Below are 115281 nucleotides of genomic sequence, written 5' to 3' on the forward strand. Positions count from 1 at the left end.
GAGTATATTTTTCCTTTGTGGGCCCACGACATCTCTTCCTGATGGGTATTTTAGGAGGTGGATGCCCAGCAGGGTGCCCATGATGGTCGCCAACACAGCTAGTTTAAAGGAGGGCACATCTGGAGCTTAGGGAGCAGGCATGTGGTGAGAGGAGATGCGAAATCCTACAGGGTTTCACTAAACTTTGGTATCGTTCTGCTTGTGGTCCAGCCCTCCATATACCTCCCTCTCTCCACATCGTATGCTAGGGAAAAGGGGCACAACTTAGACTGTGCAACCCATGTGAGACAGGGTTGGGGACCCCCCTGCCCCATCATCTTGTATCTACCCCAGTGCTTACTTACAGTGCTTGGGCCATATTTACGCACTTAACAAATACCACTGTTGTAATTAACTCTGCCTCTGGGGATGGTGAAATGATCCTCCAGCCAAAGCACTGTGAATTGTGAGGGTTTTCACTCTCTCGGAGTCTGTATCCAGTTATCATGTTACTGCTTGGCAGCTGGGGTTCACTGCAACCCTCGAGGGTTTTTAGCATCACTCTGTAAGGGTTTACATTCACCACAGTATTACCACAGATAAGTCGGGTCATCCTCTAATCAACTTTGTTTCAGCGCTCATCTAATTGGTTGTTTGGTTGGTAGCAGGGAAGCGATGGTTTTGCTCTTGGCTTTGTCGAAATGTATTAATAATAATAATAATGTTGGTATTTGTTAAGCGCTACTATGTGCAGAGCACTGTTCTAAGCACTGGGGTATACAGGGTAATCAGGTTGTCCCATATGAGGCTCACAATCTTCATCCCCATTTTACAGATGAGGTAACTGAGGCACAGAGAAGTGAAGTGACTTGCCCACAGTCACACAGCTGACAAGTGGCAGAGCTGGGACTAGAAAGTGACTTAAAGTAGGCCCAAACAGCTAAAATTACCTAATAATCTAGGCTAAAATCTCAGCCTGAATCATTTGTATGAAATCAAGATATTCTTTTTCTTAGAATTTTTCAGGAAAATTTTTCCAGTCTTCCAATTGTTTCCTCTCAATCAATGATATTTATTGAGGACTTACTCTGTGTAGAGCACTGTACTAAATGCTTTGGAGAGTATAATACAGCAGAGTTAGATATGTTCCTTGCCCACGGCGAGCTTACTGTCTAGTGGAACTGATGTGCCGGCCTTAAAGTTCTTTGATTCTGTCAGCACCTTCTTATAACAACCCTAGAGGGCTCGATTGGTCTTAGAAGCGCCTTTTATCAGAAGGGAAAACTGATACCCAGAAGAAAAGTAAAGATTTAGCCTTTGATTGCTTTTACTGAATTGAAGATTGTGAAGAGCAATGTGGCTTAGTGGAAAGAGCAATGTGGTTTAGTTGAAAGAGCAAAGGCTGGGAGTCAGAAGACCTGAGTTCTAATCCTGTCTTTGCCTCTTGCCTGCTGTGTGACCTTGGGCAATTCACAACTTCCCTGTGCCTTGGTTTCATAATCTCTAGAATGTTCTCCCTCCTGTTTTACTGTGGGACAGGGACTGTGTCCAACCTGATTAACTTGTATCTACCCCAGCGCTTAGAACAATGCATGACACATAATAAGCACTCAGTCATATTTATTGAGCTCTTACTATGTGAACAGCACTGTACTAAATGCTTGGGAGAGTACACTACCACAGAATTAGCAGACACGTTCCCTGCCCATTACGACCGTACAGTCTAGGGGGGAGACAGGCATTAATTAAGCACTTTAAGAATATAATAATAACAGCTGCCATTCCACAAGAAGCCTGCACCTCCCTGCAAGAGACTCATCTCCCACCATATGGACTAGTTTAAGGATTTTTTTCTTTTTTAATTTAGAGCCTCAGTGAGCCTCCACACTTCTTTCCTTTCAGGCCTTCTCTGACTTTCATATTACAGAGTTGCGACATTCTAGGAACATTACCAGATTTTATTCTGCCCGAATTGCACTCCACCAAGATTACCCACCACCGGACTCTGCTACTGGCTTCTTTACTCCTCCCACAACCTCCTCTGGGACAGCTTTTCCAAGTGGCTTCTCCTGTTTCCTTTCCTCTAGTACACCAGATCACCCCAGAGCTTAGAACAGTGCCTGGCACATAGTAAGCGCTTAGCAAATACCATCATTATTATTGTGGGATCTGATCTTGTCTCTGCCACGTCAGGTAACCTTAGGCAAATCACTTCACTGCCCTGTGCCTCAGTTACCTCACCTGCGAAATGGGGATTGAGACTGTGAACCCCACGTGGGACAGGGACTGCGTCGATTTGCTTGTATCCACCCCAGCACTTAGTAAAGTGCTTGATGTTTAAAAAATACCACCATTACTATTAACACCAGTGTCTAGCCCTGCAACATGCCCAACATCCCTCCTGCCCCTCAACATTCGCTAAGGTTCTTAGCTAGTCCTTGGGCAAACTGCTCCTGTTTACATTGCCTTTTGAACTTCTGTTCACCTGCAGATTTGGTTTCAATTTTGAAGCAAATAATAACCACACAAAGCAGTCCTCCAGTCTTCTCCACCCTTCTCCTCTTTGCCTCCCAGAGGTCCCAGCCACTGCTAGCAGTGGTGAAAGAGGCAGACAGGTTAGGCTGGTTATTTTTTACTCTCCATGATGATTTATTAGTGTATCTCCTAAGTGATGGATTAATGCAGTGAGTTGACTTACTGGCAGCAAGTTCTGTTAGAGCATATTACTGGACAATACTTGTATGCCATGTCACTATTTAGTTTAGTAATTGTGGTTTTGGAAACTTAGTACTTACAGGAATCAGCAAGTGTGGGGACAGATCTTTGAGTGACAAGCAAAATTTTTAAAATTCAGCCTTTGTGGGAATCACTAAATCACTCTTTTGTGCAGCTTATCTGTCAACAGTATTTGCCAATTCACTGGTACACTGTCTGCAGCATGAAGTGTTTTCACACTCAAGTGCCTTAGCCGTACCCGTGAATCATCCAGCTATTCCACTTGAAAATGAAAGAAAACAGTGGAGGTAGTCAACAACAGTCTTGCAGATGTAATCTGAGATTACCTCTCCCTATTAGCCAACAAATCATATTTTTGAGCACCTCTTTCTACATTGCACTGCACTGGTTGCACTGGGAGTTGAGAGGAGATTGACAGCACCATCCCTGTCTCTAAGTAGTTTCCAATGTTTACCCTAACACTCGGGTCTCTTCAGTTTATTGATCATCTTTAATGCTGATGGTCTTATTATTAGGGACCCACCAGACTTTGTATATGATTAGTGTTCATCACCCGAGATGAAAAATCTGGAAGACAAAAAAAGATTTATTGTAATAGTAAGATTTTTCCAAACATTCCAAAATACTGACTAGCTTTTTCCATGCATCTGACAAACCAAATTTTGAAACACTTTCAATCCTGGACAGTAAACTGAACATGATTTAGATGTTTAATAATAATATTTTAATAATGCTTTAATACTATTTCATACATTTTAATAATTTGCTTGTTTGGTACTGTTTATTTTAATAATTCTGATGATTTTAATAATATTATTAAGGCATAAATGACAAAACTAATTTGGAAGTCACCAGCCATAATATATTACCAACACAGCCAATGGCATGAATTATTTAATTTCTCAGAAACAGGAATTTCTGGAGAAAGAGCTCCGACTGCTAAGCATTATCCTATTGTGCATTCATCTGGAAAAACACAAGCTATTGTATAAGAATTTCATTAATCTTTTTGAAATATGTGCTTAAGTTAGCTAAAAATAACTTCACAATATACTGAGGAAAATGTTTAAGATGGATAGATACTTCTGTCCTTTCTAGGAGAGGAACCCAAGGAATGAAGCCTTTCTCCGTGTCGTGAAGCAAGAACCCAGGCCAGTTGGACTAAAAGAGGAGGAAAAAGCTGTTCTCTGCTACAGTCCCCTAGCGGATAAATCCAGTACGTAGTAGCAGAAAGTGTTCACGGTCTGTGAGGTATGTGAGGACAAGCTATTTAGAACTTAATTTACTCCCTTGTTTGTAAAGCAAAGCAAACAGAAATGGAGCTTAGTTAAATGGTTATTGAGTGACTTTTTGTGTGCCTTTGGGAAGCAGAGCACTGAATTAGGTGGTTGGAGATTGTATGTTCCGATGAACTGCACATGTAAGCAAACTGGCTACTACTTTGAGCATCCTCTTAGCCAGTCGCATTTATGGAGTATTTACTGTGTGCCGAGCACTGTACTAAACACTTGGGAGAATATTGTACAACAATAAACAAACACATTCCCTACCCACAACTTAGTACAGTGCTTTGCACACAGTAAGCACTCAAATACAAATGAATGAAGGATTGAATGAGTCTACAGTCTTAATCTTCCCTCTGCTTCTCATCTGGGTCTCCAACTAGATGGAAGGGGTTGACATAGTCCAGTATGAATAGCAATGGTGGCCAAACATCCATTTCTAAGGAAAATTTATCTCGCCCTCCAACTGATTGAAGTAGAGTAGATACATCAGTATATACAGAGCAACTTCTGAATGCAGTGCAGTTGGGAAGCACAGTAGAAGCACAAGATATTCCCTGCCCCCAAGGAGCTTGCATTCTAGTGGGGGAGAAAAATATGTACACAAGTGCCAAGAATGGGAATAAATACGTAAGGGCAAGAGGTGGCTGAAGGGATGACAAGAACTGGGATAGGTATAGGGAGACATAGAATTTTGGGGAGGGCCGAGTTCTAGTGGATCTGGAAGGGAAAGGTAGTTCCAGACTCCAGGAGCAGTGTAAACGTGAGGTCAGAGGCAGGCAAGATGAGAACAAGGTGCAATTCAGAGATGAACACTGGAAAAATTAAGAGGGCCTGTGGGAACTGATCAGGTGGACAAAGCAGGAGGAAAACCAGTGGTGGAGAATCTTCTTTAATGCAGAGGGAACTGGACAACGATTGGAGAGTTTTGAGAAGAGGGAATGTGGGTGCTGAGCGATGCTTCAGCACAGTATGGACTGAAGTGGGATGAGGCTGGAGGCAGGGAGACTGGTGGGAAGGCTGATAAAATACTCTAATCTTGATATGATGAGCACTTGAAACAGGGTAGACAGAGCAGGGTTGAAGAGGAAGGGGCGGATGTAAATATTTTTAAGGAAAGATCAGAATGTAGTAGTGGATTGAATGCGAGAGCAAAATAACCGTGAAGAGTCAAGGAAGCAGTCATTACTACATTTATGGTGTACAATCAAACAATCGGTTTTATTTATTGAGTTTTCAGTGTGTGGAGAGCACCGTACTAAGCATTTGGGATTGTACAATAGAGTTAATGGATATCATCCCTGCCTTCAAAGAGCTTACAAACTAGCGGGGGAGACAGACACTAAAGTAAATTACAGGTAGGGGGAACTACATATGTGCTATGTGGTACAATGGATAGCGTGTTGAACAATGGATAGCGCGTTGAACTTCTAGTGTGGAGAAGGCAATTCAAAGATTGTGGGTTTAAGTCCCACTGGAGTCACAGTGTGGTGTAGTGGATAGAGCACAGGCTTGGGACTCAGAATGTCAACGATTCTAATAGAGAAGCAGCATGGCTCAGTGGAAAGAGCACGGGCTTTGGAGTCAGAGGTCATGGGTTCGAATCCCAGCTCGGCCACTTGGCAGCTGTGTGACTTTGGGCAAGTCACTTAACTTCTCGGTGCCTCAGTTCCCTCATCTGTAAAATAGGGATGAAGACTGTGAGCCCCACGTGGGACAACCTGATAACTCCTGTGTCTACCCCAGCGCTTAGAACAGTGCTTGGCCCATAGTAAGCACTTAACAAATACCAACATTATTATTATTATTATCCCGGCTCCACCACTTGTCTACTGTGTGACCTTGAGCAAGTCACTTCACTTCTCTGGTCCTCAGTTACCTTGTCTGTAAAATGAGAATTGAGACTGGGAGCCCCACGTGGGGCAGGGACCGTGTGCAACTTCATTGGCTTGTCTCCACCCCAACACTTAGTACAGTGCTTGTCACATAGTAAGTGCTTAACAAATACCATCAATTTTATTATAGGTGTTGGGAGTTGGCCGGGGGAAGGTTTGGGTTTAGGTGTCATGGAAGTGCTCAAGTGGCTCAAGTAGTCAGAGGAGTAGGGTGGGGAGAGGGGCTGATCCTCTGTGGGACAAACCGAAGTGTTCTTTTCAGGCCCTCCTAAGAGTGGACACAAGCCCCTAAGCTGTCCTCCAATCCAAAGGGTCTCCCCAAAGCCCAAAAACTAGTTGGAACCTAGGGATGCACTAGACCTGTCAAGGCCACTGCAGACCGTGGGTGGAGATAGGAGGAAGCAGAGTGACTGATCCCGTGTTCGTTGTTCCTGTCGACTGCTTTGGCTGATGTTTCTTCCACGTTTCACTGGTCAGACCTAAAATAACCTCTGTTCAGTGTGATCATCTGCCTGGCTGTGCTTCTAGTTAAGCAGCCTGTCGCTGCTGGGCTATGGTTGGTTGGTGTTCCCAAGCTCGGGGATCTCCGGCTGAGTCTCTAAATACAACCTATCATGGGGAAGGGGGAATCCTGCTCTGCGTTTGTTTTCTGTCAATTGTTCATGTTCATGACCAGGAAACAGTGACTGCAAGGAATGTTTTATTTAAGTGCTTCACCCCAGGTCCTGGTACAACGGCCATTTCTCCTCAAAATGAAACTTCAAGAACATATTTTATGCCATAAATGTGGATATTATTCTTCCCTCCTTTATCCTTACAACTCTTGCTTTTCTTCTGTTTTCTTTCCCACAGAGGACCACACCACCATTAGCTGTTTCTCCCCCTTCTCTGATTCCAGTAAGGACTCGGAGATACTCCCTTCCAACCCCCCTCAAGTCTTTAAGCTTTATGCACAAATTCCCCCTTGCCTCTGGCTGGTTTATGTTGAAGATCTATTTGAAAAGCTGGCACAGCACAAGCAATCTTAATGGTCATGTGTATTTCGTAGCCTCCCTATTGTTAAACTAAATATCTTGGCCTCCTCACCAGTGTCTGCTTTCCTGTGGCATTAATAACGAGATCTGGTAAGTGACCTTCTTTTGACCCTCTGTTTCTTGGGCTCTGCATCCCCGTCTCTCCATAACGTAAACCAGGGTGAGTCTGCTTGATCACTGGAAGAAAAAAAATCCCCAAATCTGATGTTTTTAGTGGAGGAAGCGTTCACAACCCCATTTCTAATGCAACAGAATGGGGGTTTTGATTCTTATTTCTGTTGCTGTTTATACGGGTCATTTGACATTTATTTGGATTCATTTGTGCAAAATAGGTATTTTGACGGTTTCTGCTTCCTCGTTTATACCTCCTGTTTGGCCTGGGAGAGGGCCTGAAGAATCCTTCCAAATACCATCATTCCCTCTTTAAAAAATTGGCAAAATTTGAAGCGTACACTTTTTCTACATTCAGAATTCAATTATTTTGTTGCATCCTTTATCAGAAGGGCAGCAACTCTCAAACTGGCATCCGTAACCATGGACCCCCCCACCCTGTAGGCCACTGAGTGAAACAACAGTATCAGGAAGGAGTGAAGCTCTATTTGTTCCTCTTAACAAACGGTAAAACCTAATTATGGCTACAGAAGTGCCAACACCCCTAATCTTTCACTACCTCTAATCAGCAAGAAACTTGGATAATTTGTGTTCAACTCTGCCTCAGCAGAGCCAATGTATTTCAGAAGAACAAATATTTGCTTTGCTGTCTCTATTCTAGCCTTGATCCTTTTTGTAAATCAGACCTTTACAGTTTTCTGACATGTTGGTTTCTCTGATTTGGTGCCCATAAAGAAGACCCATCCTGAGAAATTTTGAATTGAGAGGCTGAGGGTCTAGTACAGGGGGCCTGTCAAGTAAGAAAAGTGGGAAAATCTCTAAATTGCTAAAAATGGGTTGATACCTTCCTTGGTCTTCCTATTTTTTTTCCTCAAGAGAAAATCATTCCTTCTTATGGCATTTTCACTTTCCAATTTGGAAAGGATTCGTTTACGCCTCCAGATTTACCCTCCCCCTTTGCCTCCACTCTTCTCTTTTTCACATTCCAATTGTCTGGGAGATGATAAAAAATAAATTGTCAAGAAAACAGGACAACTGATTTAACCCAGAAGTGATCCACAGGTAGGGTAAGAAAACTGGCCTCTCAGCTGTGTGACTTTGGGCAAGTCATTTAACTTCTCGGTGCCTCAGTTACCTCATCTGAAAATGGGGATTAAGACTGTGAGCCTCACGTGGGACAACCTGATTACCCTGTATCTACCCCAGTGCTTAGAACAGTGCTTGGCACATAGTAAGCGCTTAACAAATACCAACATTATTATTATTATTATCCAGAGGGTCTATTGACATCAAAATTTTGGAGGCGGGCTCTGAGGTGGGCTTGGTGTTTGGGTCGCCCAGAAATTCTTTCGGTCTAGGCAGGTCAACCCAGGATCTGCTTCTTTGGTGCCAGGGCAAGTTTTGCTTTGAGAAGCAGAAGGATGGTCTAGTGGAAAGAAAGAACACAGGACTAGGAGGCGGGAAACCTGGGTTCTAATCCTGGCTCTGCCATTTGCCTGCTGTGGGACCTTGAACAAGTCACTTAACTTCTCTGTGCCTCAGTTTCCTCAACTGTAACATGGAGATACCTAGTCTCCTTCCTACTTAGACTGTACACCCCATGCCGGGCAGGGACAGTGTCCAACCTAATTAAATTGTACCTACCCGAGTGCTTAGAACAGTGTTTGACATGTAGTAAGCTCCTAACAAATACCATAAATACCTATGTGTGTGTTTATAATGGAGAAGCAGCATGGCCTAGTGGATAGACCATGTCCCTGGGAGTGAGAAGGACCTTGGGTTCTAATCCTGGCCCTGCACTTGTCTGCTGTGTGACCTTGGGCAAATCGTGTAATTTCTCTGTGCTGCAGTTACCTTATCTGTAAAATGGGGATTAACACTGTGAGCCCCATGTGGGACAGGGACTGTGTCCAACCTGATTAGCTGGTATCTATCTCAGAGCTTAGAACAGTGGTTGACATGTAGTGAGCACTTAACAAATACCATCATCATTATTATTATTGTTCTCTGGGCCTCAGTTTTCTCATCTATAAAATTGGGATAAAGCACCCATTCTCCCTCTCTCTTAGACTGTGAGCCCCATGTGGGATAGGGGGACTATGTCTGATCTGACTGTATCCACCCCAGCACTGCACACAATGCCTGGCACATAGTAAGCACGTAACAAATACCATATTTGTTATTGTTATTTTGCAGAGTCAGAGCCAAAAAAAAATTTTCAGGGAAAAATAGTGAGAAAATACACTTGTCCCTTATAAACTATAGACTGAACACAGTGAGTGTCAATAAGGTTCCATTTTATTTAAAGTTCTGATGGTTCTGCATATTTTACAAGTGTGTTCTTGCCATGTGCTTGATGGGTTTGAGTGCATGAATTCCCTGCAATTTTAAAAGGCAAAGTTTGTCACTCTTCCTCAGACCAAAAGGTAAAAATTAGTGTTTGGCACACTTGAGTCAGAAGCCTTTCCAGTTCGGCACCAGTAATCAGAGTTGGAAACCAGTAGAGAAGGAGAAAACACCCAAAACCCCATCAGTCGCTAGAGCATAAATAATGTTGCCCATAACAGCCGGAGAGAATGTTATAATTACCAAATGACGAAGGAAAAGTGAGGGTGGAGAGTCTCAGGGATTCTGAATGTACAACACGTGGTGAATAGCTAATATCGTGCATGAGAAACCCCTACCTTGGACAGACTTGCTTGCCTTTTGGAAAAAAAAAGAAGTGATGTCAGCTTCTCTGAAGATCACTGAAAAATACAGTCTGCTAAATATAACGTACAATACTGTCACAACAGCTATGAAATGGCAAAGATGCCCTCTAACCACAATGCGTTTCACAGTCCTGGTAGTAGTTCCTCTTTTCAGGTTCTGGCTTGTCGACAACTTCTTTGCTCGTTTCTCCCTCCTAGATCTTTGACTATTCTTGACCTACGATAAAAAAGAGTTGTTGTTGTTGTTGTCTTATGTTGTCGAGTCGTGTCCAACCCGTAGCGACTCCATGGACACATCTCTCCCAGAATGCCCCACTTCCATGTGCAATAGTTCTGGTGGCGTATACATGGAGTTTTCATGGTCAAAATACGGGAGTGGTTTACGACTGCCTCCTTCCATGCAGTAAACGAGTCTCTGCTCTCAACTCTGTCCCATGCCTCTGGTGTCCAGCACAGGTGAGTTTTGACTTTTAGCAGATTGCCTTCCGCTCACTGGACACTGGCCAAGCTAAGAATGGAATGGGCATGCCTCTGCTTGACTCTCCCTCCTGTAGTGAAGACTGGTAGAGTACTGGAAACTCTCCAGGTGCCACCCTGAGAGGGTGAAGAAGAATTAGTCCACACCAAACATTGCACTACTCAATGATACACCCCTCCCTCAGCCTTTTTGTTTTGGGGGCATACATGTAGACAGAGCAAGTGAGAATCGTCTACAATTGAAGACAATGGTACTGATAGAGAAACACTCTCCGTGTGGGGATGGTTTACAGAGACCAGTGCATGACCCTCAGTCCCTTCTATTCCTCTCACATGTAACTTAATAATGTTGGCATTTGTTAAGTGCTTACTATGTGCAGAGCACTGTTCTAAGCGCTGGGGTAGACACAGGGGAATCAGGTTGTCCCACGTGGGGCTCACAGTCTTAATCCCCATTTTACAAATGAGGTAACTGAGGCACAGAGAAGTGAAGTGACTTGCCCACAGTCACACAGCTGACAAGTGGCAGAGCTTGGATTCGAACCCATGACCTCTGACTCCAAAGCCCGTGCTCTTTCCACTGCGCCATGCTGCTTCTCATGTTGGTATTTGTTAAGCGCTTACTCTGTGCAGAGCACTGTTCTAAGCGCTGAGGTAAACACAGGGTCATCAGGTTGTCTCACGTGAGGCTCACAGTCTTAATCCCCATTTTACAGATGAGGGAACTGAAGCACAGAGAAGTGAAGTGACTTGCCCACAGTCACACAGCTGACAAGGGGCAGAGCTGGGATTCGAACCCATGACCTCTGACTCCCAAGTCCAGGCTCTTTCCACTGAGCCACGCTGCTTCTCTATGTAACCACCTTTGATCTCTGACTGCGGCCACCACTTGAAGGCCCTGGCTCTGTTCTCAGCCTTCGGAGATGAGGTTGAAAAAAAGACGACTCGGAGGTTAGAGGAAGAGAACACAGGAAAACAAATTTCAGTCCCAAAAAAGGAGGGAAAGGAAAGGAAATATGGGCAGACAGGACAATGGAAGCAAAAAGGACAAAGGAGAAGTAAGAGGTAAATGTGGGAAATGTGGAGCATCTCAATGGAAGAACATTCATTTGGACTCTAGGCAGGTTCAGGTGAGCCAACCAGACCGAAAGGAGTGAATGGCTCATCAAGGAGGCAGAGACCTAAGAATGATGCTATTCCAGAGGGGAAGTTTATTAATACACTATCAGAATTTTCCTCTTACCTCTAGGACATCTCTGTATGAATGTCCTCCTGTTACCTTAAGCTTAATATGTCTAAAACTGAACTCCTCCTCCTCCCTCCCAAATCCACTTGGATTTGGAACTGTAATAATAATAATTATGGTATTTATTAAGCACTTACTATGTGCTGAGCACTGTTCTAAGCACTGGGGTAGACACAGGGTAATCAGATTGTCCCACGAGGGGCTCACATATTTTTTAATCCCCATCTTTACAGATGAGGTAACTGAGGCACAGAGAAGTTAAGTGACTTGCCCAAGGTGACACAGCAGACCAGTGGTGGAGCCGGGATTACAACCTGCGTCCTCTGACTCCCAAGCCTGTGCTCTTTCCACTAAGCCACGCTGTACCTTTGGGGACTTGGTATTCACCCCCCCTGCGTCACAGCACTGGTGTACATAAGAATAATTTAGACTTTAAGCTCATTTGTGGGGAGGGGACATATCTACCAAGTCTGTTGTATCGCACTCTCTCAAGAGCTTAGTACATTGCTCTGCACTTAGTGAGCACTCGGTAAATAAATTGAATGATTGATAGAGCCACTTGTTCACCTAATTTTCCCATCACAGTTGACACCACCACCATCCCCCCCATTATCTGCAGCCTGCTGCCTTGGCATTATCCCTGATTCCTTGCTCTCAGTTTCAATTCTTACATTCAGACTGCCACTAAACCCTGCTACTTTTTAGCATATCCTTAGCATATCCCGGATCTGTCTCTTTTTCTCCTTCCAAATGGTCACCACCTGATCCAGACACTCATCCTATCCTAGCCAGACTACTCTGTCAATCTCCTCACCGGTTTCCCTGCCTCCTGGATCTCCCCTCTCCAGTTCATGTTATGCTCTGCTGCCCAGGTGATTCTTCTAAAACATCATGCAATGCACATCTTTCTACTTCTCCAAAACCTCCCATGGTTACTATTCCTCTCTGCATCAAGCAGAAATTCCTAAACAATGTCTTTAAAACACTCCATCAGCTGTCTCCCTCTGACCTATCAAAAGTCTTCTCCCACCACACCTCAGCTCCCGCTCTTCATTCCTCCCAAGCTAACCTCGCAGTGCCTAGTTCTTGACTCTTCCTACATCTGGCCCCCTTGCTTACACCCTTCCCCTTGCCTAAATTTTCCTCCCAGTTCAAGTGTACCTGATCACAGCAGCCTCTGTAATCATCATCATCGTCATCATAATAGTGTTTGTTAAGCACCTTCTATGTGTCAAGCACTGTACTAAATGCTGGGATAGATACAAGATAATCAGGTCCCACATGGGGTTCTCAGTCCTAGAAGGAGAGAGAACTGGGATTGAATCCCCATTTTGCAGATGAGGGAACTGAGGAACAGAGAAGTTTAATCAGTCAGTCAATTGTATTTATTGAGCACTTACTCTATGCAGAGCACTGTACTAAGTGCTTGGGTGAGTACAATATAGCAATAAACAGACATACCTGACCACAACGAGTTTGCAGTCTAGAGGGAGAGACAGACATTAATATAAATTTTAAAAAATTACAGATATGTACATAAGTGCTATGGGGTTCGGAGGGGGGATGAATAAAGGGAGCAAGTCAGGGCAACGCAGAAGGGAGTGGAAGAAGAGAAAAGGAGGGCTTAGGAAAGATCTTTTGGGGAGATGTGCTTTGAATAAGCCTTTGAAGTTGGGAAGAGTAATTGTCAGAGATGAAGAGGGAGGATGTTCAGGCCAAAGACAGTATATGGGTGAGAGGTTGGTGGCGAGATAGATGAAATCAAGGTACAGTGAGAAGGTTGGCATTAGAGAAGCAAAATGTGTGGGTTGGGTTGTAAGAGAGTGGTGAGGTAAAAAGGTACAAGGTGATTGAGTGCTTTAAGGCAGTTGGAAAGGAGGTACTCTTTGATGTGGTGGTGGTTGGGCAATCACTGGAGGTTCTTGAGGAGTGGGGAAACATGGCCTGAATATTTTGGAGAAAAATGATCTGGGCAGCAGAGTGAAGTATGGATTTGAGTGGGGAGAGAGACAGGAGGCAGGGAGGTCAGCAAGAAGGGTGATACAAGTGATCAAGGAGGGATAGGAAAAATTCTTGGATTAATGTCATAGTTTGGATGGAGACGAAAGAGTAGATTTTTGCAATGTTAAGTGACATGCCCAAGGTTGCATAGCAGGTAAGTGTAAGCCCTCCTAGATAATGATGGTATTTGTTAAGCACTTACTATGTGCCAGGCACTGAACTAAGTGCTGGGGTGGATACAAGCAAATCGGGTTGGACACAGTCCTTGTCCCATGTGGAGCTCACAGTCTTAACCCCCATTTTACAGATGAGATAACTGAGGCACAGGGAATACTAATAATAATTACGGTACTTGTTAAGCGCTATGTGTCAAGCCCTGTTCTAAGCGCTGGGGTAGATACAAGTTAGTCATGTTGAACACAGTCCCTATCCCACATATGGCTCACACTCTTAATTCCCATTCTACATATGAGGTAACTGAGGCCCAGAGAAGTGAAATGACTTATCCAACATCACCCAGGAGACAAGTGGAGGGGCCGGGATTAGAACCCATGACCTTCTGATTCCCAGGCTTGTGCTCTATTCACTATGACATGCTGCTCCTACCTCCTCCAGAAGTCCCTAATTCCCTAATTAATTTTTTTCTCCCAAATCCTATTCTCCAACCTCGGCACTTATGCATGTTCAACCACCATAGCACTTTTACACCAATCAAATCAATTAATCATATATATTATTTACTATGTGCAGAGCACTGTACAGAGCGATTGGGAGGGTATGATACAACAAAATCAGCAAACTTGTTCCTTGCCCATAATGAGCTTACAGTCTAGAGGGGGTCTTGTCTTATGCTGTTGAGTCGTCTCCGACCCATAGTGACTCCATGGACACATCTCTCCCAGAATGCCCCATCCCCATCTGCAATCGTTCTGGTAATGTCTCCACAGAGTTTTCTTGGTCAAAATGCAGAAGTGGTTTACCTTTGCCTTCTTCCACGCAGTAAACTTGAGCCTCCGCCCTTGACTCTCTCCTGTGCCGCTGCTGCCCAGCACAGGTGAGTTTTGACTTGTAGCAGATTGTCCTCCACTCGCTAGCCACTGCCCAAGCTAGGAATGGAATGGGTAGGCCTCTGCTTGACTCTCCTTCTCATAGCCGAGACCGGCAGAGTACTGAGAACTCTCCAGGTGCAATCCTGAGAGGGATCTAGAGGAGGAGACAGACATTAGTATGAATAAATAAGTAATTTATAATCTATAATTTAAAGATATATACATAATTGCCGTCGAGTTGGAGGTGGGATGAATATCAAATGTCCAAAGGTCACAGATCGAAGTGCCTAGATGACGCAGAAGGGAGTGCTAATTGGGGAAAAGAGGGCTCACTCGGGAAAGGCCTCTTGGAGAAGATGTGACCTTAATAATGCTTTGAAGGTGGAGAGTGTGGTAATCTTGGCATATATGGAGGGGGAGGGGTTTTCAGGCTAGGGGGACGATTTGGGAAAAGGGTCGGCGGCACAGAGAGTAAACAGACGCTAGAGGAGTGGAGTGTGTGGGCTGGGCTGTAGTATGAAGTCAATGAGGTGAGGTAGGATGGGACAAGCTGATTGAGTGCTTTAAAGGAGTAAGGAGTTTCTGTTTGATGTGGAGGTGGATGGGCAAAGATGGATGGGCAGCCATTGGAGGTTCTTGAGGAGTGGAGAGACATGGACTGAACACTTCTTTTGAAAAATGATCGTGCAGGAGGGTTAAGTATGGATTGGAGTGGGAAGAGACAGAAGGCCATGAGGTCAGTGAGGAGGCAGATGTAGTAGTCAAGGTGGGTTAGGATTATACATAGCGATGTGTATGTTGTATTGCTTAAGCACTTCTCCATTCTCACCTATCAGTTTTATCTGTCTCCCTGGATAGAGTATAAATTTGTTGAGGGCAGAGATTGTGCCTTTTACCTCTGACTCATTAATTTGTTATCCTATCATGGGTTCGAATCCCCGCTCCGCCACTTGTCAGCTGTGTGGCTGTGGGCAAGTCACTTAACTTCTCTGTGCCTCAGTTACCTCATCTGTAAAATGGGGATGAAGACTGTGAGCCCCACGTGGGACAACCTGATTCCCCTGTGTCTACCCCAGCGCTTAGAACAGTGCTCTGCACATAGTAAGCGCTTAACAAATACCAACAAATACCAACATTAATATAATGATCAAGCCTAGGATCATAGGGGAGACCAAAAGTGCTCTGAGAATCTGCAGCATATTCCACCTTTCTTTCCACCTTCAGTCAACTCCCCCTGGGGTACGTGAATTCACTCAGTGTAACCAGAGGATCAGAAACGAACATTACAAATTATCCAACAAAACCAATTGGATAGGATTACACCCATACCCTAGTATGGGTGTCAAGAATAACCACAATAACAAATTTTATAGATTACAGATCCCCCTCTCCTGGAACACCCTGGAACCTGACCTCGAATGGCCATTGTGCATTCTCAATGATTGGCAGGTCTCCAATATGCCAATAACTATGTGTGGAGGCTGTGAAGTCATCTGTTTGGATGTGTTCTCTAAATGACAAAACAAATCATTCTTAGCATTATGAGACAAGCTCAAAAAGCACTGCCCAAATCTGGATTAGCCACTCTGGATTATTAAGAAGGGAGGAAGGGGGAGAGAGAGAGAGAATGAGAGAGTAGTCATTTGCAAACACAGTACTTGGATTAGCATTTAGCTTTGACCTCTGGGTGGATGCTCTTTTGACCGAGGAATCCTTGTTTTCTTACAGCTTCGTGTTTGTGTAACTCATTCTAATCCTCCTCCTCATCTTCTTCTTCCCAACTCCTCTCTACACACCCTCATCTTGGCAGATAAGAAAGGCAAATTGAGAGGAGAGGAAGGAGTAAGGGCAACAGAATAGTGTCCTTACTAACTCCAAATTCCTAGCAGCCCCAAACAAACAAGAAAGGAAGGGAGTGGAATTGTGACCAATCTAGGAAAACATATTTGTGAAAACACAGTGGGTTTAAGGTTAAAGTTGAATTTTTATTTGACTCATCATGGTTAAGGTTACTTAAAACCAAGGCATATTGGTCTCAGTTTATTACTCTTCTCAGAAAGCCCTCCCTTTTAATAATAATAATAATAATAATAATGATGATGGTATTTGTTAAGTGCTTACTATGTGCCAAGCACTGTTCTAAGCACTGGAGTAGATACAACGTAATCAGGTTGTCCACGTGGGGCTCACAGTCTTAATCCCCATTTTACAGATGAGGGAACTGAGGCACAGAGAAGTTATAGTGACTTGCCCAAAGTCACACAGCTGACAAGTGGCGGAGCCAGGATTAGAACTCACAACCCCTGACTTCCAAGCCCGTGCTCTTTCCACTAAGCTATGCCGTTTTCTCTTCCTGTTTCATAAAACTATACCTGACAAAGTAGGAAGTACTTGACTATCCTGGGCAATGAACATGATTCGGGCCACTCTCATTTCTGTTTGTGGCAAAAAAAATTCCCTCATTTTTTACCCTACCTTATTTTTGGGATGGGTATAAAGAAAATTTGATGGTCTTACTAGGCGTCTGTATAGCCATGATAGGAAATATGTTTTGTTCCCAGATGGACAAACCTCAGTTTCTAATCTCCTTTCGTGAACAGTGAATACTACTAACTCATTGCTGTTGTAGTTAGTGTTATGGTGCTTATCATTATCGTCATTTTACATTCATTAGACACCGTGAGCCAACCCTGCATGTGATGCTGGCTCCTGACCTGACCTCCTGACCTGCCACGGACTCACGGTTCAATCAGAAAAGACCTCAATCCAACAGGCGTCTAACAAGGCAAATAGATAAAAATTACCGAGACGCGGGAGTCCCGATCCTGTGATCCAGACTCCCCGTGGCTACAGTCCCTGCACCTCTGAGTCCCCAGGTTTTTCATCCGTAAAATGGGAATGGGCCTTACTTCTCTTCACCCACCAAAGCATCCAGAGGAATTAAAATCCAAAAGTTTAAAGGTGATACGGTAAACTGACGGATGGCGACTTGCTGTTGCAGGGAGTTTGGTGCCAATGGGGTGCAAGCTGTAATTTTATTTATTTGTATTGATGCCTGTCTCCCCCATTCTAGACTATAAACCTGTCGTAGGCAGGGAATATCACTGTTGCTGTATTGTACTCGCCCAAGCGCTTAGTACAGTGCACTGAGTGAGCTCGTTGTTGGTCAGGGATTGCCTCTGTTGACGAATTGTACTTTCCAAATGCTTAGTACAATGTTCTGCATGCAGTAAACACTCAATAAATACAAATGAATAAATGATGTAAGGGCTCAATAAATATGATAGGATGATAATGTTGGTATTTGTTAAGCACTTACTATGTGTCAAGCACTGTTCTAAGCACTGGGGTAGATACAAGGTAATCAAGTTGTCCCAAATGGGGCTCACATCTTAATCCCCATTTTACAGATGAAATAACTGAGGCACAGAGAATAATAATGCTGGTATTTGTTAAGTGCTTACTATGTGCCAAGCACTGTTCTAAGCGCTGGGGGGATACAACGTGATCAGATTGTTCCACATGGAGCTCACAGTCTTAATCCCTATTTTACAGATGAGGTAAGTGAGGCACAGAGAATAAAATAAATAAATGGTGGTATTTGTTAAGCGCTTACTATGTGCAAAGCACTGTTCTAAGCACTGGGGAATACAAGGTAATCAGGTTGTCCCAAGTGGGGCTCACAGTTTTAATCCCCATTTTACAGATAAGGTAACTGAGGCACAGAGAAGTTAAGTGACTCGCCCAAAGTCACACAGCTGACAAGTGGCGGATATGGGATTAGAACCCATGACCTCTGACTCCCAAACCAGGGCTCTTTCCACTAAAACACGCTGATTGGATGAATGATCCCAGATTTAGTCCCTTTCCCCAAACACAGTTGGGTCCAAAATTTTCAATCAATGATTTAGTAGGGAAGGGGACCCCGGACCCCTAAGGAACGTGGACTTTTTCTCAGATTGGGCAAGAGCCTGCAGGACTGGGCCAGAGAAGGGACTGCCTCACCCCTTCCCTCTGCTCCCCCCCCACACTCTAGTCCCTTCCCCTCTCCATAGCACTTGTCTATATTTGTGTATATTTATTGCTCTATTTTATTAATGATGTGGATATATCTATGATTCTCTTTATTTCGATGGTATTGCTGTCAGTCTCCTTGTTTTGCTTTGCTGTCTCCCCCCTTCTAGACTGTAAGACCGTTTTGGGGCAGGGATTGTTTCAGTCTGTTGCCGAATTGTCCATTCCAAGCACTTAGTCCAGTGCTCTGCATACAGTAAGCGCTCAATAAATACGAGTGAAAGAATGAATGAGTTTTGCAAGAAAAGGACTTCGAGGGACGGAGGGAGGGGAGAGAGGCCAGGTGCCCTGGGCCCAGGTGACTGAAGGGGGCGCTCTGCCCTCCTCAGCCGACCCCGCCCCTCATTCATTCATTCATTCATTCATTCATTCATTCATTCATTCATTCATTCATTCATTCGTATTTGAGTGCTTACTGTGTGCAGAGCACTGTACTAAGCGCTTGGGAAGTACAATTCGGCAACAGATAGAGGCAATCTCTGCCCAATAAGGGGCTCACAGTCCAAACGGGAGATAGACAACAAAACCAAACAATGATGATGATGTTGGTATTTGTTAAGCGCTTACTATGTGCCGAGCACTGTTCTAAGCGCTGGGGTAGACACAGGGGAATCAGGTTGTCCCACGTGGGGCTCACGGTCTTAATCCCCATTTTACAGATGAGGTCACTGAGGCACCGAGAAGTTAAGTGACTTGCCCAAAGTCACACAGCTGACAAGTGGCCGAGTCGGGATTCGAACCCATGACCTCTGACTCCAAAACCCGCGCTCAAGTAGTCAGGCATCAGTACCATCAAAATAGATGAATAGAATCATAGATCTATACACATCATTAATAAAATAGAGTAATAAATATGTACAAATATTCACCGGTGCTGTGGGGCGGGGAAGGGGGTATTCATTCATTCTTTTATTCAATCGTATTTATTGAGCGCTTACTATGTGCAAAGCACTGGACTAAGCGCTTGGAATGTACAGTTGGGCAATCCCTGCCCAACAACAGGCTCACAGTCTAAACGGGGGAGACAGACCGCAAAACGAAACAACGAGTCAGGCATCAATACCATCAGAATAGATGAATAGAATCATAAATCTATAGACATCATTAATAAAATAGTCATAAATAAAATGTCGAAGTGCTGTGGGGAGGGGAAGGGGGAAGAGCGGGGGGGGGAGATGAGGAGGGGGCACTGTAAACTCGTCAATGGGCAGGAAATGTCTCTATCTGTTGTCCACTCCAAGCGCTTAGTTTAGTGCTCTGCACATAGAGTAAGCGCTCAATAAATACTATTGAATGAATGGGAGGGGTCAGTTTGGGAAGGCCTCCCGGAGGAGGTGAGCTGGGCGAGTCGCCCCGGCCCCGCCCCTGTCCGCCTTCCCTCTCGGGTTACCTGGGCCGGGCCCGGCGGCTGCTGGAGCGTCTTTTCCCGTCTGCTCCGCCCCCGCCGGAGCCGGGAAGTGGGAGAAGGAGCGGAGGAGGCGGCGGGAGGCTGACGTGCCGGCGGATCCTGAGCTGGCCCGGCCCGGCCCGGCCTCGGGGGAGCCGGGGGAACCGGGGGAGAGCATGGAACCGGCGGCCGGACCGCGGTTGCTCAAGGCGCTGCTCTGGCTCTCGTTCGCCGGCAGCCTTGGGGAGAAGGACCTGCCGGGTGAGTGCTGCCCCGGGCACGGCCAGGGGCACGAGGGAGCCACCGTTTGTGGGACGACAAAGAGCCGGGCAGAGGGAAGGCACTATGTGCGGGTCTTGGGGTGAGGGCAAGGGAAGCGGGGAGCCCAGGGCTTGTGTGTATGTGTAGGTGTGAGAGGGGGAAGGCAGGGGTTGTTGGGGGGAGAGGCTGGGCAGGGGCAGGGGGCACACGGGGTTTGTGGCGAGGCCTAATGGGAAGAACACTCTCTGGGAGCCAGACCTGGGTCTGATCTTGGCCCTGGCACTTGTCTGCTCTGTGACCTTGGGCGAGTCTCTTAACTTCTCGGTGCCTCACTTTCCTCATCTTGTCAAATGGGGATTAAGACCGTGAGGCCTAGGTGGGACGGAGACCGGGTCCAACCCGATTATCTTGTGTCTACTCCCCGGGCCTGGCCCACAGTAAGCGCTTAATACATGCCATCGTGGTTATCGTTGTCGTTGTGTGTTGGGGAGGCTGGGCAGGGGGAGAACAGGGTTTGTGTGGGGAAGGTTGGGGTGAGGAGGGGGAAAGACTGGGTTTGTGTGTAGGGTAGCCGGGGCCGGGGGCAAGGGCAAGACAGGATTTGTGTGGGGGGTGGGCAGGGGACGGGCAAGGATAATGACAGGGTTTCTGTGGGGGAGAGGCTGGATAGGGGAAAGACAGGATTTATGTGGAGGGGAGGCTGGGCAGCGGCAGGGCGGAAGATGGGGTTTGTGTGGGGAGACCGGGCACCAGGAAGGCAGGGTTCAGGTGGGGAGACTGAGCACCAGGAAGGCAGGATTTGCATGGGAGACTGGGCACCAAGAAGGTAGGATTTGCATGGGACAATGGGCACCAGGAAGGCAGGATTTGTTTGGGGAGACTGGCACCAGGAAGACAGGGTGTGTGTAGAGAGACTGGGCGGCAGGAAGGCAGGGTTTGTGTGCGGGAGACTGGCACCAGGAAGACAGGGTTTGTGTGGGGAGAGTGGGCAGAGGGAAGGCGAGGTTTGTGTGGGGACACTGGACACTGGAAAGGTAGGGTTTGGGTGGGGGAGACTGGGACCAGGAAGACAAGGTTTGTGTGGGGAGAGTGGGCAGAGGAAAGGCAGGGTTTGTGTGGGGAGATGGGGCAGCAAGAAGGCAGAGTTTGTGTGGGGAGACTGGGCAGAGGGAAGGCAGGGTTTGTATGGGGAGACTGGACACTGGGAAGGCAGGGTTTGTATGGGGAGACTGGACACTAGGAAGGCAGGGTTTGTATGGGGAGACTGGACACTAGGAAGGCAGGGTTTGTATGGAGAGTCTGGACACTAGGAAGGCGGGGTTTGTATGGGGAGACTGGACACTAGGAAGGCAAGGTTTGTGTAGAGAGACTGGGCACTAGGAAGGCAAGGTTTGTGTGGGGAGAGTGGGCAGAGGGAAGACAGGGTTTGTGTGGGGGAGATGGGGCAGGGGAAAGGCAGAGTTTGTGTGGGGAGACTGGGCAGAGGGAAGGCAGGGTTTGTGGTGGGAGAAAAGGAAGCAGGGGAGAAGACAGGGTTTGTGTGGGGAGACTGGGCCTTGGGAAGACAGGATTTGTGGGGCGAAGCTGGGCAGGGGCATGGGGGAGGACAGGGTTGGGAGGTGGGGAGCCTGAGCAGGAGAGGTTCGAGAGCGGCTTTCCCCGATCTGGAAGGTCCCTTCCCCCTGGGGGCTCAGGGGACTCCGCAGCCCCCCGGGGGGACCCACTGGGAAGCGCTAGTATGGCCAGAGGAGGCCTTCCTGTTTTTCGGAGATTTGGGGGGTTATTGAAGACCCCCAAGGACTGACCCCTAAAAAGGGGGTTGCAAGTCCGACCATGACTGGGGAGGGGGGAGCGGCTGGGTTTGGTGGCATCATTGTGACCAAAGCGCCTTCGTGAGGCGTTTGAGCCTGGGGCAGAATTCAACCCGGCTTGAAAGGCTTGCTTCACCAACTGCCTCCATTTGATTAAAAATAAAAATAAGCGACTTGAAAAATATAAGCGACTTGAAAAATCATTATCCAGAAAGTGAAAACTATCTGCCAGTTTATTAGGGAAGGTCTGAAATTGGCGAGGGGGGAGATGACTGGGAAACTGAGTAAACTCTTTGAAAGAAACTTCTAGTTTGAATTCTTGCTTTTGGAGAACCGACGCCGCCTTCTCGTGTCCGACAGCGAAGATTCTATTCTAATGCTGCGGGCTGAGATAACTCAAGGAGCCGCTTAAGTTGGAAATGCAGAAAAAAAGAAAAAACCAGTGTTTTAAGTCACTTGATCATTTGCCTGTCGTTTGCCCTGTGATGATCATAATGATAATAGTGGTATTTATTAAGCGCTTACGTTGTAAGGGCTGGGGGAAACCAGACCTTTGGACTCGGTGAGTCAGAGACTTTGTCCAGCCTGATTATCTAATATCCACCCCGGCGCTTAGTACAGTGCTTGGCACATAGTAAGCACTGAACAAACACCACAATTATTAATATAGTCCCATCAGGCACAGTCCCCGCCCCTCATGGTATTCAAAGAGAGACGATGAAGTTGTTAAATGCCTTTCTGGGCAGAAATGATCTTTATTCGATCTCATAGGGCTAATTGTTTTCAGTTCTGTTAAAAAATTTAAAGCAATCGTCTACCAGAGGTGTTTTCCTATTAGGGTAAAATAATGAAGGAAATCTGAATTTCACACATTTCAGAGCACTATTGAAATGAATAGGGAAAGACATAGGGCTCTGATTTTTTTTTTTAATTTTTCAGATGGGTGAGATAGCAACTCCTCTACAGTCTCTAGCAGAAAATGCATTTCCAGTATTCCAGTAGGAATGTTGTGTTTTTTTAGCTGATGTTATTATTTGCATTTCACAAAGGGCGGACATGGAAATTGTGTACTTCGGGTTAAACAGAAAATATGTATTAAAAAATCTTCTGCCACTGACTCATTTTAGGCGATTTACTCATCTCACTTTTCTCACTTGTGAAAATGAGATGGTAATGCTGCATCTGAGCAGAATTTCATGGAGAGTGAAATGGGAATAAACAAGGCAGTAAATTCACTGCTCTGAAATTCTAGGTGGCAGTGAATGTTTATGGAGTTCATTTGCATTATTGTAAAAGAACATGAATTAGCTTCCCCCATTTTTTGATCAAGAACACGTTTAACAAGCTTAACTGTGCCTCGTTCTCAACTGTGTCCATCCCCCCACCCCCCAGTCGACCCCTGGCCCGCATCCTATCACTGACCTGGAATGACCTCCTTTCTCACATCTGCCAAGCTAACTCTCTTCCCCTCTTCAAATAATAATAATAATGTTGGTATTTGTTAAGCGCTTACTATGTGCCGAGCACTGTTCTAAGCGCTGGGGTAGACATAGAGGAATCAGGTTGTCCCACGTGGGGCTCACAGTCTTAATCCCCATTTTACAGATGAGGGAACTGAGGCACAGAGAAGTTAAGTGACTTGCCCACAGTCACACAGCCGACAAGTGGCAGAGCTGGGATTCGAACTCATGAGCCCTGACTCCAAAGCCCGTGCTCTTTCCACTGAGCCACACTGCTTCTCAAATAAGTGGTATTTGTTAAGCGCTTACTCTGTGCAAAGCACTGTTCTAAGCGCTGGGGGATACAAGGAGATCAGGTTGTCCCACGTGGGGCTCACAGTTTTAATCTCCATTTTACAGATGAGGTAACTGAGGCACAGAGAAGTTAAGTGACTTGCCCAAAGTCAGCTGGCAAGTGGCAGATCCGGGATTCGAACCCATGAACTCTGACTCCCAAGCCCGGGCTCTTTCCACTGTGCCATGCTGCTTCTCTAAGCCCTACTGAGAGCTCACCTCCTGTAGGAGGCCTTCCCAGACTCAATCCCCCCTTTTGCCTCTGCCCCTCCTCCCCTCCCCATTTCCCCTATTCCCTCCCTCTGCTCTACCCCCTTCCCTTCCTGACAGCACTTGTATATATTTGTATATATTATTTTTACTCTATTTTATTAAAGATGTGTATATATCTATGATTCTTTATCTATTTTGATGGTATTGATGCCTGACTACTTGTTTTGTTTTACTGTCTGCCTCCCCCTTTCAGACTGTGAGCCCATTGTTGGGCAGTGGTTTTCTCCATCTGTTGCGAATTGTTCATTCCAAGTGCTTAGTCCAGTGCTCTGCACACAGTAAATGCTCAATAAATATGATTGAATGGATGAATATTAATATTTCAGTTAAACATCTGTGATATTCGTTCTTGGCTTAGTGATGTCTGGTGAACTTTGGATCTTCGTTTTTTAAATTGATAGCATTTTCAAGATATACAGCTGTTAAAAATTCCCTGGGCTTTAGGGGACATTAAATGGGGAATTAAGAATGTCAACAAGTGTTTTTTAAAGCAGTTTTCTCCTGTTTGATGTGAACAGAAAATTTCCCACATCTTACCAATGTGAGTGTTTCAGTGGAACATCTCTGTACGCTAATTTGGACATGGAATCCTCCAGAAAGGACTGTTAAGTCTTGTAGTCTGCTGTATTTCAGCTACTTGGACAAAGAAAGTCAAAGGGTAAGCTCTTCAGGACCTGTTACATGAAAATGTTGTTTTGCTTTATCGAGTGTAGCAAAAATGTAGTTGAATTCTAGTGGGTCAGTATAGGGTTTCATTTAAGGAAGATGTACAGTTGGGACTCTAAAAATAGCTATCGACAAAGTCAGGTAAATATGTGTCTTGAAAATCTGGATTATGTGTGTAAACGGTGGGTGCCTCTCCAGCAGTATTTAGGGATGTTTTGTTGCCATGTTTCTCTCACTTGTGTTTGTGGTTACTGCTCTGCTCCCCTCCCCAACCCACACCAGGAAATACTTGTTCTCTGGATGTAGAGCAAAATCTTCCTCTTTTCCTCTCTGAGTCTCCTTAAATCCTAGGCAAATGTCTGGGTGAGATGACAAAGGTAAAGAAATAATTTTAAAGTGCCTTTATTATTATTGCTAATAATAATACCAATAATTGTGGTATATTAAGCATTTACTTTGTGCCAAGAGCTGGAGTAGAGATATAAGATAATCAGGTCAGACCCTGTTGCTATCCCAGACTACATATCAAGCAATAGTATTTATTAAGCGATTCCTATGTGCAGGGCAGTGTTCTAAACACTTGGGAGAGTACAGTGCCAGAGAATTAGCAGATATGTTCCCTGCCCATAATGAGTTTACAATCTAGAGGGGAGAGAGAACAGGTATTGAAGCTCCACTTTACAAATGAGGAAACTGAGGTTCAGAGTAGTGAAGTGACTTGCCCAAAGTCATATCACGAGCAAGTGGAAGAGCCTGGATTAGAACCCAGGTTTCTGACTCCCAGGCCTTACTCTTTTGGACTTCACTGCTTCCTCAGGCCTGTGCTGCTTCATGAAATTGGGAATTTCCCTAAAATTTGGAAATTTGTGTTGAAGGGATGAAAATAAAGTAATGACAGCTGTTCATTTGGAAACATAATCAGGAGGACTAATTCTCTGGAGAAGACATTAAAGTTAGGAAAAGGCCGGGGAAAACGTGGAAAAGGCAGACCATCAGCTAGATGGATAGAGACCATAACAGAAGAACCATTAGGTTACAGATTATGGCAGAAGACAGGACATTCTGGAGAAAATATATCCCTAAAGCCACTGTGAATCGGAAATGACTCGACGGAACTTGATAATAAATTTTTATTAGCATTTTTTCTCCTGGGCAAAGTGCAGTGAATGGGTTATTTACTACTTAATATTCTTTCACTCAGCTAATTTTGAATTTCCAGAGCCAGTGTCCTTCTATGACTTCCTCTCAAAGGGACTCTGAAGACAGAGGTGTCAGAAGCACTTTCTATATTGAAGGGGCTCTATCGTAGGTGCTCTTATATATTTCCCCAGGATTGGGCTGTCCTCCATAGAAAAGGTTAATTCCCGTGATGCCAGTCCCCTGGGCAGAGCTCAGTGGAAAGAGCCGGGGCTTGGGAGTCAGAGGTCATGGGTTCTAATCCCAGCTCCGCCACTTGCCAGCTGGGTGACTTTGGGCAAGTCACTTAATTTCTCTGTGCCTCAGTTACCTCATCTGTAAAATGGGGATTAAAACTGTGAGCCCCACGTGGGACAACCTGCTCACCTTGTCCCTCAGCGCTTAGAACAGTGCTTTGCAGATAGTAAGCACTTAACAAATGCCACCATTTATTTGTATTTTTTGGGGAAGATGTTCAGTACTGAGAGCTGCTATTAAGAGACTGGGCAGAAGTGGAACTTGGCAACTGCTATTACTTCCACCTCCCTCTTCCCCACGAAAATATAGGTTATCTTGGTGGGGGTGGCAGGGGGAGCGGGCAGCAAGCAGCTAACTGCAGGGATAGTGTGACCCCACTCAGGTGACCCTTCAACAGAACTCCAGTGTCTAATATGGCATTTCAACAGATGTTATGCACAACATTAATTCATTTAACATGCCTGAAAGCAGCCAGATGGACTTAAAAAATAGTTTAATTGCAAAAGACAAATACTGTGTGACCTTGGGCAAGTCACTTAACTTCTCTATCAGTTGTCCTGTTCTCCCTCTTCTTAGACTAAGAACCCCATGTGGGACAGGGACTACGTCCTACCTGATTCACTTGTATCTACCCCAGGGCTTAGTGTTTCACTCATAGTAAGCATTTAACAAATACCTTAAAAAAGACAAAGATTAAATTACCAGTGGATAAAGGGATAGAGCTAGAGCGGGGACCCTTCAGTTACCTCATTTAGTCTGCATTTATATTTAGTCAGCATTATGAACATATTAAAGTCAGATGTAAACAGCTTGTTACAGGATGTCATTTTTCAACGCCAGCAGAGAAACAAAAATGCACACTAAAAGAGTAAGCGAAGACACAGAAATAGGAAAAGTCGGAAAATAATTCCATCTGACATTTGAGGAAATGAAACACAGATACCAAGGAGAAACACTGAGAGCCAGATTGTCAAGAAAAACTGAAGAATTCTAGCCCAGTACAACCTCGGTGAAAGATTGTGTTGCAGTAGGACATCAGGGATAGTTTAGGGTGCAGGGAGAGAAGGAATAAAAAAGATTGTCTCAGTGTTTCCTGGTAAGAAACACTTGCCCACCAGGATATTATTTAGAGGTAAACTTGGTTAATCGGTAGAGCTTTCACCTACGGACTCAAGTTACTTCGGGTTCCAGAGGCCTCGAGCAAATGGCTGAGATAATTCTCAGACTAAGGACTATTAACCTGAATGAGCAACTTGGTTTTTAGTCCTTTAAAATGGACTCTAATCTTGCCATTGCAAATTTGTAAACTGGAGAGCATTGCTCAATTCCAAAGTTCAAAACTCACATAGTGATAACTTCTTCCGGTGTCTTTCATCACCACCAGACAGGCATTCTTCACTTGCTTAATCAATCAAATGACATTTAAACACAGTCGCCCACGCGGGGTATAAATCATGAATTAGATAAGGGAAGCCTGAACCTTTGACTACTTTTACTCCTTGAAAAAAGAATTGGAGAAGGGAGCCAGTCCCAGGAGCTCTGGGTCAAAGGAGTCAATTTTGTGTTCTGGACAGGGTCTAATAAGTCCTCTAGGAGGCCAGAGATCCAGGAAGAGGTGGAGAGGTGCTTCCGACCATACCAATTATCCGTGTAATATGCTGGCCACCATAAAAGGGGATGTGGGAGTAATTCTGCTTGCCAACTTTCTGAGCCTGGAGAGAGAAAAGGAAACATCTGTAAAGGCCTTTGTACTTGGAGACTGAGGAAAAAAATGGATAGTGTAGATTCAAGATTATTGGGATTGATTGCTTCACTAATTTATTCATTCAGTTGTATTTATTGAGCGCTTACTGTGTGCAGAGCACTCAACTAAGTGCTTGGAAGGTACAATACAGCAATAAAGAGAGACAATCGCTGCCCACAATGGGCTCACAGTCTAGAGAGGGGAAGACAGACATCAATACAAGCAAACAGGCATCAATATAAATGAGTAGAATTATAGAAGTATACATACATACATAATGAGATTGAATAGCACCATCCGTTATTAATTTTCTATTTTCTTTTAGTTTTTTAATGGTGTTTTTTGAGCGTTTACTATGCATTGAACACTGTTCTAAGCACTAGGATAGGCACACACGAATTAAGTTGGAAACAGTGCCTGTCCTGGCTGGGGCTCACAAGTCCAAGTAACTCTTCCTTAGAAACAGACACAGTTCTATCCTTAGGTGCCAACCTGGCATTTTGAGTGTGGAGGTGAAAAGAGGGTCTTTGGGGAGAGCAGAGAGAGAGGGCAGGCTGCAAAGAGTGAATGGGCCAGAAAGCTTCCAGTGGGATCTTTTCAACCCTGATTGTAAGTTCTCAGATCTGTCAGAGACCGGGATGGGCAAGCCTGGGTGTCCAGTTCAAAAGCTGTGGGAGCCACGCCCCTGTGGATGGGCACCTATAGTTTCTAAGCCTACTCAATTTAGGGCTTGGCTTGAGCCTCTTCTGGTTCACCCTGGCCCAAGGCCATAGAATCTAGCATAAACCTGAGGGCAGGCATGGACTGGGCCCAAACAGGCTTGGACTTGGCACCCCTAGAGCACCCATATCAAGTCAGGTTGTTGTCATGCCCATGTGGTGGTTTCCCTTGTGTGGTTTTCCCTGGGCTCCAGGGACTTGTAGTTCGAGCACCCCGCAGAGGTACCCTTACCTAGTAGTGAGACCCGGACCCGCTTCTCTTCCCCTCCAATCTGGTGTGGGGCTGGGGCTGAGTTGAATCAGCCCTAGAATTACAATCTGGGGAGGTCTGAACCTGACTGGACTTTGATGCCAGGAGCTGGAACCCACCTGGGTGGGGCCTGGGCAGGCTGGGTCCAGAAATCTAGCCTGTGCAAGGCTACAGGGTGAGGTAGAAACACTGGCAGAACTGGAAATGTTGACAACACAGTGCATGTAGGCAGAAGCATTGTGTATTCACAGTGCAGCACTGAAATCAGCGAAGAGAAAAACTCCTTTTTTCTCTACACGAGTCCGTTCATAACTAGACGGGGAGAATCCACTGTGATCTGGAACAAAAATTCAGAGGATTCATTGAGTGGCCGAGGGTATGAAAATTGATTGTGCTGAAAGCTCAAGCAACCAAAATGAGAACTGTGCATGGTAAAATTGCATGATGTAATGGATAAAGCATGGGGCTGGGAGTCAGAAGCTCTGTTACTTGTCTGCTCTGTGTCCTTGGGCAAGTCACTCCCCTTCTCTGTGCCTCAGTTACCTCATCTGTAAAAGGGGGATTGAGACTGTGAGCTCAGTGACTTTGTCCAATTTGATTTGCTTATATCCACCCTGGTGCTTATAACAGTGCCTGGCACATGGTAAGTGCTTTACAAATACCATTATTATTAGTATTAGTAGTAGTAATAATAAAAACTGTAACTCTAAATTAATGAAGAAACCACTGGCACAAAGTTTGGGCATAGGACCACCTAGGACTTTACCATGCAGGTATTTGTTCTTTTGGTGTTATGGAAGGAGTTATGTAAGAAGCAATATACTACTCTTATGTAAGTTGATGAAATCATGAACACAGTCTCGTAAGAGAGGCTATGTGGATGAGGGTAAGACATGACTTGGGATATGAATAAGTCCATACGCACTTCCTGCAAGTAGGTTTCAGGGCAGTCAGAATTTCCTTTTACTTTGACATGTCCATGCATCACCCTTTTGCTAACGAGTAACAGAGGAATTGTATGAAGTGATTTTTTATATATTGATGGGAATGTTTTGGATACATAGATCTGACACACTTGTGTTTGTTTTGAAACTGCTTTAAGAGTTCAACTTGAATTCTTACTGTATTTGCCTTTGCCCATTTCTGTAATTCAGCTTTCCACAGAGCTTTATTACTTTAGCTCTGTTTTGGGGTGTCAGATGAAATAACGCTGTTTATTTCTTTTCTCTCCTCAACTCAGGAATGCAGTATAAATGCTTATCGTGAAACAACAGTGGCCCTCAATGAAAAAGTTTGTATCCAAGTGAGATCTCAGTGTAACTGTAATCAAAGTGAGAGTTCCAGTGAATTGGTAAAATCCTGCACTCCAACCCCAAGAGGTAAAGTCCTCAGGACCTTTTTCCTATTTCTTACCTCGGCATGAATCCACCAGATCCAAATTTCAATCTTCGTTGATTTGGAAAGGCTTTGTTATCCTAGCTGCTTTTGCAGGGAAAATTGAATTCAAGTGGAGAAATAAATCCAACCCAAGTTTAAAAGTCAGTCTCAGTGCTTCTTAAATATTGCTTCAGGAGGAATCTTAAAAATTGGTGACTTTTCAGAAAGGAAATGTTGACTTGCATATTGATGGACAGTTGCATTGACAGCTGGGAGTACCTTTTTGGGATCAGCCTAGAGGTCTTCTGGTCAAAAGTCAAAACAGGCAATATTAAAAGCTCTTTGTTTTCCTCTTCAACCTTTAGCCAGGGACTGGCCTAATAATGATAATAGTGATATTTGTTAAACGCTTACTATGTGCCAAGCAATGTACTAAGCACAGGGGTAGAGATTGTCCCACATCGGGTTTACAGTATAAGTAAGAGGGAGGACAAGTATTTACTTAATTCCCATTTTATAGGGACTATAAATTCAATTCAATAACCCTTGAGAGTCACAACTTTCACCACTCAAACCACAACTCAAAACCACAAACCCAGACCAACACCATCACATTTCAAATGTTTGAAATTGCATAATTTTTTTTCCCCTGTAAAAATGACTGTCTGCTTCCTCCCTCCCATTCCCCAGATTGGATTCCTGTAGGGGATATTTATCCAGTGACAGAGAGGAGTTGATAGGAAGGACACCCAGCTGCCAAGTTACACCATGTCCTAACCCATTCCCTCCCTGTGCCTTATGTGCCATTAGACATATTCATGTCTGTCTGCCTCTCTAGACTGTAAGCTCGTTATGGGCAGGGAACATGTCTGCTAATTCTGTTGTAATGTCCTCTCCCAAGGGATTAATGCAGTGCTCTGTGCATGGTAAGTGTTGGATAAATTCCATTGATTGGTTGCCCACGTCTAATCTCACTGATCCACAATGACCTATTCCTCTCCAGAAGTTCCCCTCAGTGGAACTTGTATGGCTTCCTGAGCAGAGAAAGCTCTAGGTCTGCTCTTCCCTCACTGCTACACCTTCCTTTTACCCTCATCATTCCCCTGCCATGGTTCCCGACGCCCCATATTCCCCAGCGTGCTAGCCTCATCCTTCTGAGAAATCAGTGCAAGTAGCCTCTGGGTGGGTCCCAGAAGGAAAGGATGTTCCGATTTTCAAGGCTTGCCCTTCTGCAGCTCTGATTACAGAGGAGAAGGTTCTGAGAAGGTTCTTAGGCCATTTTCTTTGGAAAGTCCCCCCAGGCTAGTGGAAAAGGCAGCAAGGAAATGATTGGTAGAATAAACCACCATATGTGGAGGTCAGTTCTAGTTTTGTACCAGAAGAGGTACAGGGGTGTTGAAAATCTGCAGGGCCTGAGTCATTTCCCCCAGACTCTTCTCGATTTAATAGTCGAGAGTGGAGAGGTTGGGAAGATGCCTTGGTTGCTCAAACCCTGCTCCAGGGGACCCTGATTTCAGGAGAAAATCTCTAATAGTAACCAGAGAATTTAAGTTGAGATTAATGTCTCAATGCATTTGTTTTACAACTCTGGATGCTTGTTTTTCAGCATAGTATTCAATCAGTCATAGTGATCATGAGAATCAATCATGAGAAGCAGCATGGCTTAGTGGATAGAGAACGGGCTTGGGAGTCACAGGTTGTGGGTTCTAATCCTGGCTCTGCCTCTTGTCAGCTATGTGACTTTGGGCAAGTCACTTAACTTCTCTGGGCCTCAGTTACCTCATCTGTAAAATGGGGATTGACTGTGAGCCCCATATGGGACCACCTGATTACCTTGTATCTACCCCAGTGCTTAGAACAGTGCTTGGCACATAGTAAGCACTTAAATACCATCATCATTATTATTATTATTATTCCTTGAGCACTTGGTCTCTGCAGAGCACTATTCTTAGTGCTTGGGAAAGGACAATAAAGTGATCCCTGATGATCCCTGTCCTCAAGGAACTTAGAATGTAGCAGAGGAAGGAGACTGACACTAAAATAAAGAAAAAGAACAAGAAGGGGCAACAATCCTGGATAAAGATATGCACATAAATGTCATGGGGAGTGGGTGGGATCAATCATATTTACTAAATACTTACTGGGTACAGAGCACTGTACTAAGAACTTGGGTGAGTACAATAATGGATTTGGTAAACATGTTCCCTGCCCATAAGAAGCTTACAGTCTAGAAGGAAGCTGGGTAAAGACAGGTGCATAGGTAATGCAGTAGGGAGGAAAATCAGTTGGAAAACTGTAAAGTTAATCAGGGAAGGCTTCCTGGAGGAGATATGATTTTAAAGTAGGGCTTTGAAGATGGGAAGAACATCCAGCAAAGAGGGAGGGAGTTCAAAGGAGGAGGTGGGGCGTGAGCAAGGAGGTCGATGGCGAGAGAGAGAAAAAGAGAGAGATGAGATTTTTTGAGTTAATGTGGAACTCTGCAGATTACTTCAGGTGGAGATGAGACTCTCATGTAAGAATCAAGAGAAACCTCCAAACCTGCCCTTGATTTGTATCACTAGGCGATCCAGAAACGGCAGTGAGGGATTTGCACTGCATTTGGCAGAGCTTGAAGTCCATGAACTGCTCTTGGCTGCCTGGAAGGAGAGCACCACCAGACGCGGACTACACTCTGCACTACTGGTAGGTTTCCCAGCCCGGTTTCCTGAGAAAGGACCGCTCAGGATCATGTCCTGAACAGCCTGGCCTCTGGCTTCTAAAAGCCCCAAACCCACAGGACAGGCTACTCAGCTCTGCCCCTATAGGAGACCTGCTTCCCTCAAGTTGGCAGAGTGGATCTGCCCCTGAGCTCACCAATGAAAATAATAATAATAATAGAGATATTTACACAAGATAAGCAGGTTAGACCACTTCTCTTCACACAGAAGAGCGTAGCTCAAGTTTTAGCCCCTTCCCTGCCTTCTCCAAAAATTTTTGAGGGGGCCACCCACTGATCAGAAGAGAGGAAGGGCCTGTTTAAATTTGTTTTGACAAATTTTAAAAACAACACTGGCCGCTGAGTGAAGGAGTCCTCTCAGACTGTTTCTTGTAGAGGATGCCTTCTTTTCCATCTTCCTTCCAAAGGGGCCCATGATTGGAGAATAGAGGCAGGATTAAGAGGAAAGCACCAAGATCAGGTTTGTTCTTGGAAGCAGGCCAGGCAAACTCCCATTATTCCCAGCCCCTGAAAGGAGCTTCTGAGACAGGGAACAGTGTGCAGGAGACGGATGGAGAAGGGTAGGAACACTCTGCACTGTGTCCCTCAAGTTGGGTAGCTAAGAAAAGAGAGGAGCTTGTTGTCCAATCACCACTGAGCATTCCCAGAGCACTGATGCCCTTCCCGTCTCTTCCCCCCCAAACCCCAATGGTCCTGAAAAAGTACAGACCAATCAATCAATGGTATTTATTAAACACTTACCAGGTACAGAGCACTGTACTAAACACCTGGGAAAATAGACGGTAAGCTTGTCCTCTAGACTGGGAATGTGTCTGTTTATTGTTATATTGTACTCTCCCAAGCGCTTAAGACAGTGCTCTGCACACAGTAAGCACTCAATAGATATGACTGACTGAGAGTACTGTGTAATAGAGTACTAGAACTTAGACTCTAGAGTCCAGTGTGGGGACCACTGAGCAATGATAGCCTGAATTCTTGCTGGAGGGAAAGTCATTCCAACCCCAACCCACCTATTGGTTCACCCAATCCTCTGTGTTTATTGGACATTTTGATTTCATTGGTCTGGATCCAAAGCTCTTTGAGGAGTCTCTAAATAGCATCTTTGTTTTTTACCGTGCCCTATGAATGTGGTTTGTTTCTCTAGAGTGGCAGCAAAATATGAGACCCCTAATATAAATTAAATGGGAAATACCTGGAGTCCTTCCAGCACTTAATGGTGACCCCTAGCTGTAAGCATTGGGAAAGGGAAGCAAAATCTCATTCTCCAGCCCTAATAACCCAGTTTAACCTTTCTTCATGAAAACAACTTTCAAGCCTGCAATTGATAAGCAAGGGAAAGTCATTTTTAGCAGTATGTGAATAGAAGGTATTTCCCCCCCTTCTCCATTTCTTGGATTATTCAGTACAAAATGTAATGTCCTCTGTTCCTTGCCTTAGATGAAAACCTTCCAGGCCTGTCTGGTCTGAAAAATGCTTAATGAAATATTTTCAGCTGTCTAATATCAAACAGAATGCTTAGAGCTGCTCATAGCAGGAACTCTGCTTTTTCTTTCCTGGCAGGCTTTTATGGCCAAGTCAAAGGTCAGAAGGAGGAGATAAACAGATTAATTTCTCTCTTTGAGAGATGAGAACACTTTCGCCTTTGAGGCGTTCCCTATCCTTTCCAGGGTGCAAGAATCACATTTGGGTCACTCTGGTCTTTCCTCTCTCCCCTTTTGCCACTCACTAGATTACTATTGCTATTATTGTTATCAGGGTTGGCCTTCTGCCTATGTTAGCCAAGATGGGAGATTTGGCAGGGCACAATCCCAGAAGCAGAGGCTTTCCTAAGCTTTTATTCTTTTCTGTTTTTACATTCAGGAATTAATTATTTCAAAGGCGGGGCTAATGTAGCCTTTTGCCACATGTAATTACTGAATTAATAATGATAATACTGTCAATTAAAATGGGCAGTTTCCTCTCCAAACTCCTTAAACTGCTTCCACTTTCTCCTCCAATTCTCTCCTTGACTCCCTCCAATCTGGCTTCTACCCCTTTCATTCCACAGAAACTGCCCTCGCAAAGATCACCAATTATCTCCTTCTAGCCAAATCCAACAGTCTTTACTCCATCCTAAGCCTCCTTGACCTCTCAACTGCCTTCAACACTGCCCATCCCCTTCTCCTGGAAACATTATCTAATCTTGGCTTCACTGATGCTATCCTTTCCTTGTTTTCCTCATCTCTCTAGCTGCTCTTTCTCTGTCTCATTTGCAGACTCTTCCTCTGCCTCCTGTCCAATATCAGTGGGAGTCCCTCAAGGCTCAGTTATTAATTATTATGTTACTTGTTTAGCACTTACTTTGAGCCAAACACTGTTCTAAGTGCTGGGTTAGATACTAGTTAATCAGTTCTGGCTCCCCTTCTATTTTCTGTCTACATCTACTGTCATAGAGAAATTCTCTCCCATGGCATCAACTACGATCTTTTTGTAGATGATTCCCACGTCTGTACTGCAGCCCTGATCTTTCTACCCTCTGTAGTCTCGTATTTCCTCCTGCCTTCAGAACATCTCCATGGATAGCCAGCCAATATCTCAAACATAACATGTCCAAAACAGAACTCCTCATCTTCCCCCATAAACCCTGTCCTCCCCGTGACTCTCCCATCACTAAAGACTGCACCACCATCCTCGGCATCATCCTCAACTCATCTCTTTCTTTCAGCCCACATATTCAATCTGTCACCAAATTCTATGGGTTCTGTCTTAACAAAATTGCTAAAATCTGCCCTATCCTCTCTATCTAAATTGCTACTATGGTGATCGAAGCACTTATCCTAACCTGTCTTGACTTCAGCATTAGCCTCCTTGCTGATAACCCTACTCTCCTGTCTCTCCTCACTCCAATCCATATTTCTCTCTGCTACCTGGATCATTTTTCTGAAAATCCATTCAGTCCATGTCTCCCCATTCCTCTAGAGCCTCCAGTGGTTGTCCATCCACTCCCACATCAAACAGAAACCCCTTACCATTGGCTTTAAAATACACAATCACCTTGCCCCCTTCTATCTTACCTTGCTGATTCCCTATTACTAACCAGCCTGCTCACTTTGCTCCTCTAATATAAGCCTACTTACTGTATCTCTAGCTCATCTATCTTGCTGCTGAGTCTTCTCCCATATCCTGCCTTTGGCCTGGCATTCCCTCCCCCTCCATATCTGACAGACCGCCACTCTCCCCACCTTCAGATATTTATTAAAATCACATCTCCCCCGAAGAGTCCTTCCCTAAGTAAATCCTCATTTCCCCTACTCCCTTTCCCTTCTGCTTTTGCTCTTGTACTTGAATTTATATCCTTAATTCACCACCTCCTTCAGGCCCTTGGCACTTATATACATATCTGTAATTAATTTTCATATCTGCCTCCCCTTCTAGCCTGTAAGCTTCTTAAAGGCAGGGAACATATCTACCAACTCTGTGCTATTGTATTCTCCCAAGCCTTTAGTACAGTGCTCTGCACCCAGTAAGCACTCAATAAATACGATTGATTAAATTGGGTGACCATCCATTCCTCATTGAGTTTTGGGGTGCAGTTTTTCCATTTAGGTTTAGACTGCCCCCACTCAGTCCTGCTGTTGGTTCAGTGGAAAGAGCACTGCTCTGGAAATCAGGAGATCTGGCTTCTAGCCCAGATTCTACCTGCTGGGCCTGAACCGTCAGTAGTAAAGGTTTCTGAAAGACATTCCGGGGTCTGGACAGGCCTAGCAGGGATTTGGCAAATGGCTGGCCAGGAAAGGCCGCAATGGCCTGCTGGGTCACTGCGCTGTGGCCAAGGGTCGCCATATGCCGAGGTCACTTTGGCTGTAAAATGTTGGGTTCCGTGCTTCAGTTCCCTTTGCTTGCACTTTGCAGTGTGTGCACCCCTGCTCGTCTACTTGCTCCTTGCACTCACCAGTGGGAACACAACTGACAGAGAGGAAAGAGTGCTACCACTCTAATTAATTCCTCCTAGGTGGTTCTCGGTCCTGAGCTCAGGCTCCTCTGTCATTCCAAAGGGAAGACCCCATTCCCCCCACTCATCAGGCTGGGAAAATGCCCAAATTGCCCAATCTTCCGACAATCCGGGAGGAAGGAATTTTGCAGCTGGATTAGGCAAGATGTGACTGATTGGGCAGGAATGGGATCCCAGGCCCACAGAAGCAGCGTGGCTCAGTGGAAAGAGCACGGGCTTTGGAGTCAGGGCTCATGAGTTCGAATCCCAGCTCTGCCACTTGTCGGCTGTGTGACTGTGGGCAAGTCACTTAACTTCTCTGTGCCTCAGTTCCCTCATCTGTAAAATGGGGATTAAGACTGTGAGCCCCACGTGGGACAACCTGATTCCCCTTTGTCTACCCCAGCGCTTAGAACAGTGCTCGGCACATAGTAAGCGCTTAACAAATACCAACATTATTATTATTATGTGTTTTGCCTGTGTTAACACTGGTTGCTGGTGACTCACGATTTTGGCTCTCCCGGGCTTGGTGGTTAGCTCCTGCAGATGACATGCCTGGGAATCAGGATTAAAATCTCAAATTAAACCACACAGGTGCTTGTTTTCCTGTTTTTACACCCAATGGGCTAACCACATCCCAGAACTATTAGTTCTGATATGGAGGTTTTAAAATACCAAGATCCTGCTAGAGGCGAGTGGACTCAAATACCTTGGTTTTAACTTTCGGCTGTTTTAGCCAAATGAGGTGATTTTAAAAAGCTCAAACAAAGCTGTTTTCTGTTTTCTTTCCTGTAGGTATTCTGGCCTGGAAGTAAATCACCAATGTACGGACCTCTCTGTGAGAGGAGAGCTCATTGCTTGCAGTTTCGCGTATTCCCCTAATCAAAGTGGAGAGGTCCAGATCATGGTCAGTGACAGTTCCGGGAAGGTGAGGCCCTTCTATCAGGTGATCTCTTCATCTTCCTTCGGTAAGCTTCTCCGAGGTTGTATGTTCATTGATGAGTGTTATTTGACAGTGGGAGACTAAATTTTTCTTAAGTCTGTTGGGTAAAAAGGGATGATTTTCATGGATTTTTCCAAAAAACACCAGTCATTTTTCCAACACTTAGGAAATTGATTTTTAAAACATGATTCCTATATTAAAAGTTGAAATAAATCTGAAGGACTTTATCCTGCCCTAATCCTCCCCGACCTCTCAGTTGACTTTAGCTCCCATGTAGAAATACACTGACCCAGTTCTCTTCTAGTTCTCCCGTTATCCCACTAGACTATAAGCTTCTGGTAAGCACTATAAGTAAATATGATTGGCTTCTACTAACATCTCCATGCTGATGACTCCCAAACATTCCTCCCTACCTCTGTCTTCTTTTTTTATTATTATTATTGTTATTGTTTATGGTACTTAAGTACTTACTATGTGACAAGCACTGGACTAAGCCCTAGGGTAAGGTAGATACAAGATAATTAGATTGGACTCAGTCCCTTTCCTACATGAGGCTCACAATCTAAGTAGGAGGGAGTAAGGTTTAATTTCCATTTTACAGATGAGGAAACAGAAGCAAAGAGAAGTGACTTGCCCTAGGTCACACAATAGATAAGTGACAGATCTGGGATTCAAACCCAGGTCCTCTGCATCCAGTCCCATATTCTTACCATAGAGAAGCAGCATGGCTTAGTGGAAAGAGCCCGGGCTTGGGAGACAGAGGTCAGAGGTCATGGGTTTGACTCCCGGCTCTGCCTCTTGTCAGCTGTGTGACTGTGGGCAAGTCCCTTAACTTCTCGGTGCCTCAATTACCTCATCTGTAAAATGGGGATTAACTGTGAACCTCACGTGAGACAACCTAATTACCCTGTATCTCCCCCAGTGCTTAGAACAGTGCTCTGCACATAGTAAGTGCTTAACAAATACCAACATTATTTCCTACTGAGAGCTCACCTCCTCCAAGAGGCCTTCCCAGACTGAGCTTCCCCTTTTCCCTCTGCTCCCTCTGCCTCTCTGCCCCCCTCTTCACCTCCCCTCAGCTAAGCCCCCTTTCCCCACTTTCCCTCTGCTCCTCCACCTCTCCCTTCCCCTCAGCACTGTGCTCATTTGCTCATTTGTATATATTTTTATTACCCTATTTATTTTGTTAATGAGGTATACATCTCGATTCTACTTATTGCTATTGTTTTTGTCTTTCTGTCTCCCCTGATTAAACTGTAAGCCCGTCCATGGGCAGGGATTGTCTCTATCTGTTGCCGCATTGTACATTCCAAATGCTTAGTACAGTGCTCTGCTCATAGTAAGTGCTCAATAAATACTATTGAATGAATGAATGAATGAATGACCACTGAACCCTGCTGCTTCCGTCCTTCTCAATAATCTTGCATTTCCTCCTGCTTCGTGGGACATCTCTCTGTAAGCTCATAATCTTTCTCTTACGGAGCCAGCATCAACTGATGCATCTGTAATGGCAAACTTCCTTCTCCTCTAGTCAAAGGATTCTGGACTGGCCAAAATGGTTAGTGGTGGAGACATTGTGTCTTTCCCCACTGTCTCACTTGAGACTCATCAAGCAGTGTTGCCTAGTGGAAAGAGTGCAGACTTAGGAGTCAGAGGAGCTGGGTTCTAATCCCAGCTCTGCCACATGCCTACTGTGTGACCTTGGGCAAATCACTTAACTTCTCTGTGCCTCAGTTACCTCATCTGTAAAATGGGATTCAATGTCTGTTCTCCTTCCTACTTAGGTTGTGAGCCCTGTGTTGGACAGGGACTCTGCCTGACCCAATTTTCTTATATCTTCCTCAGTGCTTAGAACAATGCACTTAACAAATATTATTATTATTACTATTTGTGCTGCTGGTGAGGAATTAAATAGAGAAATGCACATAGATTGTAAACTTGTTGAGGACTGGGAATGTGTCTGCTGATTCTGTTGTATTGTACTCTCCCAAGTGCATAGTACAGTGCTCTGCACATAGAAAGCACTCGATAAATTCCATTGATTGATTGATATCTGATGGTGCTGCATCCATCAGCAACACCAGTAATGGATCTGAGATATAGTGCCTACAAGTGTAAGTTGTAATCTACAAATCCATATCTCCTTTTCAGTGAAACCTGATCCTCCACTGATTACAAATCTCTCAAAAGCCAATGATTCAGTATATGTGGAATGGGTGGATCCAGTACATTTTCCCAGAGGTTGCTTAGAATACCAAGTAGAGACCAAAGACAGCCTGTCCAGGGAATGGAAACACCGAAAGGTAAGTTGCCTTATGTGCTGCATTTTACTTAACTACTTTTCTTCTTAAGTTTAGGTTTTTCTTTCTTCATAAATGAATACAATCCATTAAAGTCAGCACCCGGTTTTGCAGATCATTTCAATACTGTGTAATCATTTCTGGTTGGCAATGAGATTTTTACGGCTTTGTTTTTAAGTGTGTGGACGGGCATCAGTCCAGAATCCAAACATTCAGCTTTTCCCTGGAGTTTTTAGCAATTAAATCCAAGGTCCAGCAAAAGTGGGTTTAAAACATTTTAAAAAGGCAAGATTAGAACATATCCAGTGATATGGGTAATTTCTGAAACTAATACCTGCTATTTGAGGAAATGATCAAAATTTAACCTGGTGAAATCCCACCCTGATTTAAGTGAATTTCTAAATTTCAGAGAGTGATATATGAAATGTGAGTTTAATTTGAAATGATATGGAAATGAGTCTTGCCTTGTTTCCCAAAAGCTGTTATTTCCCTTTCCTTGTATTTAGTTGCTTTTAGCAGTAACTCTGGCTGGCCTTAGATACTGTACAAACCAGTTGGAAAAATATTAACTATTTCCAGGGATTAATGAGATTCGTAAATAAGCAGTAATCCAGGCGTACCATGCTGTCAGTTTTCCGAGTGCATCATTTGTTATTACTAATAATAATAATAATAATGATTGTGGCATTTGTTAAGTGCTTTCTGTGTACCAAGTACTTTACTAAGTGCTGGCGTAGATACAAGCAAATCGGGTTGTACATAATCCCTGTCTCACATGGAGTTTACAATCTTAAACCTCATTTTACAGATGAGGTAACTGAGGCACAGAGAAGTGAAGTGACTTGCCCATGGTCACACAGCAGACAAGTGGAGGAGCTGGGATTAGAACCCAGGTCCTTCTGACTCCCCAGCCCGTGCTCTACCCACTAGGCTATACTTTTTTTCTCATTTATCTTATTCTTCATTGATGATGGAGGAAGTGATTTTCTTATATAGCTACATTAATTTCCCTTATTCCTTGGACAACTCTACTAGGGAAAGTTAGCTGAAAGAAAACAAAACCCTGTATTATATTCCGGAGGTGTTTTCTCTTCCTGATCTTTGGCATTTTCTGTTGTAGTATCTCTTTCATTTCCAGAGTTTACTACTTATAGACACTTAGAAAGCATTGATAGCAGCTATAATTGACACCAAACAAATTCAGAAAAATATCTTTATTTTTCAGTGTAAAAGTATGGGTGAACCTGCCTCTACTTATAGGATCTAATGGGAAATTTGAATTTTCTACAAGTTTTCCTTTAGAAGTTGCACTTTTCAGAAACTGGTAGTGAGGCATGTCTGCACTTTTCAAGAATATGTTGGGCTACCACCTCAAAAATTTGAAAAAGACTGAAGTTAAAAAATCCTTCTGGGTTTTTTAAGAGGGGAGAATAGGAAAGTTAGAGGAGAGACTCCTGGAGAGAGAACCAGATGGTAATGACACTCTCCAGGAGGAAAAGCAGGCATCATTCCAAATGGCCCTGTTGAACACTTTGTACTTACATTACTGTAGAATAAGGGAAATAGTTCCCCATGAACTGTCTCTTTTCCTTTTTTCACTGCAGATTAAAAAAAAAAAATTTCCATTGACGCCACTGAATCCTCATGTCCATTTTCCCTTTTCTCTGAGTCCCTTCACCACTGTGTCAGGAGAAATTTTAATTGATTGAGTGCACTAACAGGCATTGGACTGGGCTACACAGTGTGCTGCATTGAAAAATCAATGTTTTTGCGGGAAAGGCAGAGAAGAGCAGCCTCCAGTGGCCCTGGGCAACTGATCATTCCACCCAATGGAGAAAGTGGCCCTGAGTAAAACACACACAGTTCTGCTATCAAAATATGGTTTTGTGCTCCGGAACATCTTCATATTATGAGGTGGAAATCATAGAGTCAGTCGAAAGTGTGTGTTAGGGCATAGGCCCAAAGATGCCCCCATGATGGACTTTTTTACACAAATTCCTATATTGTTGTTAATTATACTTTTATAATAACATTCAGTTAGTACTATTTTAATGCGTCAAATTCAGCTCAGTAACTTGCAAAATCACAAAGCACCCCAAATTATGGCACAATTCAGCGGGACTGTGGTGGCTCCATAAGTCTAGTGGCTTGAGGCTGGGAAAGTCCCCAACCATCCCAGAGATTTTTTTTTCCCCCCTCCTTGACTCATCCCTTCTGAAAGAGGAATTCTCTGTTTGAATATTAATTAACTGGGCAACACCTGGCAATCAACTTTAATCTTCCTGAGAGCCCAACAGCCTGCTATAGGAAGTGGGACAGAAAGGGGAAAAAAAGCCTGGAAACCTTGGATGAACAGTTTTGTGCTGGTTTTATTTTGGGGTGACAGTTAAAATATTTATTGAGCTCCTCCTATATGCACTAAGCCCTTGAGAGAGTACAATATGGTTAGTAGACTTGATGCTTGCCCTCAAGGATTGTATGGTCTAGCAGGGGAGAAACACTAAAATAAGTTACAGCGTGGAGGAAGTAAGAGTATAAATATATGTCCATAAGGGCTACTGGGAGTGGAGGGGAGGGGGCGAAGAGGTGGAAGTGAGTACCCAGGGTTGAGGTATTGAGTGTTGAAGTGGCTGATGGGAGAATCTAGAGTGGAAAAAAGAAAGATTGATCAGGGAAGGCCTTTTGGATGAGATGTGATTTCAGAAGAGCTTTGAAGATGGGAAGAACAGCAGTCTGTAGTATGTGAAGTGGGAGGGAGTTCCATGCAGGGCAGAGGGTGTGAATGAGGTACAGCAAGCAGGTAAACTCAAAATATGTAACTGAAGGGTGGAGTGGGAGAAAATAATGGATTAGTAAAAGGGAGCAAGCTTTTGAGGAAGGAGAAATATGGACTGGAAAGGGGAGAGTCTGGAGGCAGGGAGATAACAGTGAGCTGATGGAGTTCTCAAGTCGGGATAGGACAAGTGCCTGGACCACAAATGTGGCTGTTTGGGTGAAGAGGAAGGGGTAGATTCATGAAATGTTGTGTGAAGAACTGTCGGGATTTGGTGACAGGACTGAATATGGAGGTTGAATTAAAGAATCAAAGATAAAACCAAGGGTTTAAAAGATGGGGAGGACAGTGAGTTTGATGGAGAGGAAAGAGCCTCTCTGTAGAGCCTGTAGATGTTGTGAAGGAAGAACTGACAGGATTTGACCGCAGTTTGAATATGGGGGTTGAAAGAGAGGGAGGATCCAGGATAATGCCCAAGGGCTTGAAAGATGGGGAGGTTTTTAAATGTGTGGGGAGGAGAGGGTTTGGATGAGAAGATAAGAGGATTTCAGTTGGGGCATGTTAAGCTTGAAGTGTTGGCAGTGAGTCCATATTGAGATATTCTGGAGGTAGGAGGAGATGCATGATTGCCAAAAAGAAGTGAGGTCAGGTTGGGAGAGGTAGATTTAGGAATCATCTGTGTAGAGGTGCTAGTTGAAGCTGTAGAAGCAGATGAACTCCCCAAGGGAATGAATGTGAACAGTGCTTGGCACGTAGTAATTGCTTAACAAATACCATCAGCAGCAGCAGCATGTAGAGTGAGAAAGAGGAACCAGAACAGAGCCTGGGGAGGAGGGGGGCGCCCACTATTAGAGGACAGGAGATTGAGGAAGAACCAGCAGAAGAGATTGGAAGAAGACTGTCAGAGTGGAAAGGGAAGAACCAGGTGAGAACTGCATCAGAAAGACCAAGGTTTGGGAGTATTTCTGGGAGAAAATGACCTCCTTGGGCCAGGATCTCCAAAAATCCCCTCCACTTTGCAGTTGCACCCCACTACCTTGAGCGCTAACTACAGCCCTGGTCAATTCTCACCTGACCCTCTCTTCATCAGCAGCCCTTCCCTTCAGTCTGTCCTGAAAGCATTCATTCATTCAATAAATATGATTGAATGAATGAATGAAAGGAACTAGTCTGCTCCATCCACTGCTCACCATGTCATCTCCCTATTTCCCTCCTTCTCCGGCTCCTTCAAATGCTGTTAGAGAGTCTGCCATCCCTTTACGCAGTGGGACCATAGTCCTTCATCTCATGCATGGGGAAAATTCTACTTGCTTAACATGTTGACTGTATGGAATTCCTCTGGTGGGTCACAGTCCCCTAATGATTTAGCATCAAAATTTCTGTCTGGAAGCCAGTGGGTTAAAAATAGCTCATTTCCTAGCTGATTCAAAATGGACGTGAACACATCCCAGCAAACTTAAAGTTAAAATTGAATCATTGTTTTAGGTTAAGTATTTCCAAAATGTTGTTTACACATCTGAGCTACTGATGTAAATCCAAGTGACCTTGGATCTCCTTTAGCAGTTGTTCAACAGCTGCTTTCTCCTCCATACCAAATTTACATCTCCTCCCCTGTTCTCTCCTCCTCCCTCCAGGCTCATATCTCCTCCTGTCTTCAGGACATCTCCATATGGATGTCTGCCCGCCACCTAAAACTCAACTGTACTAAGCATTTGGAATGTATATTTGGCAACAGATAGAGACAATCCCTGCCCAACAATGGGCTCACAGTCTAAATCGGGGAGACAGACAACAAAATAGAACAAGTAGTCTGGAGTCAATATCATCAAGATAAATAGAATCATAGATATATGCACATCATTAACAAAAGAGAGTAGTTTTTGACTGAGCTCCTTATCTTCCTTCCCAAACCCTGTCCTCTCCCTGACTTCCCTGTCACTGTGGATGGCACTACTATCCTTCCCGTCTCACTAGCCCGCAAACTTGGTGTCATCCTTGACTCTGCTCTTTCATTCACCCCACACATCCAATCCGTCACCAAATTCTGCCGATCTCACATTCACAGTATCGCCAAGATCCGCCCTTTCCTGTCCATCCAAACTGCTACCTTGCTGGTACAAGCTCTCATAATATCCCGACTGGATTATTGCATCAGCCTCTTCTCTGATCTCCCATCCTCCTGTCTCTCCCCGCTCCAGTCTATTCTTCATTCCGCTGCCTGGATCATATTTCTACAGAAATGCTCTGGGCATTTCACTCCCCTCCTCAAAAACCTCCAGGGGGTGCCTATCAACCTTCCCATAAACAAAAACTCTTCACACTTGGCTTTAAAGCTCTCCATCACCTAGCCCCCTCCTACCTCACCTCCCTTGTCTCCTCCTACAGCCCACGCTGTACACTCTGCTCCTCTACCACTAACCTCCTCAAGGTCCCGCATTCGCTCCTGTCCCACCGTCGACCCCTGGCCCACATCCTACCACTGACCTGGAATGCCCTGCCTCCTCACATCCGCCAAACTAACTCTCTTCCCCTCTTCAAAGCCCTACTGAGAGCTCACCTTCTTCAGGAGGCCTTCCCCGACTGAACCCTCCCTTTCCCTCTGCTCCTCCTCCCCTCCCCATTCCCCCTACTCCCTCTTTCTGCTCTTCCCCCTTCCCCTCCCCACAGCACTTGTGCATATTTGTATATATTATTTACTACTCTATTTTGTTAATGATGTGTGTATATCTATGATTCTATTTATCTTGATGATATTGACTCCAGATTGTTTTGTTTTGTTGTCTGTCTCCCCCGTTTAGACTGTGAGCCCATTGTTGGGCAGGGATTGTCTCTATCTGTTGCCGAATTGTACATTCCAAGTGCTTAGTACAGTGCTCTGCACATACTAAGCACTCAATAAATACAATTGAACGAATGAATGCTTTCTTTGTGTAGTCCCAGTTTCTAGCTTTGCTCATTAGCATCTTGTTATGAGTGGGGAATGTCACAGTTTTTTGTTGTGTTGTACTTTCCCAAGCTCTTAGTATTGTGCTCTGCACACAATAAGCGCTTAACAAATGAATGAATGAATGGTTCTTGGTAAGCTTCATAGAGGGAGAGAAGTCGGCCCAAATCAGTGGGGCAGTAAATTCTGGCCATGGGATGTGGAGTGGAGGGAGAGAGCAGGCCTAGAGTGGGCCAGCCCTGTGACCTGATATAGGGGTTCTGCTGTGCCTTATTTCCATCAGTTCCCCAAGGCTCCTGACTCAGTGGCTTTTCATGCAGGCTGGCAGTTGGCTGGGGCCTTAGAGAGATTGGGCCAGAGTCAGGCAGAGCAAGCTGACCTCTGGGCCCCAGTTTGGAGATTGCCTTCTGCCCACTTGAAGGTCAAGGAAAGAATGTGCCTTTCCATTTTTAAAGCAGGTTTTCACTGCCCTCAATAGCTTCTGGCAGGAACCATTGCCTGACAGTTCAGGAAATGTAGTTGTGTGTCGTTTGGTGCTTTAGTTGACTTGGCTTTGCAGAAAAATTAAACATCTGAGCAAAACAGTGGAGAAAACTCCGAGTCCTCAATTCTGACGCTTCATATTTATTTTGGAGAATGTAACGCTCATGGAGCTTGTCATTCTCTGTGTGGGTGAATGCATCCAAGCATCTTTGTCCGCTGCATCATAACTGTAGAGGGCCACTGTAAAATGCTTCTTACTGATTTTTTTCCTCTGGTGCCTGATTGAAAAGGTTTTCTACTCCCTGCTTGTCACCTTGTGCCCTGCCCGCTTTTATATACTCCCCCAAATAACTTTGGAGTGACTTTTAAACAGGTTCAGAAGGCTTATTTGTGACAGAATTCAACCCCCGCAAACTGTTTTGAGACTAAGCATATGCACACTATAACCACTTGATAATTGGTGATTAGAGAGAAAAGGTGTTTCTGCCTTTTGAGTCAAATGGGTCCATCCTGTAGGACATAGTGATGTTTCCTTCTGCAGAAATGTTGTCTTTACTGCTCCAAATCTAGGTGCAAGTCTTGGGGGTGACTGAGTCCCTTCAAAAGACCATACTTTATTCTGACGTCCTTGTTCAGGGACCTCTGGCTTGTACCATATGGCCCAGTTACAATAACCTCTTTCTTCCACCTTGGTTCCTTTCTCTATACCCTTGACGCCTTTGGCGTAGGAATTAGACAAATGTGTCATTGTTCCCATGAATCACCACCAGCCTCAATTTGTGTCCAGCATGATGCCATAAACCCTCACCCCCACAGCACTTAGTTACATATCCATAATATATTTACATTAATGTCTGTCTCTCCCTCTAGATTGTAAGCTCTTTTTGGGCAGGGAACTGGTATACCAACTCTGCTGTAATGTACTCTCTCAAGTGCTTAGTACAGTGCTCTGCTCATGGTAAGTGCTCAGTAAATACCATTGATTGGTTGATTGAGACAAAAAAGGCATCAGTCAGGTGCGCAGAGCAGAGAACGTGCCATTTCTATTTGGGGCTCAATGAATCAGGGAATTCCAAGTGTCCTGGATTGCCTAAGAGTGTAAGTCATTTTGATGTTAGATGTTCAAATTCTTGTCAGATTTACTTTTCCCAAAGTTTGTGTTTTCGAATCAATCAATCATTAGGATTTAATTGAAACCAACCGTGGGAAGACCGCCTGTACTGTGCTTGGGAGAATACAATAGAGTTGGAATACATGATCCCTGTACTCATGGATTTTAAAATCCAGCTGAGCAGAAAGATACAAATGATTGCAGATCAGAAGAAAAGGTGAATGGAGAAATGGATAAATGGATGAATAAGTGTTAAAGTAGTTGAGTGTATAAATCTAGTCATAGGACAAATGGGTGGGGGGAAAGAGGAATCCTTAATCAGAGTTATTAATCTGTTAGTCTCTAGACTCTAAACTCATTGTGGGAAGGGAATATGTCTGTCAACTCTGTTGTATTGTCATCTCCCAAGCGATTAGTAGAGTGCTCTGCATGCAGTAAGTGCTCATAAGTACCACTGATTGATTATGTGGGAATCAGGAATGGGATGGTAGTCCTAGAACTAGAAAACTCAGCGTCATCAAGTACAAAATGGGTTGACTGAGGAATACCTTGCTCCGCTGCCTGGAGCTAGAGCTGATGAGAGCCATTCCTATTCAGACTTTCCCCAACAAGAAATTGAGTCTAATAACACGTTTACTCTGATAGGTCAGCAAGAGGCCAAAATCCTGTCAGATTCTCTTATCTCTCTTCCTATGACAATCTCCTACAAGACTGTTAATCTAGTAGATTTCCTTATCTTAAACTTGTATATTAAAGATGGTCTTAAACACTTTTTTCTCAACTAAATCACTGACCATCCTAATATCAATACACCTTGCTTTCCTTTATCCTCTTCTGTCCCCTCCTCTCCCACGGCAAATATAGAGCAAAGGAACTTAGGCTCCACAGATGTTTATGTGGGGTGGTGGTCTTGGTTTACCACCAAGTCCTGGAAGAAACTTCCCTGGGTAGGAATTAGACAAAATTAGACATGGGCCCTATTTAATTTGGCACTATACTTCCCAGAAACATTTGCTGGGGAAAAAAGGTGGCTCCCAAACATTTCCTGATTAGGAAAGAAATCTGGGACTAATGACCTTATCCTGGACAGGAACTGTCTGGGACAATTCTAGAAGTCAATCAACCCTGGGAAGGATGCCTGGAAATCATTGATTTCTGGCATTGTTTCAGCCGAACAGACATACAGTTTGGAAGCAGCGTGGTCTAGTGGAAAGAGCACAGGCCAGGGAGTCAGAGGACATCCTGGCTCTGCCAACTGCTTGTTGTGTGACCTAGGGCAAGTCACTTAACTACTGAGCTTCAGTTTCCTCAACTGTAAAATGGGGATTAAATGCCTGTTTTCCCTCCCACTTACTGTGAGCCCCATGTGAGACAGGTACTGTGTCCAACCCAATAAACTTTTATCTATCCCAAGGCTTAGAACAGTACTTGTCACATAGTAAACGCTTAGTAAATACCATAAAAAAAGGAAAAAAAGAACTGAGGGTAGTAGCAGCTGAGGGAGACTTATGGATAAGCAGCAGCCAGTATTCAAGGACTGGGGAAGTTGACAGGAGCCGTTCAATCTCTTCTTCGGCACTTTCAGTTCCTTCTGGTGCTCATCCCCTGTTGATCATATCTCCTCATCCAAAATGCATCTCTTGTCATGAGATGTGTAAAATTCATAGGCCACAAACAGCCCCATTTGTGATTGCCGGAAGAGGAATCAATCAACACTGGTATTTATTAAGTACTTACGGTGGGCAGAACACTGTATTAAATGCTTGAAAGAATACAGTACAACAGAGTTGGTAGACATGTTCCCTTCCCACCAGGAACTTACAGTCTATAGAGGAACAGAGCTAAAGTGGCCACTTTGCCCCTCAGCAACAGTTGGTAACTTGGCGCCTGGCCCTTGGTCCCTGATGCTTGCTGCTGGACTCCACGTTTTCCGTTTTGGAGAATTCTCTGTGATGCCAACCTGAATGCCAAAATCCAGGAGACCTATGGTGGGAGTGACAGTAGCAACAGCCTTTGGAACACAAAACAGGGAGTCGACCTGCTTTGGCAAATATGATTCATTCCCTCTGGCTTTCCTGATGCTGTTGCCACTGAGGACATTGTCAAATAAGGGTGTGTGTGCTGTCTCTTATCTTTGCGCCTCCATATTTCTCAGGGTCCTTGACTATATCTTTTTTTCCTTTCCTGTCTTCTCCTTTCCCTTCCTGAATGTGACCTCTCTCCTGCTATTCAGTCTAGTATTTCTTCTCACCTCCTTCTAGGACAGCTCCACTTGAATGTCTTACCAGCCCTTTAAAGCCACCTTGTTTAAAACACTTTGTCTCATCTTACTTTCTATGGCTAGTATTTATTGAACACTTGACTCTGCAGACCACTGAACTAAGCATTTGGGAGAGTTCAATAGAAATAGTGGACATCCCTGGCTTTAGGGAGGTTAGAGTCTAGTAGGGGAGATGGACACTAAAGTACATTTCAGATAGGGAGGAAGCAACAGAATATAAAGATATGTAAAGAAGTGCTATGGGAGTGGAGGGGAGAAAGTGCTAGTGGAAGGGAGGGGGGAAATTAGCAATGGGTTTAGAAACACTCCCCTCACTCTCGTCTCCCCAATAGCACTTCTAAACCCAATCCTCCTAACTTTCTCATCTCTGGTGATGCTACGTCCACTAAAACTGCCATCTGTGGACATCTTCAATTTCTTTTTCAGGTATCCCATTGCTAAATCTTGCCCGATTTTCCTCCAAAACGTTTCCAGATCTGCCCTTTCCTTTCCACCCAGTCAGCCGCCAACTTGGTTCAAGCTCTCATAATAGTATGGTCAGGCTATGGATACTCCTTTGCTGCAGCAACGCTTTTGTCTTCAAAAGACCAAGGAGAATGGCAGATCTGGTGCCAGGAGAATAATAATAATAATGGTGGTATTTGTTAAGAGCTTACTATGTGCAAAGCACTGTTCTAAGCGCTGGGGGGACACAAGGTGATTAGGTTGTCCCACGTGGGGCTCACAGTTTTAATCCCCATTTTACAGATGAGGTAACTGAGGCACAGAAAAGTTAAGTGACTTGCCCAAAGTCACACAGCTGACAAGTGGCGGAGCTGGGATTAGAACCCATGACTTCTGACTCCCAAATCTGGGCTCTTTCCACAGAGCCACCCTCTCAGGCTGCTAGTTCACAATCATTTGCATCAGTGGAACATATTTTGAGGTTGGCCTTCAATACGTCTTTGTACTTTTGTGGGCAGCCCACTTCTGAAGCATGCTCCAGGGCCAAACTGTCCACTACTGATTCATTCTCCATTCTGGTCTCACAACCTCCAGCTTCTCCCCCTGTTCAATCCGTACTCGGTGCCGCTGCCCAAATCATCCAGCACACATCTCTCCACTCTTCAGAAACCTCCATCTCCCTCTGCAGCAATTATACTTATTATGGCATTTGTTAATCTTTTACTATGTGCCAAGCATAGTTAGATATATACAATTTAGTCAGGGCAGGTACAGGCCCTGTCTATATAGTCTAGAGGAGAAGGAAATAGAAGTTCCATTGATTTCAAGGCTTTCCACTAGCTATCTTTTACCCACTTCTCCTAAAATGGCTTTCTACCTGTGCCTTGTTCTCAACTCCTGTAATAAATAATACTAATAATTATTATTATATTTAAGTGCTGTCTATATGCCAAGCATTGTTCTAAGTGCTGGAGTAGATGCAAGGTAATAGGCTATCCCACGTGGGCTCACAGTCTTAATCCCCACTTTACAGATGAGGTAACTGAGGCACAGAGAATTTAAGTGGCTTGCCCAGGGTCACCCAGCAGAAAAGTGGCAGAGCCGAGATTAGAACCCACACCCTCAGACTCCCAAGTCCGGGCTGTTTCCACTAAGCAGCGCTGCTTCTGTACCTCCAAACCCCTGTTCATTCTGTTCCCCTGGCTTGGAACTCCCTCCCCTGTCTGATAGACCAAATGCTCTGGATCCGCAGTGTCCTCCTAAAAGCCCCAATCCTCCAGAAAGATTTCCCCAGGTAATTTCCACACCCCAAGTTGCATCCCCTTGCACTGTTTGCATATCTGTATTTAGGCTCATCCTCAGCACTCTGTACAATCAATTATTTATTCTGATTTTAGTACACACCTGGGCAGATGCAAGATAATCAGGTTGGACACAGTCCCTGTCCCACATAAGGCTCAAAGTCTTAATTCCCATATTACAGATGAGGTAACTGAGACACAGAGAAGTTAAATGACTTTCCCAAGGTCACATAGCAGACATGGGGTGGATATTTCATCCTGGCATTCACCTTACTGCCTATTTTATCCTAGTTCTTCCACCTCCTCACCTCATTTGCAAATCCTTTGTACTGTCTGTTTCCCCTGTTGTAGTGTAAGCTCCTAGAAAGCTGGAAACTTTTACTTATGACATTGGCATATCAGAGCAGCTTGTTTGAAGGATCAGGGATCCAAAATGTGCATAACTTCCCAGGGCACTTGGGTTCTGCCCACAAGTACATCCTTGTTCTGGGCACCAGAAAGGAGTCTTTTATAGCTGTGGAGAGCAGAGCTCTGGAATGAGGGAGCATCCCTAGTGCCTTGCACAGGCTGAGTTCTTGGATTGGGTAGGAATTAAGTTTCCAGGAATGTGACCCCAATATCTGGGCTCACAGTCATCCAGCCAGATTCTGTCCCACGTTTGGGGTGCTGGAATCCTGCTTGTGAGCTGCAGCCCTTACTTAGGGTTATTCCTGTGGCTAATTCTATGCAGGGCTCCATCCTATGGCCCTCTGCCACTCTCAGGCCTCTTGCTCATCATCATCATCAGTGACATTTTTTCAGTGCCTACTCTATGCAAAGCACTGTAGTATGCACTTGGGAGAGTACATGACAACAGAGTTGGTAGACATGTTCCCTGTCTACAGCAAGCTCCACTTGCCTTCTGAATGCTTTTTGATGATCCATCTCAGATCACCTGTGTTCCCCACCTGGTTAGCCAGTGAGCCCTTGCCACTCTTGCTCACCTTTAGAATACTGACCTTTATCCCCTCTCTGCCCCCTTCTCTGTCCAAGCTGGTCCTTTTGTTTATATTTCACACTAATGAAAAGACAGGTATATGGCCTTATGTTGAACTACTGAAATATCCTCACTCCAAGTTTGAATATTTTCAAGGTGGTGAACCCAGAAGATGTTTGCCAGACTTTGTTGGCTACCCAGGAGCCTGAGGAAAACTCACAGGTTAGTAGCTCCTTCCTTGTCCAAAGGTTAATTCTCAACAGTTGGTTTTTCTCAAAGCATCCCAGATTCAAGCTCGCTTAGATAAACCTTTGAGTGGAATGAAATATTCTTTTACTATCTTTTTTTTTATATAAAAGAGGATGCCTCTGATGTAAACAGCAAGGCTAGTGAAAAGAGGTTGGGGTTGAGAGTTTGGAGACCTGGGTTCTAATCCCAGCTCTGCCCCGTCCCGCTAGTTACCTTGAGCCAGTCATTTAACTTTTCTGGGCCTCAGTGACCTTATCTGTAAAACAGAAAATTCCTGCTGTCCCACCAGATTGTGTATTCCCAAGTATTATGGGAACTGTGACTGTCATCTTCTATGTACCCTAGTGTTTAGCACAGTACTTTAGCATGCAATAGATTTTTAATAAATCTCAAAGTAATTATTATTATTGACATTTTCATTTTGATCATGTAAAAAGTGCAACATTTACTTTCAAATGTTAATGTTGATTCTGATGGTCTCTGTCTCATAATATTTTTTATTCCTAAGGTTACAAATTGTTTTAAACTCTTCACTTTTCATCCTGGCACTATACTGACTATCAGAATCAGAGCCAAAACCAGAAATATTTGCTATGACTCTGACATCTGGAGTGAGTGGAGTGAAGAGAAGAGTATTGGTAAGGAAATGGGGTTTCCCCAGGCTTCACATATAAGTATAAATGAGGAAAGGGTTATTGGACTCTGTTTATAAATTATCACCCTTTAAGAAATGGGTACCAGCACTTTTCTACTTCTGGCTCGTATGACATCTAAATTGAAGAAGAAGTTGACCCAAGTGCATTATCCAGATAATTGAGGGTCAGAAGTAAATGTTGACCTCAATTTTCTGAGTACTTCAAGATTAATATTTTTGGTCTGAAATGTCCAGATAAAGCAGGATAAGGTATTATTTTTATATCTCGATTAACTGCATAATTTGAATGTTTATGCTCAACCAAAGGGTCACATTGATGAATTTTCATGTTCCCAGAATATTATACCCCAGTTTTCATCATGTGCTTTTAATTTTCCAGGTGAAAAAGCAGACTACACATTCTATATCATCATATTGCTCACAATTCCAGTCATTATAACGGTTGCTATTATAATTCTACTCCTGTACCTAAAGAGGTAAAAACTACCATTCCTTTTTATTGGTTCTTTTTATTAATGTATGAATTTTGCATTTAGATAGTTCAGTACTTCATATCTTTAAAGAGATTTGTGGTTTTATTAAAACCTACTCATAGCAGATAGTTGGGCCAGTTCTTCCAGGACCTAAGGTTACATCTCCTTGGTAGTCAGGTTCTCTGGGAGCAACATTAAGTCTTTCAGAGCAGTGAGGGACCCTTTACTACACGGCAGCAGTAATGCAACCAATGCCCTCAGTTGTCCCCTGAAGGTTGGAAAGAGTTAGCATCCCTCCCAAAGGGCTTAACATAATGTCCGAGAGGAAACCTGAGAAAGCAGTGTGGCCTAGTGGAAAGAGCTCAGGCCTGGGAGTCAGAGGATTTGGGTTCTGATCCTGGCTCCGTCACCTGTCTGCTGTGTGAGCTTAACTTAGCTTCACTTAACTTCTCTGTGTTCTTTTTTCTTTGTCCTTCAAGACTAAAGATCATAATTTTTCCACCGATTCCTGACCCTGGAAAAATTTTTAAAGAAATGTTTGGCGAGCAGAATGACGATACCCTGGTAAGTATTCTCTTCAAGTTAAAATGTCTGCCAGGCTATTAAGTGTCAGATATGTAGCTGCTTCAGGTTTATTTGTTATTTTAAACTACGTTTTAGTCAAGTTGCTCTAAAGCTTCTCAAGTAGTAGACCAAATTGGAGAAAAGTTTAGACTAGTCCCTGACGTAATCTTTTTCTTCTCACTCATTAGTATAAATAATTTGTTATAGCAGAGGGTAGAGACTCTGAAAAATCACCACAATAGAACGTTTTTGTGTGTCTCGGTATATTTTTGGCCCATGGCTCACTGACCTCATGAAGAAAACTATCTAATGTATGTGACCATCATGTGCCTAGGGATGAAATTTTGTGCTCTTTGTCTCAATATGTTCTGGTTTAATCAAACCAAAGTGTCCCCAGCACTTTTGATTTTCTGAATGGGAGAGGCCCTGACGGGTAACAATCCAGACTAATGACCTAGTCCACCAGGTGCAGTCAAAAAGGAAACATTCTTCCCTACAGTCTGAATTTTGGTCATTTGGCTTAGAAGAAAAAATTAAAATGGGATTGGAATTAGTGAGGAGGGAAGAAAGGCAAAGAACCGAAACAGGATAGGGAGGGGGAAAGAGCCAACCCCCTGGCTTTCTGACGCTGCTTCCCGGGTTGGTGCTGCCCTACATCCTGCCTGGCTTTCACTGCTGAACACAATCCCCATTTCTGGTCCGGGACCTCCAGCAAACCTCCCTCTCCTTCTCTCTGGGATCCCAAGATGCGGAAGATACTGGCTGAATGGAGTACTTTATTTGGTTAGTTTGGGCAAGGCCAAAGAGATGTAAATCTTGACTTGACTGGAGTGCATTCATCCTAAGAGTTTCCACTGTTTGAAAATGTTTCGATTGACTGGGGCCAGGATCCTCATTCAGAAGCCATCAGATCACTTGCTATCGCTTTGCTGTTTGCTTTTCAATGGCTTAATTTGGTCTATTATCCACTGGGGTTTATTTCCTCTACTGCTTAATTGTCCTGTTAATTCTCTTTCACCCAGAAGCAGAACAACAAAATGATTTCATTTCAGTGGGTAGAAAACTGCACTGCCCCAAATTGTCCAATGTTATTTCCTGAGCATTTGCCAGGCAGAAAGCCCTGGGGGGCTATTTTATCGTTTGATTTGACATTACAAGTTACAGGTCAGCTCCCTTGAGGAGAGCTACGGCGCTCATGTTGAGTTCCATGAGAAACTCAAAGCAAAGGGAATCTGGTCCAAAAATTTTGATATCCCGACAAGCCACTGCCTTTTTATTTATGACATGAGCATGAAGTTTGGAGTTCCTTATTATCAGCTACTATTCAGGGTGATGAAAATCAGTCTGAATAGGAGGGGGAGAATTCCACCCTCAATATATTTTCTAATCACTCTCCTCATCTAAATGTTCTCCTCCTGGTAAAAACAGCATTATGGTAGAAATGGAGTTGGATTATGGGTTGATAGTCACAAGGAAGGCTTTTAAAACTCATAAGTAATTTATAGATTCAGCTGGCACAGGCTCCCAGAGTTGAATAATAGGTCAGAACACTCTGTAGAAGCACAAATGCCGTACATGGTTACGTTCTTAGAGCGGCCCTGCTCTGAAGGAAAGCTTGGAGCTGATAAAGAGTGAAAACAGAAGCAGCTGTGCAAATTTGTTGGCCATGGGGAAGGCTTTTTCTCCTGCCTGAGAGGGTGAAAGAGGGAGTTCATTTGATCACTGAGTGCCCATTTTCTTAGAACCAATGTCTATTATAGTTTTCATGCACATCTCCCTCAAACAATTGGCTTTTCTTTGGCTTGTCAAGTGCCTCAGCATAGTAGTAATGGTGCTTATTGAGCTCCCCCTGAGAGCAATGAAGTGAATTAAGCTCTTGGGAAAGAACCACAGAAATAAGAGACTCCTTTCCTGGCCCCAAGAAATATACTAAAGGTGGATATTTGAAAGGGGCAGAGAGGTGTCAGAGGTCTTCTGGCAAAGTAGTGCAGAACCAAAAATTGGTACAAAAAGCTCAACCTACTGTTGCATCAGCTTTGCCCCCTTAGTGCCCTCCTAGCTTTATAATTAGGTACAGTCATTATTATTTGAACCTACTAAGTGCCTTACTTTCAGAAATTTCAACTGTTTAATGAAGTCCTCTTCATCAGTAGATATGTATCAACAATAAGTAACCTAGTTGCAGAGACAAGGGATCATAAATCTAATTGAAATAGGTCCTTGGTCTCCTGCATCCAAGAGGAGTGGAAAGGACACAGGTCTTGGAATGAGGAGACTTGAATTCTAATCCCAGCTCAGATACTGGCCTCCAGTGTGACCTTGGGCAAGTCACCTAACCTCTCTATTTTTATTATTATTACTATTATTATATTTGTTAAGCATTTTCTATGTGCCAAGCCCTATTCTAATTGCTGGGGTAGATACAAGTTAATCGGGTCGGACACAGTCCCTGTCCTACATGGGGCTCACAGTAAAGGCAGAACAGGATTGAATCCCCATTTTACAGATGAGGAAACAGGCAGAGAGCAGTAGAGTGATTTGTCCAAGATCACAGGGCTGGGACTAGAACCCAGGTGCTCTGACTCCCAGACCCGTGCTCTTTCCAGTAGGTTATGCTGTGACTCAGTTCCTCGTGTGTAAAATGGGAAGATACCTGCTCTCCCTCCTTCTTAGATTGTGATTTGATTATCTTGAATCTATTCCAATGCTTAGCACCTGGTAAACCATCAGTAATACAACTATGGTACTTGATAAGTGCTTACTAGGTGCCAACCACTGTTCTAAGCACTAGAGTAGGTAGGAGTTAATCAAGTTGGACATAGTTCCTGTCTCACATGGGGCTCACACTCCTAATCCCCATTTTACAGATGAGGTAACTGAGGCCCAAAGAAGTTAAATGACTTGCCCAAGGTCACACAGCAGACATGTGGTAGAGCCAGGATTAGAATCTGGGTCCTTCAGACTTCTAAGCCCATGCTCTATCCACTAAGCCACGCTGCTTCAAATAAATTATTATGGTGATTATCACAGAGCACTCCCTTCTAAAGCAGATCATATACAGAAACACTCCATCATCTTATATCTTATATCCAGATTGCTGTGTCTTAGAAGACAGGACATGCCTCTTTCCTTGGCTAAAGTTTCCTTCTTGTGCTTGTGAATGTCTGTAATCCTAATATTGCTGTTGACCCATAGGGAAACTTCTGCAATTTGACTGAACCATTTTTTCCAGGCTAGATATGGAAGGCTTTTTTGCATCTCTTTGATATGTCATGTCTCTGGGGCGAATGACTGAATCAGTGTCTTTTTACTTTTCTGTCAATCTCTGCAACTTAATATAATACTGAATATAAAAAGCCATAGACCACTTCTGTGTTTTCCACATGGGACCAGAAGTCTCATGCTTCATTTCTCAAAACAGCATATTTCCCATCCTTCTACAAACTATTTAAAAAAACCAAAAAACTAAATCCAGGTTGTTTGTTCTATTTCCTTAATTGCTGAGCACATTTCCTAGAGGGAAAATTTCCCAACAGAGCTGCAAGATTCTTAGGTCAACAATCCTACACAGATGCCTCAACGCACGCAGATCTAAAATTAGGCTTTGGCCGGGAATGCCCAGGGAAAGAGCATGGCTCGGAATAATTTATCTCCCCCTTTCCCCACCCCGCAGCACTGGAGGAAGTACGACATCCATGAAAAGCAAATGAAAGAAGAGACTGATTCTGTCGTGTTGATAGAAAATCAGAAAACGTCTTCATAGCAGAAATAATTTATTTTGATCTTCCAAGTGACAGAGTGGAGCTTTCTTCCATTCTTCTTTGGTTACCCTGAAGATGGTTGAGCGGAAACTAAAATATTGGACCAACTTGTTGGAACAGGCAGCTCATATGAAATGGAATTCAAAGCTAACAAGCTCCCGCTCCACAGCTCTAGGCCTCGGGCTCTCTGGTGAGAAGGAAAGGAGGAAATGTCATCAAAGTAAAAATAGCCAGTTCACCACCAGGGAGATCTTACCCCTGGGATTATGTGGCTGCTCGCTTGGGTAGCCCCAGCTATAAACAGATGAAAGACCAAAGGATCACGGGTCGATGTGTTACCAAAGAGAAAGAAAACCCTTTTTCTGGGATGCTTCAAAATTCAGCCTTACCTGGAGGAGGTGGCAGCTGTGGTGGAGAAGAGAGAGGAAACAGAAGGCCTCTCGAGTTCTCCTCTTACACCTAATGAACGTTTCTGTTGAGTAAGGAGAATGAATGCTATTTTTCAGTGACGCAGTCTTGCAGGGAGCGGGTCATCCTTGGGGACCCCGTCATTTAAGTGCTTAGAGCAGCGCTCTGCACACAGTAAGTGTTCAATAAATACGAATGATGATGCCAGTGAAAAGTTGTGCTGGAACTCCAGCGAGACCCTCTGTGGACCACTGAGCTGCTGCGACTCCTCAGCTCGAAGCTCTTTTTAGTACAGCAGAGTCAGGGGAAGTCGCCCTCTGTGGCAACTTCCAAACCTCTATGTCTCCCAGGAGTAGTTAAGCAACAGGCTCTGAACCAACTGAGATGGCAGGAGGTGGGGGATCCTTGTGGCCAAATCCAGTTCTGCTTTTCTCCTCTCTTTGCCCCTTTTCCCTTTCCCCCACAGTCCCATCCTTTTTCTCCCCTTGGCCTCTGCCTGGCAGACCTTCCCTCTTCACGTGCCCCTTTATGATTTCCTTTACCTAATGGAAAAGGAACTAGCCCACTTGGAGCGCACAGAGATGCCTCACTGGTCTACCTGCCCCCCTGTTCCCTATACCCCATGCTTTCCCTTAGCCCTCCGAGGGTTGGGGTGATTTTGTGCCTGAGGAAAGTCTGCCCATCCTTGTATCTCAGTATTTTCACATTTAAGTGTAAATGTTTGTAAATATTGTCTAACTAGTCTGCTGGTTGGTTTCTCTCCATCCTGATTAATTGGGATATCTGCTATGTAGAAAGCACAGTGCCTACTCCGTGTTCTTTCCCCTTTGAAGTTGACCCCAGAGGCTTCATTCCAATTGTTAGCGGTAAGGGGAGTGCTTTGTCTCATCCAATAGCCAATCAGCCACAGAGTCGGGATGGTCCCTAAGGGATGTAGAGCCTCTGGCAACTAATGGTGCCCAGCTGGGGATGGAGTGGCCATGGACTGTTGAAAGAGTGGGTGTCCCCCTCCTATATCTCTTCCCCTGTCTCCCAAAGTGACAAAATCACAAGGGATGTGCTGTTGCCTACCGCCTCTCCCAGAGGCAGCCCTGAGCCCAGCTCCTGAGAGGCCCCGCCCTGTCCAGTGAACAGGACTCTGAAGATCTGTCATTGCCCGGAGGCTCAGGCTTGGATGAGCAATGGTCCTGCCTTCTCCTGCTGCCCCTCATAGCAGTAGGTACCCACAGTTCCTCAGTTCTGGTGGAGGGACCCAGTGACTGGGCCTGGGGCTGTTTCCCCAGTTAACCCCACTCTGGATCAGCACCATCTGCTAACTGGCTGCAAAGAGTCCTTAGGTGGTGATATCTGAGGGAGGAAATTCTAAGACTCGGAAATCCACCTCCAACTGGAAAGCCAGTTGTGTGACTTATTTTCATGGACTTTTGCCCCCAGGTGCTTGGATAACCTCTTCTTAGAACAGTAATTCTCATTTTGTTTAAAAACAAAGAATTTATCAGGTATTGCTGAGTCTGGGCAGTAAGTACAACAGTTGTTTTTATTTTTTAAATACATTTTTGTTACGCGATCTTGCTACTTTTGATTTGGGGTGATTTTGTAATGCCTGATGTTGAAAGTTGAAGTAGAATAAATGTGGATTATATTTACCTCACAAAGATTGTTGCTTCATTATTTGGGGTTGCTTAGCGTTGGGTAGAGGGAGGCTCATTGTGGGCAGGAATGTGTCTGTTGTTAAATTGTACTCTCCCAAGAGCTTTGTATGGTGCTTTGTGCACAGTAGTTGCTCAATAAATACGATTGAATGAATTCAAATCTACATTAATCAGATGAAGATCAATCAATTGGATTTATTGAGTGCTTACTGTGCTCAGAACACTGTACTTAGCACTTTGGGAAAGTACAATCTAACAAGGTGGGAAGACACTTGTTCCCTGCCCACAAAATCTTACAGCTTAGAGAAACCCATAACAAATGGCATCCCCCAAGCTCCTATTCTCCTGCTTCTGCTTCACACATTCTTGGGAGCCACAGGTAGGGAGACCACTGGTGGCTGTCACAGATCCCGGGCCCAGATGCATGAGACATCGCGTGCATTTCGTTGGACAGGCAGCATAGCATAATGTCAAAAGTACCATTTTCTGGAAGTCTGTACCTGATGGAAGTCCCCCCAAGCCCATTCTGTTTCTCTAGGGGAATCTCTGACTCCCTGCTCCTCTAACTGTTTCAGAGCCTTTGGAGTCTCCTCCCAGGGTCAGTGACAGGAGTCAAAGCAGTGAGAGGCTGAGTGTTGAAAATTAAAATCCTGGACATGGAGGTGTCCAGGGTTGTATCTGGATGTACAGGATGGTAATTAAAAAAAGGTGGAACAATGCTTTAAGGGACGGTTTGGTCTGAAGGGGTGGAGATATCTGACTTTTTCTTGATGTTGAATTGTTGAATTGACCACCTGCCCAAAATGCCTTGGGAGGGAAAGCATTAGAAGGTCACCCCCATTACCTTTGCCTAAAGTTAGTGACACCTTTTTTTTTATTCATACAACATGAGTTGCAACACTGAGCAAGCTCCTCAGTGGAGGAAACCTAGGCTGTGAGCTCGCTGTGAGCAGGGATTGTCACTGTTTACTGTTGTTTTGTACTTTCCCAAGCTCTCAATAAATGTAATTGAATGCAAACTTGGCACACAGGGGAGGAAAGAGAGAGTGGGGAGGAAGAAAGCAGGCAGAAGCAGCAAATGCATGGAAAGAAATCCAAGAAAAACTCTGAGAACCACTTCAGAAAGAGGAATCAGAAAAGAGAACTATCTGGGCTGACGTACCCTCAGCCACTCAAGCGGGATGTGCAGGCAGCAGCCATGTCGCTGGAAGCCATTGTTGTGGCTGATTGGAATTAACTCATTCAAGATGGGGATGTCTTTTATATGTTGAACAAGAGAATTAACCACATCTTATCCCCCAGCTCAATCTTGGTGCATCTGCCTTAAGGAGCAGGTGGCCTGCTGCAAAGAGCAGGGCCTGGAAGTCAAGGTACTCAGGTCCTAATCCCGGCTCCACTATTTACTTGTTGTGGGTCCTTGGACAAGTCACCTGACTTCTCTGTGCTTTGTTTTTCTCATCTGTAAATTGGGGATTTAATACCTGTTTTCCCTCCAGCTTAGATGGTGAACCCTGGGTGGGGACAGGGCCTGTGTCTGAAAGGATTGTATCTATCCCAAGGCTTCACACATAGTAAGTATATAACAAATAGCTCTATTATTATGACGATTAATATTATACTATTACTTTGCAGCCCACCCCAAAGAGGTTGTATTCAAAACCTGACCGCCCCTCCTCTCCTACTTTCCCTCTGAAAGGTGCTTGGCTGGCTCTCATGCTTGTTCCCATAGGGCTAGGACACAAGGCAATGGTGTCCCAAGCAGAGTGGCTTCTCTGGCCACCTCTGGGCTCCTATTGCAAGAGCTGCTGATCCCAGCACAAGGGGGTATCACCCCTGATGGGACTCCTAACTTCCTACCAGGGAAGCACTTCAGCCTGGGAAGAATTGAGTCCTGTCCCTCAACTGAGAATGAGCTTGATTGATCCACCAGAAAACAGTGACAGGAAGGTCAGAGAAATGAGGTAGTGAACCAGAGAAGCAGGGTGGCCTAGTGGAGAGAGCATGGGCCTGGGAGTCAGAAGGACCTGGGTTCTAATCCCTGCTCTGCCATTTGTCTGCTGTGACACCTTGGGCAAGTCATTTCACTTCTCTGTGCCTCAGTTATCTCTGTAAAATGGGGATTAAGACCATGAGCCCCATAAGGGACATAGACTGCGGCCAACCTGACTACCTTGGATCTACTCCAGCACTTAGTAGAGTGCACATAGTTAAGCACATAATGAATATCATTAAAAAAAAGGGAAAAGAGAAGTGGGCCAACTCACTTCTCTGCTGGTGCAGAAGTTTTCTGGACATGATTTCTTCACATTCTCCAGCCTCAGGGGACTCCCAACAGAATTTCCCACTTCTTTCCCTTCAGTGCCCAGCTACCTTCCAATTTCCTGCTGCAGTTATGCTGCTAAGAGAGGAAGGCAGTCCCTTGCCTTCCATGGAACACAAACCTGATTATGTGCTGCTCTTTCAGGGAAGGAAGAAAATATGTTCATTCAATCAATAGTATTTATTAAGTGATTATTCTGTGCAGAGCACTGTACTGAGTGCTTGGGAAAGTACAATACAACAATAAACAGTGAAAATCCCTGTCCATAATGAGCTCACAGTCTAGAGGTGGAGAGACAGACATCAATATAGGTAAAATTACAGGTATATACGTGAGTGCTGTGGGGCTGGGAACGGTGGTAAAAGCAAAGGGATCAAGTCAGGGTGACAGAAGGGAGTGGGAGATGAGGATAAATTGCATTTAAAGTTGTAGCAATATATTTGAAACCCTCAAAGCCATCTATCAGAAAAGCAGTTTCTCTGAGAAGTGATCTTTAAATATAGGTTCATGAAGGTTCATAGCCTAAAATCCATTCAAAAATTGATATCATTTCCGTAGGGACCAATTCTTCAAAGATGTCCTCTGTCCATAATCTGCTCCCAGACTGGTTTTTGCCAGGCTAGAGCCCCTAGAATTTTACGGTGACAGAAAACAATAAAACACCTTGTGTGGACCCAAGTTGGCTACTTAGATTTTCTGGGCTTCGTCTGGGCTTTCAAGGTACTGTTTATGCTGTGGCAAACTCCCAGGTACGTGCTGCATCTAACAAGGAGACTCTCAGATTCATAACCACAGAAAGCAACTCAGACTGATGACTACCACAGGAAACTGAGGACTTCGGAGGATGTGTGTCTGCTTGAGATACGTGTGAAACCAAACCTCCTCCCTTTTCCACTTCATCCCCACAAAAATGTTCAGTTCAAATCCTTGACTGTTACGATGATACTTTTTTCGCCCCCAGAAGAATTTCTATTGGGAGTGTTTTAATGAAGAATTAGAGCAACCATTCAAATTTAAGTTCATTTGTAAGCTTGACTTCCTACGTCAGATCCTGATACCTTAGGAATTGTGGAAAAGGAGAGGAAATGGAAAAAAAAGGGCTAACGAGATTCCCCTTTCTCCAATTTATTTTAAGCTGGGATGGTTGACATATCGTTACCATTCACTCTTTCCAACAGTGGTACTGTGTCTCAGAATGCTTCTCTGTGACATGGCGGAGTCATGTTTGTATTTGGATGTACTGGAAATTTTCTATGTAAATTCCCAACTCAGGATGACGAATTCCTCCTAAAGTGTTGTTTTAGTTCTGCAAATACTTTTGATGCCAAAAGATGAAGCAAAGGTTGACTTGTAAAGCATTTTGTCCATTCTAAAATCCCCATTCGAAAAACATTTTGAAGGCAGTTTTCAGCCTGTCTGTACTACATCATATAACGATTACTTTTATAAGTCCTCAGAAAGCAGTTGTGAATAAATGAGCAAAAGACAAAATAATTCCTGCATCAGTTTCCTGGATCTTAAGTATTTAAAATATAGTACCTGAATGGAATGAATTTTTAGTGTTTTGTGGGAAGTTGATCTGATGACTTGAAGATCATGGTACACTTAATGAAGTGATAAGATTAACTTTAAATATTCCTAATGGAGAGTAGTTGTGTCATCAAAGAAATCTACTGAGGAAAAATTAGGAAATCAGAATATTTTTCTACCCAATTTCAATTATCCATGGAATTCTGGGGTCAGCTGGTGGAGGATGTTTTTCTGTTTCCAAGGAGACCACTGTCAAATGGAAGAGATGGGACAAATACAGACATACACATAGAAACAAACCATTAGATCAGTTCAAGACCAATACAGAACATGAGGGCAAACAACAGAAATGTTCACCCATTCTGTAATTATTGAGGCAGGACTTTAGGACGGAGCTGGCGGGAAGGGCGGCCGCTGCAGAAATCCATTCATTCATTCAATCAATTGTATTTATTGAGCGCTTACTGTGTACAGAGCACTGTACTAACTGCTTGGAAAGTACAATTCGGCAACAGATAGTGACAATCCCTACCCAACAATGGGCTCACAGTCTAGAAAGTGGCTGGGACTTGAATAAGAGCTAGGGGCTACTTGGGAGAGGAAGATTCAAGTTGATGAAATATTGCTGAAGCAGTCTCTGAAGAATTGGTTTTAGGTTAGAATAGGAAATGTGGGGGGAGGGATTTCTAGTTGAGGAAGATGACAAGGCTCAAGCAGCTAGTAATACCTGAAGGAGAGGAATTTACGATTAGATGAGGGCCCAAGTATGAACACAAGCAATAGAATCAAACCCATATGCAATTGTATTTATTCATTCATTCAATAGTATTTATTGAGCGCTAACTATGTGCAGAGCACTGTACTAAGCGCTTGGGATGAACAAGTCGGCAACAGATAGAGACAGTCCCTGCCGTTTGACGGGCTTACAGTCTAATCGGGGGAGACGGACAGACAAGAACAATGGCACTAAACAGCGTCAAGGGGAAGAACATCTCGTAAAAACAATGGCAACTAAATAGAATCAAGGCGATGTACAATTCATTAACAAAATAAATAGGGTAACGAAAATATATACAGTTGAGCGGACGAGTACAGTGCTGTGGGGATGGGAAGGGAGAGGTGGAGGAGCAGAGGGAAAAGGGGAAAATGAGGCTTTAGCTGCGGAGAGGTAAAGGGGGGGATGGCAGAGGGAGTAGAGGGGGAAGAGGAGCTCAGTCTGGGAACTCCTCTTGGAGGAGGTGATTTTTAAGTAAGGTTTTGAAGAGGGAAAGAGAATCAGTTTGGCAGAGGTGAGGAGGGAGGGCGTTCCAGGACCGCGGGAGGACGTGACCCAGGGGTCGACGGCGGGATAGGCGAGACCGAGGGACGGCGAGGAGGTGGGCGGCAGAGGAGCGGAGCGTGCGGGGTGGGCGGTAGAAAGAGAGAAGGGAGGAGAGGTAGGAAGGGGCAAGGTGATGGAGAGCCTCGAAGCCTAGAGTGAGGAGTTTTTGTTTGGAGCGGAGGTCGATAGGCAACCACTGGAGTTGTTTAAGAAGGGGAGTGACACGCCCAGATCGTTTCTGCAGGAAGATGAGCCGGGCAGCGGAGTGAAGAATAGACCGGAGCGGGGCGAGAGAGGAGGAAGGGAGGTCAGAGAGAAGGCTGACACAGTAGTCTAGCCGGGATATAACGAGAGCCCGTAATAGTAAGGTAGCCATTTGGGTGGAGAGGAGAGGGCGGATCTTGGCGATATTGTAGAGGTGAAACCGGCAGGTCTTGGTAACGGATAGGATGTGTGGGGTGAACGAGAGGGACGAGTCAAGGATGACACCGAGATTGCGGGCCTGCGGGACGGGAAGGATGGTCGTGCCATCCACGGTGATGGAGAAGTCTGGGAGCGGACCGGGCTTGGGAGGGAAGATGAGGAGCTCAGTCTTGCTCATGTTGAGTTTTAGGTGGCGGGCCGACATCCAGGTGGAGACGTCCCGGAGGCAGGAGGAGATGCGAGCCTGAAGGGAGGGGGATAGGACGGGGCGGAGATGTAGATCTGCGTGTCATCTGCGTAGAGATGGTAGTCAAAGCCGTGAGAGCGGATGAGTTCACCGAGGGAGTGAGTGTAAATGGAGAACAGAAGAGGGCCAAGAACTGACCCTTGAGGAACTCCAACAGTTAAAGGATGGGAGGGTGAGGAGGCTCCAGCGTAGGAGACCGAGAATGATCGGCCAGAGAGGTAAGAGAATTTATTGAGCGCTTACTATGCACAGAGCATTGTACTAAGTACTTGGAACGTACAATTTGGCAACAGATAGAGACAATCCCTGTCCAGTGACAGGCTCACAGTCTAAAAGGGGGAGATAGCAAAGCAAAACAGAACAAAACAAAACAAGACAACACCATCAAGATAAATAGAATCAAGGGGATGTACACCTCATTAACAAAATAAAAAGGGTCTGGGGTCCCGTGTGGGTTCTCTGAGCAATTCTGCCCTCCAGTGCTTAGCACATAGTAAGAGCTTAACAAATACCGTTATTATTATTATTATTATTTTCCCGGGAACAACGTGGGCTTCAACGTGACCTTGCCGGCGAAGGACCTCTGCCTTAGAGAAGCAGTGTGGCTCAGTGGAAAGGGACCGGGTTTGGGAGTCAGAGGTCATGGGTTCTAATCCCGACTCTGCCACTTGCCAGCTGTGGGACTGTGGGCAAGTCACTTCACGTCTCTGTGCCTCAGCTACCTCTTCTGTAAAATGGGGACGAAGACTGTGAGCCTCATGTGGGACAACCTGATTACCCTGTATCTCCCCCAGCGCTTAGAACAGTGCTTTGCACCATAGTAAGCACTTAACAAATACCAACATTATTATTATTATTCTCTGGGCCTCAGTGACCTCATCTGGAAAATGGGGCTGAAGACTGTGAGCCTCATGTGGGACAACCTGATCACCTTTTACCCCGCCCAGCGCTTAGAACAGAGCTTTGTATATAGTAAGCGCTTAACAAATATCAGCATTATTATTATTATTATTCGCCTCGAAAACGGGGCCAGCAACGGCAAGAAATACCAGGCCCCGTGGACCCAGGCAACTTCTTGGCCCAGGTGGGAGGCGGGCGGACACGCCCAGCGCATGCGCACGCGGAGACAGGCGGGGTGGGGCGGTGGGAGAGAGGCCGGCAGGCGCATGCGCCAACCCCGGGCCACGTGCATGGGCGCGCGGACTCGAGCCGCCCCGTCGGGGCGGCTCGGGCTCGTCCCCGCTCACTCTCCCTTGCCTGGCTTGCCCAGGTGATCATCCTCAACCACCCGGGCCAGATCCAGGCCGGCTACGCCCCGGTGCTGGACTGCCACACCGCCCACATCGCCTGCAAGTTCGCCGAGCTCAAGGAGAAGATCGACCGCCGCTCGGGCAAGAAGCTGGAGGACAACCCCAAGGCGCTCAAGTCCGGGGACGCCGCCCTGGTGCACATGGGCCCCGGCAAGGCCACGTGGAGACCTTCTCCGAGTTCCCCCCTCGAGGTGAGGCGCGGGAAGGGGCACGACGGTCGGGAGCGCGGCCCCGACGGTCGGGAGCGCGGCCCCGACGGTCGGGAGCGCGGCCCCGACGGTCGGGAGCGCGGCCCCGACGGGGCGGGGGTGTGTGTCTCTCGCCCCCTGGCGGCCGGCCCGGCCACTTCACCTCGGCCTCGCTTCCCCTTGCAGGCCGCCTCGCCGTGCGGGACATGCGGCAGACCGTGGCCGTGGGGGTCATTAAGTCGGTGGAGAAGAAGGCGGCCACCGCGGGCAAAGTGACCAAGTCTGCGGTGAAGGCCAGCAAGAAATGAAGGGCCGCGGCCCTCTCCCATGAGGCTGGTGGAGGGCGGTATGTGAATAAACAGAAGGGCACCAGGTCCTTGTTGGTGCCCTTTCGTCCAGTTATATAAAGTATCAAGCACCGTACTAAGCCCCCGGCTAATAATTCAGTAGTATTTATTGAGCGTTTACTATGTGCAGAGCACTGTACTAAGCGCTTGGAATGTACAGATCCATAACAGAGTCCCTGCCCTTTGACAGACTTACAGTCTAATCGGGGATAATAACGTTGGTATTGGTTAAGCGCTTACAATGGGCCGAGCACTGTGCTAAGCGCTGGGGGAGATACAAGGTTATCAGGTTGTCCCATGTGAGGCGCCCAGGCTTAACCCCCATCTTACAGAGGAGGGCACTGAGGCACCGAGACGTGAAGTGACTTGCCCAAAGTCACACAGCTGACAGGTGGTGGAGCCGGGATTAGTACCCATGACCCCTGACTCCGGAGCCGGGTTTAGAACCCATGACCCCTGACTCCTAAACCCGTGCTCTTTCCACTGAGCCACGCTGCTTCTCGTAAATACTGGATGGCACGACCATCCTTCCAGTCTCACAGGCCCGCAACCTTGGTGTCGCCCTTGACTCGGCTCTCTCATTCACCTCACACATGCGATCCATCACCAATGCCTGTCGGTCTCACCTTCACAATATCACCAAGATCTGCCCCTTCCTCTCCATCCAAACTGCTATTGTGCTGGTACAAGCTCTCATAATATCCTGACTGGATTATTGTATCAGCCTTCTCTCAGTTCTCCCTTCCTCCTATCTCTCCCCACTCCAGTCTATTCTTCATTCTGCTGCCCGGATCATCTTCCTATAGAAACGCTCTGGGCATGTCACTCCCCTTCTCAAAAACCTCCAGTGGTTGCCTATCAACCTTCGCATGATACAAAAACTCGTCACTCTTGGCTTCAAAGCTCTATCACCTTGCCCCCCCCACCTCACCTCCCTTCTCTCTTTCTCCTGCCCACCCCGTACATTCCCCTCCTCTGCCGCTCATCTCCTCATGGTCCCCCGTTCATGCCTATCCCGCCATCAACTCCTGGCCCACCATCCTACCGCTGTCCTGGAATGCCCTTCCTCCTCACGTCCGCCAAACTAACTCTTCCCCTCTTCAAAGCCCTATTAAGCACTCACCTCCTCCAAGAGGCCTTCCCAGACTGAGTCCCCCTTCCATCTGCTCCTCCTCCCTTCCCCCCCCCCACCATCTGCTCTTCCCCCTTCCCCTCAGCACTGTGCTCATTTGTATATATTATCTATTACCCTATTTATTTTGTTAATCAAGTATATATCTCCTTGATTCCATTTATCTTGATGATGTTGTCTTGTTTCTGTTTTGCTTTGCTGTTTGTCTCCCCTGTTGAGACTGAACCCGTCACTGGGCAGGGATTGTCTCTCTCTGTTGCCGAATTGTACATTCCAAGTGCTTAGTACAGTGCTCTGCACATAGAAAGCACTCAGTAAATACTACTGAATGAATGAAGTACATAAGTCAGTCCCTGTATTTCATGGCGTTTCACAGTCTGAGAGGTAGGGAGAGTAGGTGTCTTTATTGCTAGGGAAAAAGGGCAAGTGACTTTGGACATAGCAGCTGTTAGGCTTTTCTAGGAGTCACATGAGGCTCAAGGAGTCATAACCTTCATGGCATGGCAGCAGGGTCCCGCAGAGCTTGCACTTACAAAATTCAGCAGGTGGGATAGGCTGAGGTGGTCATTAATCATGCAGGGGATTAATCATTAATCATTCTCAGAGAGAATGTTCTCAGAAAGAAAGTCCTAAGGAATTCTGAAGGGAAGAAAAACAAAATACATTTGAGCACTGAAACTATACCAAGTTGGACAGCAGCTAACTAGTGAGTTGCTCACCTCACCTGATAAAGATGTTAGCTCAGAAAAAATTCTTCAAGTCATTTAGGGTTTGGGCTCAAAAACCATCTGTTCTTCTAAAAAATTCTTCAGATTGCTGCAAACAGACCTTTGTTTAGTCTGTTTAATCTGAAAATTATTTGTTAGCAGAGTAAGGTAGCTCTAAAAGAAGAAGTGAAAGCTCAGTTTGGACATTAGAATTTGAATGAAGGAGTTGTTATGCAACCAGGATATAATCTTCCTGAAAAGAACAACCTTGTTTTTTGAGAGGTGTAAATTGAATTTTAGAAACTCTTGGAGTTGTGCGCTTGGGAGATGTGATCTCCACCTTCAAAGAGTCTAGTGGAGGTCTCCAGTGTCAGAAACTACAGCGGCTGGCAGACGGGGCATTGGTGGAGAATGAGAATGCTGTCTGCTCCACCCTGGGTTTTCTGCTGCCGTGGCCATCTTCTGCTGCAGCAACCATTCTCCAGGGAGCCTCTCCTGGGCTAAACTGTGCCCTAGGCCTTCTTTGGGACCATCCCTAACTACCAGGAAATACCCAGCTGGGCCATCTGGATTTCTGGTCTGCCTGCATATGCTTGTCCTGGCTCAGAACTGGTTGTAGTTGTATTTTCATTCATTCAATCATATTTATTAAGTGCCTACTGTGTGCAGAGCACTGTACTAAGCACTTGGGAAAGTATAATACAACAATAAAGAGTGACAATCCTTGCCCACAGCGAGGGGCACCAAGTCTGGCGGTGGTCATCTCCATCCCCCAGCCCAGTGTCCTGCCTCCTCACCTCTCAGGGCCTCAGCGGAGCCAGGCAGCTGGACCAGCCCATTGCACTAGAATGAGGGGCACTCAGGAACAGCCACTTCTCCCTCCTCCTGGCAGAAGGATTGGGCGGGGTTGAAGGGTGACGACGGTGGGGCCAAGCAGACTGGTCGTCCAGCTCAGGCACCTTCTGCCCACCATGCCTCTGTCTCCATTTCCCCAGAGGCGAACTCTGATACAGGGCCCAAGTTAGACAGTAAGAAGGTATCCCTGACAAGCTTTTCCGTTCCTTGCAGGTTTCCAATGCCCTTAAGCTCCATGAAAATTGGGAAACTGTCATTCATTAAATTGCATTTATTGAGCCCTTACTGTGTGCAGAGCACTGTACTAAGTGCTTGGGAAAGTACAGTACAACAGTAAATTTATTTCCTGCCCACAGCGAGTTTACAGTCTAGGGCGGGAGGGAGAGACAGACATTAATATAAATAAACAAGTACTGAACAAATATTGAATCCCTGAATTGCCATTTTACAGTTGAGGAGACTGAGGCATAGAGCAGTTAAGTGGCTTGCCCAAGATCACATGGCAAGCATTTGGAAGAGCTGGATTTAGAACCCAGGACCTCTGACTCCCAGGCCCATGTGCTTTCCATTAAGCCATTATGTTTGTCTCTCAGTCTCTCTTATATGGTATTTGTTAAGCAAACATAAATATAAAGTAATAAATTACAGATATGTACATAAGTGCTGCGGGGTTGGGAGTGGGGAAGAAGAAAAAGAGCAAGGCAGGGCAATGCAGAAGGGAGTGAGAGAAGAGGAAAGGGGGGCTTAGAGAAGGCCTCTTGGAGGAGATGTGCCTTCAATAAGGCTCTAAAGGTAGGGAGAGTAAATTTGAATTTGAATCTGTTGAATTTGAAGAGGGAGGGCGTTCCAGGCCAGATGCAGGACATGGGTGAGAGGTCGGTAGTGAGATAGGTGAGATTGAGGCATGTGAAAAGGTTAGCATTTAGAGGAGCGAGTCTAGCCTGGCTCCTCTCCTCACTCTTTTTTTTTTTAAATGGTGTTCGTTAAGCGCTTACTATCCCGGCTGCTCTCATAATATCCTGGCTGGATTATTGTGTCAGCCTTCTCTCTGATCTCCCTTCCTCCTATCTCTCCCCACTCCAGTCTATTCTTCATTCCGCTACCCAGATCATCTTCCTGCAGAAACGCTCTGGGCATGTCACTCCCCCTCCTTAAAAACCTCCAGTGGTTGCGTATCAACCTCCACACGAAACAAAAACTCCTCACTCTTGGCTTCAGGGCTCTCCATCACCTTGCCCCCTCCTACCTCACCTCCCTTCTCTCTTTCCACTGCCCACCCCACACGGTCCGCTCCTCTGCCGCTCACCTCCTCACTGTCCCCCGTTCACGCCTTTCACGCCTGTCCTGCCATCGACCTGTGGCCCACGTCCTACCACTGTTCTGGAATGCCCTCCCTCCTCACCTCTGCCAAACTAATTCTCTTCCCCTCTTCAAGGCCCTACTGAAAGCTCACCTCCTCCAAGAGGTCTTCCCAGACTGAGCTACCCCTTTTCCCTCTGCTCCCTCTGCTCCCTCTCTGCTCCCCCTCCCCCCTCTCCCTTCCTCCCTTCACTTCCCCTCAATTAAGCCCCCTTTCCCTCTGCTCCTCCCCCCTTCCTTCCCTTCCCCTCAGCACTGTGCTCATTTGTATATGTTTTTATTATCCTATTTATTTTGTTAATGCGATGTACATTCCCTTGCAGCGTGGCGCAGTGGAAAGAGCACGGGCTTTGGAGTCAGGGCTCATGAGTTCGAATCCCAGCTCTGCCACTTGTCAGCTGTGTGACTGTGGGCAAGTCACTTAACTTCTCTGTGCCTCAGTTTCCTCGTCTGTAAAATGGGGATTAAGACTGTGAGCCCCACGTGGGACAACCTGATTCCCCTGTGTCTACCCCAGCGCTTAGAACAGTGCTCTGCACATAGTAAGCGCTTAACAAATACCAACATTATTTGATTCTATTTATCGTGATTATGTTGTCTTGTTTTTGTCTGTCTGTCTCTCCCGATTAGACTGTCAGCCCGTCATTGGGCAGGGATCATCTCCATCTGTTGCTGAATTGTACATTCCAACCGGTTTATACAGTGCTCTGCACATAGTAAGCACTCAATAAATACTATTGAATGAATGAATGGAGACCATAACAGCGCTAATGGAAGATCCATTTGAAAGATTGCGGATTATGGCAGAGGACAGAACATTCTGGAGAAAGTATATTCATGGAGTCTGTCAGAAATGACTTGACAGCACTAATAAAAAAGTGCTTACTATGTGCCAGGCACTGTTCTATGCCCTGGGGTAGACAGTCCCTGTCCCGCATGGGGCTCAAGTCTTAATCCCCATTTTAAGGATGAGTAACTGAGGCCCGGAGAAGTTTAATGTACTTGCCCAAGGTCACACAGCAGACTAGTGGCTAAGCAGGGTCCTCTGACTCCCAGGCTCTATCAAGCCTCCTGGACAGCCCCCCCCATGGGGTGGCGGGCACAGTACACAGTGTAGTGACTACTTGGGGAGAACCAAACAAGCCTGCAGGCCGAGCACAGAGCCACAAGTGCACTTTAACAGCAGGCGGAGGTCAAATTTACCACTGTGGAATCATTTAGTGTAGTGGTGGTGAGGGCGGTGAGTGGGGTGGGGTGGGGGGCGGGGGCACACCCTTCCCTTCCCTGCTGCTCATGCTTGACGGGGAAGGGCCAGTGGGTGTGGGTACTTTTATGCGTGCTGCAGGAGAGTGAGTCAGAGTCAGACTTTTCAGCCCTATAAGTGTTCTTAGTCATCCAGTATTCCCCGGGACCACCTGGAAATCAAATTCTGTCTTCAAAACCTCCAGGGAGTCCAGAGAAATGGTATCGTCTCACAGTTCTACCTCTGCTGCTTGCTTAGATTCTCCAAGATCTTTCGGCAAGCAGGTAATGGCAGCAGGGTAGCCACCTCCTTGGCTGGGTAGCTTTCTCTGGCCCTGGCCCCAGCGTCTGGTGACCTGAGTTAGACCAGAGTGAGCCACCCCCAACCTCCTACCCCCATCCCCAACCCAGTAACTATGCCCCTGGGCTCCATGCATTGCCATGGTAACTCAGTCTCGAAACTCTTCCCAAGTAGCATCACCCCGGGAGATGCAGCCAGAGCTGATTGGTGATGGGGGTGGGGAGGGGAAGAGCAGAACACAACAGGGTGTTGGCCAGGGGATAGTGAGCAGTGAGAAATATGAGAGAAATGAAAGAATTATGAGTAGCAAAAAGCTGTCCTCCCCATCCTCTTCTGCTAACAATTTAAATACCGCACTGAAATGATTTTAAGAATGTATGAGAAACCAGAGATCTCAAAACCTAACATCCTCTTTTCCACTGACTCAATCATTTAGAAAATATGGTTTTCTAAGTTAGAGTTTAGGACAAAATACAACCTAATTCTAGATGAAATTTTGCTGTACATTTGATTTTTTTAGGAAAACTTGCGACTGTTTTTCTCCCGTTCTAATTGATGAAAAATGGCATTGTTCTGGTCAATAATCATTGATAATCTTTTTTGTAAAGCCATAATTGAAATTTAAGGCTCCTCTGTTGGACCACCAGAAGCAGCGTGGCGCAGTGGAAAGAGCACGGGCTTTGGAGTCAGGGCTCATGAGTTCGAATCCCAGCTCTGCCACTTGTCGGCTGTGTGACTGTGGGCAAGTCACTTAACTTCTCTGTGCCTCAGTTCCCTCATCTGTAAAATGGGGATTAAGACTGTGAGCCCCACGTGGGACAACCTGATTCCCCTATGTCTACCCCAGCGCTTAGAACAGTGCTCGGCACATAGTAAGCGCTTAACAAATACCAACATTATTACCCTTATCCTGCCTGCGCATAACACTAGTAGAATTTATTGAAAGTTGGGAATAATTAAAGACAGTGGCATGTTCCCTGCCCACAAGGAGTTTATAATCTAACAGAAGACAGACATAAACATGTCAAAACAAACAGTTCATTATGCAGCTGAAATAATCATTCTGGCATTGCTTTATTGTGCTCAATAAATAGGATTGAATACACAATACACAATACAGCTGTGACGTGTTCCTCAAAAACATGGATGTATCTTGAAGGGCTCTTCTGGGAGGTTCCTTTTTCCGTAGACTTAGGTGTTATCAATTGGGACCCTCTCCAGATTTTCTGAAAAAATATCGAATCCCCTTTTTGTGCTGTGTACGGTTACATGAAACACCACTAAATGCTGATTTAATTTTCGTTGAAGTAATTTAAAGCATAATATCCCAACATCAATTAAATGAATTGTAATGTTACCGATATGTGCAGGAAGCTGCAAATGTATAATCTTATTCTGCTGACTGTGAGGTGGAGAATTTGTCCAATTTAGGTTGAGCGTCAGCCTCCTTCATATCTTCATAAAGTACTTTGTAGCAGACTAACTCCTTAACAATAATAATAATAATAATGTTGGTATTTGTTAAGCGCTTACTATGTGCAGAGCACTGTTCTAAGCGCTGGGGTATACAGGGTAATCAGGTTGTCCCACATGAGGCTCACAGTTAATCCCCATTTTACAGATAAGGTAACTGAGGCACAGAGAAGTCAAGTGACTTGCCCACAGTCACACAGCTGACAAGTGGGGGAGCTGGGATTCGAATCCATTACCTCTGACTCCCAAGCCCGTTGCTCTTTCCACTGAGCCATGCTGCTTCTCTAATTCCTTCTGAAGACCTCTTCGCACCTTTGAACTCCTCTCTCCATCAGAGTCTTCCTCAGTGGTTTTTAAAACATCTTCATCTGTTTGGGTATCCTACAATGATGCATCATCAAAGGGTCAAGCCCAGATGGATATACCTACAGATTGTGGGTAACGTGGAAAAGCAGCAGCGTGGCTCAGAGAAGCAGCTTAGAGAAGCAGCGTGGCTCAGTGGAAAGAGCACGGGCTTTGGAGTCAGAGGTCATGAGTTCGAATCCAGCTCTGCCACTGGTCTGCTGTGTGATCTTGGGCAAGTCACTTCACTTCTCTGGGCCTCAGTTCCCTCATCTGGAAAATGGAGATGAAGACTGTGAGCCCCACGTGGGACAACCTGATTCCCCTGTGTCTACCCCAGCACTTAGAACAGTGCTCTGCACATAGTAAGCGCTTAACAAATACCAACATTATTATTATTATTATAAAAGAGGTGCTGTAATCTGGGGTATGCGGGCATATGCAAAGGTGCTCAGGATGAGTATAAATAAGTTCAATAGTTTTAGAGAATGGTTGGTGGGTTTAGACAATTTAAGGTGCTGGTAATTAATTGGGGAAGGTTTTCTGGAGGAGGTGGGGTTTTAGGAGAACTTTGAATCCAACAGAGATGTGGTCTTTTAGGTTTGGGGAGGGAGGCAGTTCCAAAGTTGAGTGTTGGGCAAAGAGGGAATAGTCAAGAGTGAGGTATGGTTAGAAGGTTGCCTTGGGTGGAACAAATTGAGCAATAGCGGGTGATAATAATAATAATAAATGCCATTGACTGATTGATTTATGCAACCGCTAAGTCTGGGGATGGGGAGGATGAGGAAGGACTGGGCCAGAAACAGGTTAAAGATGAAAAGGAGTGATGGAGCTGGAATTCCAGGCCACAGTGGAATTAATCAATTCATTAACAGTGTATCATTCATTCAGTAGTATTTATTGAGCACTTACTATGTGCAGAGCATAGCAGTGCAGAGCACTGTACTAACCGCTTGGAATGTACAATTCAGCAACAGAGAGAATCCCTGCCCAATAAAGGGCTCACAGTCCAAACGGGGGAGACAGACAGCAAAGCAAAACAGAACAAAACAAAACAAGACAACATCATCAAGATATAAATAGAATCATGGAGATATACACCTCATTAACAAAATAAATGGGGTAATAATATATACAGGTATGCACAGTGCAGAGGGGAAAGGGGAAGAACAGAGGGTGGGAGGGTGGGAATGGGGAGGGGAGGAGGAGCAGAGGGAAATGGGGTGCTCAGTCTGGGCAGGCCTCCTGCAGGAGGGGAGCTCTCAGTAGGGCTTTGAAGAGGGGAAGAGAGTTAGTTTGGCAGAGGTGAGGAGGGAGGGCGTTCCAGGACAGCGGTAGGACGTGGTCCAGGGGTCGACGGCGGGATAGGCGTGAACGGGGAACCGTGAGGAGGTGAGTGGCAGAGGAGCGGAGTGTATGGGGTGGGCAGTAGAAAGAGAGAAGGCAGGTGAGGTAGGATGGGGCTAGGTGATGGGAAGCTTTGCAGCCAAGAGTGAGAAGTTTCTGTTTCGTGTGAAGGTTGATAGGCAACCACAGGAGGTGTTTGAGAAGGGAGCACTTACTCTGTGCAGAGCATTGTACTAAGCACTTGGTAGAATTCAATATAGTGAACATGATCTCCTCCTCAAGAAGCTTACACCCTAACAGGGGCACAGACACTAAAATCATTTGCAGGTAGGGGGAAGCAATAATAAACAATATAGATGAGGGCATGAGGGCTACGGGGAGTGGTATCAGGATCCAAGTTTTCGGTGATGCAGAAATGCCCAAGTGGCACAGGAGGAGGAAATAGGGTGGGGAGATGAGAGCTTAATCAGGGAAAGTCTCCTGGAGGAACTGTGGAAGAAGGGTGTGGGGTGGGAGGAGGAACGTGGATGGAGAAGCTAAGGACAGAAATGAGGTGGCGGAGGGTGCTGAGAGGGAAGTGGGGCTTGGCGTGGCAGCAGGAGAGAGTGATGGGTGGGGAGAGGGGCCCAGAGAGAGGAAGAAGACCTGGAGAAGGGCAAGCCAGAAGTGATTTGGGGTCAGCTAAATTCTGTGAAGATGCTTTTGAGTCCTCCACTCTGTTCTGGGGAAGGGAGGGCGAGCAGCTGGGGACTTGGGGCAGTGTGGAGAAGCTCGGAGCATGAATGGTCAGCCCACAGCTAAGGCCGAGTCACTTCAAAGAAACTATCCTATCCTGCCTTGACTACTGCATCTGCCTCCTTGCTTACCTTCCTGTCTCTTGTCTTTCCCCATTCCAGTTCCTACTTCACTCTGCTGCACAGATCATTTAAAAAAAAAAAGACCCACTTCAGTCCATGTCTCCCCACTCCTCAAGAACTTCCTATCCACCTCCACATCAAAAAGAAACTCCTTACCATCGACTTTAAAGCACTCACTCAGCTTGCCCCGTCCTACCATACCTCTCTGATCTTCTACTACAACCCAGCCCACACACTTAGCTCCTCCAGTGCCAGCTTACTCACTGTGCCTCAATCTTGTCTATCTGGCAGCCGACACTTTTCCCTCCCATGCATAGATACCAGACCACCACTCTCCCTGCCTTCAAGCCTCATTAAGGTCACATCTCTTCCAAGAGGCCTTCCCTGATTTAAACCCTCTTTTCCCTGGCTCCCTTCCCATCTATATAGTCTGTGCACTTAGATCTGTGACAAGCCCTTCAGGTCTTGTTACATTTATTATTTACATTAATGTCTATCTCCTTCTAGACTGTAAGCTCATGGACAGGGAACATGTCTACCAATTCTTTTATATTGTACTCTCCCAAGTGCTTAGTATGGTGCTCTGCACACAGTGTTCAATAAATATCATTGATAATGATGGACTGGAGAAATTCAGAATGGTCTCTGTATAAGCACAGTGTCAGGGGGAGTGGGGAGGGCCAGCATCTGGGTCTGTAAGTCATCTCTGCCCTGTCTGACATTGGGCATGCACGGCAGCTGTCTTAGTAATAACCCATGTGGCGGCCACGTTGGGAGAGTCAGGAGGTGCACAGTTGCTGCTTGGTGCAGCGATGGCTCAAGTTGTGGGGTTAGTTGTGGGGTTCCGGGAAGGTAGGGGGCAAGGCACAAGTCAGCAGTCCCTAAATATTAATAATAATAAATATGGTATTTGTTAAGCACTTACTATGTGTCAGGCACTGTACTAAGCACTGGAGCGATTACAAGCAAATTGGGTTGGACACAGTCCCAACCCATATGGGGCTCACAGTCTCAATCCCCATTTTACAGATGAGTTAAGTGAGGCCCAGAGAAGTGAAGTGGCTTGCCCATGGTCACCCAGCAGACAAGTGACAGAGCAGGGATTAGAACCCGTGATCTTCTGACTCCCTGGCCCCTACTTTATCCACTACACCATGCGAGAAGCAGTGTGGCCTAGTGGGCGGAGCATGGGCCTGGGAGTTGGAAGGACCTGGGTTCTAATCCCTGCTCTGGCACTTGTCTGCTTTGTGGCCTTGGGCAAGTCACTTCACTTCTCTCTGCTTCAGTTACCTCATCTGTAAAATGCGGAATAAGACTGTGAGCCCCAAGTGAGACAGGGACTGTGTCCAACCCAATTTACTCCTATCTACCCCAGCTCTTAGTACAGTGCCTGGCACATTGTAAATGCTTAACAAATGCCACAGTTATTATTATTATTATTAAAGCCCCTGCGGTCAACAGGCCTTGTTGATGCAGAGAGGGAGGCAGGTGTCTGAACAAAAAAAGAGTCATTAGCACTGCTCAGCAATTAGAGTTGAAATTTATCTTCCTCAGTTGTGAGTTTCAATTTTGATCTAGTATTTATGTCATTAAGGTACATTTATAGTTTCCCAACTCTCTATGTTGTTTTGGGTTTTTATTTGGGGGGGCTGGTAAGTGAAGCACTCATGCCCTCGCCCCCCACCCCATCAAAGATGCCATGGTGCATGGTGCAGTTTGGGGATTGGGCTTGATAGCTCTTTGGGTTATCATTGCATCAGATTTGAAGTGGATTTTTTTTTCTATGGAAATTAGTTTTTAAGATAATCCTGCAGCTAGTCAACTACGTGAGCCTTAATAATTTTTAATTACTGTACCCACCCCAGCACTTCCCACCGTGTTTCCCAGAGAAGCAGTGTGGCTCAATGGAAAGAGCACGGGCTTGGGAGTCAGAGGTCGTGGATTCTAATCCCGGCTGCGCCGCTTGTCAGCTGGGTGACCTTGGGCAAGTCACTTAACTTCTCTGGGCCTCAGTTACCTCATCTGTAAAATGGGGTTGAAGACTGTGAGCCCTACATGGGACAACCTGATGACCCTGTGTCTACCCCAGCGCTTAGAATAGTGCTTGGCACATATCCCGCATTCTCGCCTATCCCACCGTCAACCCCTGGATCACATCCTCCCGCTGTCCTGGAATGTCCTTCCTCCTCACCTCTGCCAAACTAACTCTCTTCCCTTCTTCAAAGCCCTACTGAGAGCTCACCTCCTCCAAGAGGCCTTCCCAGACTGAGCTTCCCCTTTTCCCTCTGCTCCCTCTCTGCCCCCCCCTTCACCTCCCCTCAGCTAAGCCTCCTTTTCCCCTCCTTTCCCTCTGCTTCTCCACCTCTCCCTTCCCCTCCCCTCAGCACTGTCCTCGTCTGCTCATTTGTATATATTTTAATTACCCTATTTATTTTGTTAATGAGATGTACATCCCCTTGATTCTATTTATTGCTATTGTTTTTGTCTGTCTCCCCCGTTAGATTGTAAGCCCGTCAGTGGGCAGAGATTGTCTCTGTTGCCGAATTGTACATTCCAAGCGCTTAGTACAGTGCTCTGCACATAGTAAGGGCTTAATAAATACTATTGAATGAATAATAAGCGCTTAACAAATACCAGCATTATTATTATTATTACTTGGCATACAGTAAGCGCTTATACAAATACCACCATCGTTTTATTATCATTGTTATTATTAGGACACCCAGCTTTGCACCACCATCCTGCTTGGTGATTTTGCTGAGGCAGCTCCAGTTTAGTCCAGGAAGCCCAGCTGTAGGGTTTTTCGTAAGACCCAGCCAAGCAGTGATTCGGGAGCAACGTGTCACTAACATTTTTAGCCTTGCACCTAGTAATTAACTAGGCGGGCTCTGACTTTCCCCAGGCCTCTAAATGTTTCAGGAACTGGCGGCCATTGCTCAGTGGACCACGAGGGGGCAGAGTTGCTCCACTCAAACCGAGGCTCCTGAGGTCGTTGGACTTGCCATTTTAAAGCGCACCTTCCTCCTGCCTTCTAATTTTCCACCCCAAACTCGACCCCCAACCTTTCTTTTATGGTATCTGTGAAGCACTGGGGTAAATACAAGTGAATCAGGTTGCCTTCAGATCCTGCACCACACTGGATACTTAACTGCGTGTGACCTTGGGTAAGTCACTTCACTTCTCTGGGCCTCAGCTACCTCATCTGTAGAATGGGGATTGAGACCGTGAGCCCCCCATGGGTAAGTCACTTCACTTCTCTGGGCCTCAGCTACCTCATCTGTAGAATGGGGATTGAGATCGTGAGCCCCACATGGGGTGGACGGTGTCCAACCCGATTTACTGGTATCCACCGCAGTGCTTAGTATTCATTCATTCAATAGTATTTATTGAGCACCTACTATGTGTAGAGCACTAGACTGAGCGCTTAGAATGTGCAGTTGGGCAACAGATAGAGACAATCCCTGCCCAGTGACGGTTTCACAGTCTAAACGGGGGAGACAGACTGAGCTACCTCATCTGTAGAATGGGGATTGAGACTGTGAGCCCCACATGGGGTGGATGGTGTCCAACCCGATTTACTGGTATCCCCCTCAGTGCTTAGTATTCATTCATTCAATAGTATTTATTGAGCACCTACTATGTGCATAGCACTGGACTAAGCGCTTGGAATGTACAGTTGGGCAACAGATAGAGACAATCCCTGCCCAGTGACAGTTTCACAGTCTAAACGGGGGAGACAGACTGAGCTACCTCATCTGTAGAATGGGGATTGAGACTGTGAGCCCCACCTGGGATGGACTGTGTCCAACCCGATTTACTAGTAACCGCCTCAGTGCTTAGTACAGCACCTGGCACATAGTCAAGCGCTTAACAAATACCATTATTATTGTTATTATTATTAGAAGTAGTGTCACTAGTAGCAGTAGCATTTACAGTGCTCTGCACATAGTAAGCGCTCAATAAATACTATTGAATGAATGAATTGGGCACTTATTGGGTGCAATGCCCTGCAATGTTTTGGGGGCATATGAAACAGAGAAGTGATTTAGTCTCTGCTCACAAAGGGTTTACACTTCAAAAGGGGAAACAGACCAAAAAAATTACAAATAGAAGAATCAAAATCAATCACTGAATGCACAGTTGAACACACAAAAATGCCAGTGAAGACTATGAATAAGTACATGAGTGCTGGGTATGGTTGGCAGGTTTGTGCGAATGTGAGGAGTGGGAAATAATCCGGGAAGTCTCACTGGAGGAGGTGCCAAGGCAAGGGCTCTGAACCCTGTAGCAAACTCAGGGAGTCAGCAATCCCAGTTACTTTATATGGAGGGATTACTGCACTCTGAAGAAGGACAATACCTTTAAGGTTTTTAAATCACAATACTCTTACTGTCTTTCAGGAACTAGGCTGTCTTTCCTTCGATAAAGGAATTCTCCAATTATCCAAGAGATGGACCTGCTCTCTGTAAAGGAGGCTCCAGCAACTCTTCTGACCTGAAATATTGGGATATCTTTGCCTGCTCTTACTATCTTGTATTTTCTTGTATCTTCCCAAGCACTTAGCACACAGAAAACACTTCATAAACACCAGAATTCTGGAGAGAGGAGAGGTGGTGGGGAGGAGCACTTCCTTGAGTTGTGAGGATTATCTCAAGTCGCTATTTTGCCAGGGTATAACAGGGAAGGTATCTGAAAGAAGGATGCACGTGAATATTCATGAGTAGTTTTCCATACTTATCCCAGAGTTTGTGTTTTTCACTTCCCAAAGGCAAACCCAGAAGTAGAAATAAGGCATTGAGCTTTGGCCAGAAGCACTTTTCCTGAGCAGAATTTGTTAAGGGTGGAGTGGGTACATATTCAGAGTTATAAAAAAATGAATTTAGAGATAGAGGACTGGGATTTATTGTTTTGTGTGTACTTGTGGGGGGCGGGGTTGTGTGCGTTAATCCTCTTCTTGCTACTGAAAAGTAGGACCATTATATTTTGTGTTCAATTTAGCGACTTAGTTCCTTCAACCCTGCTTTCCTTCTAGCTAATATCTGGAGTTTGTGTGAACCTGCTGACTTTGTTGAGATCGGCCTGATGCGGGCTCTCAGAAATCTCACTAAACCTGCCTCACATAGTTAAGACGCGGACAGATGAAAGCAAAACGAAGCAACCACTTTACCTCTTCCTTTACTAACCTTGATTTTTATCATGTTTTTTTTCTGCAAACTCACTTGGTGAAACTGGATTTTCCTCTATCAGTCCCCATGTTTTTTCTTCATTTAAATAGAGAGGGAATCTCCCACACAATTATACAGCTTTTTAGTTTATCACTGATCTATTCATTTTTCTAGTGATGGCAGAACTGGAGCAAGACAGAAAGCATTACTTCCTCATTTCTTTGGGCTTAAGCACATACATATATATGTACATGTATACCCACAATAGGCTCACCACTGTATAGTTAATAGCATCAAAATCTAACTATGAGAAGTACCAGGAAAATATGTATCCTCACTAACTAGCTTACCTAAGTGCACCTCCTGGTTTACTGCAGTATTTGGTAAAAAAAAATATATTTTGGTGTAAAACTTTGGGCCTCAGCACACCTCTCTGCTAGGAAACCTCTGGCAAGCTTAAGACCACTCTGGATTTTCTCCTCTTGGGAAGGTTTGAGCCTTAGGTGAACTAGGTCTGCAGTGTGAATGAATAGATGGTTGTGCTGTCTGTTTGGGTGGCTTCAGAGTGGACAACCTATTTCTTCCATAATTCAGCGTTGTTCTACTAAACATTGCCCGATTTTCATGTTGCCAGGCCCACCCACCATGCAGACCAAAACCTGATGCCCCGCACCCAACCAAAATGAGTAAACAGCTCTTGAGCTGGGTCTGTGGTGTAGTGGATAGTTGAAAACAACCTCTATGCCAAGGGAGCAAAATAGCTTTGTCTTCTGTGCTTTTAACATCAGTCCTAGACCAGGGGGCGAGAGAGGGAAATGGAAAGGTGCCAGAAGAAATCTTCTGAAACATTTCTTAAGATTTCTTTCATCTGTTGCAGCAGCTCTAGGAAGGGGTGAAGATATTTCAATGGTTAAAAGAGTTGAAGCCAACCACATTTTCTGTACGGAAATATTTTACGTTTCTAAGAATCTTGCCCTCTTTCATTACTAGCTTACCTGAAATGTTTTCTAACTCTGACAACACCTCTGGGCCAATAGAGAGGGGGATTTAGAGTAGGGTTCTGAAAAAGAAAGCTTTGAAATATGTTAGGTCCCTTTTTCCAGAATACCTTTTATCCAGCAATACCCTTTCTCTAGAAAGGAGGCTCCAAGATAGTGGCCAGATTTTCTGCTCTTTCCGCTCCCCTGATATCATTTATCCATTGCCCAGATGTGTGCCTAGAACCTCCGTTCCATATCTGCTCCAGAAATGAGGTTCACAGGGGTTTTCCTCCTTTGGAATATTCTATCAATACAAAAAAGTGTTCTGTTTTGATCTTTTTCAATCAATCAAGCATATTTATTGAGCACCTGCTATGTGAAGAGCACTGTACTTAGTGCTTGGGAGAGTACATTACAACAGTATAACAGAGTTGGTATAGACCCAATCCCTGCCAACAACGAGCTTACAGTCTAGAGGGGGAGGCAGACATTAACATAAATAAATATAAATATGAATATGTACATAAGTCCTATGGGGCTGAGGGAGGGGTGAATAAAGGGAGCAAATCCAAGTTCAAGGATGACGCAGAAGGGAGTGGGATTTAATTCAGATTAATGGGATTTACTTTAGAATTGCCTACTCTCCTTCCCCCTTAGACTGTGAGCCCCATGTGAGACAGGGACTGTATCCACCCAGATTATTTTATACCTACCCCAGTGCTTGATACAGAACTTGGCCTATAATAAGTGCTTAAGCAGTACCACAGTTATTATTATTATCCTCATCTTGACCATCTCTCTATGGAGCATCTCTGGAGGTTAAGAGGGATGCTAAAAAAGCTACTTTGCTCTCAACATCCTATCCATGGGGCCACTGATAGTAGAGCATGGCTCTCTGGGGCACTTAGTAAACACTTGTTTTTGATGAGGAGGAGAAGGAAGAAGCGGAGGAGATAAGAAGGGATTTTTTCATCTCAGAGTGGTCTGGCCAAGTGACTGTCATCTTTTATGATGGACTACACTGTTCTTGTTCCACTCAGCCCTGCTAACCCAAGCTGTCTTAGCCCAATGGATAGTTGTATAACATAGCACAACAGAGCCAGGTATAGCACAGGATAATGTCGTAGAACTAGAAGGGATCTTGAGAAATCAGAATGGCCGTGGTGAAAGAACACTGGATTAGGAGTCAAGAGACCTGTGTTCTAATCCCGGCTCTGTCAGTTGCCTGTTTAATGACCTTGGGCAAGTCACTTACCTTTTCTGTGCCTCAGATTCCTCATTTATAAAATGGAGGTAAAATACCTATTTCTCTCTCAGACTTCGAGCCCTGGATGGGACAGGGATGGTGTCCAATCTGATTATCTTTTATTTATCCCAGTGCTTAGCACAGGTCTTGGCACATGGTGCATGCTTAATGAATGCCATAATTGTAAAAATCATTTAGTCAGCATTTTGATGGAGAGTCTCCAAAGTCTGACTCTCTTGGGATTTCACAAATAATAATAATAATAATTGTGGTATTTGTTAAGCGCTTACTATGTGCCAAGCACTGTTCTAAGTGCTGGGGTGGATACAGAGTAATCGGGTTGTCCCACATGGGGCTCACACTTTTAATCCTCATTTTACAGATGAGGTAACTGAGGCACAGAGAAGATAAGTGATTTGCCCGAGGTCACACAGCACACAAGTGGTGGAGCCGGGATTAGAACCCACGTCCTCTGACTCCCAAGCCCGTGCTGTTTCCACTAAGCCACACTGCTTCAAATGGTTGATCCTTCAACTCAGCTCTCCCTAGAAAGGGTAATCCTAAATGCCCTTACAAGCGAGAGCTCTGACCATCTAGTGGATCATTTCATGTCATATGTGGAGACCATTTTCGCCATTTTGAATTCTAGGCTTCTGTTCGGGTACCCACGTTCCCTAGTCAGATCCAGATTTGCACCGGTTAACAGAATCAGGTCAGCTCACTTCCCATAAAGCTTCCCAAAATACCATGTTTGTTGTTGTGGTTTCTTTGCCTGAGAGTGTCCTCGATTCAGTTTTTGCTGGTAGCAGCATGTTGTCTGGACCTCAGGACTTTGATTAGAAATACAGTTTGGGTGAGGGGGAAACAGGATCAGAAAGGGGCTTCTCTATTCTTGGATCCTGCCAGGCTGCCCTGCTGACCATGATCAGGGTACAGTGGCCAGAGAAGCAGTGAGAGAACAGTAGAGGGTGGGGAAAGCGATTTGAAGCCTCTTTCATCTGTTAGTAATTCCTCCTCAAACCCTGAAAATAGTAAAATTTTGAAGGGGCCCCCCCACCCCCACCCCGGCCCCGTGCGGAGCTTTGATAACTTATTACTGCTGCCTGTTAGGACCGAGTCAAAGAAGGCTAGAAATTATAAAGGAAAAACTTTATCTTATTAATATTTGATGCCAATTCACTGTCTCCCTGATCCTAAGCACCAGGCCAGAGGGAGGGGATGGTTCAGGTTTTCAGCCCCTATGGTCTTGGGGAGAAAGTGCAAGGAAGTTCAGAGTGGTTCAAGATACAGAGGACCTTTTTTCATTTCTTGGGCATCAGGCACAAAGAGAAACACTAAGCTCAGTCAAAATGAGTACTAGGCACAAGTCAGCCAAACTGCTAGATTTGTTCATCCTGGTTTATGCTAGTTTGAACTTGTGCTCACTGCTTCGGGGCAGTATATACTAAAAAAAGTGGTATTGGGGCTTTACACTGTGAATGAGCCTTAGCAATATCAGTGGGGAGCACTGGTATTTTAAAAAATAGATCCAAAAGCCCTCCTGTAGAGACTTAAAGAAGAGGTGGTTCTGCCCCTCCAGGAATTTACATTTCAGTGTGCTAAAATTGGCATCATCTGGCCTACTGTCTGTCTTTGAAAGATGATTTTCCTAATGGCTGCAGAGCCATTGCAAGAATGAAGGGAAACAGAATGTGTTTTCCAGGCCCAGTAAGTAGGGACACTGTATATCACCAGCGTTAAATAATAATAATAATGATAATAATAATATTGGTATTTGTTAATCATTTTTTATGTACCAGGCACTGTATTAAGAACTGGGGTGGTTACAAGCAAATGTTGCCTTGTGGGGCAAGGAGTCTTATGCTTCTGTTATGCTATTCCAAGCACTTAGTACAGGGCATTGCACCCAGTTTATGCTCAATAAATACCATGACTGCTCCTCTCCTCCTTTTTCTCCTTCTCTTCCTCCTCCTCCTCCCGCTACTACTACCAAACAGATGTGGCTACATGTCTAGAAAATAGGAAATTGGGTGGAGAAATGGCTCACTTTTCTCTTACCCATTTCTTTGTTTTGCTCTTCTAGTTATAGAACCATCTTACAGTCCTTATTAGTTCTTCCTCCTATTAGCTCGATGACGAAAAGCAGCATTATAATCCCCATTTTCCAGATGAAGAACAGAAGGGTGGAAGTGACTCAGTTGTGAGTCGCCTTGCTCGGGAACTTGGTGAGAAGAGGGCTGCAATCAAGTTCAGTGAGATTTCTGAATATAGATTTTAGGGACCTATGAAGACTCAATATTGTTGTTCTGTTACTTGTGATTTTTGGATGCTTTGAGTAATTTTCCAAGGGGGAGTTGACCTCCACCCTCTCACTTGGGAGACTGGTCCAACAGATAGCAATGTGAGAAACTATTTCCTGAGATTCAGCCTGCATTTTCCTTGTCTTCATTTCAACGTGGAATTTTTAGATGTGATTTCTGGTACCATCTTCCTAAAAAAAAACACAAACCAAATCTTCCCTGCCTTCTCATTGTTTACATCCTTCAATTTTGGAAAGTTACCATGGAGTGTTGCCTGCTTTTATTTAGCTGGGCTATTTTTACTCTATCTCTTAATATTTCATCCTAAATAAATTCCCTGGGCCGTGATATTTTTTCCCCTTTGGATTAGTCTGGAATTTAAATAATATAATCATATGGGTGTCAACTAAATATTAACTGATGGTTGAGAGCTCCTTATGGGTAGGGAAAGTTTCTGCCAACTGTGTTGCAATATACCTTCCCAAGTGCTTAGTACAGTGCTCTGCACATAGTAAGCATGCAAATACCATAGATTGATTGACTGAGATTTATAAGATCTGGTTATATGCTCAGCAAAACTGCCTTCTGAAGGGAGGTTAAGAGATAAAGAAGTCCCAATTCTTTTTGGGGTTGAATTTGTATCTATAAAATAGTACTGTTATTAGTCAGTATTGTTATTGTATAATAATACTGTTATTTGAGAAGCAGCGTGGCCTAGTGGAAAGACCATGGGTCTGGGAATCAGCGGATCTGGGTTCTAATCCTAGCTCCACTACTTACCTGCTGTTGTGACCTTGGACAAGTCATTTAATGTCTCTGGGGCTCAGTTTCCTCATCCAAAAAATGGAGATTAATTACCTGTTCTCCCTTCTCCTTAGACAGCCCCATATGGAACAAAAACTATTTCAACCTGACTTACCTTAGGCAAGTAACATGGCATAGTGGATAGAGTATGGGCCTGGAAGTCAGAATGTCATGGGTTCTAATCCTGGATCCGCCACTTGTCTGCTTTGTGACCTTAGGCAAGTCACTTAACTTCTCCGTGCCTCAGTTACCTCATCTGTAAAATGAGGAATAAGACTGTAAGCCCTGTGCAGGGCAGGGACTGTGACCAACTTGCTTTTTCTATATCCACCCCAGCGCTTAATACAGTGCCTGGCACACAGTAAACACTTAACAAATACCAGAATTATTATTATTATTATTATCTTGTACCTTCTCCAAAACTTAATACAATACTTGGCACATAGTAAGCACCCAAATGCTATTATTACTATTATTGTTGTTTTTAAGGGTTTTTTTCAGCTTGATGAAAATCCTCCTGGTAAGGTACTGATATCATCAAATCCTAGGCCTGGAAGGGTTATTGAAAAAGCATCTAGTCCATCCCCTCAGGGTCTACTTGAAGACCATTTCCTCTTTTTCAATCCTCAGTCGAGACTGAGAACAGCTGCTGTGTGAAAGAATCATCCTCCAGGCACTTGAGGACTATTATTAAATCACCCCTTCCCCTTCTCTACTGCAGCTAAATTGTCTCATTTCTTCAACTTTTCTGCAGAGATCTGATTTTGCAAGTTTTCAAGCATGAGCTTTCCCCTGCCCCTCTCCAAGTTTTCCACATCCCTCCAAAAGTGGGCACAGGGTGTTAGTGAGGGCCTATCTGGTGCTGGGTAAAATGGGGATTATCCTGTGATTCCTACGTAAAGTGCTCTAATGTTGCCCTTCAGTGCTCCATAGACCACTCCTTTGAGTGGTCTTATTATTTGCCAGGACTTCTTGGTATTTATTTCTGCTGTATATCCACAGTAAATACTACTATTAATAATAATAATAACAATAGTAATAATAATAATTGTGATATTCATTAAGCTCTTACTGTGTGCCAAGAACTGTTCTTCCCCACTGTGCATTAGTGCAGTTTTCCCTCCTCGGATTTGTTCCCCAGAACCTGGACTTTTGGAACTTTGTTCTGGTTGTTTCTGCCCACTTTTAAGGTACTGGTCACTCTCCTCCCTCCAGGTAAGTGGCCAATGCACCCTTAATGAGAGTGCTGCTCCAGGTCACATCAAAGCATAACCAGATTTTAAATGGGGGAATGCTTAATCCCTCCTCTCCCCCATGGACCTGAAACTGCAAGAGTCCATATTTGACTCAAGAATGTGGGTTTCTTGGGAGGGTGGAGTTGCCGTTTTCTGGCCTATGAACCATATTGTGAAACAACAGAGAGACTTGGAGTTTATTTTAAAATTCTTAACTATGCATACAGATGCTATGGTATTTCAAAACCTTTTATTAAAATGGCAAATGATTTGTATGTTTTTATTGACTTGTCAAATATACACATTTTAAATGGAATCATTTTTGTTCTGCATTTCTCAGATTATTGAGGCCAGATCTATGAAGTTCAAAGTGAAGGGGGAAGAGTTGGCAATTATCCAGAGAATTTGGACTATGCAGAGAGCCAATCTGGGTCATTCCTATCAAAGTGAATTCACCATCTCATCTGCAATTTTAAAACCTGCATTATGCTCTCTCGATCAGTTTCCTGCCCAGCCCAGAGGCAGCAGGTCACTGCCAACACGGAACTTTGCTCCGGGCCTCAGAAACCTCACCAGAAAGAGCTGGGGCAGATTGATATTCAGTCACAGAATGGGGTTAGTCCTTTTGGGAGCCCATGGGACCTGGTCTGCTAAGGCTGATAAAATCCAACTGCAGGACCCAGAAGAAAGGAAGTTGGGAACACCCCCGCCTCTTGCCAAATTGTTACCTTTACCTCAAAATGAGAGAAGTCAGGGTGGTCTTTTCCAGCCAACCTCAGTACAGGTGTTCATTTCCCCCTCTCCTACCCCACTTTCTCAGCCTCGTGGACCCCTCCCAACTACCTCCTTCTCCCCACCAAGGGCTCTCTACACAAATGTTCTTTGCTCTTATCACTAGATTATAGAAAATTACAGAAAAATATCTCTGCAAGAAACATAACCAGTTAATTTCATTAGTACTCATGAAGGCACTCTAAAATTGACGCTTCTAATTGAAAAGATCACTTCAGTGTTAACCTTTGTTTACCTTACATTTTCTTATTCACATTAAAATCCCTTTGAATAATCTGTGATGTGTGAAATAAGGTTAGTCACAGGATTTCCTGAGAGGGGAACTCACAAACATGCTTTCCTCACTTCCTCTTTGTGAAAGTTCAATTCAGCCTCCCTGATCTTGTTATTTTTCGTTTGTCCTCCGTCCTGTTGTGGGGTAAGAGGGTTCAAGCTGTTACCTGAAGGGGCTCTCCCCCTCATACTAAAGCAGAGCCCAGCCCAAGGTACTGTACAAACAGTATTTCTCAACAAAGACAAACATAAGGGTATCTGGTGCTGGATTTAAAGCTAAATCCAATAAAAGCAGCTTTTTCTTACTAAGTTTGACCAAGTTTCCTTTGTCCTCCTGATTGCTTCTGAGGCTCTCACTGCAGGGCAGGGTCTTCATGTCCCCTCCTGCTACCTTTTATAACTGAGCCCTGGGTTCTAAACTCCCCCATCCCTCCACCTATTTTTTAGTTTTTTTTAATTTTTTTAGGCTATTTGTTAAGTGCTTTCTATGTATCAAGCACTGTTCTAAGTGCTGGGATAGACACAAGTTTATCGCATTGAGTTTATCGCAAGTTTATTGCATAGAGAAGCAGCATAGCTTAGTGGAAAGACCACGGGCTTGGGAGTCAGAGGTAATGGGTTCTAATTCCAGCTCCACCACTTGTCAGCTGTGTGACTTTGGGCAAGTCACTTAACTTCTCTGTGCCTCAGTTACCTCATCTGTAAAACTGTGAGCGCCAAGTGGGACAACATGACAACCTTACATTTACCCCAGCACTTAGAACAGTGCTTGGCACATAGTAAGCGCTTAACAAATTCCATATTATTAGTATTATTATTATTATTACTGGACACAGTCCCTGTTCCAGCTGGGGCTCACAGTCTAAGTAGGAGGGAGATCAGGTAACGAATCCCCATTTTACAGTTGAGGAAAATGAGGCCAAGAGAAGGTAAGTGACTTGCCCTAGGTCTCACAGCACAGAAGTGACAGATATGGGATTAGAACCCAGATCCTCTCTCAGGCCAGAGCTCTTTCATTTGTCTTGCTAATTCCCATTATTGATTGGGAAAAGAAACAAGTTAGAGTGGGTTAAGGGACAAGAAAGATTACATTTTGCCTAGGGTTGGCTAAAAAAGCCTCAATATTTCTGGCATCCCTTAGGAATTAGAAAAGTGTCCAGAGGTAACCTCCACTCTTATTTGCCTATTCACCTTCTGGCCAGATGAAAAGCAAAGTTCGTCTTCTTTTCTGTGAAAATGTTGAACTCATTTGATTCCAATGGCTATACCCACAAGGTGGAAAAAGCCTTTGCTCTGTCTTCCCACTGAAGGAGATGGTTCCCTTCAATCTTATTGGGCTTTTCTTTAAAGAGAAGCCTCTATACTGTAAGCTTTGATGTGGGCAGGGAATGTGTCTACCAACTCTTTTATAGTGTACTCTCAGAAGCGCTTGGTACAGTGCTCAGCACAGCAAGCGCTCAGTAAATACATTTGATTTAAGAAATTAGTGTCATCTTCTTAATGAAGAGCTAGCATTTCCCCCAAATAACACAAATACCTCTTCCTCTTCCTTAAAAAATTCCTTGGGTTTAAGCCTGATTGATAGTGAAACCGCATAATAATAAATGATCTACTTCCATTGACCTTTGTTACTTAAGTCTACCACATCAATACCCAAGGACCAGTTTTCACATAAGCCTCAAACTCAGTGGAACAAAATGTGATCAATTAATTGATGGTGTTTATTGAATGCTTACTGTGTGCAAAGCACTATACTAAGCTCTTGGGAGAGTACAGTAGAGGCAGTAGACATGATCCCTGCTCTCAAGGAGCTGGCAATCCAGTGGACCTTCTCTTTAGGCCAGTGCCACATCAAACAGAAACTCCTTACCACCAGCTTTAAAGCACTCAATCAGCTCTCCCCCTCCTACCTTATCTTACTGATTTCCAACTACAACCCAGCACGAACACATCGCTTCTCTAACACCAGCCTTACTCACTGTTCCTCGATCTCGTCTATCTCGCCGCCGAAGCCTCGGTCACGTCCTCCTTCTGGCCTGGAACTCCCTTCCCCTTCCCATCACTCTCTCTGCCTTCAAAGCCTTATTAAAATCACATCTCCCCCCAAGAGGCCTTCCCCGACTCAGTCCTAATTTCTCCTACTCCCTCTCCCTTTTGTGTCACCAATGCACTTGGATCTGCATCCTTTAAGCACTTGATATTCACCCCATCCTGAGTCCCACAGCACGTACGTACATCTCCGTAATTTATTTTGTCTACTTCCCCCTCTGGATGGTAAACTCCTTGGGGGCAGGGAACGTGTCTACCAACTCTGTTATATTGTACTCTCTCAAGTGCTTAGTACAATGCTCTGCACACAGTAAGCACTCAGTAAATACCATTAATAGATTGAAAGCAGAAAATGACTGGCAAAGGTTTCACTCCAGCTGAATCTAATAGTCTTATAGTAGGCACATAGATCACTTATGTGTGCCACTGCTCCCTGTTCTTTAGGGGGCGTCCTGGATTTCCTAAGAAAAACAGTGGTAACCAAGTAATTAATGATCTATTTACATTTGTCTCTCTGCAGGTTAATCCTTTTCTCACTCCAGCTGACCCAACAGGTTCACTGCAGGAAAGATTTCCTCAACCGCAGGGAGAGACTCACAGTCTTTTATCCAGTTTTTTCTTTTTTTTTTTTTTATGGTATTTGTTAAGCGCTTACTTCTTGTCGGGCCCTCTCAGGATGGCACCTGGAGAGTTTCCAGTACTCTGCTAGTCTTGGCTACGAGAGGGAGAGTTAAGCAGAGGCATACCTATTCCATTCCTAACTTGGGCAGTGGCTAGCAAGTGGAAGGCAATCTGCTACAAAACAAAACTCACCTGGGCTGGGCAGCAGAGACAAGGGAGAGAGTTGGGGGTGGAGATTCAAGTTTACTTTGTGGAAGAAGGCAATGATAAACCATTTTCATATTTTGACCAAGAAAACTCTATGGATACACTACCAGAACAGTTGCAGATAGAGGAGGGGTGTTCTGGGAGACATGTGTCCATGGAGTCGCTCTGGGTCGGAGACGACTCAACAGCATAGGATAAGACAAGTGGTCAGGCACAAGTTGCCAGTCACTGTACTAAACACTGGGGTAGATACAAGCTAATCAGGTTGGGCACAATCCCTGTCAGTTGTTACTTTATATATACAATAACGAAGGGGCATAATTTAATTTAATGAAGGGGCACATTAAATTATGCTTATGCTTTTTTAAAAAAATATGGTATTTGTTAAATGCTTACTATGTGCCCATCACTGTACTAAGCCCTGGGATTGATCGCTTAGTTCAGTGCAAGCGTTTGGTACAGTGCTTTGCACACAGTGAGGTCTCAATAAATACAATTGAATGAATGAATGAATCCAAGCTAATCAAGTTGAACACAGTTCATGTCTCACATGGGGCTCACAGACTTAATCCCCATTTTACAGATGAGTTAATTGAGGCACAGAAAAGTTAAATGACTTGCCCAAAGTCATATAGCAGATAAGTGATGGTGCTGGCATTAGAATCCAGGTTCTTTTGATTCCCAAGCCTCTGCTCTATCCACTAGACCACACTGCTTTCCGTGGTCTTCTCGTCTCTATTTTCCTCCTATTAATTCCTTAATCAAACAGAGTTATGAAAACGAGAAATCGTTTGGTTGCAAAGACCTCGCTCACTCACAAATGAGAAGCACTCATCTTTTCTACTCCGGTCAGCCTCTCTTTAGGAATCACCCACTTATGGTAACGTCCCGGCTCAGTGGCTCCCAGCCCAGGTTTAGTAATTACATGGGCCTTCCTAGAATGTTATCCTGAGCTCCTAAATGGGGATAGGGAAACCCTTCAGTCTCCTGGGATACTTATCTAGTGTTGTTTCGTGGTTTCTTGTTTCTTCTCCAAAGAATGCTTAGTCTTTCAAGGTAGTCCCATGCTGACTCTACAGTCGGGATCACATGTCTTGCTAGCTGAAACAATATTCTGACTTACAATACCAGCAACCTCCCATTTATAGCATGCCATTCTTCCAAGGATCTCAGAATTCCCACTACATTCCTGGGAGGGGAAGAGAAGGTACGTATATTTCTCTTTTCACATTATGTTTGGAGACGGGAGAGATATGTGTCCAAGGTCACTCAGCTGGCCGGGGTAGAGAGAAGTGATGATTACTAGGTCAGCTATTTCTCAGTGAGGAAACAATTCCTAGAGTTGGGCTCTTTGGGGAACTCTTTCAGGGCCCCAAGGTTCCACTTCATGCTTTTATAGGATTAATTTACTCAACCTCACTTCTAAGGTCCTGAGAGCTTTAATGGCCCCTCAAAAATATCCAATTTGCCCAGGTGCACAGAGGCGCCTAGTTTACTTGTCAGATAAGCAGGTATTTTCCTATCTAATGTTTGAGAACCTGATCATAACACAAAGTAGAAAAAACTGTGGACTTTGCCCACAAGTGACTTATACTCTTAAAGCAATAAAACACAATCTTGGCAGAAAAATAGGTAAATTGAACATTGGAAAAAAAAATCAAGATTCAATTCTGGTTTCAGTACATTCAATTCAGGTCTTTTTCTCTATGACATGAATGTACTAAAGAGAAGGCACTGAGGTAGAACTGTATTTTTCCCTCTCTGATGATGGTTTGCTCACTCTAGGAACATAATTTAGCCTTCAAAAATTTGTAGTTTGATTCCCTTCCCCTCTTTTCCCTTAATCTATGTTGGGAGTACCCAGGAACTGCAGGTTATTTTAAGGAATCACTACAACTCCTTTGCCTCTCAGCCTCCAAACTACTTCCTTAAAAAGACATATCCTCCCAACTTTTCCCTCAGCACTCAGGCACTCCCAGTCACTTGTAGCATATTCATACACATAAATGTGTATGTACTCTACTGTTCTTAGCATTTATTTATTCACTGATTCAAATTTCCATTCTTTTTTTCCTCCTATCTGTAAATAATTTTATTTCTATCTCATTCATTAGATCGTAAACTCCTTAAAAGCAGAGATTATGCCTCTTATTACCTCTATTGTACTTTCCCAAGAGCAAAGTTCAGTGCTCTGCATACAGCAGATGCTCAAGACTCGTGGATTAAATCATAGCACTTTTATATTTGTCTTACAATATTATAAGGTAAGGATATCCTTCCAATGGGCAAAGTGACCATTGGTTAGGTCTAAAGAATCTCCTTTTGAGATTGGTAAGGAATATCATTTAAGAGGATGGCGACTGCCCAATGCCCAAGGCCAAAGACTGCCAGTGACCATTGCAGTTTGTTGGCCCATCACTTGCTTAGCCCCACGGCTGCCAAGCCAGTGGTTGACAACAGACTCAGAAGCTCGGTGTCCAATATTTACCAGACGGGAGTTGGCACCTAGCCCATGGGTTTTGTATGTATTGTTGCCAAGATACAGAACATTTGCTGTATGTTCTGTATCTTGGCAACGAAAGGTATGCCTTTAATTCCTTTTCCTCATTCCTCACTGTTTTTGAGGCACTCTGTTTTTTGGTGGGTTTTTTTTGGCCTAGCTGGGAAGAAGAGATGCACTGGCCAACTTGCTGATTCTAACCTTTTGACTTCCTTGCTGACAGCCTTTGCCCATATTTTCAGAACAGGCTGAGGATGAGAACTTCCTGGATGTGCAAGAGGGGAGGCAGCAAAAAGTAGTCCAAGGCCTTCCCTCTCCAGCACAGTAAGTGCTTAACAAGTACCATAATAATAATGATGATAATAATAATAATTATTAATAAAATAAATAATTGGGGAGCGCAGCAGAGTTTAGAAATCTGTACAAAAGTGCTACAGGATGTGAGTGGGTGAGTACCAGAAGGAGGACTCTGTGAGCAGGCCTTGCTTTTACCTTCTAATGGAGATATTCTTCCCCTTTTTCCATGTATCCAATTCCAAAATGGAGCAAGTTCAATGCTTTTCTTATCTCCCTTTGTGTTCCCAGCACCCCCACCCCCCAACCCCGACAAATCTCCAATTTTGTGTTCTGCCTTGAGGCAGTCTCTTTCTTGTTTCTTCTCTAGTTGTAAGCCAGGCCCTAAGTGATCTCGATACAATATTAGCATCTTTCATGCTATTTCTCCCTTTTCTTCTCACCCTCTACTCAGTCCTTTGTTGAGGCAGCCCATTTTAGGGTGTGCCCAGATTGTTTCTAGCATGGTCCTGCCTTGTGCTTCTGTGAGCGTAGAGAGCCACAAGGCAAGGAGGCTCAGGTGGGAGATCTGTGTGGAATGGTATAACGGAGAAGCCACCATGTAAATTCACATGGGAAATAACATCTTACTGATCCAGCTTCATTTTCAACATAGGAATTCTTATGTGAGCCAGCTTCCTGTTGTTCCCTTGAATGGAAGTGTATTTTCTATAAATATATTTTTGTTTTTAAAGAAATACTTGAAGTAACCACAATAAATGCTGACTGGGCTTGATGGTTGACCCTGAAAGATGAATACATTGCCTCTCATCTTTGCGGCAGTGGTATATCATTCTGGTGCCACTTAGTGATTTTCAAACATTTTTCTCCACTTGAGAAGAAAAGCAAGGTTCGCTCAAAAGTTCCATTTTCAGTTTCCTCCTCTGTAGAATGGGGATTCAATCCTGCTTCCTCCTAATTAGACTGTGATCCCCATGCAGCACACAGACTGTGTCCGTCTGATTATCTTGGATCCACCCCAGCACTTAGAACAGTGTATGACACATAGTGAGCACTTAATTTTCCATAGCTGATTGTATGTGTGACTGCAAAGGCCATTTCAGGACCCAGAGAAGTAAGTGTGGCTAAGGTGGAAAGAGCATGGGCTTGGAAGTCAGAGGATGTGGGTTCCTCTCCATCCAAACCGCTACCACGTCAGTGGAAAAAGCCCGGGCTTGGGAGTCAGAGGTTGCGGGTTCTAATCCCGGCTCCTCCACTTGTCAACTGTGTGACTTTGGGCAAGTCTCTTCACTTCTCTGTGCCTCACTTACCTCATCTGTAAAATGGGGATGAAGGTGTGAGCCCCATGTGGGGCAACCTGATGACCTTGTATCTACCCCAGCGCTTAGAACAGTGCTTGGCACTTAGTAAGCGCTTAACAAATACCAGTGTTATTATTACTATCACTCATCCTATCCCCACTGGATTCCTGCATCAGCCTCCTTTCTGACCTCCCAACCTCCTGTTTCTCCCCACTTCAGTCCATACTTCACTCTGCTGCCCGGATTATCTTTCTACAGAAACGTTCTGGGCATCATGTCACCCTGCTCCTCAAAAATCTCTAGTGTTTGCCTATCACCTCCTTATCAAACAAAAACTCCTCACTTTTGGCTTCAAAGCTCTCCATCAACTTATCCCTTCTTACCTCACCTCCATTCCCTCCTTCTCCATTCCAGCCCACACACTCTGCTCCTCTGGTGCTAACCTTCTCACTGGGCCTCCATCTCACTTGTCTCCCACTGACCCCTAGCCCACATCCTACCTCTGGCCTGGAATGCCCTCCCTCCTCAAATCCACCAATCACTCTTTCCCACTTCAGAGCCCTACTGGAGGCTCACCTCCTCCAAACGGGCCTTCCCAGACTAAGCCCCATTTTCCTCAGCTTCCCCTCCCTTCTGCTTCACCTCAATTTGCACCCTTTGCCCTTCCCAGCTTCTTCCCACCCTACAGCACTTATGTATATATCTATAATTCTATTTATTTATATTGATGCCTGTTTACTTGTTTTGATGTCTGTCTCCCCCCTTCTAGACTGTAAGCCCAGTATGGGCAGGAATTGTCTCTCTTTTTGCTGAATTGTACTTTCCAAGGGCTTAGTACAGATAAATACAATTGAATGAATGAATGAATGAATGTGGGTTCTAATCCCGGCTCTGCCACTTGTCTGCTGTGTGACCTTGGGCAAGCCACTTAACTTCTCTGTGCTTGTTACCTCATCTGTAAAATGGGGATGAAGGTTGTGAGCCCCACGTGGGACAACCTGATGACCTCATATCTATCCCAGCACTTAGAACAGTGCTTGGCACTTAGTATGCACTTAACAAATACCAGCATTATTATTATTGTTATTAGAGTCTTGGCAACATTGTGGATATGAAAAAGTTGCCCCATGTTATGTTTAATGTTTGCAGAGCTTAGCACTGTTTTCCATTTTGGTTCCGTGTCTCCCTTTCCTTGGTTGAAGAAGGTTGAGGAAGAACCAACATAAATGGATGCCCAGGGTTCAAACTAACTGAAGCAACCTTTCTAGGGAAAAACATTTGATAGCTTCAATAGCATTGCCATTGTGTTCCTTACCAGGCTGTCTCGACTTACCAGTATATCACCAGGCAATTAGTTGTCCAGAAGGACACAAGCAAGGGCCTGTGTCGAGATGGACCCACCCAGAGTTCCTTTGTTTTGCCCTTGGGAATCAACGTCTAATGTGAAGCGTCCCTCCAAAGAGACCGAGACCTTGGTTCAGTTCTGGAGTCCCCAAGGATTCAGGGTTCCATACTGAGTCCAAGAGCTCAGGCTAGACCAAAGAAACCCTTTTGGGTTTGGGTCAAAGTTGAATTTGTTGGGTTCTGGGATTTGGGGAGCTAAGTCTGACCTGACTCTCTGGATCTTAGATAACAGTGGTCTCCCAGGGGACAAGGAAGAGACAAGATAGAAGGAGCAGGAGGGGTAAGCAGAATAAGGTAGGCCCAAGATTAAGGTTAGTCAAATTCTTATTGTCCCACTGTCTAATTTCTTCTATTGGCCAGGAGTGGAGACCTAACACAGGTAGAATGGCCTGAGAAAGGCAAAGCTAGTTAGAACAAGGATTTTGGGCATGTGATCGCTAATATTAACTATTTTGTTGGTCACCCTGGGTGAAACACATTACACTGGACAGAGTCCTAGAGGAAAGGAAAATATTTGGAATATTTGATTTATTTCCTCAAACCGGCATCCTAAAGCATGGGATCTTTGAAAGGGGAAAAACTGGGCTTCCGAATTCCACCTTGCTTTTCCTAGTGGCTGGCAGAGCAGAAAACTAGAGTTTGACTGCAACTAGTAAAGCTTATTTTGAGTATATGAGATGACTAAAGAGGAAAACACTAGAGATAAAAGATAGCTGGATTTTTAAAAAAGTAGGCACTGTACAATGTGGCAGTTTCTCACCTGGTAAAATAACCTGGTAAAATAACAGACCATCAAAATATACACTTATCTTTTCTAGATAAGCAAGAACTATTCTAGAACTATTTACTTTAAAAAGTAAAATACATTTTCTGGATATGAAGCATGAGTAATATCCTTGCCATTATTAAAACTAGGCGGGGTTTTAAATAGTTTTTCCTTTCCCCATTGCTTTCAAACATGCTCATATAACCCCATCCTAAAAAAACTCTCCCTTGATTACATGGCTCCCTCCAGTTATCACCCCGTCTCCCTCTTACCATTCCTCTCTAAACTCCTTGCGTGGTGCAGTGGAAAGAGCACGGGCTTTGGAGTCAGGGCTCATGAGTTCGAATCCCAGATCTGCCACTTGTCGGCTGTGTGACTGTGGGCAAGTCACTTAACTTCTCTGTGCCTCAGTTCCCTCATCTGTAAAATGGGGATTAAGACCGTGAGCCCCACGTGGGACAACCTGATTCCCCTGTGTCTACCCCAGCGCTTAGAACAGTGCTCTGCACATAGTAAGCGCTTAACAAATACCAACATTATTATTATTATCCTTGAGTGAGTTGTCTACACCTACTGTCTCCACTTCCTCTCCAATTCTCTACATGATTCCCTCCAATTTGGTTTCCACCCCCTTCACTCCACAGAAACTGTCTCTGATAAGGTCACCAATTATCTTTTTCTTGACAAATCTGATGGTTTCTACTCCCTCCTAATCCTTCGTAGAGATTAGGATGAAGAGAAGGATGGGAGAAGCAGCATGGCTTAGATAGAACACCAGCCTGGGAGTCAGAAGGACCTGGGTTCTAATCCCAGCTCTGCCACGTGTCTGCTGTATGACCTTAGGCAAGTCATTTAACTTCTGGGCTTCAGTTACCTCTTCTGTAAAATGGGGATTAAGAGTGTGAGTCCCATGTGGGGCAGGGACTGTGTCCAACCTGATTAACTTGGATCTACTCTAGTGCTTAGAACACTGCTTGGTACATGGTAAGCACTTAACACGAACCATATTATTACTATTATTATTATTAGACCTCTCAGCTGCCTTTGACACTGTGGCCCACCCCCTTTTCCTTGAAACACTAACCAACCTTTAATTCACTGACACAGTTCTTTCCTGGTTTTCCTCCTATCTCTCTGACCGCTCCTTCTCAGTCTCTTTTGCAGGCTCCTCTTTTGCCTTCCACCTTCTGACTGTGGGGTTCCCTCGACCCTCAGTTCTGGGTCCCCTTCTATTCTCCATCTACACCCACTCCTTTGGAGAACTCATTCACTCTCACGGCTTCAACTATCCCTTCTTGATGATTTCCAAGTTTACCTCTCCTGCCCTGACCTCTCTCCTTCACTGCAGTCTCATATTTCCTCTTGCCTTCAGGACAGCTCTACCTCGATGTCTTGCCAGTACATCATATTAGGCATGTCCAAAACAACTCCTCATTTTCCCCACAGACCAGGTCCTCTCCATCTTTCCCATTTCTGTCGACATCACTATTCTCCCTATATCACAAGCCCTTAATCTTGGCATTATCCTTAACTCATCTCTTTCTTATTCAGTCTGTCACCAAATCCTGTGGGCTGTACCTTCACAAAATTGCTAAAATCTGCCCTTTCCTCTCCATCCAAACTGCTACTGTGCTGATCCAAGCCCTTACCCTATAATAATTATGGTACTTGTTAAGCGCTTACTATGTGCCAAGCACCATTCTAAGCTCTAGGATACATACAAATTAATCCAGTTGGACATAGTCCCTATCCCACATTGGGCTCACACTCTTAATCCTTGTCTTTTACAGATGAGGTAACTGAGGCCCAGAGAAGGTAAGTGACTTGCCCAAGGGCACACAGCAGACATGTGGCAGAGTCAGGATTAGAACTCAGGTCCATCAGACTCCCTGGCCTGTGCTCTAGCCACTAAGTTATGCTACTTCTCTATCCCACCATGACTACGGCATCAGCCTCCTTGCTGACCTCCCTGACTCCTGTGTCTCCCTACTCCAGTCCATAGTTCACTCTGCTACCAGGATCGCTTTCCTAAAAAAAGTTCATTCATTTGTTTATTCAATAGTACTTATTGAGCACTTACTGCGTGCAGAGCACTGTACTAAGTGCTTGGGAGAGTACAGTACAACAATGCACAGACACATTCCCAGCCCACAGTGAGCTTACAATCAAGAGGTTCAGTCCACATTCCCCACTCCTCAAGAACCTCCAGTGGTTACCCATCCACCTCTGCATCAAACAGAAACTCCTTATCTTGGACTTTAAAAGCACTCAATTAGTTCACTCCCTCTACCTGACCTTTCTGATTTCTTACTATAGCCCAGCCCATACACTTTGGTCCTCTGACCCCAGCTTGCTCACTGTACCTCAGTCCTGTCTCTCTTGCCACTGACCCCTTCCCACATCCGCCCTTTGACCTGGAACTCCCTCCCCACCCATATAAGATGGACCACCAGTCTTTCCACCTTCAAAACTGTACTAAAATCACATTTCCTCCAAGAGGCTTTCCCCGACTAAGCCTTCTATTTCCTTATTCCCTCTCCCTTCTGCATTGTCTATGCACTTGGATCTTTACCCTTTAGGCACTTGATATTCACCACCTATACTCAGCCCCACAGCACTTATGTACATATCCTTAATTAATTTATTTATATTAGTATGTTTCCTCCTCTATACTGTGAACTCTTTGTGGTCAGGGGGTGTGTTTATCAACTGTGTTTCATTGAACTTCCCCAAGTTCTTAGTACAGTGCTCTGCACACAGTAATCACTCAAAATAAATATCATTGTTTGATTGATTGTGCTTAGTAGGCATGACCATTTCACTGTTTAAATGATCCTATGTCAGAGGAGGACAACTGCTTGGCTTTGAACAAAACTCAAACCTGTCCTTTTAGCAGGAAGATTATCTGCTTTTTCATCTTTCTGTGAATTCACATTCCACTTAAAGACTTTGAGAACTACATTCTACTTTATCCTTGAAAAATGCACTCTGACTGATAAACATCTAGATAACACTTCTGATCTGGTAATTTCTTTTCTTAGTCATGAGAGGTGAATCACTCCTAGTCTTAATTTTGTTCTCCACTCTCATCCATCTATCAGTCAATCTTTAGTATTTTTTGAGTGCCTACCTTGTGCACAGCACTGTACTAAGAACTTGGGAGAGTACAACAGAAGCAAAAGACATAATCTTGCCTTCAAGGTCCCTATAACCTGATGGGAATTGGGAGGAAGAACAAGGGCAAAACTGGTAGAAACAAGAATATGGAAAGGTGAAATAGATGAGTAAATGACTCCATAAGTAGCATATGTAGATCAATATACTCCTTCAATCTATATGTTGAAATATATATGTAAGTGCTGAGGGTGGATGTAAATATTTATATGCTAAAATTAGCTGTTGGGTTGACACAGCTTGGAGTGGGAGGAAATTAACTGAGGAAATTAATTAATTGAGGAAATGAATTTCAGGAGGATTTGGAGGATGGGAAGAGTTGAGGCCTGACTGACTTGAAGCGGGGTAGAGTTTCTGGTTGAGGAAACCATGTGAGCCGGGGTTGGGGGTGGGACATTTGAGAGGGAGATGCAGTTAAAAGGTTAAGTGGGGGGAGCAAGTGATGCAAGGGGGTGAAGAATTGATACTATGGGGTCATATAAATTAGGCATACTAGCATTGCCTCATGCCCAGTGCTAGCAAAAAAACAATCAGTGGTATTTATTGAGTGTTTAGTGTGTGTTGAGCATGGTACTAATATCCATTAATAATAATTACAAATATCATTTAGAAGAAAAAATATTCTCATTAAAAATTCAGGTGCATGATTGAATTAATGCTAAGTTTCAAGTTGACTCCTCATTACATACCTTAAACCCTTATTTTCAGAGGCGCAAACCCATCAAATTTGGCCCTGAATTTAAGAATTTCTCAGGTCTCTTTTCTGAATCTCCCTCTGCCCCTCCCCAACAATGTTCCTTATTCAAGCTAATCTGCCATGTAACCAATGAAAGTTTGCTAGAGATCACCAAATGGTGCTAGAAATGCAGGTCTACAATGGAAACTTGTCTTATAGGTCTCTAAATTTGGCTAAAAAAATCAAAAATAATTATGTAGAGTGTTTTCCATGTCATGTTTAAATCATTTTTTTACCAACACTTCTGATTGATAACTCCACTATTTTCATTTATTAGTTTACTCTTGTTTGTGTCAATTCACTTTTTAGTTTATATTGCACTAGGTTTAAATAAAATGAATCACCTGAAAAATAAGAAGAAAATATTTGTCCCCATATTTTCTGTAGAGCAATTTGGTTTTTCCCTTGTGCACTTTCAAGTTTCATAAACCAATTTCATCCTTCAGCAAGAATCCATATACAGTTGGATATAATATTTATACTTAGAAAAAGGGTAAATAATTTCTTTCTGTTTTTAGAAATACTGAATATAGGATTAATCCATAAACTTCCATGTGTAATAATTGGCAATGAGCTGCTGGGATTTTTGCTGTGTATTATTCTACACATCTGGTCTACAGAAGCGAAGTGTGAAAATTGTAGCGGATCAAATAACACAAAGAGAATTGTGGATCCAGAACTATAGGCTAAATGAATTTAGAAGACAAAAGCATTTTTAAAAACTCCGGGAACACAAGCTAAAGCTGTACGTACTTACATGGCAGACAAATCTTCTGGTTTCACCAGCAATCTCTCCTCTCGTTTGTAATAAATTGTTCCTGGGGTTTTTTTTTCCCCAATGAAAAAAACACCATCTTGGCTTTGAGACACCAAACATGTCTGTCATCTTCCACCTCATCTCCCCAGTGTAGGAGGGAAATATTATAATACAAACTGTTCTGGCTTAGAATAACTGAATTTCTAGTTGCTTTCAAGAAAAACTACCCCAGAAAAATGTGGCAGAACACCACCTAAATCTCTTGATGTCCGTTTCCATCCCCTACCCTGAGTCTTCCCTTCCTGTCACAATATTGCAGCTATAGAGCAGTGTGTGTGTGTGCATGCGTGTGTGCATGTGTGTGTGTGTGTGTGTGTGTGTGTGTGTAGAGAATCATTGAATTAGCTGATTGGTAAATTTACTGAAAATGTATAAAATGCATTGGCTGCCCTTAAGGAGTTTTCAGTCTAATGGGGGAGAACAAGTAAATATCAGGATGACTGTACAATTAATGAAGTGTATATGAGCATAGCTACATAGGCCCAGTGAATAAATAACAAATCTGTAGCAGGGGCTGAGGTCAGAGTTGGGATGGCATGAGTAGCAAAATTCCTGACTAACCAGGGTCTAGAGAGCTTGAGAAGCTTGTTGTAGTGACCCAGTCTGCTATGAGAAAGACCTAAATTGCCCCAGATTATGAACAAGATCCATCCAATCCCTGCTAAAAGCATGGACTCTTTTAAAATATAGATCTGAGCACATAGTATACTGATGTGCATTTTATTTTTAATCACTACCTGGGGGCACCCCAGTGGTTCAAGTTCACAGTCAGAGGTCCCATCCTAATTAATCAATCACTGGTATTTATTGAGCACCTACTATGGACAGTGCTCTGAACTAGTGCGTGGGAGAGTAAAGAGCTCATTCCCTGCTCTCAAAAGCCAACAATCAAAGGGGGAAGATGCACAGGTATACATATTTACAAACGGTGGGAGCAAGCAGATTAACGATTAAACAGGTTGTAGCAATATATCAGGATAAAATACTTGAAAAGACAGTAAGTGTTTGAATAAACACATACCCATTAGTGCTGAGTGCCTCAAAAAGTAGGATAAATGCAAAGAATAAGTTGTTCACTAGTAAGGAGAGGCAGGTGGTTTTCAACTTTGAGCATCTTTTTTTTTCTGGTATTTGTTAAGCACTTAGTATTTGCCAGGCACATAAGCGCTGGAGTAGATAGAAGATAATCAGGTTGGACATGGTCCATGTCCCACATGGGGCTCACAGTCTTAATCCCCATTTTACAGATGAGGTAACTGAGGTACAGAGAAGTTAAGTGACTTGACCAAGGTCACACAGCAGACAAGTGGCAAAGGTGAGTTTAGAACCTAGATTCTCTGACTTCCAGGTCCCAGTGCTCTTTCCACTAGACCACACCGCTTCTCATCTTTGTGTGTGACCCTCCCCTCCACTCTCTCCCACTGACACTAAAGATGCTGCTTGGGCAAAATGTAGGACACTGGCACACCCAATAAAATAAAGATTCCCCATCCCCTCTCTATGACTTAGAGGAGCAGCGAGGCCTAGTCGGTAGAACACAGGCCTGGGAGTTAAAGGGACCTGGGTTCTAGTGACCTGGGTTCTAGTCCTGGCCCTGCCACTTGTCTGCTGTGTGACCTTGGGCAAGTTACTTTACTCCTCTGGGCCTCACTTACCCCAACTGAAAAATTGGGTTTAAGACTGTGAGCTCCATGTAAGTCAGTGACATTCGTTAGGACAGCACATAGTGAGTGCTTAACAAATACCATCAAAAAAAGATTTCTGGATTTTGCACCATTAATTCTAGCTATTCTTCATTCATAATACCTCTGTGGTCAAGAGAGATACAGAAACAACAGGTTCCCATACCTCTAGTCTCCTGAAGCTAGCTGCAGGAAATTAGAGCACTTTAGAACCACATTTATTGAGTTGAAAGGAGGTAATTTTAAACAATATCTCTTCTCACGGGTCCTGGTAACTGCTTCCTTTTCCTTACAATGTGTGTGGATGGCATAATCATTTCCTGACTAGTTGGTCTCAACTGCCAGTTTTTTTCCATTCCTAACTGCCACCCTTGTCTAGAATTTCTGTCTCCCAAAGTCTGATTTAGTCACATAAGTATATGTTTTCCACTTTGCATTCATTCTTTGTCCTTTGAACTATAGAGTCCTGGATAACCTGTTTACTTGTATCAATGTGTGTCTCCCCACTCCTAGACTGTAAGCCTAGTGTGGGCAGGGATTGTCTCTCTTTATTGCTGAATTATACTTTCCAAGTGCTTAGTACAGTGCTTTGCACACAGTGCTCAATAAATACAATTGAATGAATGAATAATAAGAATGTAGTGCTAACCTTTTGCATTTAGATAGTCACTCCTGCTCTTGCACATTTTCATTACCTGATTTGGATGTAGTATAATGGAAGAATGAGACCTGAGTCTATTCCGGGTAAAGCATGATCCACAAATTGTCGCAAGAGTTGCTGGAGGCAAGGCCAGATTCCACCACTCAATCAATGATATTTATTAAGTGCTTACCGTGTGCAGAGCACTGTAGTAAATGCTTGGGAGAGTACAACGCAACAGAGTTGGGAGACATGTTCCCTGACCACAAGGAGCTTAACAGTTTAGGAGAAGACAGACATTAAAATAAATTATGGATTCAGACTTAAGTTCTGTGGGTCTGAGGGTGGAGTGAATAAAGAGTACCAGTGTGGATTCCAGAGCTGATGCATCCCAGAGCCTCATGTGATCCCTGACACCATTGTATCATTCTGTAAGTGTGACATCATCAGAACTGTCTCCCCAGCTTCGCCCCAATCCTGCCTCCACTCTGAAGCAACTCCCATGCCCGGTGGAACAGGAGGGATTCTGTGTGTCTGCAGGGTAGCCAGCCCACTAAACCCAGTGCCCAGGGGCTCAGCCACCCCCAAAGTCCAGGTTGACTCAGGTCCCAGCAATTCTCCACCCGCTCCTCCGTGGGCTGTGAGCCTCCACAGGGACAGGCAGGGCAGCAGGAAGAGTTGGCTCAGGCCTGGGTCCTGTGGCTGCTGCAGGGAAAGAAAGGTGGGAGTTTGACTGTGGGAGGAAGGAGTGATTGTGGAGGGAAAGGGTGTTATATGGAGCTCTGCTTGCTCAGAGCTTCTCTCAAGGGCCAGGCAGGACTATAGCTCCCTAGTGCTTAGTACAAAGTAAGCACTCAGAAAATGCCACTGGCCCTGGAGGTTGTGGTGTTGGTCAAGTGTGGTGCTACTTTGCTTTTCCAACTGTGCCTCAGCCACGTTGCATTTGCCTGTGCTCTACTTTGTATGATGGCAACTTTAATGCACTACATTAATGTTGGTATTTAAGTGCTTACTATGTGCAGAGCACTGTTCTAAGCGCTGGGGTAGACACAGGGGAATCAGGTTGTCCCACGTGGGGCTCACAGTCTTAATCCCCATTTTACAGATGAGGGAACTGAGGCACAGAGAAGTGAAGTGACTTGCCCACAGTCACACAGCTGACAAGTGGCAGAGCTGGAATTCGACATTAATGTAAGGAGTAGCAAAGGATTTACATTCAGCATTATACTCATGTAACTGCCCTGTTTTTGAAGATATTTCTAACTTTAAAAATCCCATTCATGGTAAGGATTGTGTGATTGAGTTGTTTTTCTGGACTGTAAGCTCATTGTGGGCAGGGAACACATCTACCAGCTGTTATATAGTACTCTCCCAAGTGCTCTGCATACAGTAAGTGCTCAATAACTACCACTGCTTGATTTCTAATAGTGGTGGTGGTTTACACAGAGCCATCCACACTCACCCAATCTCATTGGCACCAGCAACAGGTATTGCCAGGTAGCTGAGGGAAGTTAGGAATGGAGTTGGTAGCCACAGGGCAGAATTTCTCCATGTGCCCTTTGCAGCAATAGACATTGTTCTGCCTTCATCTGCTTTTTATGCCATTGTTGAGGGAGCCATGTGCTGTGCAAACCAGGGGGAACTTTATTTTAAATTTATACATTTTACTTCTAGCTACTCACGAGAGAGCCAGACCAGTATGGATTGTTTAGGGTAGCCTGTTAATTCACAAGCAAAATTAGATGATGGAAGGGGTGCTGGATTGTTGTAATGGGGAAGGCATGTAGAACTGGAAGTGTTCCACGTGGCTTTCCGCAGCTCTGCCGTTAACATTCACATTTCGATTACACTTTCAATATGCACTTATGTACATATCTGTAATTTATTTAATGTGTCTCCTCCTCTAGACTGTAAGCTCACTGTGGGCAAGGAATGTGTCTTACTGTTATATTTTACTCTTCCAAACACTTAGTACAGTACTCTGAACACAGTAAGTATTCAGTAAATACAATTGAATGAATTTCTTATTCCTCCAGAGAAAAACTTCTCCCTCCATTGAGACCATAGTGGGACTCTTCAGCCCAGGTCCTGCAAACCCAGACACATCTATGAAGTTCTTCCACAGGTAGGATGACCTTTTCAGGCCTTTGGAGTGAATGGCTATGCCTGAAGCTCTGCCATGGAAATCTGCATTTCAATTCCACCCCTAGGCCCCCACATAAAAACTCCTTTCAGGAATGAGGGTGTCACCTCCCCCTTTTTGCCCCAAAGCCTGACCTGGAATTCAACCAGCTCCCCACCTCCCCCCTAAACTTATCTGTGGCAATCCTACTGGTACACCGAAATTTCTAGGCTCCCTGTGAGGGAAGAGAAGATCACATCATTGTTCTCGGACAGCATTACTAGCTGAATTTTCCCCTCCACAGAAACCAGTACCTTTCATCGATCCTCTGTGATACTCTTCCAGGGACCAATAGCCACGCCTCCATTCGGTAACGGTGACACTTAAAACAAAAATCATCAGTTTTGCCATAGTTGTAGTATGGCAAAGCTGGACGGATTTCCCAATGCCTTAATACATTTCATGAATTTTACTGCTTATTGCAAATTCCATTCTTTCTGCAGCCAGGTCATGTAGGTGGCTGAAGAAACCACTGTGTGCCTGAACATGTGCAGCACCTCATGATTTCTTTTCATTTTGGACATTTGTTTTCTTAAAGAGTGGAAGTTGACCTTTCCAAAGAGTCATTCATTCATTCAATCATTTATTGAGCACTTACTAAGTGCAGAACACTGTACTAAGTGCTTGGAAAGTACAGTACAGCAATAGAGATAATCCCTGCACATCATTTACAGTCTAGAGTCAAATAGAAGAACTAAATGCAAGTGTGTGGGATTGCTAACTGCTGGGCCCTGAAATTAACTGGACAGGTCAACAAACTGAGATTTGGATTCAGCATCACCTAATGCAACTTTTCTACTGAGGACATTGTTAAGCAAGGAAGAGTAATAAGCAGGAAACAGCTTAAAAAGCATCTGTTCCCACCCACCTCCTTTGCTGCTCTGATTTCTCTCAAGGGCATCAGGAAATTATAAAGAAAATTTAGCAATGCTGAACCTCAAATATTAAAGTAAGAAAAAGATAAATTGTATGCAATCGCAGATTATTTTTATGTGGTGAAACATTTAAACTCCTTGAACTAGCATTAATTTAATAGGTTTTCACTAAATTCATTGTATAAGAACAGCAATAAAACTAGAGAACAAATAGGTTTATCATATCAAGGTTTATTTCAGATTACACAATGTTGAAACACAAGTGGAAAAGCAAATCCTACTTTAAAATGACAACAGCTCAAATATTTTTGTTAGGGGATTTGCTTTCTTCCTCAATTTCAATTGCTCAATGTATTAATTATATCAGCCAGGTAAATTAGCATAGTCCCTCAGGCTAGATTCTGAAAGAGATTAGATCAGGCCTAAAAAAGAAAAAAAAGCAGGCTGAAGGCAAGTAAGAATTTTAATAATAATGGGAAATTCAGCTCATAGCACTAATACTGATCTTATTGGGGTTAGTTAACTCTCGGGATCAACACTTCCAAGTGTAGGTGTGGTGAAAATTTTGCAGGTAGTACATGTTTTAAAGATTTTTTAAAAGAGTTGAATGCAGCAACATATTATATTCAATTAATTACTAGTGCTCAAGATGAGGTAAATTTAAAAAATATATTTAAAAACATGTTTTTGGAGACATACTTAATTCTAATGTAGGGCTGAGCCTGCCCAATTTTGAGTTTGGGTTCATTCCCCTTCCCTGCTCTGCCTAACAATAAATTTTCTGGCTTACTCAGTTTGGACCACAACCTTAACATGTATGGTTATATATTATGCATTAAGCTACAAGGATGCTTGGTGCTTCGTCATTTTTTTACACCGTCATTTTCATGTTCAAATACCCTTTTCCCAAATCCATGCAAAGCATTTAGGATGATTGAAAGGTTGAGAGCAAATCCCAAAGACATTTATCATACTTTTGACAGAAATGCAAGCTTAGTTTAGCTGTAATGGTCAAGCACAAAAATGTAACTATGCAGACAACCAATACTCCTACCACCTAAAATGATTTTAATAAGTACTATGACCAGACTCTAAATCTTGGGTTAAAAAAATCAACATTTCAAATAAACTGTGAAATGGTTAAGATTTGAAAAAATAAAAATAACTAGAATATAACTGCCCCACCTATTTTTTTGTGATGTTTTATGCAAAGCTCAGTATACTGTAAATATTAAGTACTTCTAAGGAAAAGTATTTTTCATTTTATTCCTGCCCCAGATTATTTCAGTCTGACAGCTAAATGTCTGTCTCTCTTTTTGTACTTACAAAGCTTCAATTTCAAGAGTTTCATAATAGAGGCATCTGAGCCAGCATTTTGTACCTTCAATTCCCCACCACAGCAGCCCTATACAAACAAAATCTGACTCACAAGAAATGTGTAGAATGAAGATTCAGGTAATTAGGAACACAAGAGCAACAAAAGCTTTATGGATACAAGGTTAAAAATAATACAAGGTTTAAAATAAAGAGTGAAAAGTCTTTCCTGGATTTATTTATTTATTTATTTATTTTTTGCTTAAAAGGCCCCGAACTGCAGACTTCCTTTTTAGGTTTAACAATCTCAACAGACCCTGGGGTTATGGAATAATATTGGGGTCAAATCCTCTCTCCTCCTTGATTTATCAAATTATACCTAAAAATAAATGCACATATCTTTTAGCTGGTTTTACTGCTTGGGCTCGAGTAATCAATGTTGGTTGAGAATTCTGGAAAAATAAGTAATTGATATAAAGTCAAATGCATAAGCAAAGTAATATAACAATACGAGCAGCATCACTTAAATCCAGGATTCCCTAAATGCTAGTCATCAAAAGGCTGGTCAGCCCTAAAGAATAATAATAATAATAATAATAAATTGGGGTATTTGTTATGTGCTTACTATGTGCCAGGCACTGTATTAAGTGCTGGGGTCACTCATCCTATTCCAACTGAATTACTGCATCAGTCTCCTTTCTGACCTCCCAACCTCCTGTCTCCCCACTTCAGTCTATACTTCATTCCGCTGCCCAGATTATCTTTCTACAGAGACACTCAGGGCATGTCACCCCCCTCCTCAAAAATCTCCAGTGGTTGCCTAGCCACCTCCTTATCAACCAAAAACTCCTCACTGATGGCTTTAAAGCTCTCCATCACCTTGCCCTTTCTTATCTCACCTCCCTTCTCTCCTCCATCCCAGCCCACATATTCTGCTCCTCTGGTGCTAACCTTCCCACTGGGCCTCCATCTCGCCTGTCTCCCTGTCGATCCCTGGGCCCACATCCTACCTCAGGCCTGGAACTCCCTCCCTCCTCAAATCCTTCAATAACTCTTCCTCCCTTCAAAGCCCTACTGAAGGGGCACCTCCTCCAAGAGGCCTTACCAGACAACCCCTTTCCCTCAGCTCCCCCTTCCTTTTGACATTCATTCATTCAATAGTATTTATTGAGCGCTTACTATGTGCAGAGCACTGTACTAAGCGTTTGGAATGTACAAATCGGTAACAGATACAGTCCTTGCCCTTTGACGGGCTTACAGTCTAATTGGGGGAGACAGACAAGAACAATGGCAATAAATAGAATCAAGGGGGTGAACAGCTCATTAAAACAATAGCAAATAAATAGAATCAAGGTGATATACATCTCATTAACAAAATAAATAGGATAATGAAAATATATAAAGTTGAGCAGACAGTACAGTGCCAAGGGGAGGGGAAGGGAGAGGGGGAGGAGCAGAGGGAAAGGGGGGAAAAGAGGGCTTAGCTGAGGAGAGGTGAAGGGGGGAGTAGAGCGGGAGCAGAGGGAAAAGGGGAGCTCAGTCTGGGAAGGCCTCTTGGAGGAGGTGAGCTCTAACTAGGGTTTTGAAGAGGGGGAGAGAATTAGTTTGGTGGAGGTAAGGAGGGAGGGTGTTCCAGGACCGCGGGAGGACGTGGCATAGGGGTCGACGCCGGGATAGGCGAGAACGGGGGATGGTGAGGAGGTGGGCGGCAGAGGAGCGGAGCGTGCCGGGTGGGCAGTCAAAAGAGAGAAGGGAGGAGAGGTGGGAGGGAGCAAGGTGATGGAGAGCCTTGAAGCCTAGAGTGAGAAGTTTTTGTTTCGTGCAGAGGTTGATAGGCAACCACTGGAGGTTTTTAAGAAGGGGAGTGACATGCCCAGAGCGTTTCTGCAGGAAGATGAGCCGGGTAGCGGAGTGAAGAATAGACTGGAGTGGGGAGACAGAGGGGAGGAAGGGAGATCAGAGAGAAGGCTGACACAATAATCCAGCCGGGATATTATGAGAACCCGTAACAGTAAGATAGCCATTTGGGTGGAGAGGAAAGGGCAGATCTTGGCGGTATTATAGAGGTGAGACCGGCAGGTTTTGGTGACAGATTGGATGTGTGGGGTGAACGAGAGAGCCAAGTCAAAGATGACACCAAGGTTGCGGGCCCGAGAGACGGGAAGGATGGTCGTACCATCCACAGTGATAGGGAAGTCAGGAAGAGGACAGGGCTTGGGAGGGAAGATGAGGAGCTCAGTTTTGGACAAGTTGAGTTTTAGGTGGCGGGCAGACATCCAGGTAGAGACATCTTGGAGGCCGGAGGAGATACGAGCCTGAAGGGAAGGGGAGAGGACAGGGGCAGAGATGTAGATCTGTGTGTCACCTGCATAGAGATGATAGTTGAAGCCGTGAGAGGGAATGAGTTCACCGAGGGCGTGAGTGTACCTTGACTCACTTCCTTTGCTCTTCCCCCCACCCCACAGCACTTATGTATATAATTCTATTTATTTATACTAATGCCTGTTTACTTGTTTTGATGTCTGTCTCCACACCCCGCCGCCAAACTGTAAGCCCTCTGTGGGCAGGGATTGTCCGGCGTGGCTCAGTGGAAAGAGCATGGGCTTGGGAGTCAGAGGTCATGGGTTCTAATTCCGGCTCGACCACTTGTCAGCTGTGTGACTTTGGGCAGGTCACTTTACTTCTCTCGGAATCAGTTACCTCATCTGTAAAATGGGGATAAAGACTGTGAGCCCCACATGGGACAACCTGATCACCCTGTATCTCCCCAGCGCTTAGAACAGTGCTTCGCACATAGTAAGCGCTTAACAAATACCATCATTATTTATTGTTGTATTGTACTTTCCAAGTGTTTAGTACAGTGCTCTGCACACAGTAAGTGCTCAATAAATACGATTGAAGGAATGACATATTCGGACTGGACAGAGCCCCTGTCCCACAACAGGCTCACACTCTCAATCCCCATTTTTCAGATGAAGGAATTGTGGCACAGAGACATGAAGAGACTTGCCCAGGGTCACCCAGCAGGCAAGAGGCAGAGGAGGAATCAGAACCCAGGTCCTTCTGACTCCCAGGCCCGTGATCTATCCACCAGGCCACGCTCTTTCTAAATGAGGTGAGTAGGTGTTGCTGCCCTCAATACTACCTGATGATGGTATTTGTTAAGTGCTTACTATGTGCCAAATCCTGTTCTAAGCAGTAGGGGGGATACAAGGTAATCAGGCTCAGAGTCATAATCCCCATTTTACAGATGAGGTAACTGAGGCACAGAGAAGTTAAGTGACTTATCCAAAGTCACAGAGCAGGCAAGTGGCAGAGTGTGGATTTGAACCCACAACCTCTGACTCCCAAGCCCTGTCCATTGAGCCACACTGCTTCTCTTCTCCCAAACAAGAATCCTAGACATCTCCACCGTTCTTCGAGGTTGACACTAAAGCGGTGAACACCTGATGTCAACTTAGACCTAGAAACCCTAGACCCATCTCCATCATTCTTTGAGGATGACCCTAAGCAGAGAACACCTGATAATAATAATAATAATGTTAGTATTAAGCACTTACAATGTGCAGAGCACTGTTCTAAGCACTGGGGTAGATACAGGGTAATCAGGTTGTCCCACATGAGGCTCACAGCTCAGTGGAAAGAGCCCGGGCTTTGGAGTCATAGGTCATGGCTTCAAATCTAGGCTCTGCCACTTGTCAGCTGTGTGACTGTGGGCAAGTCACTTCACTTCTCTGTGCCTCAGCTCCCTCATCTGTAAAATGGGGATTAACTGTGAGCTCCACATGGAACAACCTGATTACCCGGTATCTCCCCCAGCGCTTAGAACAGTGCTCTGCACATAGTAAGCACTTAAACACCAACCTTATTATTAATCTCCATTTTACATATAAGGTGACTGAGGCCCAGTGAAGTGACTTGCCCACAGGCACACAGCTGACAAGTGGCAGAGCCGGCATTCGAACCCCTGACCCCTGACTCCCAAGCCCAGGCTCTTTCCACTGAACCACCCCGCTTCTCACGTTGACCTGCTGTCACTTTAGACCCCCCAAACCCCAGCGTGCAGTTCCCCATTCATCTTCCCGGGGTGGCCCCGGCTTCCCACCCTCTTTCACCCCTTCGCACGTCCAGCCATTTTACCACCAGTGGCGCCCATAGGAGCGGCACCTCGGGCCGGAGCCGGGGGGTTTCCTGCTGGCGCTTCGGGGGCGGATCCCACACTGAGGCGACGAGGGGAGAAGCCCAAGTGCGGGGCAGTATTAAGGGCAAGGGTGGGATTCGCGGAGACGGACTGAGGCAAGGCGACGA

At 44.7% G+C, this 115281-nt stretch overlaps 2 protein-coding genes and 3 non-coding genes across 5 annotated transcripts; 3 read left to right on the forward strand and 2 right to left on the reverse strand.

The window, feature by feature from the left end:
• Positions 1-10215: 10215 nt before the first annotated feature.
• LOC114813044 lies at positions 10216-10353 on the reverse strand. Its single transcript, XR_003760655.1, has one exon. It is a non-coding gene; the product is annotated as a small nucleolar RNA SNORA7 (small nucleolar RNA).
• Positions 10354-14537: 4184 nt separating this feature from the next.
• Positions 14538-14675, reverse strand: LOC114813085. The gene has a single exon (XR_003760696.1). It is a non-coding gene; the product is annotated as a small nucleolar RNA SNORA7 (small nucleolar RNA).
• Positions 14676-19984: 5309 nt separating this feature from the next.
• IL13RA1 (interleukin 13 receptor subunit alpha 1) lies at positions 19985-60314 on the forward strand. The gene is made up of 11 exons (XM_029067616.2): positions 19985-20244; positions 24640-24779; positions 30175-30313; positions 32873-32993; positions 37793-37965; positions 40092-40243; positions 52710-52775; positions 53311-53440; positions 53837-53933; positions 54410-54494; positions 58168-60314. Exons 1-11 carry the CDS (start codon positions 20160-20162, stop codon positions 58255-58257), a joined length of 1278 nt encoding a protein of 425 aa, XP_028923449.1. The 5' UTR covers positions 19985-20159; the 3' UTR covers positions 58258-60314.
• Positions 58331-109316, forward strand: LOC114812927. The gene is made up of 4 exons (XM_039912446.1): positions 58331-58445; positions 67209-67657; positions 108639-108727; positions 109029-109316. Exons 1-4 carry the CDS (start codon positions 58331-58333, stop codon positions 109096-109098), a joined length of 723 nt encoding a protein of 240 aa, XP_039768380.1. The 3' UTR covers positions 109099-109316.
• Positions 93126-93263, forward strand: LOC114812969. The gene has a single exon (XR_003760580.1). It is a non-coding gene; the product is annotated as a small nucleolar RNA SNORA7 (small nucleolar RNA).
• Positions 109317-115281: the final 5965 nt, after the last annotated feature.

This window comes from Ornithorhynchus anatinus, chromosome 6 (genome assembly GCF_004115215.2).
Source record: "Ornithorhynchus anatinus isolate Pmale09 chromosome 6, mOrnAna1.pri.v4, whole genome shotgun sequence".
In the NCBI taxonomy this organism is placed as follows: domain Eukaryota; kingdom Metazoa; phylum Chordata; class Mammalia; order Monotremata; family Ornithorhynchidae; genus Ornithorhynchus; species Ornithorhynchus anatinus.

Excerpts from the sequence above, each read along its gene's own strand:
- IL13RA1 (XM_029067616.2), top strand. The coding sequence starts at position 20,160 with ATGGAACCGGCGGCCGGACCGCGGTTGCTCAAGGCGCTGCTCTGGCTC. Across the intron at positions 24,780-30,174 it reads TGGACAAAGAAAGTCAAAGG|GAATGCAGTATAAATGCTTA; the intron begins GTAAGCTCTTCA and ends TCCTCAACTCAG. Across the intron at positions 32,994-37,792 it reads GACTACACTCTGCACTACTG|GTATTCTGGCCTGGAAGTAA; the intron begins GTAGGTTTCCCA and ends TCTTTCCTGTAG.
- LOC114812927 (XM_039912446.1), top strand. The coding sequence starts at position 58,331 with ATGGTTGAGCGGAAACTAAAATATTGGACCAACTTGTTGGAACAGGCA. Across the intron at positions 58,446-67,208 it reads TCTAGGCCTCGGGCTCTCTG|GCCCCGTGGACCCAGGCAAC; the intron begins GTGAGAAGGAAA and ends AAGAAATACCAG. Across the intron at positions 67,658-108,638 it reads CTCCGAGTTCCCCCCTCGAG|AGAAAAACTTCTCCCTCCAT; the intron begins GTGAGGCGCGGG and ends TTATTCCTCCAG.